The following is a 144,179-nucleotide window of genomic DNA, read 5'->3' as shown; positions in this document are numbered from 1 at the left end:
ACAAGAATAGATTTGCCAGCAGAGAATTCCAGTTTTTCAAGTGCTTGATAAGCGGTGATGATGGCTGCAGGAATAGCAGCAGCTTCAATAAAGGTCAAATTGGAAGGTTTATGAGCCAATAGTTTCTCTTCAGCAACAGTATACTCTGCCAAAGTCCCAATGGATTTTGGACGCACAGCATACTCATGGATATCACCATAAACTTCATCCCCCACCTTGAATTTTCTCACTTCACTTCCCACTCTTACCACCACACCAGCAACATCAAACCCTGGAGCAGTCTTAATTTCCAACACCAAACACATCATCAAACGATACAAAATGAAAAAATAAAAAAAATACTGACTACACATGAAACAAAATGGAAAAATCTGCTTACAGGAAAGGGAGAGTCAGTGTCCTTGAAAATGCCAAGAGCCCTCTTATAATCTATAGGATTAAGGCCTGCAGCCACAACCTTGATGAGCACCTGATCCTCGTTGATGTGTGGTATAGGTATGTTAGATTCAAATTTGAGAATCTTTTCTATGTTCCCATATTCATAGTAGACCCAAGCTTTTATGAGTGATGGAATGCTTGGAGTGCTTGCCATATTCTATGTGGCCTGAAGGGAAAAGTCAGAGGATGTGAGTTCCTAGTTTGCAGTTGAACTCTGTGGTGGGTAGTATATATATTTATAATGAAGACCCGTTTGTATAAAAATATCTGATCATTTATAATATATAGGTATAACACGTACCTCATTTTCTATATTGGAGAATATGTATTCCATTTAATTTTTTAACACAAAGTTGACAATATGTATAAAGAGAGAGATAGGGAGAGGTAGGATAAAGTTATTTTTATAAAGTTATTCTATCATCCGTAGTATTAAATTTTCATAATACATTTATTTGATTAAAATCTATTATCGAATAAATTAAGTTTACAAATTTTTATAATTTTTTAAAATATATATATACATAATATTAATTACGAAAATTCATGTTAACATACAGTAAATGGTCATCTTGTTTTGACAATTTGAAAGCCCAAATTCACTATCACGTTAATATAAAGTATGTGGCTAAAATAATAATAGAAATATTTATTTAGGGATCAAAATAATAATTAGTTAAATTGATATAAGATTATTTGATAATTTTTTAATTTTAAAAAATTTTGAACTAAAATGACACTAAATAGTTAATTCATGTGTATTTTTTAATTTTGAACCAAATGTTACACTTTTAATTTCTTTTTCTGAATATTCATACCTTTTGTAATGATTCGACTTGTTCTATATACACTGTAAGACATGACTACTAGCAATGGAAAATATTCAACTTAAAATTATAGATGTACAAATACTATAGCATATATTATATTGCACAAATATAAAAGAATATCAACTAAATAAATAGATGCAATACAAATACAATTATCCAATAACATAATTTATACATCTTAAATTGTCAATTGAGCAACTACACTATTATACAAACCTACAACTAATGGGTAGCCATCCAAAACATCTAGCTCCAATGCCCTTGTATGACCTCCACTGCAACATTCTAACCCTCCCTACCCTGCTTCTATATCACGTATGATCATCATAATCCACACCATATGGAGACATGCAAGGATAAGTTAAAATAAAAAAGAAACAACATAAATACATCATGGAAACATCAAATCATTTTCTCAACTTCAACAACACAACAAAACAACACAATTCAACATAACACAACTCCAATTCAACACAGCATCACAAATCATCTCAGTTCAACATAATATATGAACAACACATTCAACTCAATACATCATATGTTCAACACAACAACTATATGCATCATCACACACTTCAACTAGGAGATCTCCTACAACACAAGATGAACAGTTTAAGTGACTTGATCTTACTGAACCGACAACACAGAATGATCATTTTAGACTTGTTAGATCAACAACAAATTGGATATAAATCCACAACATAACAACCTAGTTTCTCGGATGTCACCACTTAAACAAAGAAATATAGTACTACTGTTAGGGTATAACAGTTGGGTACAAGCCTACCACAACATTAGCTAGCTTAACCAAGTCTCGTATAAGATTAGCCCACTAACTATCCTCCAAATACCACAACCTTTCAATACTCATTTAATTAGGAACTAAGTTTTTAACTTCGTACTTTACTTGGTTGTTCACTTGTAATCAGTATAACTCGACATGGCCCCCATACTATGGTCACTTCATACATGTGTGCCTTGACCTTACCCACATACAGCACCAACAAAGTCCTAAAGGAGAAACAACATAGCCTCCACTTCAAGGGTCAACTTCTCAAGAAAGGTTTTCAACTTGGCTCTTGGAACACCACAATACAATATCCACACAATGAAATATGCAATTTTCAAAAACATTTCTTCTAGTTCTAAGTGATCAACACAACTCAACAACACAAGAACTCATTATAGTTACAACACAACAACAAAATCAACACATAACTTTGCAACTCACATCTCAAATTCAACTCTATAATCAATCAACATCTCAACAACACATGGTATATATTCAACTAAACTCCATAGACAACATACAACACTGTTAACAAGTAACTCAAGACTCATATCCACCTCTCAACTATCAACACACTATAAAATCATCACATACTACTTCAACATTTCAATTTATTCATCACATATTCATGCATGTAACAACTTAAACCAACAAGAAAATCACCACTTTATCAACCTCATCATCATGTTTTTCTTCAACAACTCATGTATGACGCTACTTACCTTGTGCTTGGCGCCATCCAAGCAAAGAGTTCTCTACCTCGATCACGCCTAACACTACACATCCCACACCCGAAGTGGCTAAGGCAGAGGCCCCTGTGAGTTCACGCTTGGCATAGTAAAACACCACGCTCAAGCCCATCTCAGGTAAAGAGTCTCTACCTGAGTCTCACTTGATGTCACCATCTCGACACCTAGCAAAATCCAAAAAGAGAACTCTAGCTTGGCCATTTTGGGTGCCAAACAACATTGGGCCTAACATCACTAAGTCAAAGAATTCCTAGAGCTCCCACGTCTAATGTCATTCAACCATGCTCGACACAGTTCCAATCCGAGATAAGTCTCTCTTCTCATGCTCTGTATCACCCATCCTACATTGAACGTGATCAAACAGAGAGCCTCAAATAGAACAACACCCGATACATTGAAGGCGCACCTCGTGCAATATCAAAGTTCACTAAATAAATTATTTTCTTAATATGTGAACACATAATGTCTAAACACTTCACCATTCCATCATGTTCATTTCACTATTTTTAATTGCTTATATTTAATTGTTATGATTAAGTATAACTCTAAAATTTCATCTAATAATTAATATAAATGGAAGAAAAGTATAATTTATTATTGATTTTCGTAGATTTACAAATTAAAAATTACAAAATAAAAAACTGTTACATTTTTATTATATATTTTTTCTATGTTAATTTATTTAAATTAATAATGCATTACACTTTTTTTTAAAGGAATAATGAATTACACATGTACCCTTATTATACTTGATAATTTATTTTTATACAAGAAACTTTAAAAGTCTAAACAAGATCAATTAAAAATTGTAGAAACTAAAATCACTCGTTGACTGGAATGCGTGCGAGGATGAATTATTCAACTAAGCTCGGAAAAAAATAATTATAAGTTGAATGAAGAAGAGGCACGCTATCAAGAAAACACGTCATGCATGACGTGCAGAAAATTATTTTGATAGAATTTATTCAATAAAATAAAGGGCAAGAGTGAGACACCATGGGTTCCTCAAATTATGGATGATGGTATTCGATAGTAAAAAAAATAATAAAAAAAATAAAAATCTTTACATATATGATATTTTACTTACTTTAGTCCAAAAATTAAAAGAAATACGTGACCAAAATAATCCACTATTATATATTAAACATAATCAGTTATTAGGGGACTTCTTTAAAGAAAGCATTTTTAATAGGATATTTTTCTTCAATTGAATTTTTATTTATTATATTTATTTATAAATTTTTAATATTTTCAAAGTAAATTATTAGTAATTAAAAATAATATTGTGTCACAATATAACTTTTTTCTTATCATAAATTTAACATGTAATTTTTGTTTAAAAATATTTATTTATACAAATTAAATATATTATAAATATTTAAATATAATATTTTTATATATAATTCGTTATAAAATTTAGTTACATGTAACTAGTAATTAGTTTGTATAATGCACATATAAAATGTTTAAACTCTTTACAAATATTGGTTGGCATAAAGTAATTATAGTAGATTGTGTCTTTTAATTAAGTTGTCTCGAGTTTGAATCCTAAAATTGAAAATGAAATAAATTATATTAAGAGAAAAATATTTACCTTATGTATGTTCATGTCATTGAGTATGCAATAAACTATGTTGAGAGAAAAATACCTACCTTATTTGTGCTCATGATTTCTGATAAAAATTAGTTATCACTGACACAAGAAAGTTGATCTTATTTAATATATATGGGTAGATAAGTATTTCGTTTGAGGTGGATAAGAATTTAATTTTTACATTTCATAGGCTAAAATAAAAGTAATATTAAAGTATATTTAAGGATTAAAATGATAATAAGATGTTAAGTTTAAGAACTTAAACTTATGTTTGTGAAAAATTTTAAATTATCAGATAATTTGAAATCAAGAAATTTGAATTATCTTAATTTAAATTTATTTCACTTATTAGATGTTTATTTGAACTAGAAAGAAAAAACACTTTAAAGTAAGATATAACCGATCATATTTAATATGTAGTGGTAGATAAACATTTAGTTTAGGGTGAATAAGCGTTTAGTTTGCATTATATAAGATAGAATGAAAGTAATATTAACATATATTAAAGGATTAAAATGATAATAAGTTGTTAAGTCTGAGAACTTCAGGATGTGTAAATGAAAAGTTTTAAATTTTCAAAGAATTAGAAATCAAATAATTTTAATTACTTTGATTTAAAAAAAAGTTTCACTTATTAAATGCTTTATTTGAACTAGAAGGAAAAGACACATAGTGTCTCTATATTTTTTAAATAATAAAAAAATAACAGTGTGATTAATTAGAGAATGTGACAAGTTCAAAGACTTACGAAAATTCAAAAGAGTCCGTGGAAATAATTATAAGGACAAAATAATTTAATAAACTATACACGAAAATGGATATATCTTCTTGATTAAAACTTTAACATTAAACTTTACAAAAATAAATAATAGATAATTTTTAAATATTTAAGAATTAGTATTTTAATTTTAATCTACGCAATGAACATAATAAATATTTATTTATATAAAAATATAATAAATAAATATTTTAGAGTATATAAATCATATTTTAATTTCGTGATAAATAATTTATATTGTGATAAAAAAAATATTTTTAACTATTACTTTTTTGAAAATAATGTTAAAATCAATTTAAAAGAATAGAAATTATATATATAGAGATGAAAGTTCAAATGAAACCGATGTAACTTTTATTAAGTATTACACTATTTAATAAATTTATATTAAATGTGAATTTTGTAAATTCAACCATTAGATTGAAAGTTCTTTATTATTAGATCATATATACAAAATTTTATATTAATTCAAATTGATTTGATATTTCATTTTTATAAAAAAAAATTGACGTAATATATATATATATATATATATATTAAAATATAATAAAATATGAATACTTTAATTACTTTTAAATTATTGTTCAATTTTTAACAAAATTTGATATAAACATATAAAATAATATGAAGTTATAATTTAATGGTTAGATTTACAAAATTCACATTTAATATAAAAGTTATTAAGTAATGTAATATTTAGTAAAAATTACACTAGGGTTGTTTGAATCTTTCTCATATATGTGTGTGTCTATATATATGTGTATAGATGAAAAAAAATATTGTTAAAGATAAGAGATTATGAAAACAAAATTCCCAAAAAATTATTTAAAAAACTAGCTAAAAACTTATTAATTAAAAGATGAGGTATAAAATACACTAAGATTTGAAATAGTTATTTTAGTTATATATATAGGTGCATTAGAAAATAATTTTAACATTAAATAATTTAAAATATTTAATAATTTAAAAAATATTGATACTTTTTACATCAAAATGAGAGAAATAGGATGAGGTAGGAGAGAAGAGAGATATGTTTGGAGATCTCACTTCCAACAAAGAATGTATAAGTTGCAAGGTAGATTAATAGTGGAAGGATTGAATTCCTTGTTGTGACTCCTATGAGTGTTGGTGTTACTTAAATCTACAAAGGAGGAAAAGAAGGGGAGAGGAGGGAGACATGAGAGAGAAAAGAGAAGGGGAGAGGGAAGAAAAGAGAGGACAAAAGAAGAATAATATGAAAGAGGGAGAGAAGGAAGATATGGAGGTGATAAAAGAGAGAAAAAGTAAATATGCATAAATTTTAATTCCTATATTTTTTTTTGTGGAATTTGAAAATTTTACAATTTTAGCTACTTTCGTAAATTATTATAATTTTCAATTTCTTCTTAAATTTCAACAAAATATTTTAATTTTGTATATTTTAAGTTCTCCAAAAAAAAATTAACTATCCTCCTAAAACTCCTCAATCAAATACAAAGTAAATGAAATAATTAGAATTTCAAAAAATCATTTTATTTTTTTTATATGTTTGTGACCAAAGTGTTATCGACATGCATTTTTAGGAACTTAAATGATATTTTATCCTAAAAATATTAGATCATTAGTTGACCTATTCAACTCTACTAATTGAGAATGATTGACCATAAACAATTCAATTATGAGTTCAGTTACTAACTGGTGTATGAAATATTTGTGAATTTTTAATAAATTTAAATTAACTTATGACTAAATATGTTTAATCTATGTATAATAAGTAAATCTTAATTTTATTTCTTGTAAAAAAATTATTATTTTTTATCTCTTCAAAATTGAAAATCATTTTTTTTAGTCTTATTATTATCTGACACTAACTATTATGTGTTGAACGAAAGATTAATTACCAATTAGATAATACATTATATAATTTGTGATATTATATTAGCATGTTACACCTCTACAAAAATTTAAAATATCTAAAATAAATATCATTTTTTAATAAGGACCAAAACTAAATTCTAACTATTTTATAAAAATTAAAAATAATGATTTTAAATTTTAAAAAGATAAAAAATAAAAATATTATTGAAACCAAAATTTTAAACCCGTTCATTTTATGAGAAAAGACGATTGTGGGCTTTGTTTACCTGTTTAGGCTTAAGTTGCGATTTTGATTTCTTTTTGTTTATATATATTTTAACGTCTTATGTTGCCCTTTAACATTTGAGTTTCAGTTTTGAAATTTTAAAAATGGTTTTTGGACAAAGAAAAATTCAAATATCAATATTGTATTCATTTCTTTCTTAAATAGATAAATTTTAAAAGATTTCCTTTTCTGTAGGTGGCTGAGAAGTGGAGAACTGATAAAAAGTTCCATTTGTACTTTCTTTAATTGTTTATTATTATAATATAGATTTGTGTTTCCTTTAATTGTTTATAATATAGATATAGATATTGATTTTGGTGGAGCTTCTTGTTGAGCATATACACTTATTAGATTACATACACATTTCTTAGTTTTCTTACTCCTACACTAGTACTTTTTATTATTTAAAAACATTTCACTAACACTCTTCATTACATTAAATTCCTGAATTGTTTAAAAAATATCACATCGTAACTAACCTCTTATAAAAGAGATTATAGTAAACATTAAAAAAAAAAAAAAAAAAAAAAAAAAAAAAAAAAGAGGTGTGTGTAATCAAGTTTAGTGTAATTTATTTGTAGAGATTATTGTTTGAGAGATCACATGTCTAACCTATCATTTGTAGTATCCAAATCCAAACTCATCAAACGTGAAATTGTCTCGAACAAATTTATATATACGAGATTTATTTGTTACCAATCGACCACTCTCTTAACAAGCATTAATTGACACTATATTGGAACATACAAAATGCTAGTTGTGCTTTCTCCTAATGATTCATATACTAATATTAGCCTTATTAACACAAATTTATATACTAATATTAGCCATATTAACACAAATTAAGGTCAGAATGCACAACAGAACTTGGTATATATGCATGTTTATGTATGTTTATGGATGGGATGTATGACAACTTTTCCAACGGCTCTGTTTGTCTTCAAGTATGCAAATGCTTCCAGAGTCTGAGAAAATGGAAAAGGAGTCTTAGGATCCAATATTGGCTTCACCTTCCCACTCTCTAAGTGAGCCTGTAATTTCTCCAACACAGCACCATCAGAAGTGGCCCTAAACGGGATAGCAGGTGGAGTCACAGGTTGTACTATTGACACAACTTTGCCCCCTTCTTTGATAGCCTTCAATGCCTTCTCATTTTCACCTGTTTTTGGAATCAACCATGTCTTAGTTTTCAAAATTAATAACAATAATAATATATTAGTGTTGTATGCATTGTACATGACCACACTAACTTCATGTAACACATCTTTGGTTTGAATAGAATTAAACTTGATCTGCTTCAGTTAAGTTTTGAATTTTAATATTGTGTATGAAAAAAATATGATGGAAAGCAAAAATTTTACTAAATTTAATCAATCATATTTTCTATCAGAAATTAGTCTAAAATAAGTGGATACTTCATACCAATAACTTAATTATGTAAACTAAAGCATATAATTTGTTTATTATTCATTTTCAAGATCTGACCTAGTGCATCATACACTACATCAAACTTTTCAGCCAGTTCTTCAAAATTCTCCTTTGTATAGTCAATAGGCAAGTCTGCTCCTAAGCTCCTCAATAAATCCAGTTTCGGAGTACTAGCAGTGGCTGCAACCTTAGAAGCACCAAAAACATGCTTGGCAAACTACATCATCAAACAAATACACAACAAATCACTTAATATTTTACAAGAATTGTATTCATTGTATATAATTATGCTACAAACTTTGTGCAAACAAAACCGGTGGGTGAGTTAAGGTTCACAGAGGATTAAATCATATGATTTGCAGAAACAAAATCAATTAACATATTGGAAGAGTAAAATTAGCACAACTCTTCATTTTTTTTCCTAAAACTTCATGTAAATTAACTCTTAGACAGTGAAGAATCTATTTGGAGCAAAGTCCAGACACTTGTTCTTACTACCATTTTACACATACATATTTTCTAGAAATAATATATTTTAAAAATAAAAGTTATATTTTAACTATATATATATATATATATATATATATATAAATTATTGTACGTATAAAATATAAATTCGGAGGAAATGATCATTTATCTGATGTCTGTCAAACTTTTGAAAGAGATCAATTCTCATATATGATGAAAAATACTTCTTGATATTAATTCAATTTTGTTTAAAAGTTTAATGATTATATATATATATATATATATATATATATATATTTTCATGTTCACATATATAATGTAATATATTAAAAAAATAATTTTTGATAAAATAAAATTTGTAACATGCATGTTACTTTTTATGCTTTCTATTTATTGTATACGTTGATTAAAAAAATCAAAATAGTAGAGATTATAAGATTGTATACGTTGATTAAAAAAATCAAAAAAAAATTGAAAGATTTTTGTTTTATGTATAATTTTTATTATAAAATATATTTTAAAATAAATTATCATCTAAAAGTTTATACTAGATATTAAAAACATATTTATATCATAAATGAATTAAAATTGATTTTTATAAAGTTTAACATATTTATTTTTATATTTTTATTATTGCTAAATTATTATAAATTAGGTCTTTAAGGTGGTAGTTCTAACTAAACATTTAAAATATGCTTATGACATATATTTTTAATGAAAATTAGGTTCAGATCTACTAAATTATAATATAACATAGTCTAACTTAATTTATTTTCACTTCTAATCATAATCATAAATATAAAAATTTGTAAAAAAATAATTATGATATATATTTATATTTTTAAAATTTATATATATAATTTTAATATTATAAATATATGAATAAGTATTACCTCAATTATCTAAAGTTTTTAGATTTATTACTACTCTTAAAATTAAAAATTAAGACTAATTTAATCTTTTAAAATTAATTATAAAATTTAAATTAACCCTCACTTATGCAAACTATTTAATTATATTGTTAGTCAATGTAAAATCTCTAATATCATCATATACATATGAAAGACATCAAACCTGAATAACAAGGGTACCAACTCCACCAGCACCTCCTAGAACAAGTATAGATTGACCAGCAGAAAGCTCAACTCTTTCAAGTGCTTGATAAGCAGTGAGGATGGCTACAGGAAGACTAGCAGCTTCCACAAAACTCAAATTGGAGGGTTTGAGAGCCAATAGTTTCTCTTCTGCAGCAGCATACTCAGCCAAAGATCCAATGAAATTTGGATTATTCACAGCGAAGTCAATTATATCACCATAAACTTCATCCCCAACCTTGAATTTCCTCACTCCACTTCCCACTCTTACCACCACACCAGCAGCATCTAAACCTGGAACAATCTTAATTTCGAACACCAAACAAAACATCAAACAAAACAAAATGATAAGGTAAAAATTACATTAGTGAAACAAAATGGAAAATTTTGCTTATACATATAATTAATCTAACTCAATAATAATAATATTCTTACAGGTAAGGGAGGGTCAATGTCCTTCAAATACCCAAGAGCCCTCTTATAATCTGCAGGATTAAGGCCTGCAGCCACAACCTTGATTAGGACTTGGTTTTCCTTTATGTGTGGTATAGGTATGTTGGATTCAAATTTGAGAGTCTCTTCTATGTTCCCATATTCATGATAGATCCAAGCTTTCATGTGTGATGGAATGCTAGAAATGCTTTCCATTATATATCTGAAGGGAAAAGAGTTAGAGAATGTGAGAATTAATTCCTAGCTAGCTTGCAGTTGAACTCAATGGAGTCCGTAGTATATTTATAATATGAAGCACCAGTAAATACAAAAAGAAAGTGAATAACTAAAATATATTTTAAGTCTCTCTATATATATTTTTTATATTTTTTAATTATTCAAATTAAGTGTCTCACTCCAAAATTTATTATTTTATCAGCAACGACAAAATTTATTTATATATGAACACAAATTGTGGCAATTGGCTCAGGTTAAATATTACATTTTATGAACAAGTTTGGAAGAGGTCTTCTTACCTATAGCAGCGCCCCTGGCATAAAAATTATCAGATTCACATGGACAAAGTTGTGCCAAAGCTTTGAATAAAATTGTCCAATTCCCCCTCCCCGTCCACACAAAACACCTAAATTTCATCTAATGATTAACCTAAATACAAGAAAAGTATTCTTTTTGTCAGCCAAAAGAAACGTAAAGTATTCTTGTTGTTCATGCTTCGAGGTGTGGTTTTGATGAGAGATGGGTCCGGTGAATGGAAGGTTGTGTATGTGAGGGTACTTTATCAGCCCTTGTGAATGGGAGTCCTACGGCAGAAGTATCTATTGGTAGGAGATTAAAGCAGGGGGACCCGTTAGCACACTAGTACAAAAGAAGTATTTCACGTCGGATATTTTGAGCTTTTTACGTCAAAAAAAAAGTCGACATAAAAGCGGGAGACGTAAATTTACGTCGGACCTGTAAATCTGACGTAAATTTAAGTCGGACATTACGAAATTCAACATAAAAAATAGTAAAAAAAACAAAAAAAAAACATAAGAATGCAAGCAGAACGGTCCGTTCTGCTTGCAGCACGGCCCGTTCTGGTTGCAGCACGGCCCGTTCTGCTTGCAGCACGGCCCGTTCTGCTTGGAGAACTGGCTGTTCTGCTTGGAAAACGGGCCGTTCTGCTTGGAGAATGGGTCGTTCTGCAAGCAGAACAGACCGTTATGCTTCGTAGAACAACTCAAAAGAAAATGCCAACGTCCTATACAAATAGAACAACCAAAAAATTGGATAAAACAGATAGTCACAGTAGCAATGCGAAGTAGAAAAGTGTTAACGAAACCTTTATTCATACCTTATGAGCAGCAACAGTGTGCGAATGAGTAACAAAGAGTTCATCCCTCTACAAAAGACAAAAAAACGATTCAGTAACAAAGGAGAGAGAGGGGGTTTACAGAGAAAAAAATGAAAAGTGATGAAGAGTGAATGCGCGCAGTGTGCCTCGCACTCTCTTATTCAATTTTGCGTCCTTTTTTACGTCGGACCTGGTAGGGTCCGACATAAAATGTCAAATCTACGTCGGACACAACATACCTCTGACGTAGATTTGACCCTTTACGTCATACCCTAACAGATCTGACGTAAAAAAGTTCGCAAAAATTACAAAAATGCCACCGCATTTTTTTTACGTCGGATTTTCGTATTTTCGATATAAAAGGGGTGACGTAATATACTAATTTTCCACTAGTGGCACCATCTCTATTCCTGATCTCCGTGGAAGGTCTTAGATTGTTGATGACTAGGGCTTTAGATTTGAATTTGTTTACGGGATTACACTTGGGTGGTGAGGGTCCGATGATTTCTCTATTACAGTTCGTGGATGATACTTTTTTATTATTGGAGAAGCTACTAGGCAAAATTTGTGGTGTTTAAAGGCCGTCTTGCGCTGTTTTGAGTTAATTTCAGGTATGAAAATAAATTTTCACAAGAGCTGCGTGGTTGGTATCCATTCAGGGCCAAATTTCATTGATTTGGCAGCTGTTTTTTTACATTGTAAGGTGGGTCAACTACCGTTTAAGCATTTGGGCTTACCTCTTGGTGCAAATCCTAGGAGGTTGTCTACTTGGAAACCAATACTTGATGGATTACGAAAGCGTCTATCCTCTAAGCATAGGCATTTGTCCATTGGGGGGAGGGTGACCTTAATTAATTCGGTTCTGAATGCTATGCCCATCCATTTTCTGTCATTTTATAAAGCACCGAACTCAATGATTAAAGAAATTGTATCCATCCAACATAATTTTTTGTGGAGAGGTGTCAAGGATGGCTCAAAGATTCCTTGGGTAAAATGGAGAATGGTGTGTAAGTCTAAGGTTGAGAGGGTGGACTAGGAATCAAGGATTTAAGATTGTTCAATTAGGCACTACTAGGAAAATGGGTGTGGAGGAGCATGCTTTCTCCGGGGATGTTGTGGGCTAAAGTTCTTCAAAGTAGGTATGGGCGCATTGAGTCCTTTTCTAATTGCTCTAATATGTGGACAGGAGGGCTTCTTGGTGGTGGAAAGATATAGTGTGTGTGCTACAACAAGGAAATTTTTTGTTAGATGAAAATATTGATCGTTGTATTAGTGATGGCACTATGACCCGGTTTTGGGAGGATAAGTGGTTAGGTGGTTTGCGCTTGTTGGATGTCTTCCCTCATTTGTACTCCTTTGCCAGTGATCCTTTGTTAATGATGGCACATAATGGAACTTGGGAGGGATCTAGGTGGGTGTGGCAGGTTAAGTGGAGAAGAGAACCTTTTATCCATGAAGTTAGTAGTGTGAATACCTTGTTGGATATGCTTCAAGGTTTGCAGATTTTCCCTTCTAAGCAAGATTATTGGAGATAGATTTGTGATAAGTACCTTTGGCTGCAGCGCTTGTTGGGTGGAGAATCTACATATTCTTCAGATTTTCAACAAATTATAAAAAGTCTTTAGAAAAGCAAGGCTCCGATCAAGTGCTTGGTGTTTTGTTGGCAGGTGTTTTTGAATGCGTTTCCCTGCAAATCATTGTTACAAGTACGTGGTGTGGTGTTGGATAACAATTTATGTTCTTTTTGTTCTATATTTGTTGAAAACCCATTTTTTCTTTTTTTAATGTGCCCTATAGTTTTTAATACTTGGTTAGTTGTGGCCAATTGGTTGGAGGTGGCGGTAGTCCTTCCTAGTTCTTTAACTTCTCTTTATTTATATTGGTCAAATCTTGGTATTTATAAAAAACGTTCTCAGTGTTTTCTAGTAGTTTGAGTTTTTGTTATCTGGTCACTATGGCTTCATCGAAATGTGATCACATTTTAGCAAGGTGTTATGGATTGTAAAGAAGTGTTGGACAACATTAAACTGCGTTCTTGAAAGTGGATAACTAGTTCTGTCCCTGGATTGTCTTTTAGTTACATTAACTGGTATCATAACCCGAATTTATGTTTCTCATAAACTCGACTTTATTTTTATTTATAATTATGTTTTTTTGTTCCTTGTAATGGATTGGAGTACCTCTTGTACTCCCTTTTAATTTAAATTCCTCTTGCTTATAAATAAAAAAGAAAATATATATACTTTAAATAAGTGGAAACAGTTTATTAAATATCTTACATAAATATTACATGAAAGACATAAATTTTTCCTGCTAATTTATTTATTTATTTATTATTATTATTATTATTATTATTATTTTATTATTATTATTATTAGTATTTGTATTATTTTTAGTATTATTATATCTTACATAAATATTACATGAAGAAGAAAAAAACTCGTTATAAATGAAAGGTGAATTAAAAAATTAAAATATAAGAAATAAAATAACCAATAAAAATAACAACAATTAAACAATTAGAAGCAATTGGATCAAATTATATATTTAGAAGGTACAAAAATCTTTAAATCAAACACTCATAAATATTCTTAAAATAAGGGAGCACAAAGTGCCCTCCTCAAATATAGGTAAGTACATTAATTATTGATAATTGTTCAAATATAAATAAAGTTTCACATCGTTCAAATAAGAGAATGAATATTAATTCATATATACATAATTATCTTTATTGATCAAAGATCTTTTTGTTTAAAAGTAAAATCATAAAGTGTATAACATCCCATTTATATTTATTAAAATTAAAATATAAATACAGGAAATTAAAATTATAGAAATTATATATAATCACCCATTGATTGAGTTCAGGATGAATAATTCAATTAAAACTTAAATATTCTAAATATGGACAATATGTGTATATATGTAGTAATCCCTTACACAACAAATATAACATCCATTTTATATTTGATAAAATTTTTATACGAGGGACTGTAAACAATTAAAAATCCAAAATCTAAAAATGAGCAAATAAAATTATACAAAATAAAATCAACTGTTGTCTGAGTTCGGGAGGAATAATTTAATTAAGACTTAAATATCCTTAAATGTGAACAATATATTTCGAATATGAAGACATATACTTTCACCATAAACTTCATCACCTTAAACTTGAATTTCCTGGCTTCACTTCCTACTTTCACCACCACACCAGCAACATCTTACCCCGGAACAGTCTTAATTTCAAGCACCAATATACAACATTAAATTATTATTACAAAAAAAAATTACATGACATAAAAAGTATCATTATATAGATATAATTCTATTTAATATATAACTACACACAATTTTAGTATTGTTTTTAAATAAAATTTAAAAATATATATTATATGTCACTATAATTTATACTTATATTTTTTAATAATATATTGATATATATTATATGTATAATATAGGTAAAAGTAATTTATAATAAATATTTTATCATTATAAGATGTGTGCCATTATATAACAATTTTTTTTAATAAATGTAAAATAAAAAATAAAATTATATGAGATGGTAAAACATGGAAATTAACGTTGCCTAGAAATGTGATAATAAACCCAAGCTTTTTTGTGTGATGGAATGCTAGAAATGCTTGCCATTATCTTATAGGGATTTGAAGAGAAAAGAGTAAGAGGATGTGAGATTTACTAGCTTGCAGTTGAACTCAGTGAGTCAGTGGTGTTGGTAGTAGAGTGAAGCACGAGTAGATACTTACATACTAAATAAATTATAAATTATTATAATTTTACATCACAATTTATTTTTTGGCACTACTTCCGTAACTTCTTTTTTTTCATAATGAAAATATGGAAAGAAAAAATTGAATTTTATTTATCTTTTTTAATGATATAAAAAACTATGTGAAAAAAATATTATAAATAAATTGTTAGTAAGGAAAACATTGAGAAAAAAAGTATAGATACCGTTAAGTGTTGTTAGGGTTAATTTGGAGTATATAAATTATTGAATTAAAATTCTATTGGAATTAAATAATGATAATAAATAGACTTAAATATGTTTTATTTTTTAAAATTCAGAATAAATTTAATTTTTATTATTTAAATTTAAAATAAATATTTTTATCCTATAATCAAGAGAAAATCTTGTTTTAATTCTTTGGGCAACCGAAACCATAATAATTTCAAACAGTTATATACGTAGTATTATCTTCATTTATTGTTATATTTTTATTCATAAAAATATTAATAAATAAATTTTGTACAATAATATCTAATATATTCTCTAATAAAATTTAAACGGATAAAATAAATAAAATATTTTTAAATTACAGAAACTAAAATAATTAATTTTAAATATGAGATATCAAAACTAATTTTACTACCTCCCCTTCAATTCCCCTAGGTTCTAAGTTTCTCCTTTATTATCTTTTAGTGAAACTTTTCGACTTTTCGTTTTGGTCATTAGGTTTTGATCATGCATGGAGACAATTTGCAGGGAAGGTTCATGATGTTATGTCACGCTCTCGATCATCATTAATTCCTTTTACCCACTGCATCGTTTTTAGATCATCATTTTAGTTTATAAATATATTTCTTGTTTGTTGAAATTAAAATAATTAAATAAATTTTAAAATTTTATTTAATTCTCTAAAATTATTATTTTTTTCACTTCAACTCTTATAGTTCAAGAATTTAAGTAATAATAATATTTTTTTATAATTAGATATTAAAATTAAGAATATTAAGTCTCATGTTTTTTGTCATCTCAATTCTTAGTTCGTAAATTTAAGTGATAATATTATTTGAACATAAGAAAAAAAGAGGTCTGTTGATCTATCTGTATCTAGACAGACATACAAGTTTTGTGCCATGCATCAAAGAGAAAATTTGACACAATAATACCTATCTTATATGTTCACCAATGATACGTCTCCACTAAAGATTAGTCAACACTTCCACTATATATAAATATCGAATACTTCTCTATTAAAAAAAATAAAATTAACTATAGATAAAATTGTGCTAACCTAGAACAGTAAAAAACATTAACCACACAGGATTGTACATACTAAAAATAGAACATGTGTGGGATTTACTGTTATTATTAACCGAAACTATTCTATAAAATAAAACTAAGTTGCAGTTGAACTCAGTGGAACAAGTAATCTATTTATTCCTATTATAATATAAAGTAGATACGTTTCAATAATTTTTTTCTTTCTATTTTAGATTGTATACTTTTAAGTTTGATCCTAAATAAAACACTTTTGAAAATTATTCACCCTCCATAATAAAAATAAAGTAAAATAAAATTACACACTCAGTGTGTAATTTATAATTATCTATTTTCAAATTTTAACATTTTTATTAAGTATAGTATAGTTTTATAAATTTTGGAAAATGTGAAGCAAACCATGGAGCAACAATATATGCATAGAAAATGGCATTGAATAAAAACGAGATGAACAGCAACTTAATGTTATTGAACCGGCCATTTGGCGGCCATAAACGTCTCAACCCTTAAAAATAGTATTTTGATAGAATATATTATTTGAGTACAAGGATGAATAATTCAATTAAACTTAAAAAAAAAAAAAAAAAGTTGAATGCTGAAAAGCACAATGTCAAGTAAACACACGATGCATGACGTCCTGCAGAATTCATCCAGTGATTTTGAGTATTTGGAGATGTACATCCGATATTCAATAATTTGTGTTTCAAAGTGTTTCGTTTGATTTCACTGGTATTTTAGATGTAACTAAGGTAATTTATTTTACTTGATTTAAGGTTAAAAACTTTTACTTTTATGTTCTTTCTCTAATTAGTATATGAAAATCATGTAATTCGTATATCTCTCTCCATGATCATATATGTGAGATCATGTAATTGGATTAGAATATCATGTCTCTTATATTTTGTTTATTAATAAAAAAATGCTCATAAAAAATAATCTCAACCCTGGTTTTAAAATATTCCACAACAATAACAATTAGATAAATATTATTATTGTGAAAAATCGTTAATTTCAGTGAATAAGATTTTAATACATTTCTTAAATAAGGTGAGTTTTAATTGTACGTCTTATTTCTAATTGATGTGAGACTTGGATTTTGATTTGAATTTTTTTTTCCCAATTGTCTTATTTCCAATTGATATAAGACTTAAGTTTTGACTTTGAATTTTTCCAATACATCTCTTTACGTATGTCTCGTATTATTGAACTTGATACGTGAATGAATGGTAAGTACCTCTTTTTAATTATTTAAGATATCTTAAAATAGTGAATTTGAGCTTAATTCAACCTTACAAAATTATTTTGTAAAGTAAAAATTATTTTTCACTTATATATTTTTTAATTGTCTTATTTAGTCGATATAAAACTTAAGTTATTGTTAATAATATTAAAGCATTTATTATAGAAAAAACATTATAATCAAGTTCTGCTGGGGTTATATATAAAATAATAATACTGCATATTAAATTGGGGTAGGTACGTAGCATGATTCATAGGCACTTCAAATTAAGATATCCTTTTATCGGGCTGCTATGTATGTTTGTATATTCATTTAAGTAACTAAATGCGATCATCCGAAATAAAATATATCTAAAAGTTTACTTGTTACTCAATGATTGGTAAATGTTCAAAATAATATTTTAATATGTTAGCAACATTTAAAGATTTAATACATTCATTATTTAGAAATTAAAATAATTATTAAAATATTAGTTAAAAAATGTTTTAAAGGGTACCCCACATGCTAATTAAAAAATGAAACGAGACATGCAATTTTCCGAGATGAGATCCCAACGCTGAATTTCCATCAAATTAGAGTCTATAAATATTTGCCTTTATGCACTTCATGAACATTAACGGATCAAAGTCCATTTTCCTTATTCTCTCTTCCAAGAACATATAATTAATCAATAATCCATCAATCTCTAACGTTCCCCTATGGCAGCTGATGCTTCAAGTGATCCAACTTTTCCAACCCACACAAAAGCTTGGTACTACTCTGAACATGGTGCACCAAATGTTCTCAAATTTGATCCCAATTGGCCCTTACCCCAACTCAAAGAAGACCAAGTGCTCATCAAGGTCATTGCTGCATCCCTTAATCCCATTGATTACAAGAGGATGAACGGGTTGTACAAGATTTATGACCCTCATTTACCTGTATGTACAACTTCTACTAATCTTTTAGGTTCCTTAGATAAAATTATTTTTAGAGTTTATTTTGATAAACTTTTTTAGAAACACTTTTAGAAGTAAATAAAAAATAAAATAAACTTTTTTTTTATATCTAAAGCTAGTTTGTTAAAAATAAGTTTAAGAAGAAGTGAATATAAGAGAATTTTTATAAATTAACTTATACATTAACTAATTTTATATTAGAATTTCTTATTCTATTATTTTTTTTCTTCTATTTTCTCTCTTAAAAGTGCTTTTAAATTAAAGCAGTTTATTTAAATAGATGCTTAGTCTTTATATTTTAAAAAATGACAATTTTGATCATCATATATTCTTTTTAATAATAAGTTAATTGATTTCCATCCTATTATCTTAAGTTTCATAAGACTAATTTTAATTGAAAATTAATTGAGAAATTTGTATCACATTTTGCCTAATTTATATATGTTTATTAGCTTGTATAAAATTTGTAAGATATATGAACAAGGTGTGATATAGTTAATAAATAATTTTATCCCTTAAGCACATAATTAGCATTGAGATTGATCTATGGTCTTATAGAAAAACACTTGTTAAAAAATGCCAACTTTTTAAATGAATTAATTTTCAATTTTTTTAATGATTAGTCTTTAGCTTCTAATAAAGGTATATCTTATATATTCTCCCAAAAAAAATTCTAAGATGTTTTTCTAGCTTATAATTAATGCTTTCGATTCTTGAAAATATAAAATTTAATTCCTTTCATTAATTAATTGTATGGGGGTGGTGTGAGAAGACTGTTCCAGGGTTTGATGTTGCTGGTGTGGTGGTAAGAGTGGGAAGTGAAGTGAGGAAATTCAAGGTGGGGGATGAAGTATATGGTGATATCAACGAGGAAGGAGTAACAAACCTAAAGGCCCTTGGCACTTTGTCTGAGTATACTATCGCAGAAGAGAGGCTATTAGCACACAAGCCACCAAATCTAAGCTTTGTTGAAGCTGCTGCCATTCCTGCAGCACTTGAAACTGCTCATGAAGGCCTTCAAAGAGCTGAGTTTTCTGCTGGAAAATCTATCCTTGTTGTGGGAGGAGCTGGTGGAGTTGGTCACTTTGTTATTCAGGTATATTTATATTCAAATGATTTTAGTTGGTCATATGATAGAAAAAGACAAACAATAGTTGGTCCTATTATAATTATTTTGTGTTTTTATCTATCATATGAGGATTAATTCAAATGAAAAGTACCCTTCTCTTTTTTATGTGTATTAGCTTTTAATTATTAGATTTTATATTTAATCACAGAATGTGACATGTGAGGCAATATATATAATGTTTCTGTCGCATTTCATTTATTTATACATTGTGATTCTTACGGAATATTATGTATAATTGAATTATTATTTTAAAAATTATTTTATAGTAATTTTTATTTAATTAATAATATAAATATTTTTGTTTCCCATGTTATGTGTCAAGATGAAATTCAATTACCATCATACAAGCATAATAGGCACAAAATTGTTCTAACAATTGATATATACTTTTTTAAGGTGAATTTTGTTATCATAATAATTATACTTAATTTAAATAAGACTATTTCTATATATATGTGGTCTATAAAAAATAAATGAAATTTTATTAATTAATCTTTTCTTATTTTTTTATTATAAAGGATTGGAAGGTATGATTAACCTAAGAGTAGTGTAAAATTAACAATGAGTGTGAATATTGTAGGGTGTTGAAAGGATAAAGAAAACATTATTGTGTGTGATGTGACATATATCTTTAACATAATTTTGGCATGTATATGTTGGGGTGTAGCTTGCAAAGCATGTTTATGGCGCATCAAAGATAGCAGCTACTTCTAGCACTGGAAAACTTGAACTTCTAAGGAAGTTGGGAGCTGACTGGGCTATTGATTATACAAAGGAGAACATTGAAGACTTAACAGAAAAGTTTGATGTAGTCTACGACACCATAGGTCAGTCCTTTAAACCAAACTATATATAATTAGTAGAGTATACATCAATAAAACTTAACTAGAGTAAATTATCCGTAAACTATAATTTATTCTAAATACAATTTAATAAATATTTTAGATATTATTCTATAATCAAAATTGAAGTTTTACTGATATCGTTTACTTTTATAAAAGTTTGTACATCCAAACAAAAATTCCAACTCATTATGAACAATACCAATATCATTTAAGAAAGTACATTTTTGTTCACTTAATGTATCTATCTATGAATGGCTATGACTGTAACTATAACATTGTTTGTAAAGCAGTGATTAATTCTCCGAAAATTCATGAACACAAACACATGCAGGAGAACCTGATAGAGCATTGAAGGCCGTTAAGGAAGGTGGAAAAGTTGTGACAATAATACCTCCAGGACTTCCACCAGCTATATTTTTCGTGCTAACTTCTAAAGGGTCAATCTTAGATGAGTTAAGACCTTACTTGGAGAGTGGTCAAGTGAAGCCATTACTCGATCCAAAGACCCCTGTGCCATTTTCTCAGCTTATTGAAGCCTATTCCTACTTGGAAACCTCAAGAGCCATAGGAAAAGTGGTCGTTTATCCCATACCTAACTAGCTCAAACGTCATTATTGAATATTATTGCACATTAGTAACTGCTTTTGATGGTGAATATTTAAATAAATATATATATCATGTGTATGTCCTAGTTAGTTAAGGTTTCAGAGTTCAGACAGTGTCTTTTTTCATGTAATAAATTTGCCTATTTATAGATCTCTATTTTATATGAAATCAAAGTCAAAGAAAGTTTACGATATTCATGTATTCTAGATTTATCCATATAACCTTCTATAGATGGATTTCTCTTCCATGTATTGATATAAATTTTTGCAACATTCACTAGATATTATTATATTCATCTTCCACTACCAAACCTACTATTATTAAAAAATTAAAAATAAATCTATAATATATAAAAAGAATATTTCTCTTTAATTTTCTTCTCTCTTGAGGAATATAGGTTGCTTCACCTTCTTGAGCTGGTTTAATTAAAAGATTTTTTAATTAAAATAATTTCATGTCAGATAAATTAAATTAATGGTTCATGAATAAGATGCTATTGTGGCTTACTCTTGATGCCAAAAATAAACAGAGTTTAACAAAAAAATGTAAAAGAAATATGATGAAAATTTGAGGTACTAAAGATAAGAGAAAAAATGAGGAATCGAAAATAAATTAGGTTGATTTAATTTTAGAAGTTCAAAAACATATTTAATCCTTAAATAAATATTAAAATGAAATGAGATGAGATTTAAAAGATATAGAAGTAAATATAAAAATAATATAAAGGAATAATACTTGAATTTTAAAATTATATATATATATATATATATATATATATATATATATATATATATATATATTATGATGTTCATTGATTATTGTTCACTTAAAATAGATCGTTTGTTTAGTGTGAAAAATATTGTAACGACTCGTCATGATCTCTACATTCAAAGATAAACAAGTAGTAGCAGAAATAATTACTAACTTGTAGTTATATATATACTTACAGATACAATAATATGTACTATATAACTTGCATATAAAGATGAAAAATAAAAAAGACTAATCAAATATATGCAATATAGATACAGTAATCATGTAAATATAAACTATACAACCTAAATTGTCAGTCAAACTATATAAAATACTACTCTAGGATAATATCCAAAAATATAAGCAACATGACCATCCTCTTGATAGCCACCACAGCTGCAACACCTCATACACATTCCTACTTTGTTTCTATATCATGTATGATCATCGTAGTCCAAATTATACGAAAACACACAAGGGTAATTTAGAGTTTTAAAGAAAAAACATATATACAACATAAAACGTTAAAAACTAATACATCATCACATCTTCATCTCATCTCCAACACTATCGACACACAACATCACAATACAATCAACATTTATCATCATGAACACTCAGTCTATTACAACACAATATTAACTCAAACATCATAACATTAACAACTCAAATTGTTCATCATAATAACAGTATTTACAATACAACAAATACGTACAATATCATGCATTTTAATTAGGAGATTTACAACACAGGAAGAGTAGTTTAAGTGGTTTAATCCTACCAAACTAACAACACAGAGTGACCTTTTTGTCTTGCTAGATCAACAGCTGATTAGACACTACTAGAAAAATTAAAATTAGAGAGGGAACGAATCCGTCACTAAATTTTATAAAATCCGTCACAAAACAAATTAGTTACAAAACTGATTTCGTCACAAAAAAATTGGCATCACAAAATATTTAGTGACGGATAATTTCAGTCCGTCACAATTAGTGACAGAATTAAGGCAACACAAATAATATATTTTTCGTCACTAATTTCTAATATTAAATGTTCATAAATTAATAAAATTTCGTCGCAATTTGTGACGGATTAACTCCGTCACAAACTCCGTCACAAATTTGTGAGGGATATGTGCCTCTTATTAACGTCACAAGTTGAGAGGGATTTTGGCCTCTCAAGAGTTTTATTTCACGACATTTCACTTTTTAGCTTGTTTTATCCATACTTGCACACTTTCTAGGAAATTTCCCCAAAGGTCACTCATCCCTATATTACTCCAAGTCAAGCACACTTAACTGTGAAGTTCTGATGAGATAAGCTACCAAAATGTATATGCATGTTGTCAGTATAACTTGTATAAATTAATTCACTTAAGTCATTCTCAACTATACAATCTCATACTTGTACTATAATAATAATATATAATAATTTTATAATACGAATAATAATAATAATAATAGTAATAATAATATATATATATATATTTAATTAATCTTTATTAATATATACTTTTATAATTAACAATCTATTTATTTCTATTTAAATTATAATTTAAATTATTTATTTTTATAATTTATAATGATAATATAATTTATATAATTATAAATATTTATTTATTACATACTTATAAATTAAATTTTAACATTTTAAATAAATTATTAAATAGTTTAATATATTTATTTATCTTAAATCAATTCTATAAAATTCAAAAAATGTATTTATCCTTATTTTATTTTTTAATTATCAATCATTAATAAAATACTAACTTAAAATCTTACCTATTTATATCATAATATTTTCACATCAAATTTAAAGCCAGATATTAGTTATACAAAAATATTAAGATCATATAGTAAATTTTCAATAAGATTTTAGTTAAATAATTTAAAATAAATAATATTTCAATTATATTTTTATTTAGCAAATAATTTATTCCAAAATTAATTAATTTTTTTAATATTAATTATTAGTAAAATTTAATAACTTTTAATTTAACAATTGGATCGATGAAATTCAATACACACCATGAGTTATTAAGCGGAATAACTTTACCGAGAATTATTTTATAAATTATTTGATTCCTCCACTCTCTCTTTCTCTATCTCTGTCTCTCTCAGAGAGAGAGATGAGGGTTATACTAACACTGATGTAACTTTTACTAAGTATTACACACCACTCAATAACTTTATATTAAATGTGAATTTTGTAAATCCAACCGTTAAATTACTATAAAAACTATAATAATATATAATAGTTATATTACGAATAATAATAATAATAATATATTTAATTAATCTTTATTTATATATACTTACTTTTATAATTAACAATCTACTTATTTTTATTTAAAATTATAATTTAAATTATTTATTTTTATAATTTATAATGACAATATAATTTATAAAATTATAAAAATTTATTTATTACATACTTATAAATTAAATTTTAACAATTTTAAATAAATTATTAAATAATTTAATATATTTATTTATCTTAAATCAAAGATATAAAATTCAAAAAAAATGTATTTATCCTTGTTCTATTTTCTAATATCAACCATTAATAAAATACTAACTTAAAATCTTATCTAATTATACCATAATATTTTCACATCAAATTTAAAACCAGATATTAGTTATACAAAAATATTAAGATCATATAGTAAATTATCAATAAGATTTATGTTAAATAAGTTAAAATAATTAATGTTTTAATTATATTGTTAATTAGCAAATAATTTATTCCAAAGCTAATTAATTTTTTTATATTAATTATTAGTAAAATCTAATAACTTTTAATTTAACAATTGAATCGATGAAATTCAACACATACCATGAGTTAATGAGCAGAATAACTTTACCAATAGTTATTTTGTAAGTTATTTGATTCCTCCACTCTCTCTCTCTCTTGCTCTCTTTCTCTCTCTCTCTCTCTCTAGTGCGAAAATTGGATTTAAAATTGGAGTTTTAAGATCGGTTACAAGGTAACTGATCTTAAAAGTAACGCGGTAGCAATTTTGTAAATAACATGAACACTTTTAAGATCGGTTAAAATTTAACCGATCTTAAAAGTACTTTTAAGATCGGTTACAAAAGAATCGATCTTAAAAGTGCACTTTTAAGATCGGTCATAAAATAACCGATCTTAAAAGTACTTTTAAGATCGGTTACAAATGAACCGATCTTAAAAGTGGCACTTTTAAGATCGGTTATAAAATAACCGATCTTAAATTTAAGATCAGTTATTTTATGATCGATTTTAAAAGTATCACTTTTAAAATCAGTTATTTAGGAATCGATTTTAAAAGTGCTACTTTTAAAATCAGTTATTTCAGAACCGATTTTTTATGTAGTATACAAAATCGGTTCTTAAATAACCGATTTTAAAAGTATCGTCGGAAATCTTTTATATTCCCCTCCATTCTCATTCTCTTTAATCTTTCCCTCCATTCCTTTTTCACTACTAGAAAAATTAATATTTGTGACGAATTTTGTGACAGAAAAAATAGCATCGCTAATAGTGACGCATTTTGTGAAGGAATTTTAAGTTTTGTGACGGACAAGAATTTGTTGACTTTTGTGACGGATTTTGTGACGGAATATATTCCGTCTCTAAAAATCCGTCACAAATTTCGTCATTGAATCAAAAAAAAAAAATATTTGTGACGGATTTTGTGACGAAAAAATTTTCGTCTCTAAAAATCCGTCACAAATTTCATCACTAAATAAAAAAAAATGTTTGTGACGGATTTTGTGACGGAATGAACTTCGTCTCTAAAAAATCCGTCACAAATTTCGTCACTAAAATGAAAAAATTTAGTGACGGATTGTTCCCTGTCAAAATTCCGTCACAAATAGGTTAAAATATTTTGTGAAAAAATTTGTGACAAATTGTTCCCTCTCAAAATATTAAATTTTATTTATGAAACTTTTATATTTAAGAATTATGCATAATTAAAGAAAATATGTTAAATTTTTTTTAAAAAAATAATAAAATTAAAAATATTTTATTTCATTAAAGGAGTGAAAAAATTATGAAATTCATTTAATTAAATAAAAAATTGTCAATTTTGAACATAAGAAACTAAGACATTCATTAAAAATATTTTAAAAAAAACTTTTGAAATTAAAAAAAAAGAATATTAATTTAATTTTGGCTTAATTACATTTTTGATCCCTCAAGTATTGTAATTGTGCAATTTTGATCCCTAAGATTTTAATTGGATAATTTTAGTCCCTAAAGAATTGTAATTGTGCAATTTTAGTCCTTTAATTTTTAATTGAACAATTTTAGTCCCTCAAAAATCATAATTGTGCAATTTGAATCTCTCCCATTAAAAATTTAATAATTTTACAATTTTAATATATATATATATATAATAATTTAAAATTATACAATTATTTGCTTATTTAAGTTAACATATACTATAATTTTTATTAATGTAACAAATGATATATATTTATTATTACTAAATAAATAAAATTTATATATTATTAATAATTTAATATTGCTAATAAATTAATATCAATAATATTTTTAGTATATTTATAGATAAATTGATAATTTGATAAATATAACTTAGTATATATTAATATACTTTTACAAAAATATAAATATAGTAGATAAGATATGTATATTTATATTTTTGTAAAATTATATTAATATATAATAAGTTATATTATCAAATTATTAGTTTATGTATAAATATACTAATAATATTATTGATATTAATTTATGAATAATATTATAAAAATATAATATATATATATATATATATATTTTTATGTATTTATTAATAATAAATATATATCATTTGTGTGACACCCTCTACCCCACATACCATAACACAAATAACAAAAATTGAATAACATAATCTTTTTCATAATTGAAATACCAAACATGTTTAATTCAAATCAAAACTCATGTATTGTGGAATTAAATAGATATTCATACATCTCACGCAACAAGGAATACAACAGAACAATCAAAAAGCAAAATATAAACTTGCATAGTTTATTTGTTTCTCTCAGGGTTCTCTTAAGAACCCACAAAGTACTCTAATCCATACAATAAACATCTTACTCATATAATTGTCTCTTACAATTGCATTCCCTTATGGTGTGTTTGGATGAGTAATTTTACAAATTCAAGGAATTTGAAATTCTTGGTATTTGAATTATTTTGATTTCAATTTCTATCATTGTTAAAATATTTTGTTTGGATAAGTCAATTCAATTTTTTTTAAAATTTTAAATTTTTAATTTGGATATGATAATTTTTTATTCTATCATGATAAAATTGCTTTTAGTTATTTATTGAAAAATATCTTTCTAATTTCATAATTTAAAATTTTAAAATTTAAATTTTTAGTTAAAAATTAAAAATTTCTTATTTTTTGTTAATAAAATAATATCCATTAATTTCTTAATTTTTATGCTTAAAAGCAAACTTATAAAATAATCTAATTTAGATTTATGAAAGAAATAAGCATAACCTAAAAAATGGAAATATTTTATTTTGCATGAAAGTTATTAATATGACAGGTATTACTCGATCTTGTGTTTTCAAGTATCCTAATATTGTGAAAAATTTGAGTTAGAATTGATTTAAATGAATAAATATTAGAACTATATATTCAAATGTATAACAAAGAAAAAGGAAGGGAAATAACATATGAATTAATTGACATTGTAATAACTATCCACAGATAACGATAGAATGAAACACCATCAAATTAGGCTCAAACAACTCTAACCATGATACTTAGTTTGATAAATTTTACTTTAGATTAGAGATTATTTTATATTTAAATTTATTTTAAATCATTTAATGAAATTTATTGTTAGTCTCGTTTAAAATATTTCATTTGTTAGCATTAAAACTTAAGGAATCCAAAGTTGTCTTTTAACTTAACATGAAAGTTTTGTTGCCACGTAGGATCACTCCAATGAAAGTTATTAAATTAGGTAGAAACACTGCAATTTTTTGATTTTATTTACGGAGGTTTATAACCTCTTCTAATTAAATTAAATTTTCCCTTTTAAATCCCAATTTTATTCTAAAATAAAAAAATTTTCCGCTAAAACTACCCGCGCCCGCCTCCTTTTTTGTTTGAAGAAAAATTAGAATCCCCTTTTACAAAGAAATGAGAAAACCCTAAACCCATTCGTTCTTGCGTTTCTCCGTGTAGTGAATCCCCTTTATTTATATCTTGTTCTTTCACTTTTCTCTTCTATATACATAACTTTCTTTTCTTTCTGCCACATATAAACCTCCATTATCTCTATATTCTTCCTAGAAATCACAGTGATAATGGTGGCTACAGACCCAATTAGAAATAAAGAGTGGGCTATTTGATTTGAAACTTACTGCCCTAGATCAACTCTGTAAGACTATATTGGTTAATGATACTGTCAAGGTTCTGGAGGGTCCATCTAAGGTCTGTTATCTCTGAATGAGCAGGTTTTTCTTTGTGGTATATTTGGAATCTTCATGCTTCACATGATATCTTATCTATTATGTCATTTTGCAGGGTAAACAAGGAATTGTCAAGCACATTTATAGAGGGATTGTCTTTTTATATGATGGAAATGAGGAAGAACATGGAGGTTATTTCACTTGTAAATCTAATGTGTGTGAGAAGGTCAAGCTTGCTGTTGGTGATTGTAGTGGAAAGGTTTGAAATCCTTTATAATATCCTGCTCTGTTATAAACTGTTTGACGACTTCAGTTGATTTTTTGATGTTTTTCATTCTGCTCCATGGCCAGGATAGTGAACCGGGTCCTTTAATCTTCGAAGACCAACCATCATCACCAAGATCTCCCCTGTCACCCAAAAAACCATGGCAAGCAAGAGAAAATAATCGTGAATGTCTGTAAACATACACGATTCCTATATTAGAGAGTAAGGTTTTATTATTTATATATGAAGGAGCATTATTTGTGAATTGTGATACTTTTTTAACATACATGTTCATATATGCATACGGAATTGCTGTTTTGTTTATTTATTTATTTTTAATATTTTTGGATTATAGCTTATAGAGTTTGTTTTATGTGTGTGTACAGACAAACTGGAAATGTGTACAAGAACGTGAAGAGGAAGATTGAGAGAGGTGTTACTTTCCCAACTTGCTTATCTGTAAACAATGTGGTCTGCCATTTCTCTCCACTAGCCAGTGACGAGACAGTGTTGGAAGAAGGTGATATATTGAAAATGTAAGATTTTTTAGCATGGTTTTTTTTTCTCAGTAGGAATTTTGTTATGAGTGATGGGGGAATGAAATTTGTGTTTTTCGCTATTACTAGGAAGTTGATGGTAGTTTCTTTGGTTGTTTATAGTGATTTGGCTTGTCATATAGATGGTTTCATCGCGGCTGTGGCTCACACTCATGTTCTTCAGGAAGGTCCTGTCACAGGAAGGGCAACTGATGTTATTGCTACTGCAAATACTGCTGCTGAGGTGGCCTTGAGGCTTGTTAGGCCGGGAAAAAAGGTAATCAATTTTAAGAATTTTTTCCCCTGTATTTGAATTTTTGTATGATTTGATTTGGAACATGTTGCCTCTATTAATTGTATGTTTGGTAGATAGGTATAAGGTCATCACTATATAAGCAATCTAGCTTAGTAAAATTAGGTTGCTTCATGTGTATTGTTTGAAGGGGTTTCTTTGCCTAAATGTGTGTCTTGTGGATTTTGATCTCTAAATGATGAAAAGTATCATGGCTATGGATATACTCCAATGAAGCTTTATTGTCATAGTTACACTGATAGAGGTCATTCATTATTTTTCATGTGTTGTCTTGCCGATTAAGCACATCATTAATCTTGGGAACTCCTCTTGATGTCTGTATTGTTCTTTTATCTTCATTTTAAATGATATCATGCATTTTCATAAAAAAGACTTGATATTTTTGTTTTGATTGAAATTGTTTCAATAATAGGCTCTGGTAATCGATTACAAGAAATGGGTAATCGATTACCAGAGAACCTTTTAATAAGTAAATTTCGAACATATGATTTTCATTGTCTGGTAATCGATTACATGTATAGGTAATCGATTACCAGACTCTTAAAACAATAGTTTCCTCAAATTTAGTCATCAAACAGTTAGCGAGGGATTCATCCCAGTTAGTGACGGATAAAATCCGTCGCAAATTGTGACGGAATTCTAGTGTCGCAAATTGTGACGGATTCTAGTCAATTATAGGCATCAGAGTTTGTGACGGATTCGTTCATCACAATTTGTGAGGGATTTTGTGTCATCACAATTTGTGACGGACTCACATACCTCTCAATCCCTCTCAAGTTGCGAGGGATTTAATCCCTCTCAAATTGCGAGAGATTTAATCCCTCACAAATTGCGAGGGATTTAATCCCTCACAAATTGCGACGGATTTTTATTAATTTCTAAACATTTATTGTTAGAAATTAGTGACGTAAATTATATTGTTTGTGATGCCTTAATTCCGTCACTAATTGTGACGGAGAAAATAATCCGTCACTAAATATTTTGTGACGCCAAATTTTGTGACGGAATCATTTCCGTCACAAATTCCGTCACTAATTTATTTGTGACGGATTTTATGAAGATTAGTGACGGATTTGTTCCCTCTCTAATTTTAATTTTTCTAGTAGTGTTTTTAATCTCTAACGCTCTCATTTTCTAAAGTCTCCAATAAGGTAAATTTCGTTGTCGTTTTTATTTTCATTTTCTTCTTCTCATTTTCTTCTTGTGTCTCTTTTCGTTTTCTCATGCTTTTCTCGTCTCTATTTTCGTTGTAGGTTCAGTTTGGGTAAATTTTGAACCTAGAACGGCCCGTTCTCCTTAGAGAACAGGCCATTCTGCAAGGAGAACGGGTCGTTCTCCCTGAAGAACGGGTCGTTCTCCCTGAAGAACGGGTCATTCTGAAAGGAGAACAGGTCGTTCTCCCTGGAGAATGGGTCGTTCTGAAAGGAGAACGCCCTGTACTAAAGTTAACTTTTTTGGCCTTTTGAACAGATTGGAACGGCCCTTTCTAATTTTGGAACGGCCCGTTCCAGTTTAATATTTTTTCGTGGCCAGACTTTTAAGATCGGTTATAAAACAACCGATCTTAAAAGTTAACTTTTAAAATCGGTTGTTTAACCGATTTTAAAAGTCTAACTTTTAAAATCGGCTCTTTCAAAATCGGTTACGGAACCAATTTTAAAACTTAAAAATAACTGATTTTTAAAGTCTTTTTTCCACTAGTGATCGTGAAGGTAATCAAAATGTTCATATTTTAGTATATTTTGAAATGTATGTATTACGTTAATTTTATTTTTATAAGAATGAAGTATCAATTCATCTTTGATTAATATAAAATTTTGTATATGTGATTTAAGTGTAAAGAATTTTCAATTTAATGGTTGGATTTACAAAATTCTAATTTAATATAAAGTTATTGAGCAGTGTAATAGTAAAAGTAATTATACCAGTGTTATTATAACCCTCCTCATATATATATATATATATATATATATAATTTTATTGACCTTTTTTAATATATGATTGTCAATTTTCATAAAAAATTCTTACCTTTTCGACAAATATAAATTTGTCGGTAATATTCCATCAGTAATATAACTTTTCTTACGATTTTTTTTTCTATCAAAAATATAAATTTTTCAACAGATAAATTTGTCATAATTTAAAAAAAAATATTTAACATGTATTCTTTAATTCTGCATAACTCTTGCATATAAAAATTTCATAAATAAAATTTAATATTTTGAGAGGGATCAATAATTCACCACAAATTTCCTCATAAAAAATTTTAAGCTATTTGTGATAGAATTTGTGACAAAATATAAATGTTAACAAAAATTCCGTCACAAAATCCGTCACTGACTTATTTATGATAGTATTGTGACGCATTTTTGTGAGGGAATATTTATAGAGGAACTTAATCCGTCACAAAAGCCGTCACTAATTTTATATTTTTATTCAGTGACAAAAATTGTGACGGATTTTTTAGAGACAAAATTTAGTCTGTCACAAAATCCTTCACTAATTTTATTTTTTTATTCAGTGACGAAAATTGTGACGGATCTTGTAGAGACAAAATTTAATCCGTCACAAAATTCGTCACTAATTTTATTTTTTTTATTCAGTGACGAAAATTGTGACGAATCTTTTAGAGACAAAATTTAATCCATCACAAACTTTAATAAATGGTAGTCCGTCACAAAAATTAAAATTCCCTAACAAAATCCGTCACTATTAGTGATGATATTTTGTCCGTCACAAACATTCGTAACAAATATTAGTTTTTCTAATAGTGAGATATCAATCCACAACACAACTTGGTTACTCGAATGTTGTCACTTAAACAAAGAAGTCTAGTATTACTGTTAGTGTAGAATAGTTAGGTATGGACATATCATGACATAAGCTAGCTTAACTAAGTCTCAGATGGGATTAGTTTATCGACTACCCTCTAAATACTACACTCTTCCAATACTCAATTGGGAACTAAGTTTATAACTTCGTACTTTACTTAGTTGGTCACTTGTAATCAGTATAGTTTGATTTAACTCCCTATATATACTGTGATCGCTTTATATATTTGTGCCTTGATCTTGTTCACACGCGGTATCAACTAAGTCCTAAAGGAGATTCAACACAACTATCCACTTTAAGGGTCAACTTTTCAAGAAGATTTTTTCAACAAATTGGACTCTATATGCAACTTTTAAAACTTCTCCTCTAGTCCTAGGTTGGTCATCACAACTCAAAACATCATGCCTAAATGCCTAAAGCATTCTCAACACACTACAAGAAAATAGTAAAATCGCGACCCAGAGATTGCGACGGTTATACTATAACCGTCTCCGCTTCAACATTACGACAGTTTACATGGCAGTTCCCATTAACTTTCGTTAAATTGTTAAATATTGAGGCAGTTTAGTAGAGTTGTCGCAATGTATAAAGAATGAGCCACAAAACGAAAAGCTTCAATTTTGTTAGCCCCTGTTTCACTGAAATGCTCCATTTTCACAAAACCCTCCTCCTTCGTTGAGACCGTAGCCCACCTCGCCGCACTGCGCACATTGTTGACTACGCTCCTCTACAGCACAAGAGTTATTGCGCTCCTCTACAGCACAAAACCCTGGTACATATCTTTTTTCTCTTTTTACCCCAAATTGCTAGCATTTATGTCTCGACTCAAAAACTCCCAAACACGAGAGTCTTTCATAACTGGCCAAACCAAAAATCAGTTTATTTATGTTACAATGCGAGAGGGAGCGAGAAATACACCTTACATTTCATGGTTAGGGTTGCCTTGTTTTCTGATATCAATGTTTAGGGTTTCAATTTACCTTGATTCCCCATGGTGTGAACTATTCTCAAGTCTTCGTAGTGTTCCTTTGTGATGGTTAGTGAATAACAATCTATGTTTTTACGTGTATGATTGAACAATTTGAGCTTTTTCCTTTCATGTGATGTAAATTTCTGTTGACCCATAAATTAAACGGTGCAAAAGTGTATAACTACCTGTTAATCAGCACCAGACAGACATGCATATGACAGCCAAAACGGTGAGTTCAATGAATATATATAAATATTCCAATAGAATATAGACCACAGGCCCACTTTTGTAATAGAATAAAAATATGTTTTAAAGTAGAGTAATACTAATGAGAATATATTTTAGTTTTTAAGAAGATCATTTTCTCATTTTAAATTAAAAAATAGCTCTACATCGAGTGTTGGGTTTGCTTGTTTCCCCATGTGAATTGTTCTGCCTATTTCATGATTGTAGTTTTACAAAGGAGCATCTTAATTTTCTTAGTACTAAACTCATTGATGATTAAAATCTTATTTTCTATTTATTCAACGATGTTAGGTCCTAGCTGTTCAGGAGAATAGTGGACAATTTCAGGGAATTGGAGTCTACAAATTCCCTACTGGAGTTGTTGAGCAGGTAGATGTGTTCAATATCTTTGTTATAAAGAAATAAGGATCTATACTACGTGCATATAATCTACTTGTTCAATTTATGTAGGAAGAGGATATTTGTGTAGTAGCAGTAAGAGAGGTCAAAGAAGAAACAGGGGTAAGTAATCTCATTGCTTTACCAATTAAATATAGATTATTCCTGAAATTAATTATATGATCACGTGTCAGTAAAGTTTACTGTTGTTATAAGCATAATTATTTTGGGTTCTCTCAATTTTTAGGTTGATTCAAAATTTCTGGAGTTATTAGCATTTAGGTAGCATGTTTATATGAATATATTTCAATTCATGTACTAAATGTGATGTTCTAATGATTTAGGTAGCTAGCATTTAGATATTAGCATTTAGGTAGCATGTTTATATGAATATATATTCCACGTATCTTCCACATATCTTTTAAAATGTTATGTGCTTATGGATAGTAATAAACTAAAAATATCATAATTTTTGTTACTCTTTCCACTGTGAAGGTATCATTTAAAAGCTTGCTCTGCCCATTAAAGTTTTCTCAGACAAAAAATATGTACCATCAATTTGAATTGTTTTCTTTTATAATCCATGTTAGATTAAAAATCATTCATGTATATTTACTTAAACTATATAATGTTAGTGTTAGTAGTAGTTAATTCATGACATAGTATCAAAGATTTTATGACCATGTACTATCAATAGTGTTAACCACCAAAATTATCCTGAACGTGCAAGAACCATATACCCATTTTTTAAACTAGTTTGAATCTCATTCATTAATTAAGGTTTAATTCCATTTTAATATTTATTGGCTGCTTTCGGGATGGTGTTGGGGATCCAAAATGTTATGCTCAAATAGGGAAGATATCTAATGAGTAAACTATTGACTGTTTGGAAATTTTTAATGTATTTTGTGCCTCAAACACTGGTAATGTAATTAATTTTATGCATGCTAATTGAGTAAGAGTCTAATTTTCATCATTGTTACTTTACCAACACTAACACACAAACAACACAAATGTCACACACATGTTGAATATCATAGTTCATTAATCAGTTATAAGCATTAATTAGTTATGAAAATAGTCCAATTTGTTTTGGATTCTACTTTTGATTGATAAGGAATGTGTCTCGCTTGCATTAGTAGTTGGTGATTATTAATTGATATTAGCTATTATATATGCTTTCAATAGGACTTGATTATATAGTTTATTACATAAGAGTGTATTAATAATTTTTTCATTTTTTATTTTAATTCATTAATTAATTATTTATGTGGATTAATTAGTTTGCATAAAATTACGAATATATTTTTTTTATTGATTACTTATCACGGGTATATATATAGACATACTTCATATGTTAAGTTCTTAATGTGATAAATTTTTGTTTTTTAAAGGTCAAGAGATCTTAGTTACGTGAAAGGCGATTTGCCTTATACCTTCATGATTAATCTCTCATACTACATAAATTACACATACATACATATACACACACACACACACATATATATATATATATATATATATATATATATATATATATATATGGACCTAGTAACTGTTTCAATTTTATGATTTCCTAATAGATTCTCTTTATTTAGTTATTCGTTTAAATTTGAGATTTTCTACTTATGAAATTAATCTTTGACTTTTAACTTGTAGTTTTGTTATTTAAACATTAAAAAAATGACTACGTATAATAATATTGTATATTAGTATCTTTGTTTTTTTGATTTTTTTATTACACGTATCTCCAAAAAATTAAAAAGAAATAACTTTTTAATTATCTTATTTTGATGCTCAGGAACACATTTTGTTGGATGTATATATTTATACAATTAAGCAAGTCTCTCGAAAATTGGCTCAACCGATTTGATTATTTTATTTGTCATCCTATATTTACCGTTGAAATGATTTTGTAAATTTAATTTTGAAGTGATGTAATTTAGTTTAAATTATTGAGATGAAATATAATTACAAGGAAATATATATCTCTAGATATCAAAGTTATTTGATGCTTAATTAGTGTCTAATATTGATGACTTGAGAGTTAGGCAATGATATAAACATAAAATTGGAGAATATATAAATATTATTAGTTAACATGTAAATATTTATAAATGTTATAATATCATTTTTTTTTCATCTCTAACTTGACTTTTTAAATTTGTGTTGTTAGGATCATTTTCTTCACGTGCCTTGTTGGATATTTTGAAGGAAGTTGCAAGTAATTGTTCATCTAACAACGGTATGCAAATAATTATCACTTGACTTGGAATCACCTGGAAATGGAAAGCCTTCCTCTGAAGGGATTCATATTCCTGAAGGCCATGACTTAGATTCACCTAGCACTGTTTAGTTTATTTTTTGTTTTTAATTTATGCACTCTAATTAAGAAATTTAAATACATACTTCTGTGTTTTCTTTGAATTTGTTTAATGTTGTATGAGAAGCATAATTTAATACTCTATATGTTTATGAATTTTATTTTATTTTATTTTATTATTAGCTTATGTTATTTATTTTTGTTTAGTTATATTACAGTTTAAATAAAAATAATAGTTAGACAAGTATTATAACAAAAAATATATAAAATGATTATTGTATATATTATTGTAATAATTCTTAAATTGTAATTTAATTAATGTTTAATTGTATTGTAATATATATATATAATATTAATATAAGTATGCATTAACCTCTATTAAATTGTGATACAAAATATTTATAAAATAAAATAAATAACGATTGATGTATTTTTAAAAAGTGATATGAAATTTATTTAAAAATATAAATTAATTTTTAGAAAATAATTGCAACAGTTAAAGAATAAATTAATTTTAAAAAATTATATGAAATTTATTTTTAAAAAATAAATATTAAATATCACGTCATCTAAATAACTGTCGCAATGTTAATACAGAGACAATTTGTGTGACAGTTAAGTGAGGGGTCGCAATGTTAATGTAGAGGTAGTTCGTGCGACGAGTATATCAAGGGTCGTAATATTAATTTAGAGGCATTTCGTGCGATAGGTAAAAAAAGGGTCGTAATATTAATGTAGAGGCAGTTCGTGCGACGAGTACATCAAGGGTCGTAATATTAATTTCGAGGCATTTCGTGCGACAGTTGATGAAAGGGTCGCAATTCAAATTTTGCGACGGTTTGTGCAACGGTTTTAATAACCGTCACAAAATTGCCTGGTGACGGACAACTCTGCGACGGTTCCCAAAGCTTCGCAATGTTGTCTTTGCGGCAGTTATAACCGTCGCAATGTAGGCCATATAACCGTCGCAAAATCGTCATTTTCTTGTAGTGACATTTATCATCTAAACAACACAACATTGTTATGCTTATAGCTATTTCAACATAACAACTACACAACCTATACAATTCATCTCAACTTTCAACTACCAACTCACAACGCAATCAACACATACAATATCATCCATACAACTTATTCATCCTTACTTAGTAATAATGGCATGAGTAGCTCATTATGATTTAGAGCTCTATCATATGGATGTTAAGACTGTGTTTCTAAATGATGATATTGAAGAAATGATTTATATGATGCAACTAGAAAACTTTGTGACGTCTGGTGACTCAAAGTCTGTGATATGCAAACTAAAGAAATCTATCTATGGTCTCAAATAAGCTTCCCAACAATAATATCACAAGTTCCATCAAGTTATTACCTCATATAGTTTTGAGGCAAATATAGTTGATGATTATGTTTATCATAAGTTCAGTGGGCATAAATATATATTCTTGGTGTTGTATGTCAATGATATATTACTTGCTAACAGTGATATAGGCTTATTGCATAGAATCAAGAGATTTTTGACAAAGAATTTTGAAATAAAAGATCTTGGTGAAGCTTCCTTTGTATTAGGTATTAAGATACTAAGAGATCATTCTCATGATGGTATCCTAAGGTTATCACAAGAGAACTATATTGATAAAGTTTTGGATAGATTCAGCATGAAAGATAGTAAACCAAGAGATACCTCTATAGCTAAGGGAGACAAATTTAGCCTTAAACAGTACCCCAATAATGACCTTGAAAGAAATGAGATGCAAAAGATTCCCTATGCTTTTTTGGAAGTCTAATTTATACTCAAGTTTGTACTCATCCCGATATAGCATTTGTAGTGGGAGTTTTGAGCATATACTTAAGTAATACTAGGATGCAACATTGGAAGGCAGTAAAGCATGTAATATGCTATTTGAAGAGAAAAAAAGGATATGTGCTCACTTATCAAAAGTTTGACAGTTTAGAGATTATTGGGTACTCTAATTCTGATTTTGTTAGATGTCAAGACAGCAAACACTCCACATCTGGATACATCTTTATGATGGCTAGAGGAACTATCTCTTAGAAGTCTGTTAATTAGACTATCATAGCTTCTTAACCATGGTTGTAAATTTCATTGCTTGTTTTGAGACATCAAACCATGGGATATGGTTGCAAAATTTTATTAATAATTTGCGTGCGATTGATGGCATTGAAAAGCCATTGAAAATTTATTGTGATAATAATTCTGCAGTTCTTTATTTCAATAACAATAGGAGTACAACCAAAGTCAAAATTCATTAATGTAAAGTTTTTGGTTATTAAGAAAAAAGTTCAAAATAAGAAAATTTTTATAAAATATATAAGGACTAATTTTATGCTAGCTGATCCACTTACCAAGGGTTTGGTGTCTAAAGTCTTTCATGAGCACACTACTCATATAGGTGTAATTCCTTATAGTACCTTAATTTAGTAGGAGTCTCATTTATGTTTTATGTCTTCTTTATTTTTTTTATTTTTTTTAGATATTTTTATTATTTGAATTTTCTGCAGAAATAAAGTTAATGTTCATAATTCTATTTTGAGCTTGTTTTGTGCAATATATATGTTGTGGTTTGATTTAATTTCTATAAAGAATAATTTTTGGACCAGTAGGAAATATACATGACTAAGATCACATTACATGTAATTTCGATGTCACTTATCCATATTTGATCTATGTCATTGAGTACATACAATTGTGGTGATCATTGTGGTTTAGTCACATTGGGTTATGATGAAAGCTATAGTGACTCCCTATTGTTGTATGAGATGGACCAAATTGTTTAAGGGGAGTCTAAAAGTAAATAGCATACGGTTGAGCGCTAAAAAATTTTATGATATAAATGCTTAGACAAATATGAAGCCCAAGTGGAAGATTGTTAGGAATTTTGTTTCTAATAATTAATGTGGGTTATATATATATACTATTTGTAATATTTATATTAACTATTTACATTTAGTCGGACTCAATAAAAGTTATCTAATTTTAATAAGCCTTTAGATTGTCAATAGTAAAACTAATATGAGCTCAAATAAGTGAAATTCAGATTTGGTCTGTTAAAGAATAATGAGAATCCTAACAGGTTAAAAATCATAAGGGTGGACATGATCTCCAATATGTCAGAAACATACGTCTCTCTATCTCTCCATCACAAGAGGAACATCAGGTCTCACTGAAAAATCTAGTAATTTGACTGAAAAAGATTATTGTACCAAAAGACTATTCTTTTACAACATTTAGTCCACGTCAACATGGATACATATATATTTTAGAACTCAAAAAATCTTGATAATCTGATGCAATATTTTTCTTTTGTCTATAATTTGATAATTGTTAAAGAAATTTCCTACAAAAATAATTATTATTTTATCCTATGTTTATCTTATCTTTAAGAATAACCGGGTTCTAACAAGTTATGAAGTTGGAATTCAGAAAAGACGCACCGTCAAGAAGACACCTCATGCATGACATGCGTATCATAAATAGTATTTTGATAGTATAAATAAATAGTATTTTGATAGAATTTATTCAATGACAAGTTGATCTATTCACCTCAATATTATTTGAGTACGAGATGAATAATTCAATTAAACCTATAAAAAAATAAAAAGAAAACAATAAAGTTGAATGCGAAGAAGACAAATCGTCAAGGAAACATTTACATCATGCGTGACGTGCAGAAAGAAGCATACAGTGAGTGGGGACATTGTCTTTGGCTTTCTTTTGAGAATGAAAAAATGATGATATTTTTCTGCATGCAGTCATTTTAAGTATTTCGATTTAACATTCAGTAATTAATTTGTATTTTAAAGTGTTTCTTTTGATTTTACTGATATTTATAAAAAAAATATTCCACAATTATTAGTTATAACAATTAGATTTTTTTTCCTCAAGAGTTAAATTTAATTGTTTTGACTAGTGTAATTTTTGTTAAACTTTAATTTATCTTGTATTTTTTCAATGATAAATTAAAAAGATATTTAATTTTTAATGTGAAAAAACGCTCATTACATTGAATGAGATTATAATACATATATTAAAACATTTATTATTATTATTATTATTATTATAAAAAATAATATTAATTGGGTTAAGCTGCTAAAAACAAGTAATTTCTCAATTCCTCTTAACATTGTAGCTTCCAATCTTTTTTCATAGTAAAATATTAGTCGTGAGTGGTGACTCCATTTTATTAAAAATATTTTTACGCCGTCTACGATTATGTCACGCATGAAGTCATTTATTATATAAATAATGTAATAAAGTTGAAGTGGGTTTAGCTAGTAATTATTATCATAACAAATTTAGGGTAGGTAAGATGATAGTTACTTTAAAGACTATGGTATCCCTTTTGTCCGGCTGCTATGTGTGTGGAATTTATATATATATATATATATAAGCATAGTAATCTAACCCGCTCTCATAGGTACCTGCTCGAACCCGTCCCGATTTGGATGGAGAAAAATCTGTGTTTATTGAGTTTGGGTTTTCTCCGATTGATAAAATCGGGGGCGAGGGCAGGGATGTTAATACTCACCCCGCCCCCGCCCCCATACCTGCCCTCGCCCCCCGCCCCGCTTAATAATATAATTAAAAAATTATTTATATATATATATAAACTAAAATTATAAATATTTAAATGTAAAAATTTATATTATTTTACTTTTCTTTTGTTTTTTTTTTTAAATTGTTCATATTTATTTAAAAGAAAAAAAGAAGAAAAAAAATAAGAGCGGAGGCGGGGGCGGGGCGGGGAAACCCGAACCCCGCCGGAGGCGGGGATAGGGACCTAAATTTTATCCCTGACGGGTATCGGGAGCGAGGGCAGGAACGGTTTAAATTTACGGGAGCGGAGGCGGGGAACGTAAAACCCACCCACACCCCGCTCCGTTGCCATGCCTATATATATATATATATAAAGAAGGTTATAATTACATCGGTATAACTTTTATTAAATATTATACCGCTCAATAATCTTACATAAATGTGAATTTTGTAAATTCAACCGTTAGATATTATAAAAAATGTAAATAAAAAAAAAATTAATATTATATTAAAAATAATAATATTTATTTTTAAAACACGACACTCGTTATAAAATAGAATAAATAACTGTTTTAGGGACTAAACATGGATTTTCCATCAAATTAGAGTCTATAAATATTCTCGTGATGAGTATTAACCGATCAAAGTCGTATTTACATTGTCTGTGAGAAATATAAATTCCCCATGGCCATAGATGGTTCAAGAACTGATCCTATTGTTCCAACTCACACAAAAGCTTGGTACTACTCTGAACATGGTAGACCAAATGATATTCTCAGGTTAGATCCTAATTGGCTCATACCCCAACTCAAAGACGACCAACTCCTCATCAAGGTCATTGCTGCATCCCTTAATCCCGTTGATTACAAGAGGATGCATGGAGACTTCAAGGACACTGACCCTTATCTACCTGTATGTATACATATATACACTTATTCTCTTCCTTAATTAATTTATCAAGACTGTTTCTTAATTTTTAATAGAAAAATATTTTTTATTCATTAACCGGTGCTTGAATTGAAGATGCCTCAATAATTATTTATCATTTATTTTTCCTTCATCGCCCTTTTGCTTATTTTAACCATTCAATAGGAAAATGACAATATAAACCTTCTTCCTTCTTATATTTTCTTTTCAAGTTTTAACACCCAAATAAGTTGTATTAGAACCATATTTCACGGCCAAGGTTAAACCAATTGAAATACTATAATTAGTTTAGTGTAGTGAGGGATTCAAATAATATATACAAGATTTTAAATTTAAATTTTATTATTGTAATTGTAAAAAAGAAATATTAATACATAGTTTATTGATTCCATTGACTAGAATAGTATTAAATCATTAAATATTTTTAATATTTTACACTATATTAAATATTAAACCAATATAAAACTATTACAATATTACTTAAGTAAAACTTTAAATTTAACATAAAAGAAGCTAATACTGCTGAAAAATTATTTTCATACACTTTCAATCTATCTTATTAACTTTATCTTTCTTCTTTAAGTCCATTATTGCTCTACCACAATATTTTATAGCATATACATAAGTTAACTTGTAAAAAGTCTCTATAGTAGTTCATCCAAAAAAAATTGTTTTTTAATATATATATATATATATATATATATATATAAAAGCTAGTTTTAATTTATAAATAAATTTATTTTAATTTATATATCTTTCAATTTTTTTCATATAAACATATTTGAAAAAGTTTATCTTCAACAAGCTTAATCTTGATCTAACTCTATTCTCTTGCTTTTATGGTGTGAGAAGACTGTGCCAGGTTATGATGTTGCTGGCATAGTAGTGAAAGTTGGAAGAGAAGTAAAGAAATTTAAGGTTGGGGATGAAGTGTATGGTGATATCAACGAGGCAGGGTTGGAGAACATTAAGATTCTTGGCACTTTGTCAGAGTATACTATTGCAGAAGAGAAACTATTGGCTCATAAACCATCCAATCTAAGCTTCATTGAAGCTGCTAGCATTCCTTTGGCACTTCAAACTGCTAACGAAGGTTTTGAGCATGCTCACTTTTCTGCTGGCCAATCTATCCTTGTTTTGGGTGGAGCTGGTGGAGTTGGAAACTATGTTATTCAGGTACATATATATACTAAAGGATTGTTGCAATTAATACATCTACAGACAATAATTTATACAATTTGTGCAGATTATTTTGTGAATATATTACTCTTTATTACATTATTTATTATATTTCAAGTTTCTCTTTCTCTATCTTAATTGTACAAATTGTTATATAAATTGTTGTGTGAGTATCTTAATTGTACACTGTCTTGTAAGATAATAATTAGAAAGAGAAAGCAAAACATATGATGTAAGAGTAGTGTAAAAAAATTAAATATCAAAAAAATATATTTTAATTTGTATTAAGAGTCACCTTCTCATTTTTTGGAAAGTTATACAGTGGTCATCATATGTGTTTGATATCTTCATGACTATATCCTTATTAAGTGCCTTAAAAGGTATAGAATTTTCTTTGACAAATTTTCTCTTCCTGCAAGAAAGAGGACACATGCACCTTCTTTTTTCTTTTCTTGTTCTTCTTTTCTCTTTTTTTGGCATATATATGATGGAGAGAACCTAGTAATTACTGCTATGTCTATGTTTGGTGCAGCTTGCCAAACAAGTTTATAAAGCATCTAAGATAGCAGCAACTGCTAGCACCGGGAAGCTCAAACTTTTAAGGGAGTTGGGAGTTGACTTGCCTATTGATTACACAAAGGAAAACTTTGAAGATCTTCCACAAAAATATGATCTAGTGTATGATGCAGTAGGTCAGACCTATGAACCTATATCTCTGCATTTGATTTTAGATTACTTTGCATAAATTTATTTAATTATAAGTATTTTTTTAAAAATTATAAACTAAAACTAACTTATACATAAATATAAATTAAAAACATTTTTCAGATAACTTAATATAGAAGACTTTCTACATCTGATCTAATGTATAAATTAATTTTAGAATTGAAAGAATATTTTTTTAATTTTAAGAAATGATAGTAACATTTTCTTATTAATATTTTTTTTTATTATTGATTGAAAATTATAATTTTGACTGTTCATATCATAAAATTAGAAGAATGATTCGTTAAATAAGATACTAGATCTACAAAATTTGTTATTTTTAATAAATTTCATGTAATGATAAAAATGTTAAAAAGAGAGTGTTAGGTACCTTATGATACTAAAACTGAACATTAATTTGTTTCTCATGATACACAAAATATCGCATGTTTACCAAAAATTAACATTGATTTGTAGGGCAAACTGATAGAGCACTGAAGGCCATAAAGGAAGGTGGGAAAGTTGTGACAATAGCACCACATGCCCAACTTCCACAAGCTATTTTCTTCATCCTCACATCCAAGGGATCTACCTTAGACAACTTGAGACCTTACTTTGAGAGTGGTCAATTGAAGCCAATTCTCGATCCAAAGACTCCAGTACCATTTTCTAATGTCATTGAAGCCATTTCCTACTTAGAAACTTCAAGAGCCACAGGAAAAGTGGTCATTTATCCCATACCCTAACCATACTATTAACTCACATGATGATATAATGATATTTGATGATGAACCTTTTAACTAAAGTGTGTACTTTTATGATAAATAATTAAGGTCAATATGCTTCTTGTTTATGTAACAAAGCTGCTACCTTGCTGCTGAATATAAAGATTGGTAATGGACCATTAAGTATATGAATGGATCAACTGGTGTGTATTTGTTTCTGCATTATCAATAGTCTTAACTCTCAAATTTAAGTTATAGGTAGTTGTATTAAATATTCACATAGAAAAAGAACTTAATTATTTGTAATAGTCTTACTCGATTCGAATAAGATTGTCTATGATAGAGGATATCCATGTAGTTTATACCAAAATAAATAAATAAGATTGGTACCGGATGTATATATGATAATCTGAATCCATGATCTATTATATGTTCATGCTGTTGAAATTGTAGGTTGAAGTGGACAAGAACTCTTTTTCTCACAAAGTGTTCAATTCTCATTTGTCTTGAATTGTATCATCTCAATCTTTAGCAAAATAACTCCATCTCAAGGCCTGTTATAACGGAAGCCCAATTAAAACTATTCCAAGCAAAACAAATGGAAAAAGGACCAGAAATGACAGGCAGAACTGCAGAAGTTTCTAGGCCTAAGGGATTAAATGGACCTAGTTGGGCCATAAGGCCCATGACGTTGAAAAATGTAAGTTTTGGAAGGTTAAAAATTTTAACACTTCCGAAATTTAAGAGATAGAACTATGGGTGGCAAAACGGGTCAGCCCGCCCTATTTTGGCCTGTCCTGCCAATGGCCCGCCAAAAACGGGCCGGGCCGGCGGGCCAGCCCGCGTACCCAAAAAATAATTTACAAAAAAATGGAAAAAAAATATATATTTTATGTTCAAATAAGAAAAATAGAAAAAAAATTATAAAAAAAGGAATCATTAAAGCCACACTCCTCATAGCAGTGAATGAGTTGGAACTTGGAATCCTTCTTCAACAAAAGAGAAAGAGAATATATATTTCTACACCTACACGCACGCGCAATGCCTCCTTGTTCTGGACGAAGCCCAGCAGAAAGCGAAGGTGCTCTTCGGTGGCGAGAATGGAATTGATTTAGCATTTAGGGATTTGGCTGAAACGGACTCTACTAATCTCTTTACCTGTTGGGCCTGATTTTTTTTTTATATATATATATAAAGCCTATTATTTATACTAAAGCCCAATCACTAAATCATCTATGCGGGTTGGCAGGCTGGGACGGGCTAGCCCGCTATTTGGCCCGCCGGGTTGGCGGGCTTGGCGGGTTGGCGGGCTAAAATGATGGGCCCAGCCTGCCAAAAATTGGCAGGCCAGCGGGTCACGGCCCATTTTGCCATTCCTAGATAGAACGAGTGGGATACGAGAAAAAATTAGGTTTAAATATGTTTTTAATCCCTCAAATTTAACATAAATTTATTTTTGGTCTTTCAAATTTAAAATCGTTATTTTTAGTCCCTATAATTTTCAAAAATCTTATTTTAGTCCCTTTGATCACCAATAACATATCTAAAAGTAACAAATTAAGACGATTATACAATATTAATTGAATTTAATGTGATATTTTCACTAACATGGACACTAATAGGTAGATTTTATGTAATAATATTTGATTAATTTCTTAATAAAATTTGAATATAAAGACTAAAATAAGATTTTTTGAAATTACAGAGACTAAAAACATCAATTTTAAATTTGAGGGACCAAAAATAAATTTACCCTAAATTTGAAGGACTAAAAATATATTTAAGCCGAAAAAATAAATAAAACAAGGTTTGGTAATTTATTTTTTGAAAGAATTAAAATTTTGCATGCTTCTCGAATTTAGTTTTGGGAGTGTTGAAATTTTTTACGCTTTTGAAAGTAAGTTTCTACAAATATGGAAAAAAAAAATCTTTTTTGGTTACTCAAAATTTAATTTTTAGATGTAAGAAGACTAATAAAATTTAGATTCCAGAATTGTTCTTATATGCTTCTAGGAATTAAATCATAAAATTTCTATATAAAAAAATTGCACATTTCAAAATTTAATTTCTGAAATATTCGAACACGTGTATAGGAGTATTTAGAAAATAACCAAAATCACGGAGTGTATAGTTTTTGAAAAAAGATGCAAAAAGAGATCTCTTATGCAAAAAGAGATCCCGGGCGTGTGGTTCAACGATAGGGATTGATCACGTTTAAGTAAGGTCAGGAGTTCGAATCCTGCCTTTTATGTAATCGCGTTAAATCTTGAGACCAGTTACCTCACTTTTGAGGTGCCTTCAATGACGAACAAAAAAAAAAAAAGTTAATTGACAATAAAATATGAAGTTTAACGCTCCATAATGTCGACCTATATCATCCATCATTCATCGTTGAGTCGCATTCTTAATTAAATTGTTGATTTAAATAGCAAAATCACCTAATAAATTAATTGATTGTCATTACTTTTTTGTTGAACAAATCGAACCGTTGATTTTCTTATGACAAGTTTTGAAGTTTGACTGATTATCGTTGATGTCCCTATTTAATATCGCATTGATGCATTGTCAATACGTGAAATTAATTTTGGGACAGGTGATAATAACTAGCAATGATAAATACATGTGGTTGAATTTCTATATGCTCTGTCATCCGAATGCATTTATTCGAAATATCTTTACACTTGTCAATAATTTATAATGAAATATTGTAAAAAAATTTAAAAAAAAATTAAAATCAAGTAATATTTTATTATTATTTTAAAGTCGAATGATATATGGGTGATATCTGAAAATGATAAATACGGTGTTATATATTCATAATTTTTAAAAGAAATTATCTATAAAAAAATAAACTTCCATTATATTTTTTCCTTTTTTTTCTTTTATCAAACAACATTTATTTTCAATCTATTTTCTTACACTTTTTCACACTTTTCTTTCCTTTATTTCTCTACATTTTTTTTTCTCTCTTTCAAACACAAGCTACAACTCTTTTTGGTAAGTTCTCTAAAACACACTATTTTATATTAATAATATATATTAAATGTAAACACGTCTTAGTAGACATTTAAATCTAATTTGCTATATTGTTCAATCTCTTATCACTAAATCGATTCTAATGATTCTATATCTGTTTTGAATTAGACTGATCATTACTTCTAAATTTTTTCTTAAAAAACATTTATAAGAGTTAGCTCTTGGGCTCCTTCTGATTAACAACCTATCAAAATTCGTAACAATGGAACATTCTATAATATATATGATTTTAAAAAAGTAAATTAAGAGTTTAACCCAATCTTATAAAATCGGTTAAATTTAAATTATTTTTTACTTATATACATTATATTGTTCATATTATTAGTCAATATGAAATCTTAAAAAGCTAAATATATAAACTCATAACCCACTTTCTTAAAATATAAGATAAAGAAAGATATTATCAACTCTCTCTTTTGCAAATATTTTCTTTACTATTACTTGAAAATCAATAATTTTAATCAATTCTATCTCTATACTAATATAGACTCATTAAATAAGACACAAATTTAAAAAATTTATGATTTCAAATAAATTCTAGTCAATGATAAATAATTTTGAAACAAAATGTTAAAAATAATTAATGCCATTAACATTCCTCACGCAATAAGTATATATATATTTTTTCAACCGTATATAATACACTTTAAGTTTTGTGTCCCTAAAAAGAGAAATAATATATAAAGATATCTTACTCGTACTTTTTTTGAATAGAGCTTGATCAGTTTCTTTTACAAAAATTTACGTCCTATGTATAGTAGGTAAGGGTACCGTTGTTTGCTAGTGGAGTAGTGGTTATGGAGGAAACATCCCATTAAATAGAGAAGAAATTTTAGGTAAATATGCACAAAAAAAATAATGAAATTGTTCGTTGGTGTATCATTTTTAAGATTCCCTATCATGGAATTGGTGGATCGTACGTCTACTTCCCTATGAAAAATTATACATCACCAGAAATATATAAGACCATAGTGTCTGCTTCTTCATATATAACCTTGTTTTTATTTCTTTAAGATCACAACTCGTTAAGAAATAAAATACTATTGAATAAATAATAAAGAAAGCATCCCAAGATTCCTTTCAAGTATGGTGGTGTTTTCGCTGTCTTTATTTAACTTCAATTAACATTCATATATGTGTGCCCTAAACTCAATGGGGCCTAGGGGCCACTTTAAGTTCTTTGTTAATTAATAATTAGCGTGTGATCATTCTTATCTACTAATTAGTCCTAACCACTGAATCAGTGTGTGAATAAATATGTGTGTATGTGGGTGTGGAGAAAAAGATAAATATAAGGCTTTGTTTGTTTGTTTGTTGTTTTTAATAATAGATTTTATATATATAACATTTTGTTTGTTTCTTAAACATATTTAGAAGTGTTTGATCTTTAAATACATTTCTATTTGCTAAAAGTTTGTCTTTTTGAAGCACTTGAACCAAAAGAAGAAGATGGTAATGATGGGAAAACGTCTCTCATGTTGTTTTTTAAATTTCATTTTCATATTTAAAACGTGTTATGAAAATGATTTTGAATGAAAAAAATTGACTGTTAAATGGCATAGAACTATTTTATAAAACAATTTTTAAAACAAAAAGAAATGATATATAAGAGAATCAAACAAACCCTAATTTTATGTATTTTGCCCATGGGTCACAAAGTTTCTTGTTTCCCCAACAGTGCTAATGATTTTATTTGTCTAGATTTGGTTCCTTTGACTCTGCATGGAATCATTCCACCCCCTCCTAACTAATTAATTAACATGATGAAATAATAAATTGATTACTAGTGCCCTTTGATAATTGAGACATGCTATGTGTGGTTTGGAAAAAGATAAAAGGGAGCTTGTAGTTAACTGTAGTAAATAGTGAATTAGGTGGTTAATTACTCATTCATACGTACATTTTGGAGATGATCACTCAACTCCTATTTGAGTGTATGACTTGGACCTATGACTTCAATAATTAATGAGCATTGTGCAAAGCTTTTAATGAAGAGCTCTTTTTAGTTACTTTCATTTCTTATTTAGGATAAATTCTTCCTTAAGCATGGTATAGCACACATCATTTTTCAAACACTCAAATTGTTATCAAATACAGAGATATTTTTAAAATAAGTGCATTAATTTTTAAGTTTAGGATTTTTAAAATAAGTTTAAATGATATAATACAGGATTTTAAGTTTGAGTTTCATTGTCATCATTACAATTCTTATAATTAAAAAATTATATTTTGACTATCAATAAAAAAACATTTTTTTTATTTTTTTAAATATTTTTTTAAAACAAATCAACCCTTATATATTAAACACAAATCTCTATTTTTACTAAATATATTTTTAAGTACTTTTTTTATGAGAAGATCTTTAATTTTTTTTAACTTCTTATCTATAATGATGTTCTACAATTTAAATTATTTATTATTAATCTAAAATATAATTTATATGTTTAAAAATATTTATTTATAAATTTTTTAAGTATAATTTATATATTCAAACAATATTTATTTTTATATAAAATTTATTATAAATTTATTTATATATAATAAATATTATATATATATATATATATATATATATATATATATTACACATGCTAAAATAATAATCATCAATGACAAAGATTAACAATATAAGTTATTTATCATAAATTTAAAATATAATTTACATATTAAAAATTATTTATTATGAATTTTAATTAAATAGTTATAATATAATTTATATATTAGAATAAATATTTATTTTTTATATTTTATCAACTAAAATACTAATTATTATAAATTAGCAAAATTAAAAAAAAAACTAATTATAACTATAGTGTTAATGTACCATATATATTGGAGGAGTTTATTTCAGTTAATTGAGTAGGGTATGTAAGTTGTTGTAAATTTTTTTAAAAGTAAATTTATTTTTTATGGATAAAAATATCATATTTAAGTGTTGTATTATATATCTTTCTTCTTTTTTTTACTGGATTTAATCTTATATATATCTTAATTTATGTGGTTGATGTAAAACTTTTTCTTTCACAAAATCAGATCCATTCCGTGTTACAAATTTACGTACTTGTAAAGTTTAATCTCATTAAATTTTTTAAATGAAACAAACACATATACGTGTCGTGTCACATTAAAAAAAATATCTTCAAATCACATTGTCTAAGTCTACCTGTCAACAAGACAACAACAAAATCAATATCTCTTGACTAGCTCCATCGTTTTCCAAATTCTCCCAATAATTATTCTTTTTCATTTCTCATTTTCTTCATTTACATATTGATTAAGAATCATATTAAATAAATTCCTCTCAGTTTTAATCTCTAAAATTATAGGTATCACTGTATCAGTCATTTTCACATTACAATTTTCCTCATATTTACAGATTTTAATTTCCTAATATTCTCGGAAAATGTTTCAGTATTATTTATTTTTATTATTAAATTTAAATTATTATATATTCTAATGCAATCACATGAAACTTGGATAATATTTTTTTTTTTTTTATCGTATCTTACAATCTTGCTCTGTTCAAATTCGATCGAATACAAAAAAACAGAAAAAAGTCATATGGTGAGGGAATATGTAACTTTTGGGCAGTGGGCCCAGGCCCGGCCCACTCCGGCGGCTTGGTATGAGGGGTCCATCAGTTACCAGCCTCAATGCAGCTGGATGTGGTCCACGTGGACGCTCACATTCCTCCAAAACCAACCAATCATTGCGCTCACTTTTTCCACGTGGCGACTTTCTACTCGAACTTTCACCCCCTTACACGGAACCGCACGGTAACTTTACCATGTCCCGTTGTCTCGAGTCTTTTCGCGTCCAAAAGCCGTTAATCCTGCCACCCTATGCTTCTTACGTTTCAACCGCAACTCAGAAACGTAAATAAATAAATAAACCCAAAAATATTGTGTAACCCAAAACAAAAATGAAAAATATTATCCACTTGTTATTTTCTTTTATTTTTTTTATTTTTTTTTGTCATACAAATATTTAAAATAGTTGAAACACTTATCTATCAATAAGTCAATCAAACATATTTAAAAAAAAAAATAAGACTTTCCAGCACTTTCCATTATTGTTTGATTCAATTATAATGTTTTCAAGGGTGATGTGATGGCAGAGCCTTAAGTATTTTTTGTCTAATTTTTGTAATTATAATATTAGTATGAAAGATTCATCAATTTTATTGATGGTTAATTTTACTTGACTAATAACTTTTAAATTTGATTTTACTTAATGAAATCGAATTTATTATCACTTGTATGAACAATTTATTAATATTTTTATCTATATTGATATAAGGAATCCTTCAACTTTTTCTTATGTAAACTATCAAAAATTTAAATTAGTAAGTAGGTTCTTGAAATATCTGAAAATTTTTAAATACTTTTTAAAATTATTTTTTTTTTAATTTGATCATTATATTAAAAAAAAAATGTGTGGGATTAGTTTTAGTGGCTTGAAACCGACAAAAATGGATCATTTATGTACTTAAATATATTAAAAATATTTATCAAGTACTGTACCCAATTAAAAATAATAATTTAGAGACCTGTTTTAAATTAAATAGTTCAGAAACCAACATAATGGAATATTTATTGATCATTTAATATCATAATAAATATTTGGAATTTACAATACATTATCAATAAGATAGTTGACTTTGTTGTTCACAGTGCCCAACAATGTGACAGTAGATTTAGGATTAAGGAACAATGATTCCTATATTTTTCTTCATTTCTAATTTGGCTTCGGACGCTGCTAATTAAGCCTATTTCTTTTAATATAAGAAAAATCAATCAATAATTAATGCATGATTGAGAATTGATAATAGACAAAGCATGTATGTAGCTAGAACAGATATGTTTATATCTGGCAACAATCCTTAAATGATACTTTGAAAAATTATCAATTCTTTTATGAGAATTATAAAGCAGTTGAAGTTGAAGATGAAGGGAAAGAGTGGGAGAGAGGTCACCTTCTTGGTTTTGCTTCAACATTCCAACTCTGTGGAGCAAGTACAACTCTTACACATGATGCATATTATCATTATCTAGAAAATCTCAATAATTTAAATTTTCATTCCCATTTTGCCCTTCACATTTTCTCAAAATTCCAATCCTTGTTCCACACCCCACATGCACATATATAAATGCATGCCAACACAAATGGTACAGCTATGTTGACCCATATCTCTTCATCTGTTCATAACACCCATACAAGCAAGCAACCTTGGAAGTTTTGGCTTATATTCTTCGGAGAGTACTAAAGGTAACACACCAACACCCTCATTCATTGTCTCTATTGTATTGTTTTGCTTTGGTTCTGGTTCCTACTTCCTGCATTTAATGACTTCAATCACACACATGACACACCCTTTTGTGTTCTCTATGAGGTTTGTTTGGTGCTGCATTTTCATTGCTTTCTTCTGTTTCCAACAAAGTGCTTAATTTCTTGATTGTATTCTTGTTTGTTTCACATTGCTTTTTGTTGTTCTCCTGAGTTTGATCACTGACAATGATGGAATTTCAGAAAACGTTTTTTGTGTTGTGTTGTGATGTGATGTGCATAAGGAGCATCTGTGAGGAAGCAATTTCACGCAATCAACCAGATGGAATATTTTTAGTTGCTTTTGCCTTTTCTTTTTTCTCTTTTTGGATTGCTGTAATGGCTTATAAAGTTTGATTCATTTCCCTTTTACTTTTGTTTCTTTTCTGTTTCTTCTCAGATACTTTTTTGTTGAAATATTATTAACACCCGTGAAGTCATCATTGGTTTCGTGGTCTGAACATGAAAAGTGAAAATTGGCTCTTGATTTTGTCTGACACCCCAAACATTATTGTATTGCAAAATTTGATTTTTGATGAATTTCTAACCTTTTTTTTTTTTTGCTTATTGATTTTAGGTGAGGTTCTGATTATTGTGTTCAATGCCTGGTTTGGCCATGGATGAATTGAATGCAAATAGTGCAGCAGAGGAACCCAGTGGGAGTTACACTCCCCACAAGGAAAACTTTGCTCAACAAGCATCACCAAGGAGTACACTGAGTCCAAGAAGCATTCAGAGTGATTCAATTGATTTGGCTATTGATGGGGTGGTGGATACCTCAATTGAGCAATTGTATCACAATGTGTGTGAAATGAGGAGTTCTGATCACTCACCCTCCAGGGCTAGCTTTTACTCATATGATGGTGAGTCCAGGATTGATTCAGAACTGGGCCATCTTGTTGGAGACATTGTGGATTTGGAGATCACAAAGGAGGTGGTTACAGAGAATAAAGAGGACTTCAATGCCAATGCTAATGGGACAACTCATGAGAAAGATGTTGTGTCATCTGGTAAAGAACCTACAAAGAAGTATAATAGTAACCAATCCTCTCCAGCCCCAATTGAAGGATCATCCAAGGCAACTCCTAAGAGGAATGAAAAGGGTGCAAGAAAAGCAAATGGTGTTCACCACATGAGGAAGCATAGGAGGAGCCTTGGTTTGAAGGGGATTGAGGAGCGAATTGCTGCAGGGTTAGATAATCCAGACTTGGGACCGTTTTTGCTCAAGCAAACAAGAGATATGATCTCATCAGGTGAGAATCCTCGAAAAGCGCTTGATTTGGCTCTTAGAGCTTTGAAATCATTTGAGATTTGTGCAAATGGGAAACCAAGTTTAGAAATGGTCATGTGCCTGCATGTCTTGGCAACTATATACTGCAATTTAGGACAGTACAATGAGGCCATTCCAATTCTTGAGCGTTCCATTGAGATTCCTGTGTTGGAGGATGGCCAAGATCATGCACTGGCCAAGTTTGCAGGCTGCATGCAATTGGGAGACACTTATGCAATGATGGGGCAGATTGAGAATTCTCTGCTTTTTTACACAGCAGGCCTTGAGATTCAAGGCCAGGTCTTGGGGGAAACTGATCCGAGATTTGGTGAGACGTGCCGGTATGTGGCTGAGGCTCATGTTCAAGCATTGCAGTTTGATGAGGCTGAGAAGCTGTGTCAGATGGCTCTTGATATCCACAGAGGAACTGGTGCTCCTGCTTCAATTGAGGAAGCAGCAGATAGAAGACTAATGGGACTTATCTGTGACTCAAAGGGTGATTATGAGGCTGCTCTTGAGCATTATGTTTTGGCAAGCATGGCAATGGCTGCAAATGATCATGAAGCAGATGTGGCTGCAGTGGATTGCAGCATTGGTGATGCCTATTTGGCGTTGGCGCGTTACGATGAGGCAGTGTTTTCTTATCAGAAGGCACTCACTGTCTTCAAATCAACCAAGGGAGAGAATCATCCAACAGTTGCTTCAGTGTATGTGAGGTTGGCTGATCTGTACAACAAAATAGGGAAGTTCAAGGAGTCTAAGTCTTACTGTGAAAATGCACTCAGAATTTTTGGTAAGATCAAGCCAGGAATCCCCTCAGAAGAGATTGCTAGTGGTTTGATAGATGTTGCTGCTATTTATCAGTCCATGAATGATTTGGAGAAGGGGTTGAAGCTGCTCAAAAAGGCCTTGAAGATATATGGCAATGCTCCTGGCCAACAAAGCACTGTTGCAGGAATTGAGGCCCAAATGGGGGTTATGTATTACATGCTAGGGAACTATTCTGACTCTTACAACATCTTCAAGAGTGCCATTGCCAAATTTCGTGCAAGCGGGGAGAAGAAATCTGCTTTGTTTGGGATTGCTTTGAACCAAATGGGCCTTGCCTGTGTGCAGTGTTATGCTATAAATGAGGCAGCAGATTTGTTTGAAGAGGCCAGGGCTATTTTGGAGAAAGAGTATGGTCCTTATCACCCAGACACCTTAGGGGTCTATAGCAATTTAGCAGGAACCTATGATGCTATGGGAAGGTACTATGTTTACTCTGCTTAGCTGTTGTTGTTTTGATTCGAAAAGAGTTTAATTTTTATACACTGTCAATCAATCAGAAATCACCGTTCATATAATATTTATGGTAATTATTGTTATAGTTAATAAACTTATCATACGTGACAATTTGTGATTAGATGACACCGAAAATACTCATTATATAGATTATTTACAAGTACATGTATGAAAGCATGATGGTATTTGTTGTCACTTTTACTTCCTTCATCTCTTTTGTTTACTACTTCATGCATTATAAGAACACTTAATTTTCGGTCTATGGTTGCTAATATTTGTTGTTGATTTGTAATGTTTTGCAGAGTGGATGATGCCATTGAAATGTTGGAATATGTAGTTGTGATGAGAGAAGAGAAGCTTGGAACAGCAAACCCTGATGTGGATGATGAGAAGCATAGGTTGGAAGAGTTGTTGAAAGAAGCAGGCAGGGCCAGGAACAGGAAATCAAGAAGATCATTGGAAACTCTCCTTGATACCAACTCTCAGCTTATGAAAAACAATGGCATTAAGGTCCTATGAATCCGAGGCTGTATATAAAACAAGATGAGATTAACTGGTTTGGTTGGTTATTTTGATCATTGTTTGCAAATTTGGCCAGGAAAACAATAACAAAGTGGAAGCAGGTTCCACTTCATATTGTTTGTTACAAAAGGATTTTCACAGAATTTACTTTATATGTCTACTTTATTTTCTATAGTGAAGAGGAAATTTCGCTTATTCAAATTTTTCCTTGTATAATGAAATTTATATATATATATGGTGGAAATTCAAATTTCTATGTGTACAAATGGATGTTGAAACATAATTTTCACTGCTGCTGGTAGGCCAAACGTCCCATTAGAAAACACAGTTGCTTCTAACCACGTTTTGGATGCAACCATATTTTTTTTTAAGTTCCTATGTTATAGTCAAGGATCTTATATATGAACGTGACAAGCATGAATATGACACTGCAGACTTCATATATTAAAATTGACACATAGATGAGAGATACACACACACATGCCCCTCCACTTTTCTTTGCTTACATTCTAATGTAAGACATTTCTGCGTAAAAATCGTATCTGCCCACGTCTTTGAAGATTCCTTGGTTCCTTGATTTGGTGACTAGTTCATATTTGGCAGTGTATACATCAACATATGTAAATCTTTCAAGTGGTAGTTTTGACTTGAGCAAGTTCATATTGAGGTTTCACACAGCCATTTGCATCCGGTTTATGCTATATATTTAACCCACTATAATATGATAATTAATATTTAAGTCAAATTATGATTGTGAAATACTTTTTTATTTGCGATAGTTTTATTATTATTCCGTAACTATCATTATTTCTGAATTATTATGAGAGTGAAACACTTATAACTTAAGTAAATGAAAGGTAAATAATGTTCATTTTCATTTTTATGTTAATCAGATTTTTATTCTTCCACTAACTTATTTTTTAGTAAATTCTGTACGCACAAAAAAGTAATAACAATAATGTTAAAAATAAAATAAAAACATATTCAAAATCCTAATTCATCGTATGCAAACTTACAAAAGGAATTCCAGACCGTATAGCCCAAATACACATAAATCTCATATAAACAACCCAAAAAGAAAAGACTTGAACGAAACCCAGTTTGTTGGACCAGAGAGAGAGAGCACGGGGACAAGGCCCAGTTTCCAGCATGCTACAAATGCGTATTAAAAGTTCTAATTTTAATTTTAAATAAAACTTAAAAATGTTTTTAATTCTATAAATTTGGAGTAGGTTTATTTGTGATTCTTCAAATTTAAAATTAATCTTTTTATTTTTTATATTTTTTATAAAAAAATTTATTTTAATCTCACATAATTACCTATAGCATCACCAACAAAAATAATTTAATGTAATATTTTATTAACAATGACTTTGTGTAATAGATTTAATAATAAATGTTTTGTTTGTCAGGTTTATTAATGACATTTAAGTATAGGACCAAAATATTATATTTTCAAATTATATAAACTAAAAAAATCAATTTTAAATTTAAAGGCATAGTAGATTGAACTATAAAAGGGACCTGCACTAAAATCCAAATATTTTAAGTTGACTGGACTACAAATTCTTCTCTTCAAATCCTTTAAAGATATAAACATTTTCCGGTGTTGAGCCGTTACAGTGTGATCTCACATTTCCAAAATTAAGCTACATTAGCTTTCCCCACAACATAAATTATGATATGCTCTTGCTCATGTGCACACCACCCCCAATTGTTCTTACACAGATTGCTTGTTTATTGAAATATAATAACAACATGAAGATCCCTATAATGTATGGTACTCTATCTCAGTAAAGTGACAAGAAGTCATTTTGGATACAAGTTTATAAGAGTCTTTTAGAGTATCTTTATAGAAAACAATGAATTTTTTTTTCAATAGAACAACTCTTCTAAACTTGTATCTAAACAAAGTTGATAATGCATGAATTGAATGAACTATACTGAGAAACATGCCTTCCCAATTGGAACTGGCGGATCAGAGAGGGAACCATAGAGAATGCGTTTAGCAACCCATTGATTTGCTGCTTGAGAGTAGTGTATGCCGTCCCAACTAACATGTTGAGAAGGGTTTTTGCATGGATTGCCATATACTGTTCCATTTACTATGGCTTTCTTCCCACAATTTATGTGGTAACCATAGTAACTACCACAACAGAACTCTAATGGACTCACAAAACCTGTCACAAATCAAGCATAGAAGTTAGTTGAACAATGATAAGAGTCTACTTGGATACAAGTTTTGAAGAACTTTTGAGAATTCCACTACGGAAAAGAAAGAGCTTTTTCTGGTAGAAAAGTTCTCAAAAACCCTTTTAAGCTTGTATCCAAATAGGTTCTAAGTTGGTAGCCTAAACATTGCATTCACCTAAATTATGTGTGAATTTGGAGACTTGAAAGATCACCTTGGTTTCTTGCATCGCTGATTAGTTCGTATTTGGCAGTGTAGACATCAACATAGGTAAATTTGGCAAGTGGGAACTTTCTTCTCAGCTGAAACACTTGGTCCTTGAGCTGCCTGTTAAATTCCTGAGCAAGATCATTCTGAGGTTTCACACAGCCATTTGCATCTATGTTACCCTTCTTAGGCTCATAATAAATGTAACTGTAGGGCAAGCATCCAATTGGACCAGTGTTGTGAATCCAGAACACTCTTGCCCCTTCATTGTATAGTTGCTAAAATGTAGCCATTACTAGTGTTAGTTCCGGAACCAACTTTTATTGTTAGTTTATGAGCATGTTTGGATACAAATTAAAAGTACTTTTAAAAACTTTTCTACTGTAAAATTCTCTTAATTTTCAATAGAAAACTCTTGAAAGCTTTGCTAAACTTGTATCCAAAGAGCGCTATATCCGATAATGCCAACATGGATTTGGGGGTTGCTTACCTGAACTGCTTGGAAGAACTGGTTCAAGATTTCAGGAATTGACTTTATAACTTGTTCCTGTGAAGTGTGCTGAAGACCAAATGCAAGATCATTTTGTCCAATATCAAAGGTGTATAGGGCCCTGGAAAAGTCCTCAGGCCTTGGAAGACTACTCTTGAAAGGTGGTTCTGTCCCTGGAACATCACACGGGTTCATTAGAAATCACCATCTACTGCTTTTTCTAAAAGGGATTGTCTCTCAAATATGCCATCAACTTTAGCACAATATAATGGAGGGAATAGCAGAAATGGGAATGTCAAGATGGGTGTAGGAGGGAGAGAAAGACAATGGAGGACATTGAAGGGAATTATTAAAAGGAATCTCATGCTGAATAATATTCTTCAAGATTTGATCTTTAATCAAGTTCAATGGTTTCGTGCAAACCATGTAGCTAATCTCACTTTGGACTTGTTTGGATACAAACTTAAATAGAGCTTTTGAAAGCTTCTATACTATAAAGCTCTTTATTTGTAAATCTGTGTACAAACAAATTCTTGATGAAATAAGACTTTTGTCGTAGTTGTATTAAATTCTAATTCTAATTCTAATTATGCTTCAGGATGATCACACTTTTTTATGGAACTTAGAAACAATATCTATACAGATTAATCTAGCGCACTAGCAAAACCACATAAACATGAAAAAAAATGCAGAAGGGGAAGAGAAACTAACTGCTGTCAGAAAGCTGATTGTAGAGAATGTTGGTGTGAGACTTGAACTGTAGGAACTGCGCTACTTGAAGGCCAAGAGGGAATGGACTATAACCACCAGGACGAATGGAGGAGCCTCCTACTGCAAAGTTTGCACCGTGCCTGTAATTGGATCCAATTGAGTCCAAATATGCACTGAGGTATGGCAACTTCAACTCTTCAGCTGCATAAGAGGAGATACACATAAGAGATGTATAACATAATTACCTGTTTGAATAAGTTTCTCAAAAAATACTTACAACTTATAAGAAGAAAAATTAAGAAAGAAAAAGAAAATAAACTTTTCTATAAACTTAAAATTAACTTGTAAATAAGTTAGTTAATCAGTTGAAATTCTATGATATTAATCTCTTCAAAAATTTATTCTTAACTTATTGAAAAAACTGATTTCATTTTTTTCTTTTTAAAAGTGTTTATATAGAAGTGTATCCAAAACTATAGTCAATAACCACTTCCAAAGTCCACTCAGCGATTAGTAACCAATAGGGAAAGAAATCAGAATGATCTCACTAAAGATGAGTAAAGGGTACCTATATAATTGATATATTATGTACAAAACAAAAAGCTCAAACATGTAAATGCATTATCTATGGTTGTGAATATGTGAAGGAAAGTGTAGACTATGGTTCGTTTGCGTACTCATAAAATCTATGATGAGACGGCCATCAGAAGCCCTTCCTGAGAGGCTTCCAAAGTAGCTTATGCCATTTGGAGGCTTCACTCCTGTGAATGCTGCAGAAACAGCTCCTGTGTCTGAATTTGAGTCCCCAAAGTTGTAAATTGCTGGGAACCAACATTTGCTCAAGTTAGAAGCATTTTCAGATGATACTTGAATGAATGTACATGCCACACAGAGATTGAAAAACCCAAGTGCATAAATTAGCTTCCTGGAATTCATGGTTTTGGGAGAAATTACTGCAAGTCTTGGTAAGAAAATTTGTTTCATAAAAGTGGTCCTCTGCCACTCAATAAATAGGGATCATGAAGTGGCCTCCTCAGACTCAAGTGAAGCAATGGCTATTTCATGATAACTCTGAAGAAGTTAGATTTGTATCACCGACAATGAAGTTATTTACATATAAGTTTGTGGCATTACTGTCATTATTATTTTCTTACTTTTTTTTCATCAATGTTAATAGTGCATAATCTCATTCTCTCTCTTGATTTGGCGAATATTTTCTGTTTCATGTTTGAAAGAATTAAATTGACTTTTTCTTTTTGCACTCTTAATTGCTAAATCTGGAAATGAAAAATCCACAAGCAACATCTGTAACGGAGTAATCATTTTGTGAATGTTATGAGGAGGATATATATATAGAGAGAGAAATTTTGTGGTATCATCTTTGAGAGGGTACAGTTTTTATATTTTATATTTTTAATAATTTATTTAAATAATATTTATGATATTTTATTTTTTTATTTTTTAAATTATTTAGTTATTTTATTTTTATTTTATATATTCTAATTTATTTATAATAATATTATTATATATTTAAATAGTTTAATTTTAATAATTTTTTAAGTATATTTTTATCTTTTTATTTAAAATTTTTGAATTTTTATATTTTAATTTTAATAATTTTTTAAATATATTTTTTTTCTTTTTATCTTAAATTTTTGAATTTCTATATTATAATTTTAATAATTTTTTATTTTTACTATTTATTAATTTTTTTCTTTTTTTAATATTTTATAATATTATTGAAATCTTATAATTTTAATCTCTATAATTTTATCTTACTTTTTATTTTATAATTATAATTTGAATTATTTATTTTATAATTAAATTAATATTTTTAAATTTTTTATAAATTTATATAGAAAAATATATTGAAATTCTTCCATCTTTGAAAGTACAACTCCCATATATATATATATATATATATATATATGACAGATTCGTGAATTATAAGTAACATTTTCTATCTTTTAAAAATCTCTATACTATAAGAAATTATTACATGGTGTGGAAACATTATTTAATGGTTCTTATCAATCTTCAAGTGACACAGTTGAATTCTTTATAGAGAAGAATTAATAAAAGTTTATTATGTGGCATACAAAGATTGATCAAGATGTTTTCATCATGAAAAAATTGTTGTTTTTTTTTATGTTAGTATCAAATGATCAATGTTTTGTTTTTTTAAGTGTTGGCATTGCATAGCGTTTGAAGTGTATTATACAATTTTAACCACAACGTTGCTTCGGGCAAATTAAATTCCATGTTAAGTCAGTTTAACCTTTTAATCTTTCCAACCTCCAGTTTTTTTTCTTTTTTTTCAACATTTTGTTAAAAATACACAATAAAAACTTGTTTCTCTCAAATAATTCTTCTCAAAATAAAAACAAAAGATTAAGAACATCAGTAATAGAGGTTACTTATAAGTAATTTTTGTGTCACATTACTGTCACATCAGTTCTGATTTATTTTATGAATTATTTAAATTTTAGTAAAATTACTTATAGAAATAATTTTGTTAAAATTTAAACAATCCATAAAATCATAGCTGTATGACACAGTCATTGCTGATGCTCTAAAGAGTAACAAGATCAAATAAGAGGTACGAAGATCATGGTTTTGAACTCTGGGTCACTGGGCCCTACCTTTTCTGTTTGTATGTAACATTTTCACATAAGACAATAACTTGTACATGAAAAAGTAACACAAAATAATAACAAGAAATTGAAACACGTTGCAAGCAAAATCCTCTTTATCAAACTCAAGTGCAGACACCAAAATCAATTGTGCTTGATGTCCTAAACGAGGGTGGTTTTATAATATGAATATGCACGAATTTAGAACGAAACTCATACAATTCTTCAATGATTATCATTTATTTGCACTAATTAATGCTTGTACTTTATCCTAGTGTCTTGATTAACCATTCAAACGCATGTTATTGTTCCTTGTCTTTCTTTAATGAGAAGGCAACGCCAAATTGATTCGCAACTTGAGAGTGAAGGATAAGGTTCAATGATTGGCGGTGAAGGGTCAGTCAGAAGTTATCAATGATGCTCAGAGATTCGCAGCATCAGTTCAGTTGTTCAGTGATGAAATGGGCCATGAATGGTCCTTCTATTTAATTCATTGCCACAAGGTACGTTATATGAGAGAAAATACAATATAAAAATTCAGGAGGCCTTACACACAATTTTATCACCAAAGATGTAGAGATAAAAAAAGGGAAAATAGATGTAGAAGATTTTTAAAAAATGATAAAGATGGGAGGGCAAAAATTAAGTTTAAGAATAATGAAAATGAGAAACGAGTCTCTTGATTGTTGAAGAGAAGAATCAAAGAAAAATGAAGGAAGAAAATTCAATTTAGAGTATATTGTTGTGATGGGTTTGTTTTGATAGGGTTATTTTATGGTATTTATCTTAGGGATATTTATATTTATTAAGAGGGGAGGGTTATTATTTTGTTGTTTTTTTAATAAGATTATTTTACACATAACTCATTGAAGTATGTGTATGTTTTATAAGTTGTTATTTATCTTTATATATCATGCATCACTTATCAATTTTTTAGTTATAACTTATTGGTTGTCATTGAATCTAACTTGCAGTTTAGATAACATTATTGGGGTTATTTTATATTTGTATTTTTGTAAAGATATATTTTTCATGAGAGGAGCATAATCAAATTTTATTCATGAGGTCTCTATTTATAGAAAAAATTTGTGATACAAAATCAAATATTAATATTATCTTATTCTAAAAATAAGGAAACAAATCCTAAAATAATCAAAATAAATTAAATCTAAATATTTAAAACATAAATAAAAGATTCTTATCAAAACTATTATATTTATCTAAAGGTATTTAGCCATATTTCCAACACTTTTTCTTAATTAAATATTTTTATCACCCAATTTGAATTTGAATTTCAAAATCTATCTTTTCTCTTTTTTACCATTTTCTTTTTTTATTTTTCTTGTGATTTTTGTTACAATTCTTCTTGAATAGGACCACCTTAACATTTGTCTCAAACTTCTCTTTTGAAGGTGGTTTTTCATCATCTTCATTCTTCTCTTTATCATCAAACGTCTTTTGAAGACATGCATTTTTATGCTCTTCACTTGTATCTTCATTTATAATTGGCTCCTCCTTCTTCAAATTTAAAGCAAAACTCTTGTACAAATTTTGATTATTATCAGGAAAATATAAAGCATCAAATATTAATTTCAAACCCGAATGACTTTTACTAACAACTGTTCCTTTCCCTTTTAGTGTAAGGTGTGCTTCATTCCCCATTTGGACTTTAGAAATGAGTTTTGTTGAGTTCTTGATCATAAGTCATATGGTTTGTACAACCACTATCAATAATCCAAGCTTTTGAGGTTTTTTGGTCATAAAGCATGACATTAGAAGTAATTGTTCTTCTTCTTCTTCTTGTTGATTTTCAGCAATGTCGACTTCTTTTTGTTGCCCATGAGATTTGTATATTTATTTTTAGTGTCCTAATTGTTAGCATTTGTAACATTTGGACTTTAGAGATGTGAGTTTTGTTAAGTTCTTTGAAGAGTTCTCAGCTATAAGTCATATGATTTGTACAAAAATTATCAATAATCCAAGCTCCTAGTAATTGTACCTTACTAGTTTGTTATTTTTTTATAAGGTTATTTAATGGTTTAGGGTTTTACTTTTGGTTATCACATAAAAAGTCTTTCAATCATTGAAATATGTGTGTACTTTAAGTTGTTATTTCTTCTCTTATTATATCAATGTGAGAATTTATTTGTATCCTAACATGTTTTGCATTTGTTTGTTGTAGCAATATATTTTTCAAGGAGTACATTGTTATTGTTGTTCACCAAGAATTTACACACACTTTTACATTGATATGATATTGTTCACCTTGTACTTAAACTTTCATAAATTTACTTTTATTCATCACACAAAAGATGTTTACACACCTTTACATTAATATGATAATGTCCACCTTAGACTTAAACTCTCTTATATTTACTTTTAGTTATCACACAAAAAGTATTTATACACACCTTTACATTAATATGATAATGTCCACCTTAGACTTAAACTCTCTTATATTTACTTTTAGTTATCACACAAAAAGTATTTATACACACCTTCATATTGATATAATATTGTCCATCTTGGACTTAAATTCTAGAAAATTTAGTTTTAGTCATCACACAAAAGACATCATAATTGTGTATATTTATTTATATATCCTTGTTTATCCTTGTGTTAAACTTTGTATCCCAAAAAGGTTGGACAGCATGCTTCAATTTATACAACGCATATTATCTCTTGAATTACATGAAGGGGTGTGCACGGAAATTTTGACAGTCATTGGTTTTATCAACAAAAGTAAAATAATGTAGTGATTGAATTATACTTTTCTGGCATCATGTAGAAATTATACAACTTTGTTGCATGTTTGTGCCAATTTATTTTCTTATCCTATATTTATTTTCGTTGTACAGTGAAGGATCATGTTTAGAGCCTGGAAGAAAGATCTAGCAAGGGAGTATTTTAAAGAGCTTGTGGAAAGAAGAATAAACAGAAGCAGAGAAGAAGAAATAAAAGCAGACAGAGAGGGTTAAACAATGTCTCTTTGAAACCTACACATATAGGTCAGCACTCGAGTTCTATTTCAGATTTTTCTTAATGATTAAGATTGCACACATATCTCACATGTCACATGTGCAATTATCATTTTCCAATGTTCTATAGTTTGTGTGATTACCACAGTAAACGATAGATTAGAAACCACTTTTGTAACACTATCTATGTTGTCTAACAAGTAGTAACACTATTCTGTAAATAATCTGATTATTAATTGCGATTTGAGAATGGTGTAACCCTGTCAAAGGCATTCCTAATTTGCTGCACGTCAAGGATGTCTACTGTCTAGTATTAATCACCTGCTTATGTTTTTCTTGAGCATGCACATCAAGTTTGTGGAAAATCATGATAGCATACAAGAACTAAAATAAAAGTAATCAAAATCAGAGATTTGATTGCAGTGTCAAATTGATACATGTGATCGAGATTGACCCAAATAACCTACATATGGAATATACTCCCTGCTTTACTTAAACAGCGAATGAAGTAAAAATAATCAGAAAACTATAAGGGGGAGAGAAGACATTAGATTCTAGCTGATGAGCATTAACTTCAAGTTCTTATTTCACTAGATTTCAATTAGATCTACTTATTTATATATTGTGAAACAAATTGATGCCTTACTGGTACATGGGCTGCTTGTGTAATTGTCGGGAACTCCATGTACTGTTTACAGATGAACTTGGAAAAATGATTGTTGGAAGTCTTTTGCTTTCCTCAAGATGAGGAAAATCGATGGTGTAATGTAGTCCTCGGCTCTCATGCCTAGAAAGGGCACTGCTGACCACCAGCTTTGCACAACAGAAGAGATTTCTCATCTCACAGATCTCAGGCCCCACCATTGTTGGCTTCCATCCATGCTGAAACAAGAACTCTTCCCATTTAGCCTCTAAGTTACCAATTTTTCGTTCTGCAGTCTCTAGCCTCATTGTGGACCGAACAATTCCTACATAGTTCCACATGGTGGATTGCAGTTCTGTCCTCAATTCCTTTGTCATTGACAGAACCTTGTCCGTGTCATTACTTCCAAGTGAAAAAGGCACTACAGGTCTAGGCCACAAATTTGATGCAGTCAGATCAAGGCTAGAGCTCTTCATGCAATCAACTGAGGGTTGCACAGCTCTTCTTGCAAAAACCAGTGCCTCAAGCAATGAGTTGCTGGCAAGTCTGTTTGCTCCATGCAAACCTGTGCATGCTACCTCACCAGCTACATACAGACCCTGAACGTTGGTCTCTCCTTCAAGACCGGCTTGAACTCCTCCACACATGTAATGAGCAGCTGGAACAACCGGGATTGGACGACGAGTTATGTCCAAACCATGCTGGAGACACATGGAAGCAATGTTGGGAAAATGAGAGAGAATCGACTCCTTGGGCTTGTGACTTATATCGAGGAGCACAAACTTCTCATTGCGCTTTTTGAGTTGGTCATCTATACTTCTTGCCACCACATCCCTTGGAGCAAGCTCTGCCCTCTCATCATACAAGGGCATGAACCTTTCCATGCCTAAATTATAAAGGATGCCCCCATCACCTCTGACAGCTTCAGATATCAGAAACGCATTTTCCCTGGGCTTGGTTGGTTTAATAGGAAGCCCTTCATCAGCTAAGGCAGTTGGATGGAACTGCACAAACCTGGGCCAATCATGATTTTGAATAATCAATGTCACAAGAATGAAATAGGACATTTCCTAAGTTGATTAGCTCTATCACACACACACATAGAGGTGATGAATGTGCAGCTTATAATGAAATATTACATAGATCATCCCATATTAACTTCCAAGCATTGTAAGTTTTAACTATTCATTTAAAAAAATAAAATAGTTCAGTGCTACAGAATGATGCCCAACATGGGCAATATAAGTCCAATGCAATTCTCTATTTGATCTTTCTGCATTGGATATGGATGCAATTAAGTTTCTCAAATAATTCTGCTCTGAAATGCATTTGTGTTGGTTTTGATTATGCATGCTCTTATACCATCAAAATTACAGCAAGAATTGTCACAAACATTCTTATCCAGTGGCACTTTTGGTTTTATTCTATATGACTGGCATGAGAAATTCATTAAACAGTAATCATTCACAGTTTTGAAATAATCTACTCACTCCATGTTCGAAATCACAGCTTGAGCTCGGTGTGCCATGGCAATCCCATCTCCAGTGGCTACCTGTGATTAGAAAAAGTAAGTCAAATTAACATGCAAATAAGAGTAGCCATACAATGCATGTTACACAGCAAAAGCGGGTTGACACATTAAGTGTGTAACCAAGATGAGAAAATTCATTTCAGTACTATGAACGCTAGGCTAAATAAATCATTTCAAGCTCGACATTTTTAGTTTCAAGTGGACTGCATTGCCCACTGATTTTTATTTATACTTTAATCATGCATTATAAAGTTATAGTGTATCATCCAAGTAAATTAATGACACATAATGAATAAGTTAGTAGCAATAATAATGAGTCACTTACTTTCAATTCTTTCACTTCAAGGTAATACTATGTTATCATCAATGAGTTCAGATATTGTAATAAAACTGCATTATAAACTCATGCTTGAATATTCCAATTTTCATCATGATTATGTTCTTAAATACATAAAATAGAAAATAAACAAAGCAGTAAATAGTAAAAGAGAAGAGAGAAAACAAGCTCTAGAGAAAGAGGACTACCAGAGGATTTGTAGTTTTAGGATAAATATGTCCAGCTCCACCTGACGCAAGTAAAGTCACCTTTGAAAGAAATCTTATCACCTAAAAGCTAAAATAATGAAATTTCAGGAAATATACTCAACGAGGGCAGTGATTTTCTTCTTAAAATACACATTATTGCTTTTCCCACCTCTAGGGTTTTAGTATTCAGTGTGTCAACACCAAGACAAACTATATCAGATTCATCCTGCAACAACAGTGGCACGCTTTAGTTAGTGAATACGTCAAAACATTCAAAATGCTCTAAGGTCAAATTTAAACGTGGCAATTTCAAAAGAACAAATCCATTAGAACTTCAAAATTTTAAACTTTCAGATATTCAACAAGTGACAGTCACCTGTATACTAGCAACACCATGCATGCTACAAGATCTTTAGTATACCAAAAGAAAAGATACTATAATCCCAGAAAGAACAAACCTGACAAGTGAGAAGATCTATAGCAAAATGATGTTCAAACACAAAAATATTAGGATTGTTGACAACTGCCTTGAGTAGAGCCCGTTCAATCTCTTTTCCAGTCATATCAGCAGCATGAACTATTCTATGATGTGAATGACCCCCCTCCCTCATTAGATGCAGATTTCCATCTTCCCCATGATCAAATGATGCACCCATAGCAATTAGTTCTCTGACTCTTTCAGGTCCTTCGGTGCAGACAACCTGAAAGGAAGAATCAAAATTAATGAAACAATCAATAAAGTAATTCATTATTTATCACCTATAGGTACATGGACAAGTATTGCATGTTCAAAGCAAACATTCACCAAGAATTCAAGCAAAATGTTGATTAGTATTAATTCTATAAACTTAGAATTGCTAGAATTTCATGTTTAGCAATTGCCAAAAAGAACCAAGTAAATGAATTGCACTTCAAACTGAAAACACCATGTTCATGTAATTTTGTTTGTACAGAACATCACTGTCAGCAAATGGAAATATACATTGAAAAAATGAAAATTCAGTTCATAAAATAACTTAATAAGAACCATTCTTCCATAGTTTAAGGCATATTCAGATGTAATTGATTTATGTTCTAGACTTCCAGGACATAGCTTTTGTAACTTGTAAGAAAGATTTATAATAGGTCCAGAACATACCCGAACGCTTTCCTCATCACAAAGATATGCCCCAGCCACAATGGTGTCCTTCATGTGACTCTCTACAGAATCTGAAGGGCATAACACAGCACTAACACCGCCTTGAGCATAATTAGTATTGCATTCATGAGACTCAGCCTTGGTTATCACTGCAACAGATCCATATTTAGCAACTTCAAGTGCATAGCGGAGGCCAGCAATTCCACTCCCAATGACTGTAAAGTCAAAGTATTTTGTGGGATTATCTTTCATCCGAGAGGAAATGACTTTGAAGAGTTTCCCATTCTTATGAAGGGGAGGTGCAGAAAGTCCACATCTGCGTATCTGCAGGACCTTGGATACTGCTTTAGACCTAAAATTTTGCATCCCAAAACAATGGAAAATCATTAATTCAGCTATGACAGATAAACCAGAAAGTGAAGATCCATTTCCATTCAGTCTTTCTGATCAAATCTCCAGAAGCTGCTTCAAAACACTTCAGTATAAATAGCCAACCAATGCATGATAATAGTGCACCTTTTTTCTGATAGAGAAATTTCTTACCAGCTTTCACAATTTTTTGCTTCAAATAGTTTAAGTGCTACAGAGTACAAAACATTGATCAAAATCAATATTGCCATTTGTCAACCCAAAACAACCGGTCAGAGTTGAATATGCTTCAGATTTTGCAAATTTAACCAAAATGAAAGACACACAAACACCTTCTTAGGCATTTTATCATAGCAAGATATGAGATCACTACTAGTATGATTCCAGTATCAAAATTTTCTAAGCATACATTGGGAATAAAACTATGTATAAAAGTTATTACTGCAAACAAAATCACGTGATCTTATGCAAGCAAGAAAAAAATTGATTGAACAATTAACAGTAGAGAAGGAAACAAAAGCTATTTTTTAGTAGAAAGATATGAAATAAATATCAATACGATTCCTGGATTAAAATCTTTACCATGAAAGATCTTTTTGTAAGAATCTTCCAATAGGCACATCAGAAACCCAAGCAGTTCTACGGCTTTGTCCCTTGTGGTTTGTCACTCTATAATGCTGCGGTGCACCACTCCCAGCAGGAATATAATTTGCCATTTCAATGTCACTGTACGAAAAGCAGAAAGACATTAAATTAAAGAAAACCTTCAAACAAGAAGAAGCCTTCACTTCATTAGGCGTTTTACACATTTGCTGCCACAATTAGTCGAAAAATGAACAGTTTCCATTGAGAGGAAAATGCAATCAAATGAAAACAGTAGCAACATTGCAACACCAGGTAAAGAAACAGCGATATAACGAAGTCAACAAGGGCACAAGACACAACCGTCTTTAACATTATAAATCAATGTAAACACTAAACACTAAACAGGCTTATAATCTGGAAATATTTATCAACAACATGAACTATGCAGAACCAAATTCCAAGCTTAGCATTATGTTTTTTGGTACAAGATCACATGTATCCTCCACACAAAACAATCTCGTTCAAACTGTGAAGATCACATGTATTTTCCGCAGAAAGCAATCCTACTTGAACCAAATTCTAAACTTGTCGGTAAAACATCTCTGCTTACAGTGGTCCTGGCCGGCTCAAACAGGACTATCTCATGTAAAAGACATCTGTCATCTGACTCCAACAAAAATATGCTAAGCGTAATTAGTACATGCAAACTCACCAAAACAAACTAATATAATACAACAAATCCCCTTTTTTTCACTAAAAGAACAATGTAAAATATAAAATGAGCATCCAACAGAATAAAAATAATTTAAAATACACGAAATTTACTAAAAAAAAGAACTAAAATTTCCCTTTTTTTTTCCCCTCCCAAGATTTAGGAGGTCAAGGGAAAAAGGAAATATGATACAACATATCCAACAGAGTAAGAAAAATCAATTTTTTACCTCACCGGGACTGCTACTGCTAAGTACTACTCAGTTTTCAGAAACAAAAAAAATAAAATAAAAAATAAAAAATAAAAAAATTCAAGCAAAGTTGGAGAGAGAGGCTAGAGGAGAGAAATGGGTTGGAAGTAGATGAAAAAAATAAAAAAAAAATAAAAAATAAAAGACCCAAACCAAAGAACACACACACACGCAACACATGAACACGAACAAGAAACTGTTTTTTTTTTTTTACCACAAGAGAAGAAGACAGTTTTGCAAGAACGTTGAAAAGTGAAAACCAAAGATGAGGGAGCAGCAAGCGTGAACGTTTTTGTGATGATAGCGAAATTGAAGAAAGAAATGGTAAATGTAGAGACATGGGAAGAGTACCTTGGTGTGCTTGTGTCAGGGCTTGGACACGAAGAAAACAAGGAACGTATACAAATACAATACAATCGGGGTGGCGTTGCTTCGCAGAAAATGAATATGCAAAAACCCAAAATATTCCTACAAACAACTACGATATACGCTCCTTACGTAAGGGAAATACATAAAATGGGTCTTCCCTTCTCATCTTTCACCAACACTTTGTTTCTCTGTACTAGGACAGTAACATGAGTCCTGTTGCCACAACAAAAAAAATAATTATTACTAATTTATTGACTTTGAGTAATTGTACTGATTTTCATAATTCTTTTTGGAAAACATAGCAATAATTTTTTAATCGTAATTGATATTATCAATTGTTTTTTAATCAAAGTTGGATTTCAATCCGTTGAAACATAGTTGCATGCATATGTGCATATATTTTTTTTTTTAATTTTAAAAGTGTTTACATTAAAAATAAAAGGAAGAAAGTTTTACATTATATTTTAATTTTTTTTAGAGATCATATATATTTAATAGGAGACAAATTTTTTTTACATACACAAAAATTTAGATAAGTTGGATCCGAGAATCTAAAGTTAGAACAAATCCTAAGTTTTTTAAAATATGACTTTGTTTTTCATTGATTGGATTAGGAATACAAGTTTGTTGAAAGTTAAATTTGGATATAATAATAATAATATATTATTATTATAAATATTAAAATTCTCTTTAAAAATATATAATATATTTATAATATTTTTTAATTTAAAGTTATTTAACATCCTAACAAGGTTGATACTTTAAAATCTATCAATTATTTACGGCATAATAAAAAATAATATATAATAAAAAAAATAGAACAATAGAAAAATTATATCAAAATCAATAACAAAACTTAAAAAAAAAACATGAAAAACGGAATATCACAACAATTACAAGAGTAAGCTTCCCAGCAAAAAGGATATTCAAAATTGAGATTTTTGGTTTATTAAGAATACATTTACGGTATTGAAAATTGAGATTTTTGGTTTAATAAAAATATATTTTTGCAAGTTAATTTTCTTAAAATCATATTCATGAAATAAAAAGTAAGTAATAAAGACATTAGAAAACAGATTAAAAGTTTTTTCAATCAAATATAAGCAAATTTGATGTCCAATTGAATATAAATAAATCGTATTTAGCATATTAAAAATTATGAGCGACGATTCTTAAATAAATAAATGAGATAAGAGGTTCATATTTTTTAAAATTTTAATAAATTAGTATTTTAGCACTTGTAATATATAAGATAAATATTAATTTTATATAGTTATAATTTATAATAATAAAATATTTTGAATATTTAAATTACATATAATTAAAATCCATAACATGTAAAAAATTTGAAAATAAAATTTATATTTTAGAATTATAATAAATATTTTAATTGTAATATGAAGTTATTTTTAATTGTTAAAAAAATTTAAAAAATTTAAATTTAATTTAAAACTTTATAAAATAATGTCTATAATTAATTTTGTCAAAAAAATTAGCTGAAAATTTTCTTAGTTGAAGAATAATTTTTCAAAAAATAGTGTTTAAAATAGTTTTTTTTCTTAGTTGAAGAATAATTTTTTAAAATATAGTGTTTAAAATAGCTTTTTTATCCATCAAAATTATAAGAATAACACTAAGATTTAAATTTAAAATTGTATAAATATTATTTAAATTTTTATTATTAAGCTGATTCTAATAGTTTCAAAATAAGTATTTTAATTATATATAAACTAGTTTATTTAATAATATTAATGCTAAAAGCAGTATTATTAAATAAAAAATATTTTAATATTTAGTTGACCATTGAATTTGGGAAGGGGCATAGCGTAACGCTTTTGATAGAAAGCGTCCACTAGCGTTACACCAATTAGAGATGGCAACGTAGGAAATTGCGAATCGATTCTATAATGAAAGAATGCTCTTTTTCTTGTGTCAGATGAGACTTGCAAGTGAAAAACTGACCGTACATTAAAAAAGGTCTCTAAAACAAAAAGACAAATTGAACTTGGCAACTTATTGGCCACCATTTTTCTTGGAACCTTCACCACTATTCCATGCAACACTTCTATTTAACCTATGTTTTCAATGGATATAAAATAAAGTGGGCAGCATGCATTAGTTGAATTTTAAAATTAAGTGTGAAATGTATTTTTTGTTTTTTAAATTTAGAGTAAATTTTGTTTTGGCTTTTTAAATTCAAATGTGTTATTTTTAATTTTTATAATTTTTAAAAAATTATTTTAATCTCTCATATCATCAATAATATATCTAAAAGTAACAGATTGAAATATTTATGCATCATCAACCAAGTTTAATGGATGTTATTATTAATAGGAACTTCAACATATAAATATTATGTGACATTATTTAACAAATTTTTCAACAAAATTTGAATATAAAAATTAAAATAATTTTTTTTAAATTATATGGACTATAAAGATCGATTTTAAATTTATAAGAATAAAAATAAATGTATCTCAAATTTGAAGGACTAAAAATATATTTAAACCTAAAATTAATTTAATTTATTGCTTGATCGTTTTATTGAAGATTGATCGAACGACTTGTTTGCTTTATAGTTGAAAATTTACAAATTTATGATGCGTCGAGACAAATTTAAGTCTAACATCGTTAAAAGTAAAATTATTAAAGAATATATATGTGTGTGTAAGTGTGTGTAAACGATGTTCATATTTATATAAGTTTCATAATCTACATTTTAAAATAGTATGGGAGTTTCTCATCTCCTAAAAGAGCCACCATTATTTATACACACATATTTATATAATTTCCATGATCTACATTTAAAAATAGTACAAGAGTTTTTCTATATCTCCTAAAAGTCACCATTATTTATACACACATTTAGGGCTGAAAATGAGTCGAACTAAGACGGGTCCAGTTTAGCTCAACTCAATAATATTTTGGTCTAACTCGTAGTTTGACTCGACTTTGACATTAATTTATTTTTCTGACTCGAAGCCGACTCAATTCTAACTCGTTAGCTCGAATCACATGAATCAAGAGTAATTTCTTTTTAATCTTATAATTTCAAATTTTTAATTTAATAATGTTTTTTAGATTAAAAGATTGCTTATTTTTTTAGAAGACAAAATATAATTATTCTATTAGTTTTGCAAGGTTACAATGTATGACTTCAAAAAAAAACATACTTATAATTAAAGTTTGAATAAATACAAGTTACTCCACCTTACATAAAATAATAGAAAACAGAATCAATAATTATGAAATTCTAAAGTGTTCAATTCTTTCATTTTTATTAACTTATAATTAAGTTTTGAGGGTTCTTTCAAATTTTAATAGGCTAACATTAAATAAAAAGTTAATTATATAAATTATATATTTACATATCGAGCTAATTCATGAATCAAACAAGTTGAACTATATGTAACTTAAGTTCGAGTCATTTATTTATCAAGCTCAATATTTAGCTCAACAAGCCACTCTTGACTCAATTCTAAATATTTTTTGACTTGTCTCTTCAAACAACTATTAAAGTATTATTTTCATAACAAATCTCTCCAAATTTAACAAGTATTTTTTTCAAACAAGTTCTTCTGGGCTCAACTAAGTATTGCTATACATGCAAGTTTCTCTAGGCTTAACATTATAATAATAGTTATATAGATTACAAAGATGTTGTTTTTGTCTTATGTTATACAATCAATATAGTACACTAAGATTTTTACAAAAAAGAATAAAGTTTATACACAAGTATAATTTATAAACTATGCTTCATGTATATTTTTGTACATGTGTATTTTTAATTTTCTTTTTTTTGAGTTTCGAATCTTTTTATATAGTAGTTTTGGAGAAGATAATTGTTGTAACACTTTGAGTCCAACTTACAAATTTGTTTTGTCTATCTTCAACATCTTTCCTTATAATGAGAGTTAACCATTCACTCGTTTAATGTAAACATTAAATATATTTCATCAAATAGTATCTCTTATCAAACTAAGGAAGTTACTTATCATCTTTTTATACTAAACAGAACTTGTAGAAATAATGTTTGCATAGAGCAACAAATAGCGCCTTTATTAATTTTTCTTCATGATTTCAAGGATTTTTATCCTTGTCTTTGATGGAAAACATGATTTTGTTATCTTTAACAAATTTGTAAGTTCCAAAATGACTTTTTAGTTTAATTTGTTAAGGAATAAAACATTTAAATAAATTTTATCATTAATCTCGATAAATAACGAATATTTAATATATAAGAGATAGATTCTGATTCACATCATCTTATAGATAATTTATGTTTTATACTTCGTCTGATAAACATTTTGAAGACATTTCTTTTAAAAATGTTTCATTTATTAATATTAAAATTTTAAATCTTAAAAAATCTAAAATTATCTTTCGACTTAACATAAATTAAATTTAATAAATTCATTATCTAATCAAATTTTAAATTATTTTCAAATTAATTTGATTCATTCTCAACCTTACACACATCAAATCCCATAAAAATTATACATGTTGAGATACACACAATTATATACAATCAACCAAAAACGATAAAAAAAAATTATTCATCAATTTGATTTTGTATCACTAAGAACGGTTTTTCTAACACAGTCTAAGCATAGAAACTTAAATAATTGTTTAATATTCATATTCTAATATTCATATAATTCAATTTAGAAATTTATAGTTGAACATTTATTTATTTATTTTAAAATAAGTTACATTTTTTATTTTAAAAATATTTTTCAGTTGAGAGGGAATGATTTCAAAAGATACAAAATAAAATTACTTCATCCATCTTACGATGACTGCAATTTTAATAATTAAAAAGTGTCTTAAAAAGAATACTATTCTCATTTTTTAATACGATATAATTAATTTTTTCTCTTAATTTACCTTTTTAAAAATTATTCAATCATCACAATTGAATAATATATTTATTGAGAGATTAAATTATTTTAATAAAATATATTAAAAAATATATATTTATTATTATCTTTAATGTGTATAAAAAATTTAAACGGAATAAGTATCTAAGAAGTTAACATATCTTAACAAAAGATCTTCGATATAAAATAGATTTGTGAACCTTTATTTCTGTATGTATCCATTTTTTTATGGGATATACATCATACATGTGTGAACCTTTATTTCTATTGTTTTTAGGTGAGGTTAAATGTTAACCCATTGTTTTAATTTTTAATTTTAAAAATAAATAAATAAAATAGAAATCATGAGATCCCATACTAATCGTGCTTTCAAACTAACACTCACACGACTAATTAATGATTCATCTGTCCCAAGTTCACTCTCACCCTAAACATATTTCTTTTTCATGTAAATTATGGGACAATGTTAATAAAATTATATAAATAATTTCGTGCAATTTATAGCTGAAAGGAAAAATAAAATATATTGTTGATAAAAAAAATGCATTAGTGTTTTTTAAGGTTTATCTTTTTTTAAAGTAAAACTTTTACTTTATCAATTTATTAAAAAAGTTAAGATACTTCGTATCTTTGCAAAAACATAAGATATTAGATAATTATAGATAATTATTTAAATGAAATAAAAATATATTTTAAATATTTGACAAATATAATGATTCACTAAAAAAATATTCTTTTATAGATATAAATGACAATTCATTCTTAAAAATAATTATTATAAAAGTCTATAAATTATATATATATATATATATATATAAATATAAAGTAATAGTTTATTATTGAATATTATATCAACATTGTATTATTTTTTTTATCTTTTTATTGTCGTTGTATTCCTTGATTATTTTAAAATATTTGAACGTGAAACGGTGAAAATAGCACTTTTACATTCTCATCATTGTCTATACAAATTATTGAGATCATATAATGAAGTAAAATAATATGATATTTTGTAATTATGAGCAGGTATAAAATCATTTTTAAAACAAAACAAACCCTTGAATTATTGGTAAATGAGGCACAAAATTGGTAAATTTTACTAATATAAGTAGTGGTTTACAGGGATGGCAAATATACCTCGTATTTGCAAATAATACTCGAACCTGTCTCGATTTTAACGGGGAATACTTGGTTTGACCGGGTACGGATACGAGTATGGATAAAACTCGATATACTAAATCGGGTACGGGTACGGGTACAGGTATGTACTTACCCGTCCCGTACCCGTACCCGTACTCGTTTCTATTTTTAATTTAATACACACTTTCAATTTAATTATATTAAAAAAAATTTAATATTTTTTTTATGTATGATTATTTATTATAATATGAGATAGAGAAATAACTTAATTATAATTATAATAAAAAATAATTTAAAAATATCATTTTTTTACAAAAAAATAAAAAATAAAAAAATTAACGAGTACGGGTACGGGCAGGGTATACCCGATACTCGACGGGAACGAGAATGTGGATAAAAATCACATACCCGATGAGTACGAGGATAGAGACAGAGATAAGTTTGACTCGCGAGAACGGAAATGGATATCATGAAACTCATACCCAACCTGCCCCGTTGCCATCCCTAGTGTTCTATTTTCTTTCTCTTTGTTTTGCGGTCTTCCAAGAATCATCACCATGTTGAGTACCCTTATAGGTAAAGTTCTCACATGCTTTTATCAAAAAAGAAAAGTCCTCACATATACTTGTGAGTATTGCTTACGTATTTAATTTGTGTCATACATGCCTTCCCACTTGTGAGTACAAGTCACGGGATCACACGACTTACAAAGTGACATGAATATAACACATAACTGTCGTAACAATAACCATATATAACATTGCTTATCATGATTATTTTGTTGGTACTTTCTAAAATATAATATTTATACATATTTTTGTTAATGTAGTACCTTTTAGAAGTAAAATTATTCAAATTTTGATGATAAAAGAGTTATTCAAATTTCATTTATTACTAATTACTCCATTAATTTGATTATATAAAACTTAAATTAAAAATATTATTTGATATTTTTTTATTATAAGAATCAATAAAAATATTTTTTTTATATTAATTATCATGTTAAAGAAATACTTTTAATTAAAGTCAATTTTTACAAATCAATATATAATTGATAAGTTAAATAGTAATTGATAAAGTACAGTATTTACGAGTAACTTAAAAAAAACAAAGTTAATGTTATTAAATAAACTAATGATCTTACTTAATCATAGAGAATTAGACAATTTAAATTGTACTTTACTCTCTCTATTTTTATTAATCTATAATTTTCGTACTCTATTTTAAAATAGAAATATTTAGTTTTTTTAATTTTAAAAATACAAAATTTTAGTTCTTTTATCAAATTGATATCTACTAATCTTTAAATTTTGATGTTTACTCATAATTAATATAATATTTAGTAATATAACATTTAGAAATAAAAAAATTAAAAAAAATATACAAATAAGATTTTTATTAATAAAATAAATATAAAATACTTGTAAAAATAGATACATACAAAAAAAAATTATATGTTATTCTTAATTTTATCTATATATATTGCATCATTAAATATCATATTCCTTAAGTAGTGATAGAGATAAAATATAATGTTACACGAACATCAAATTGATGGAGGATCAAAATTTCATATTTTTCAAAAAAATAAGAAACTAAATATCTCTATTTTAAAATAGAGGAATCAAAATTACATATCGATAAAAACAGAGAGAGTAAATATACAATTTAGGTAATAAAAAAGATTAAATTAAAAGATAAATTAAATAAATATGTTTCTATATATCGTCACTAAAGTATTAAAAAAATGCTTAATTATAAAACTTTAATTAATGATTTCATAGTTAATAAAAAAATAGAAATGATATTTGATAAATCACATTAAATTAAATAGACTAAATTATACTTTTAATACTTTATATTATTTTTTAAACTTATTTTAATCCTTTATCTTTTAAAATATTTATTTTAATTATTTATTTTATAAATTTAAATCAATTTAATCTTTTGTATCCTTTTTGACCTACTTAAAAGACTTGAAATTTATCTCATTTTAATTATGAGTTGGATTAGATTATGTTTAACTCTAATACATTCTAATTTTTGATTGGGTCAAATTTTAAACTCTGCACTCGAATGAATATGATAATCTACTAATTGAATTATAACTAAACTTATTTAAGAAAAAAATATATTAACTCAAAATATAAGTAACATAAGTTCTTTAATATATTGAGATTTTAAAAATAATTTGTCTCATCGTTATAATGATAGCATATAAATTAAATAATATTTATTTTTCTAAAAAAATTTGACATTAATATAAAAATATAAATAAAAGATGTTAATGTTTTAAACTTTAATCTGTCCTTAAACCTGAATAAATATAATATTCTAGAAATTAAATTAAGACAAGTCAGATTGGACTACTGAATTGAGTCCAGTCATCTCTAAATGGGCCAACCAGCCCGTTCCAAAGTCCATCCCAGTTCACCTGGTATCAGCCCATTACAAAAAAAAAAAACTAAAAACAATTATAGGGGTAATGCGGTAAATGTACTATGAGATGGGATCGTAAGTTTGTAACTGCATGAGAATGGCGCGGGACAGCAACCATTTATAGTGGGAGTGTTGCAGAACTTTCTATTGTAGTTGTTGAGATTTCTCATTTTCTTTGACTCCACACACCAACTGAAACCCTAGAACACCAACAACCATGTTCTGGAGCAGAGAACCAGCAAAGGTGGTGCAGGTGCCGCCGCTCTTCGACTTCCCTCCGCTCGCCATGCGCAACCGCATGCTCCACTCCTCCTACGACGTCGTTTTCGCCAAGCTCGCACACACCTCCCTCTTCCAAGACTACTTCGAGCAGGCCACACACTTCACCAGAGTCATGCTCAAGCCAATCGACGATCCTCGCTTCGATCTCATTATTGCAACTGTATCTTCTCATTTCTTCTCCTTTTGAAACTTGTGTCATACGGAAACTGAAAAAATAAAAACAAAAGTGTTTATGAATTTTGTAATGTGTTTAGGTTTCAGGTCCTCTTGATCATAAGGCCGAAGAAAGTGTTACGGGAAATGCGCTATTTGGCTGGCAAAGGTTTTGTTCTATTTCAAAACCTTGATGGAGTCTCTTTAGATAAAAGTTCATTTTTTTTGTGGAGAAAATAAAGGTTTTTTTTAGTAAGTATATTTTAGAATTAAAAAAAAATTCATCAAAATTCCTTATCAAAAGGATTGGAATTTGATTTGACTTTGAGCATGGAGCAAGGATCACTTGATAAGAAAGTATTATATTTAATTAATGAAAATAAATACACAATTTAAACTAAGATGTTGTATAAGCTATTAATAGACAACTTTTACAAATTTTCTTTTGAATTTTTTATATATTTTTTTAAAAGTATCTTTAAAAAGTTTATTCAAATATATTCTAAAAAGTTCTCAAAAGTTAGACTAGTTTATTTAAACTGAATCTTATTTAGATAAAATTTAAAATATTTTTTTGAAAGTTTCTATATATATTGGTTTTTTTTATGGTTGTGCAGTGATGCTAGACAACTTTTACAAATGATCTTATGGATTTATTTTTGTATATTTTTTTAAAAGTATTTTTGAAAAATTTATTAAACATATTCTAAAAAAGTTCTACTAGTTAATTCAAACAAACTCTTATTTAGATAAAGTTTAAAATATTTTTTTTGAGAGTTTCTATTCTAAAAATAAAATTGTTGTTTTTTGTGTTTTTTTTTTCGGTGTGCAGTGATGCTAAGGATCCTCATTCGTTTATCGACATTTCTGTATCCTCTTCTGATCCGTAAGTCCCTGTTACCTGAGAGGAATGTTTGTGTTTGGGAAAATGAAGAGAGTGTTGTTTTTCATTTTAAATTTAGAGAGGAAGGACAATACTTAGATGTGGTTCCTTGCTTTTGGTGTTACTCCGATTAAAAATTCGAAATTGACTTTGGGAACTTATTCAATGAAATTCTTTTTAATCGGAGAAAAATAGCAATAGCACTCAAAGAACTACATCTGAGTTAAAGAACTACAACTGAGTTTTATGGTTTCATTATTCATTCCTTAATTTATTTTTTGTTGTTGTTATAAATACTAGTATACTAAGTGCAAAAATGCTGGTAACATTCTCATTTCAATACTGCCTCTATATATCATTATGTTAATGGCATGTGTGTCCCCTAAAAAATGTCTTACATGAGATCTACCTGGTAATAGAGAATAGAGGGTGATACTTGCATCCTTGTTCTGTATAGCTCTCTTAAATCTTTTCTTTTAAATAAATTTACCGTCCATTCTCTTTCCTTTACGTCCTTGAATCAAACTAAACAATGGATCTATTTGATTTTATGAATATTCTGCGTGGTCTGTCTATTCAGGATTTTACAGATGAGATCATGCACTTACCATCCCAAGTATGGATTTGGGGCTTTTGGAGTGTTCCCTTTGCTGTTGAAAAGGTGGGTTTGTTTGATGATATGGGGGAAGATGCATGTGTTAGGTTCTTATTGTAGTTTACCCACGATCCACGGATTATATATACAGTGTTGACAAAGTTAATCAATTACAGGCAATCGTCTGAACATTATGGCCACATGGGGTTGAGATATGGTTCTGAAAATCTATCCTTTGGAGTCACATTTAGTCCTTTTGCTGGTATGTTCCCCATTTATGCCAATAAGCATATTTAGGATGTGTTTGAATAAGTTTTGAATAAAAGTGATTTTATGATTTAATTGTTTGATTTTTTAATAAGCTACCCTTTTTAGCTTTTAAGAACAATACTAATTTTTTTTTTGAGTTTTCAATTTTTATTTTTAAAAAAATTATCATCCTAGAACTTTTAAAAAAGTTAGGGTCTTGTTAACCAAAACTCTAAAGACACTTTTTAAAGAATAAAAGCTTTTATTGGAAATCATATTGAGGATGTATTGAAAATCATGGTTATGAATGATATCCTTAACTAGTCTTCTGAGGGCCCATTTGATTTACTAAAAATTATGTTGTTCCAAGTTTGATTTACAAAAAAATTTATTAGAGAGGACAAATTACACTAAAAAGGATGAAACAAAAACTTTTTTTATTCAATAAATCATGAGACAAATTTTATTCTAAGTACAAAATACACAAGACAAAATCATCACCACCTTCATAACTTTTGCTGCATCACCACCATTGTTGTTGTCACCAATGTTGTCACCGCTATCATCATGTTGTTGTAATTAATAAGAATTCATTAAGATAATTAATATTAACGGCCAAATTATATATTTTATAAGAAAAAAATCAGTTAAATAAGCTAGAAACTTTTCAACCAACTTTTTCATGACCTGGCTTTTCCTGTTTGACCCATCTAGTTTAGACTAAATTGGCCTTACTCTTTTCAAGATTCAAAATAAAGAGTTCAACCTAGTTTGACTTTTTTTTTTTTTTTTTGTTAAGCGACCTAGTTTGACTTGACTCATCATTGGGTTAGACTAAATTTGACCTCTCTAATTCTTTAAAAGGAATTATAACTTTTGTTTTCTATACGTAATTATTTTAGAAAATAGTATTTTTCATTTCACAATAAAAAACATTTTAACAAATAATTTTTTTTAACTATATCCCTTCTCTTTTTCAATTTTTATAATCAAGTCCCTAGGCAAAGTTAGCGGTTTGTAACATTTGTCCCATGGACCTGATTACAAACATTTGAAAAAATTAAGGACTCAATTACAAATTTTATAATTTAGAGATCTATTTGAAAAAACCCAAAAAAATCATAACAACAGATGTATTAAACCTTAATATTAAACAGGATACTGCAATAAATTTGACATTATGTTGCTTGTGCTATCCATTATTTACTAAACAATGTACAAAGTCAAAAGTTGTTAACTTATGCTTTGTCCTGTGTTATTCTTCTTGTATACTCTACCTTAGTATGCATCAAACATACTCTAAAGACATTAGTTAGCATTTACCTTACTTATTATATAAATTAAATATTTCTTTATTAAAATTGCAGATATATAGTTCTCTGTGTAAAGAATATAAGAGATTTATACATAACTGATGCTTTTGCATCCAATGTTTAAAGTTAGAGATTATAATTGTTTTGTCCATGATCTCTAAATTTTACATTTCATTATATATTTTTTTAAGTATTTATTTATGATCCGTTTGGAGAAATAATGAAAACAAACTTTGCTATGTAATTGCCATATCTTACAGTGAGAGATGAATTACCGAAAAGTGCATGGCTGGTAAGCAAGATGGGAAGGGTGACTGCTGGGGTGCAGTATGAACCACAGCGTAAGAGCTACACATTTGATTCCATTAGAAATATTTCTCTACTTGTCAATTTTTTTCTTCATTAAAATTACTACATCATCAGCACTGGGTTTTATAAATTTTTTTTTATTCGTTTGGTTTTTTATGATGCATATGTTGAACTTTGGTTATCTTTCTGCTAGTTATACAGTGATATATTATTGAGCTTGAATTTCATTAAACATATTGGCCTACAGATGTTAGCTTTTGTATTTTGCAAGTAATCATATTAATGATAGGCCAAGAGGGAAAATTAACATATTGCGTTCACCAGGAAGTTGACAGTATTGCACCAACCTTTTAGTCAGTATGATTCATGCATTAATGTTTTGACTGTTTTCACTATATTTATATTTTATAACGGAACCTATGTCGCACCTGTGAGTCATGTGTTTATCTTCAAGTGCGTGTGTGTATTTGGACATGCATACAAGGTTATAGTTACATGAAAGTTGGAGTAATAGGCAGAACGAAAGCAATCTACGAGGGCTAAACTGAGAGTTAGTGAAGTGGGGGCAAGAACAGTTAGAGCAGTTAGTTAATTAAAGGGGATCAGTTAGACAAATATGGAGAATAAGGATTGAAGGATTCACTCAAACAATTAGTGAGTTTGTATGAAAGGGGAAACCCATGGAGGAGGATTGTTTCTCCTATTTTTGGGCATTCAATAGAATTGTGTGTTTCTGTCAATTTCTCATTTATCTTTCTGGGATTTGTAACAGGATTGAAGATCTTGAATTAATGCTTTATTATTTTTAAGTAGTTTTAGTTATTTGGTTTTTACTTCGATGAGTGAACCCAAACAGTAACAAAAAAATGAAACTCTAAGCATATTTATCTATCCTGTACTTATTTTAGATATGAAAATTGGAAATTGAACAAATATGTACATACTAACTTGTGCCCTTTTCAGAAGGAAATGCAAAACTTTCAAATTTGAAGAACTGGAGTTGTGCCATGGGCTATGGTGTTGGATCAGGCAGCTCCTTGTATCCATCCTTCAATGTCGGCCTTGAGCTTGTCAAAAGCTCTCAGGTATGCCCACATACTTACATTTATTAAATTTTTGCATTTAATAAATTCTTTGGATAACTCATTACTGGGTAATATAATAATGTGTCATGTTATTCTCTTAAAATGGGAAGTATCGGAATTTGCAAGAAAATGATGACACTTAAAAATTTCACTAACCATTAGTATAAATATTAAATTTTGTATTAACCTGCTGATATGTCTTCGACATTAACATGTGATGATGCAATTTAAACCTCAAACCAATTAAGTGCATCTTGGCATTTGTCTGCCGTAAATCGCAATTTATGTGGTTACGACTAATATTTTGAGAAACATTTTACTGAAATTGAAAGTCCAAACAATCTGCAGTTTGTTGCCTCATTCTATCAACATATGGCTGTTCAAAGACAGGTATGTTCTTTGGTCGTTGCTCTCTTTCTTTCCATTGTCTTTTCAGTGGTCCTTTATCTCCACGTTAGTATATCAATTTTCACTTTTGCATACACAGTGATATTTAGATTTAGTTGACGTTAGTTGTACTCTTAAAACTAAATTACTAGTGGATTTTCCTTGGTTTTCTAAGAATGTTGTTACATGTATCTGACTTTTTTTAATGCTGTGCATGTATCTGCTTTTTTATTTAATTAACATATCCCGTGTGCCAGATACAATACCCATACCTTTTTCTTTAATAGCAAGACCGAACTGTTAGTCTTGGGATGGCAACAGGACTTAAGTTTTCATAAGTTGCTGAGTTGAGGTCACTGCATGAAAAGTTATTTGAATTAGAAGCTTGTTTACTCAAGACCTGGGCCTATTTTACGAGTTAGATGCTTGTGGACACATTTTCCTTGTGATTATATACTTTATTGCTTAAAGAATTCTATTATTACTTATTTATTGTTAAAATTTACCCTCATTCAATTTTTTTATTTTTTGATTTATGGTAAACTGGCAGATTTAACTTCTTGTTGAATCAGAATATATTATACTCATAAACTTGACTTCAATTGAACAGGTGAAGAATTCCCGTGACAAATCCATTGTTGGAATTACAAACTACATTGATTTTGGGTTTGAGTTACAAACAAGGTATTCTTTTTTACTCAGATATTCAAACTTATTGCAGTTGCACCAATGTGGTATAATCTAATATTCAATGTGTCAGTGTGGATGAAGCCATAGCAGGAAACAATATCTCAGACTCAAACTTTCAATTAGGCGCGTCCTGGCAGGCCAATGAAAACTTCTTGCTGAAGGTAGAGAATTGATGAATGTTATGCAGATTTATATAAATTATATATGGTGCATCATAGTAGATTATTTCTCATCTTCTCAGGCAAAGGTTGGATCTCGGAGCTCATCCATGGCATTTGCTTTCAAGTCATGGTGGAAACCTTGTTTCACTTTCACTATTTCAGGTGTCTGAGGGTTTTTTTTTTTCAGTCTTGCTTCTTCTTTGTTCTTTTCTTTAGTGGGATTCGAACTTTGTTGTTCCTTTTGCATGTATGTATTAGGAGACCAACACCTATATAGTCATAATATAATAATCAATGGTTACTTAACTTGAGGCTCTGATTTTTTTTATTTTTTTATATTTTTTTATTGGGGGCTGGGGGAGGAAGCTGACTTCCTCCAGTTTGAATGTTTAAAATATTCCCCATACATTTTACCTATATTCTTAATAGAATATATATTTTCTCTCCTTTTGTATGCTCATTCTGTTTTTTATTCTGGTCACTCAAAGTTCTTGACCTAATTCTGCTTCTGACCATGATTATGTATCAAGTTTAATAGATGGCATGTTTACCCCTGCAAAGTTTGTTGATGTGGTGCATTATTTTCTAGATGAGGAGTGAGTATCACTTCTGTAATATCATTTTCTACATATGTGCTACCTAATTAGTAGTTAAACTAAATCTGTAGGTGGTGGTGGATATGACATGTTCTAAAATCTATGATGTTATACAATTCTCAAATTCTAATTCTACAAAATTTTCTTTATATCTGATTATATGTGATGCTTACAAGATTTAAGCAAGTTTAAATGAAAATGGTAAATCAAAATATCTAGATTATAATTAGTATCTCAAAGTAAGGAATGGAGTTTCGTTGAGCTTTTTTTTTTCTCGGAGAGAGGGATTGGAGGATGATTTTAAAGAAAGTATAATCAATGATTCTAGTACTGTATGTTTGAAGTGCTAAGAATATCCTATTCTTATGTAGCCACTAGAGATCGTGCTGATGGTAAAATGCAATACGGATTTGGCATCCAAAGTGAGAGCCTCAGGGAAGCCAGGTTCGTTTCATAGCAAACGCTTCTGTGTTTTAGATTCAATAAGTTATTTGCTAATAATGTAACATGAACGTTACTACCCATGTGTTGCATCTTAAAATATGTGTTGGGAAGAAACTTTAAAGGCTAGAAGGAAGTGTTTAAGATTGGGAGAGGTTGGAAGATTTTGAGAGAAAGAAAGACTTGTTGTATTGAATGCTTCTAAACTTTTTGGCTTACATCCAAATGATACAACCATCCCCTATTTATACTAATGGCACCTCCTTAACCAATGGTTAGGATCTTGCCACCACAACATTCATCTAAGGGCTATAATTCATTCTCTAGAACTTTCTAAAACATTCCTATAATTCTAAACTTTTCTAAACTTATCTAGAAACATCTTATGGATAAACATCTATAGATATTTTGTACATCATTCTAGAATCTTTTAGATAGGATTTTCTAGAATTCTATTTGGGCCTTTGCTAATATTGGGCTTTTATCTTTTAAGCCCAACATACAAAATCAATTTATATTCCAACAATATGATTATACTTTCAAATTGAGCTCGTCGCATTAGAATCCACATACTCTATCAAAATTTGCATTGCATGTTCACCTGTATTTCTTTTACTTTTGCAGTTATCAAAGAGCTGATCCCAATTTTGTAACCATCACACCAAACAAGAGCCACTTAGCAAAAGCAAGATATTTTGAAGCCGCCTTACCTAGAGAATATAAAATTTTGTAATTTCTTTTGCTAGCTTTATTTTTCTGCGGGATAATGACACTATTCCTTTTTAGTAGTGGTCAGTGAAAATGGTTTTATGATAATTTAATTTAGGGTATTGTATTTAATCAGTAAATAGAATGTTAATACGAGATTCTGCACTTTTTTACAATGCATCTTGCTTCTGTTCTACTTAGATGTTCATTGTTTGAAACTGAGTCAGCGCCAAGTTACAATTCGCTAGGCATGCTAAAGAGTGGGTTGAACAACTCAGTAATTAACTTGTTTGGACTGTTATTCAAGTGGGTTGCTGTAATTGGTTTCCTAAAATTAGTTTATCTTGACAGAAAACTGCTAGAAAACTAATAATTTATCATAATTAGTATTTTAGTATGCGTACTATATCAATTCAATTTTTATTATATATAATTAAAATTTAAAATAAATTATGTATACAAATAAATGTTGTATTTAAATGTATAAATTATATTTAAAATTTGAATAAGTAGTTTTTTTAAACATATAAATTATATTTTAGATATATGATTATGATAAATAATTTATATTATAACACAATTTTTTATTAATTATTTATTTTTAAAAATATTAAAATTAAATTATAGATAATTATAATAAATAATATTGAATTAGATATATATGAAGTCGAAAATTTTTTAAAAAAAATTATCTCATTTAAAGAAATATTCCTAAAATATACTCATAGAAGATGATCATTTGTAATTGATATATAGGAATTGATTTAATTAATTTTAGGAATTCAATTATAAAAGTTGAGGAAGATACAATTTTAAAGATTTATGCCAGGGTTGGTTCAAAGGAGGAACAAATTTTAATAAAGGGAAAGGGAGAGGATGAAAGGTAATTCTTCTTGTTTGGTTTATAATGGGAGAAGAAAATTTTTAAATATAAATAATCTAAAAAATTGTTTACCTCAATAATGTTTTTTTGGACGCATCGACAATATTGCATAGAAATTGTCATTGGATTGGGATCTCTTTTGAGCATCTCAAAAATATAAAAATGTTACGAATATTTAATGGAGACCCTCCATTATTACTGTTTATATTTACTTTAATATTGTTACTTTATTTTGTAATTATTTATGTCTATAAATAGACTATCTCATTATTAAAAATAATATAAGAAATTCTTTATTCTCTCCCTTGTGTTGTTCTCTCTATACCTTATTTTCTTTCTCTTTATTGCTTATATATGATAGTTTATAGCTTTATGTTAATTTTCATAACATGTTATTAGATAGTCTTTTCTTTATTGGTGTTAGTATGGTAGTCCTTTTTTCATTGGTGTTGACACATAATTTTCCCTTTATTAGTGTTACAACATACAAGATAAAGTTGTGAATAAATTTATTGAAGAAAGTAATATTTTTCAAATTCATATTTGAAGGTTAGATATTTTATTTCTATTCATATTCTATCTCTAATCATATTCTTCATGTTATTTATTTTACAGGATATTTTCTATTCATATGATTATGAAATTTATTTAAATATAATTAGTCTTGAAGACAAAATTATGAAAATAAATTATAAGAATATTTTTGCAATGTTCTAAAAGACATTGTCAAATAAAAAATTTTAAGAATATTTTTTCTCACCAAAAGTAGAAAAAATGGTGCAATAATGAAAATGAAAGATTTTTTTTTTTCTCACTAGAAGTGAGAAAATAATACGAAAAGTGAAAAAAAATTCACCCAAAGTGAAAAAACTATTTAAAATGTGAAAAAGAAAAGGACCAATAAAGTAGCAAATATAATATAAATATTATGTTTGATCCTTTAATATAAATAAAAGTACCATCGAAAGTCGAATAATTTTGTCAAGGTCATAATTACAATGTTAAATGATATTTGGGATAATTATAAAAATTGTAGATAGTGAAGCGATCTCTAAGCTTTTTTAGATTTATGTGTTTCTTGAAGGGACTATGAGTCCACTATGTTTGTAATTTGATATTGTTCTTAATTGAATTAGTTGACATAATATGTGATTAAATCTCTGTGTCTTACTATTAAATTTTAAAGAGGTTTTAAATCTTATTAATGGAATTGGTGTTTTGTGTTTTCTTATATGTTTATTATTATATCATTACTAAATTGGTGAAGAGATCAATGCATATCACTCATAATCATCCAATTATAATTTGATTATGATTGTACATGAATAATATAATTTAATAAAAATATGATCAATTTTTATTATTTTTTTATTTCCTTAATTTTTTCGATACAACATTGAGAATAATTCTTATAATTTTTAGCATTATTTATTTTTCATTAAAGTAAACTTATCAATGACATAAATATACTTTATTAAATGATCTTTTAAATTATTTTATCATAATTATTATAGTGAGAAAGATTCACTCGTTTTTTTTTATATGTTTATTATGAGTTTATATCAAATCATTCATTTTTCAAAATTATGAAGTAAAGCATCATCAAAATATGTCTTATAAATATATATTTTTTTGTAAGAAGCATTTGTTTTAGATTATACACATCGTTATTGTATAAAAATCAATACATATTTTTGAGATTAAATTGGTGTTTGAAAATATATAAGAGAAATATTACTTTTACAATAATTTCTAAATTTGGAAAACATGTTAGACAAATATATTATATTTTTCATACATCTATTTCACTCCTGAAACATTAATATTAAAAAAAATAAGAAATATAATAAATTGGTTTATTATCTCCTGAAGACTAAACAAAATATTGAGATTTTTTTATGCATGAGACCATTTCAACTAGCATTGTATCATTCTCCGAAGTGAGTATAACAATGTATTGATTTTTATCTTTTCATATTCAATAATGTGAGAAGTTAATGTTATATGGTACTGCAAAAATAATTGAAAACTCTTCTGAAGAGTTAATATATTGTTACATAGAGGAATAAAGTTACACATTGATAATGTACTATATTATTCTAAGTCTTGTACAAACTTATTAAGTTTAAGAAAATATAAACCATCTTGAGATCATGAGATTTTACTTGAATAAGAAATATATATTGGAAAAGTTATTATTTTTCCTATGGCTTATATTGCACATGCTACTAGTAAACCAGAAGTTTACAAATTAAAATAAATTTGTTATTTGGCATGACCGGTCCCGATTTTATTATGATGCAAAGAGAAATAATAGAAAAACTATATGGATACTTATTGAAGAGCTATAAAATTCTTCAATCAAATAATTTATTATGTCTTAATTGTTTCCAATGGAAGTTAATATCACTAGGATAATTGGGAAGGAAATTCTTATACTTTTAAAATAGATTCAAGGTGATATTTGTAAACTAATACACCTCTCATGTGGACCATTAAGATATTTTATAATTTTAATTGATGCATCAAAGAGATGACCACATGTTTATTTATTTTTTATGTGTAACCTGACGTTTGCGATATTATTATCTTAATTAATCCAACCAAGAGTTCATTTTCCTAATTATCCAATTGAGAAAATTCATCTTGATAATGCTGATGAATTTATATCTCTTATTTTTAATGAGTATTGCATGTCTACTAAAATTTATATTGAACATCTTGTAGTACATGTTCATACATAAAATAGACTTAAAAAAATTATTTATTAAACATTTAAATGAATTGCAAGATTATTATTCATAAGATCAAAAACTTCTAGTGTTTATTTGGAGATAAACAATCTTACATTTTATAGTAATAATTTTGTATCAAGCCGACAAGTTACACAAGTTCTTCTCCCTTTTGTAATTGATTTTTGGTAGCTAACCTTATATTTCTTATTTAAAACCTTTTGAATGTGTAATCATCAAATAAGGTTGATAATATATGTTGCGTATAAATTTGCATCTATATTAAAATATGTTGAATTAATTATCAACATGAGTCCTATTTATGACTGGGTTTGTTAATTTTAATTTTAAATAAGTTTTCCCTACAGTAAGGGGAGAAAATAAGCAATTGGGAAAAAATATTATTTGAAATGAATTATCATTATCTCATCTTAATTCTCGTACAAAATAATGTGAACTAGAAATTAAAAAGATAATTTATTTATAAAAGTTCAACCAAAAGAGTGGTTAAACCATATATATATATACCAATTGTTAATGCTCCAACAAAATTGATGTCCCTATTGGACAATATTGTAAAAAGTCTTAAATATGTACGAAACATGGTTGATTTATTGGTTCCAAGTATAAGAAATTCTTGATTTAGTAAAGGAGCTAAAAATCAAGATGGTCAAATCAAGAATATAGAAAGCCCAAAAGATTTTCTTGACATAACTAATAAGTTTCAAAAGGATTCAAGTATTTAAAATCTGTGAAAACAAAGAGATATCAAATTATGTCATGAATGGAAATATGATGGAAACCAAAATGAAATCAACATTGACGGTGTATTTGTATATAATATAACGCTAAAAATGATAAATAATAATAGGGATCAAAAACCACAATCTATTAAAGATTGTTGATAAAGAAATGATTGGCAAAATAATAGAAAAACTCAATTAAAACAAAATTGAACTCGTTTGTTAAGGTAAAAAGTTTTTGGACCTATAGTTTAGTTAAATCATTTTGAATTGTAGTCCATACACCTGAAAATATAAAATCAGTTGCATATGTAATTTTTTATGCAAAATCAAAATAGGGATAATGAAATTTTGAGATACAAAAATTTCTTGAAAATCAAGAATTTTTGCAAAAGATCTCACCTTAATTTTAAATAAACAATCACTAGAAGTTGATGTAAGCATTTTTCTATATTGAATCAATCAGATTATACATAAAGAACTTAACTTACTTCTAATGTATGTTACAAATATTTTCATGACTCATTTGATAATGAAATTTATATGAAACTCCATGAAAGATCTAATATGTTCAAAACATTGGTACAAGTTCTTAAGAAGATTATTCAATTAAATTGAGTACGTTACATAGTGGACTTAAACAAAATGGATGATGTAGTGTAATCATCTTAATGAATATATGTTAAGATAATGATATGATTTTTTCATATATTTTTGTAGAAAGATATGAAATTCAGTTTATTGTTATATTTGTGTAGATGACATAAACATTTTGAAACTCCTAAAAAGATTAAAAGAGCTATAGATTTCATAAGGATAAGATTGCAATGAAGGATGTGGAGTGAACAAAGTTTTATTTATCATTCCAATTTGAATATTTAAATTGTGGAGTTTCCTGTTCATCAATAACTTTACATGACAAAGATGTTTTAAAAAGATTTATAGAGAAATTACATTTGTTGTGCACTCCAATGATTCTAAGGTCTTTAAATATGGACAAAGGTCATTTTAGATATCAAGAAAAAGGATAACGTGTTACTTAGTCCTAAAGTAGCATATCTTGGTATTATATGATCATTAATGCATCTTATTGCTAATTATAAATCACTTGATATATAATTTTTTTTAATCATTTTACTTACAAGATATAGTTATTCACTTACGTGAAATGGTTGTCACGAAGTCAATAATATTTTTGTTATCTTGGAGAGATCTTTTGGTCAAATCCTCGTAATGATAAATCGCAAATGAGGTATTTGTTTACATGTGGTGGTATAGTCATACACGAGAGATTGTTACATCTATTTCTTAGTTGAAAGAAGAATGCATTAAAGGAGATGGAACAAAACATTTTTGCTAAGTGACACGTTAAATTGTAATCATCAAAGGAGTGGTGCTATAATTATTCAACAAGTCTTCTTATGTGAGAACTTGAAAAGATCTCTTTACAAGTACACTTTTTGAGCAATTGGTATACAAGATTGGTCTTCTTTGTCTTAAAGATGATTATTTGTATGAGGGGGAGACATTTTACACTTCTTTTCCCTTAGTCATGGTTTTGTCCCATTAATTTTTCTTGACAAGGTTTTTAATGAGACAATATATGATATCACATTAAAAAAATGATGTACTCATTTTTAATGAGACACATTCTCAAATGATGGACATCCAAGAGGAGTGTTATGAATATTTAATAGTGGCTATCCATTATCATTGTTTACATTTACCTTAATATTATTACCATATTTGTAACCATTTATGTTTATAAATAAGTTATCTCATTGTTGGAAATAATACAAGAAACTCTCTATTCTCTCCTTTATGTTGTTCTCTCTATACCTTCTCTTCTTTCTCTCTTTAAAATCAAGGGTTTTAAGATTGGTAAAGAGGTAACCAATCTTAAAAGTGACACGTTAGTAATTTTGTAAATAATGTGATCACTTTTAAGATTAGTTAAATTTTAATAATCTTAAAAGTACTTTCAAGATCGATTCTTTTATGACCAATCTAAAAAGATATGTCTGTCACAACTTTTAAGATCGATTATAAAAAAATTGATCTTAAAAGTGATATATAAGATCGATTCTTTTAATGTCTGGTTTTAAAAGTTGTGTCAGACATATCTTTTACGATCGATCATAAAAGAACTGATATTAAAAGTACTTTTAATATCAGTTAGAATTTAATTGATCTTAAAAGTACCATAAGTATGAATGAGACGCTACACTCCCTCCACCTCGAAATCCTGGAAATCGTATCCCCCTTCACCAAAACCTATATTTGGTAGCACTAACCCTTCACCCTCTCAATCTTCACTCCCCCAAACCCCTCTTGCCCCTACCCTTGCACCTCCTCCTCCCACCTCCATGGCCACCTCCGATTTGTCAAAAACCTCAAAGATTAGTGACTCACCATTTTCCTCATCTTTTGTGTAACGACCCGCCATGATCTCTACACTTAGTGGAATCGCACTACTACTAGTGAACTAAGGAAAATATTAAATTGGATAACTCATACATACAGGTATAGATAAGAATAAAAATAACCAAATTCTTTAAATACAAAAATAAAATGCCATATATGTACAGTCATCCCAAAAAAAATAATATTCCCTAGTGCCGGTCAAACAGACAAAAATCGCTACCCAAAATGGTAACCCTAACACGAGGATCAAACTCCCCGTCTCGCAGCGATCACCTCGACTCCAAGCTAGCCCTGACCTGCTCCCATACCAAGTATGATCATCGCAGTTCCACCACATGGAAACAGAAGGGTAAGCTAGAATTCACAAATGAATCATAATAATCTATACTACACAATCTATTCATAGAGTCACACCATACACTCTATCCAATACTACTCATGCATAAAATACAATCCACCAATCATGAAGTCAAACACCACACTTCATCATATTAATAATCATGCAATAAATGCATCTCATGACAGATATCAATGCATATCAATCATCTAATGCGTCGTCACGCATACACCTAGGAGATCTCCACAACAATAGAGCTGTATAAGTGACATTCCATCCTACCGAAACCACCCCAACCGTTTTCATGCCCAATGCACCCGCTCGGTCACAGCTAAACAGGATATATAATCCTCCCTCGGGTTTACTCGGATGATGTCACTTACACAATTGGAAGTCCAGATCCACCGTCAGGTATAGCACAGCTGGGTACGGGCTTACCACGACCTTGGCATGCATTAACCAAGTCAATTGTGGAGTTCGCCCACCGACTATCTGCAAGGATCCACGCACCTTCCCGAGTACTTGGTTAAGGGAATAACCCTCGACCTCATACCCCGCTCCAACACTAGCTAAGGACTTAGAGGAGACTCACCCAATCCAGTGGCCTATCTGAGCACCACTCTCCCAAATCCAGTGGCCTCCCAGAGCACCACTCTCATATATCAGTGGCCTATCCAAGCACCACTCTCAAGAGACTCTATGTGAGCTCTTCCAGTTCGAAAATATTTTTCCTCTCCTCAAGTCCTAGGCTAGACTCATGCCATAGGCATCACATGCAATCATGCATCATACATCATAATGGTCTGCCCACCATCATGATCAACAACCATACACATGTCATAAGACATCACATGCAATAATGCATCATACATCATAAATGGTCTACCTACCATTATGATCAATACATACCATATGAACATATCATATTCAAACATTCATATATATCATCACAAAGCATACATATGAATCACACCTCACCATACATCATATATCATACATACATGATCTAAAACTTCAACTTTAAACATGCATAAGCATCAATTCATTCATAAACTTATTCACGCTCGGCGTAGCCTGAGCTCGCCCAGCCTAATCCCAGCCTGAGAGTCCCAAGACTCATCCACGCCTAGCGCATTCAACCTGCGCCCGGCCTAAATTCCAGTAATAGAGTTCACAAACTCTCATCCACACCAACAAATCCAGCCACATGCAAACACAAAATACAATGCATAGGCTCCATATAACTTAAATAAACCTAGAATCAACATGCACCCATCTGATGCATCAAATTCACCAAAGACCCCATTTTTTCCAAGACTTTGAACAATTAGCGAATTCTCCTATCTAGCCATGGATCCTCAACTTTCATGCATCAATTGAGTTTCTAAACTCACATGCAACTTAAATAACAAATATTCTAGCTTCCCTTACCTGAAGATTGTCTCAGATAGCCAAAGACTGAACAAAAGTATAATTTCCCCTCGAGGCTCAACTCGGAACTTCAGTCCTCCCAAAACAAGCTTTCTAATCTGAATTTCAAGAAAAGTCAGAAGGAGTTAGTGATCTAGAGGAGAAAAGGAGTCAAACAGAGAAATTTGGGAGAGAAAGGAGCTCACTGACCCAGAGACCTTCTCTCTAAAAACTCCAAAACTCCTGAAGGCCCCCAACCCCCTATTTATAGACTTTCGGATTGGCCCAGAACGGCCCGTACCGCCCGTTCTGAACTCCCAAATCACGCACAAAATTAACGCCCAGAACGGCCGGTTCTGAAATCAGAACGGCCCGTTCCGGGACTCATCCGGAACGGCCCGTTCTCCCTCCGGAACGGCCCGTTCTCCCTCCAGAACGGTCCGTTCTCCCTCCAGAACGGTCCGTTCTCCTTCCCAGAACGGCCCGTTCTCAACTACAATATTTAGTTCAATTCAGTAGCTTGGAACGGCCCGTTCCAGTTTGGGAACGGCCCGTTCTGGGCTACTGAATCAGCCTCTTTTTTTTTTTTTTTTTTTTTTTTTTTTTTTTTTTTAACAATGTTACATTTTGCATCTCCTTTTGCTTCCTATCCCCCTCCCTTTCCATTGCCTCTCCCTCTACAATGAAACCCTTTATATTGTACACAACAAAGTTCACAAGCATGATGGAGAGGTTATTGGAGAGGGGGAAAATATAGGAGTTGGTAGGCATTTTGGTGATAATATCGAGGGTGATGTATGCGCAACTTATGCAGTAGAGGTTTCAGACTCCTAAATGTTACCTTGAGATGTCGGGTTGGGCTGTGAGGGATGGATTTATAGAGGTGGAGGTGGGGATGAAGGTAGCATGTGGGATGGAGATGATGTACCAGCAGCAGAAGTGTAATGGGTTGGTAGGCGGAGTTGGGCTTTTAAGATCAATTATAGTATAATCGATCTTAAAAGTGGACTTTTGAGCATTGGTTATTAATTAATCCTAAAAGTCTAGCTTTTAAGATTGTCTCTTTTAAGATCGACTCTTTAACTAATTTTAAAAGTAAAAAACAATTGATCTTAAAAGTCTTTTTCCATTAGTTACAGTTTATAGCTTTATATTGATTTTCATAACAAAAAACTAAATTATACTCCAAACATTTTTTTTGCATTTTAAAAAAAAAATGTCTACCAATATGGGTGCTTATTATGCTCTAGAACCATGCCTTTATTATAGTTTACATGTGTTCAATCCTATATAAAAGTGTTCTTCACAAATCTAACAATCACTATTTTAAACTTGGTCGTTAGGTATGTCTAATATATTTCTTTAGTGAGATCCTCAATTTTCACATCGTTTGAAAGACAACCCCAATTTTAACCTTCACCCTTAAATTTTGTGTGAAAGATGAAGTTAATGTTATACTAAAAAAGGAAATCCTTATTTAATTGATTCACTATGCTTACACTACATGGATGGGATGTTTAATGGATTGTTAGAAGAGGCTTTGGATGTTTGTATGGACTTGGATCCAAGATGAGATGCGACAAACTTTAGCTCCTAATCTAAAGCATTTTTTTTGGTAATAATATATAGTTGTGAGAGCTAGCCTTCAAAATGGAATTTCAATTCACAATTGTTTTTAATCTAAATCATTTTATTATAGATATCAAGGAAAGACAACAATCCCCACCACCATTGGAAACATTGTCACACCAAAAAATATAGTGATTAATATATTTTAACTAACTGATGCTTTTTCTTTAGTTGCACACCCCCTGCCAATGTTTGATAGTGATGAGGTAACACATCATCCAAAAAAATGCCAACCAGAACCTCTTGAAATATTTTCTATCTTTGACATGTAAAACGCCATCTACTCTCAACACTTTTTTATTTTTTTCCCCCACTTGAAATTTTTTTAAAATTTTTGAAATGCACCAGAACATGCCTGTTCTCATATAATTTATTTTATTTTTTATGTTTTTGAAATGCATAAAAAAATGTTTGAGGATGTAGGCATTTGTGTAATTTTGAGATGCTTAAAAGACGTCCCAATCTAATAACGCTTTTCATGCAATGCTGCTTACATGTCCAAAAACATCTATTGTGATAAATAGTTTTTTAAATTATTTATTTATTTTAATTTAATGTAGCCAAAAATCCTGTTATTATACTTTTTATAATTTTAAATATAAAAATATAAATAAGATTATTTTAAATTGTATATTGATAATTTTTTAAAATTCTTTCATTCTCTTTCAAATCCTTTCAATATTGGATGAAGAATTTTGCTCCCATCCACTTTTGGACAGTAGTGGCTCCATGCTGAGTGGTGGTTAATGGGAGGAATATGACTAATAGTGGAACTTGAAGATAAGGGAAAATACCACAAAGAAAGTTGAAGAGGGGTGGTGCCTTTCATATTTTGTGAATATGAAATTAAAAAATTTGATATTTGAGAATAGACTAGGAGGGGAGCTGGAGAGGTACAAGTTTGACAAAGGGGTGGTGGTGATTGTTCATGTTTCAGCTAAGGAGTGGTTGATGGTGTAAATAAAAAAAGGGACAAAATGAGCATTTAATCTAATAAATTAGTTTTGATATAAATAAAAGTATACAAAACTAACAAAAGCTAAGGCGGAAGACTTTTACATACAAGTGGTCTATCATAATCCACTAAATTAATCATTTAGATTAATTTGAGATACATGTTATTCAAATGTACCCTCTACATTATATCTTGTCATTTCTTATATTCAAAAGTTGACTATTATCCACCGTTGTTGAAGATGATTTCCAAGAGCCACAAAACATTTTAACTTATTTTTTTTTCTCTCTTTTTTTTTTTTCCTTTTCTTCTTCCCCTCTATTTTATGAGTTTAGATTTTGATTTGCAGGTTTTGTTAAAAGGAAGCAATTGAACATTGCAAAGGTCGAGGACAATGCCACGTGGAGGAGAGACCACGCCATGTGGAGAAGAGACAAAGCTGCGTGGAGGAGGCACGCAACATCGAAAAGGCACAACATGGCACAGAGGAGACACGACAAAATGTAAAGGTGTGTGAAGACCACGACGAAGATAGAGGTAGGGATGATAAAATAATCCATACTGCAAGTATCAAGGATAAAATCCGCTAGGAATAATAAATGGATAGTCTAAATGAATATTTATAAGGAACAAATACAAGTGTTTTCATACTCATTTATAAACGGGATAGGGTGAGTATGGTAGTATGATACCTACGAGTATCTGCTAAATAAAATCACTTAAATATTCATATTTTTATCTCGTATGTTTTATATTATTTTTAATATTAAAAAAACAGTATTTGCAAGTTCAAAAATTAATGTCAATTGTTGATCTTTAATATTTCAATATAATTAACATGAAATACAAGCTTGTAATGTATTTTTTTAAAAATAAATTCACAAATATTCATGGATATGTAGGTACTTATAAATTTTTTGGATACCTACTTAAAAGATACCCGTGCAAGCTTGGGAAAGGTACAAGATGAATTTTTATATGGCAAGGTGAATATGGTAGGGTGAAGACGAGTACCCTACTTCTCCATCCCATGGGCCCCATTGGCATCCATAAACAGAGGTTTTCAAAACAAGTAATTTGTTGCACCAATCTTTTTTTTTTTGGATCTCGTTTAGATATGTAATCTTATATCTATTTCACAATAATCGAAGTGGTGGTTGTAGTGGTAGATGATACAATCACAATAGTAGCAACAACAACTACGGTGGTTGTTGTGAAGGTAGATATAATTGTATTGGTGATGCTTCAATTATAACCACATTTGTTTCTAGTTAGTAGTGTTTATGTCTCTTTTTGTCCCTCTAACAAGTAGCACTCTAACAACGGCCAAGTCTAGATACTTTGTGGTGATTAGGGTAAGGGTTACATGGGAGAAGAAGGCTTTTTTTGTTATGATACACATAATTCATAATAACAATTTGCACCTCATTTAATTAAATGATTTATAATTGTAGTATATGGTGGACCACCTATAAAGTTGGTCCATCCTAAAATTCATCTACAAATTTTTTTTATTCAATTTGCTCATTAATTTATTTATTAATTATTTTGGTGATATAAAATCATTAACTAATAGGTGAACTTGTTTCTTAAATTTTGATAGTAAAATTTATCAATTATTAACTTTTAGATTAATAATTAAGATTTTTTTTCTCATATATTTTCCAGTTTTCCCTCGACTATCCTCTCCTTTTCCATTCTCATCATCATCCAACTCTTTTTATAATACTTAAATAATAAATTTTGTTTACTTTTTTTTATAAAGAAAAATCAATCTAGAATGTTTCTTGTATTAATTATTATTTTTACAATAAACACCCTTAATTAAACTCATTTTTCACAAATCAATAAATATTCGGTAGAGTAAGGTCCCATTAGAGCCAGGAACAATTTAAAAAAAATAAAAAAACTTTAATGTTATCAACTTGATTAACAAACTTATGTAATTCTAGTGAATTTGGTCGTTAGGTATTATAAAAAAAAAACCAAAAGTATTATGTTATAAGATAATTAAATAAAATTGGTGTAGAAAAAATATAATTAAATAAAATTTTATTTCTATATATTGGTAGTAAAATATTAAAAATACTTAATTATAAATCTTTGATCAATAATTATGAAATTGATAAAAATAAAATAAAATGGGATTTGATAAATTATATTAAATTAAACATTGAATAAAAAATTTACCAAAATTTTATAATTTCTTTTACACGACTACCAATTAAGCCAGGTGTGGGTGGTAAATGTTGGATTTTTTTTAATAAATTAGAGTATTCTTAAACAAAATATTAAGGACTGATTCCATTATCACAAATATAAGATGCTATCAACACCAACAACATTCTAAATTCAGGAGTTTCAGGGTTGAATGGGCCGATTAGGCCGTTCCGAGGCCCATCTCTGTTCCTGAGGCGACAAGCCCGGTAAGCATTGCACCAAAAACTGAAAATAAAAAAAAAGCCCGTAGGGGTATCCCAGTAAATGCACGTGGAGGTTGAAACCGTCAGGGTCAGTAGGTCTCGGTGGTGCGAGAATGGCGCGCGCGAGCGAGCAGAACCTTGTGTTCACAATGAGGCCGTAGCAGCAGAACCTTGTGTTGTTGTTGTTGTTGCGTTTCTTACTTTCGCTCTCACTTCACTTCACCATAAGCACTCTCTCGCCACCAATTGGAACCCTAGAACAACGATGTGGGAGTGGTTCTCCAAGAAACCAGAGCCGCCGCCGCCGGTGGTGCTGGTCCCGCCGCTCTTCGACTTCCCCCCGCTCGCCGCGCGCAACCGCATGCTCCACTCCTCCTACGACGTCGTTTTCGCCAAGCTCGCACTCACCTCCCTCTTCCAAGACTACTTCTACCAGGCCAGGCACTTCACCACCAGAATCATGCTCAAGCCGATCGACGATCCTCACGTCGATCTCATCGCAACTGTATCTTATCCCCTCGTTTTGAATTTTTCTCTCTTTCTCGTTCTGAAACTTGCGCGATACGGAAACTGAATATAGAAAAATAGATAAATAATAATCACGTGTTTATTAATTGTTGTAATGTGTTTAGGTTTCAGGTCCTCTCGATCGGAAGCCAGAAGACAGTGTTGTGGGAAATGCTTTGTTTCGCTGGCAAAGGTTTTCTTCTCTATTGCTGCAAGCTTTTTAAATTGCTGTCGCTGTCGCAGTTCTTCTCATTCCTTGCAGACAAATGCGATTTATGTGGCCTCAATTATGGTTGAGGGCACTCGAGCAACGTTGTGGTGGCGGACTTTTTTTAAAACCTTGATTGTTCTTGATTGTGGATTGCTGAGCTGTTTTTTGTGTTGTTTTGGTGGTTGTGCAGTGATGTTAACGATCCTCATACGTTTATGGACCTTTATGTATCCACTTCCGATCCGTAAGTAGCTCTTACTTGAATGAATCATTGGATCCTAAGGGTGTGTTTGGGAAATGGAAGTGAAGGGAGTGCATGTTTTTCATTTCAAATTTTGAGAGTTTCTAAGAATGAAAAAGGAATAAGAAAGATATAATAGGAAGGACAAATGTTTAGATGCGGTTCCTTAATTGCTTTTGATGTTACTCTAGTCTCAACGATTAAAATTCGGAATCCACCTGAGTAACTTACACCGTGACAGTAGCTGTTTAAAGTCAGCATTGGATATTGAGATGAAACTTCAATTCTGATTTGAGAACAATATCAAGAGCACTCAAAGAACTACAACTGAGTTTCATCCTTTAATAAAATCTTCCAATCATTCCTTAATCATTTGTATGAAATATGAATACTATGTATGAGCAGAAATGCTAGTAACATTCTCTTTTCAATACTGTCTTTATTATTAGGTTAATGGCATGTGAGTTCCTCTAAACAGGGTCTGGACCTAGGTTTTGGTGGGGCTTACATGAAATCTACCTAGTAATCAATAATGTCTTGAAAAGAGGGTGATACTTGCATCCTTGTTCTGTATAGCTCTCTTAATTTCTTCTTTTAAATAAATGTACCCTCCATTCTATTTCCTTGGTGTCCTTGATCCAAACTACACAATGCATCTATTTGAATTTGTGAGTATTGTGTGTGGTCTGTCTATACAGGATTTTGCAGATGAGATCATGCGCTTACTATCCCAAGTATGGATTTGGGGCTTTTGGAGTGTTCCCTTTGCTGTTGAAGAAAAGGTGTGTTTTGTTTGATGATGGTGGCAGCAACATGTGTTAGGTTCTTATTGTAGTTTGCACATCATCTACGGATTGCAACATAGGGTGTTGACAAAGTTAATCAATTCCTACAGAGAATCTTCCCAAGATTATGGTCTGATGGGGTTGAGATATGGTTCTGGAAATCTATCCTTTGGAGTCACACTTATGCCTTTTGCTGGTAAGTTCATCATTTTAATGAGCTTATTGAGGGTGTTTGAATTAGCTTTGAATAAAAATGCTTTTAAGATATAATTGTTTGAGTTGTTTTAAATAAGCTACTCTATCAAGTTTTTGAGAACAATACTTATAAATTACGTTTTTCAAAAAGCTAACTATAATACTAAACCTTTTTAAACATGTTTTAAATTAGAATCTTGCTAATTAGTGTTCTAAAGACAATAGTTGAGGAATAAAAGTTTTATTGGAAATCACATTGACGACGTAATGAAAATTTTCCCCTTTTGATATCCTAATGTATTCTCCCAAGGAAAATGGTTAGCATTTACTTTATTTATGATGTATATCGAATATTTCTTTATTCAAACTGCAGATAGTTCTCTGTAAACAATGTAAGATATTTATACATAACTGATGCTTTTTTGTTTGAGATTATAATTGTTTTGTCCATGATCACTAAATCTTACATTTTCTTATTGATTTTTGAAAATATTGATTTATGATCCCTTTGGAGAAACAATGAAAATAAACTTTGTTATGTAATTCTCATTCATTGCAGTGAAAGATGAATTACCAAAAAGTGCATGGCTGGTGAGCAAGATGGGAAGGGTGACTGCTGGGGTGCAGTATGAACCACAGCGTAAGAACTATACATTCCTTTAGAAATATTTTTCTGTTTGTGGATTTTTTTTCTTCATTAAAAGTACTGCATCAGTACTGGGTTTTTAAAATTATTTTTAATTCATTTGGTTTTTTAGTGGCCCTTATGTTGAACTTTAATTATCATTGTGGTAGTTATATAGTGATATATTGTTTTTGAGCTTGAATTTCATTAAAGATATTGGCCTAAAGATGTCTGCTTTTGTATTTTGTAAGTAGTCATAAAATTGATGGGCCAAGAGGGAAAATTAGTATATTTCATTCACTAGAAATTTGACTTTATTGCATCAACCTTTTAGTCAGTATGATTCATGCATTAATGTTTTGAGTGTTTTCACTTTTCACTATATTTAGATTTTAGAATGGAACCTGTGTCACCACCTGGGATTCGTGTGTTTATCTTTAAGTATATGTGTATTTGCACTTGCATGTAAGGCTACAATTACATGAAAGGTGGAGTAATAGACAGAATGAAACCAGTCTATGAGGGCTGACTAAGAGTGAGTCACAGTGGGGCAAGAACAGTTAGTTAGGGTAGTTAGAGCAGTTAGTTAATTAAAGGGGATTAGTTAGACAAATATGGAGAATAAAGATGTATGGATTCACTCAAACAATTAGAGTTTGTATGAAAGGGAAAACCCATGGAGGAGACTTGTTTCTCCTATTTTAAGGCATTCAATAAAATTGTTTGTTTCCTCTGCTTGTTTCTGTAAATTATTCATTTATCTTTCTGGGATTTGTACAGGATTGAAGAAATTTAATTAATGCTTTATTATTTTCAAATAGTTTTGGATATGAACCCAAATAGTCACAAAAAACTAAAATCTAAGCATAATTATCTATCTTGTGCACATTTTGGGAATGAAAATTGAACAAATATGTACATTATTCTAAATTGTGTGTTTTTCAGAAGGAAATGCAAAACTTTCAAATTTGATGAACTGGAGTTGTGCCATGGGCTATGGTGTTGGATCAGGCAGCCCATTGTGTCCATCCTTCAATTTCAGCCTTGAGCTTGTCAAAAGCTCTGAGGTATGCCCACCTACATAAATTGATTAAATTTTTGCATTTTATAAATTCTTTGAATAACTCATTAGTGGGTAATATAATAATGTGCCATGTTTTCCTGTTAAAATGGGAAGTACTGTAATTTATATGAAACTGATGTTTCTCAAAACTTTTCACCAACCATTAATATTGCTTTTAAATTTTGTATTAAACTGCTGATATGTCTTTGACATTAACATATGATGGTGCAGTTTAAACCTCATGCCAAATTAAGTGCACCTTGGCATTTGTCTTCCATAAATATAAATTATAATCTGTGTAGTAATGATTAACATTTTGAGAAACATTTTACTGAAATTTGAAAGTCTAAATAATCTGCAGTTTATTGCCTCATTCTATCAACATATGGTTGTTCAAAGACGGGTATGTTCTTTGGTTCTTCCTCTCTTTCTTTCCATTGCCTTTTCAGTGGTCCTTTATCTTCACATTATAGTATATCATTTTTCACTTTTGCAAACAGTGATATTTAGATTTATTTGCATTAGCTGTATATCTTAAAACTCAATCACTAGTGGGTTTTCCTGGGTTTTCTAAGAATGCTGTAACATGTATCTGATTTTGTTAATGTTGTGCATGTATCCGATTTTTTTTGAATTACCATATCCTAGTATTGTATTGTGCCAGATACAATACCTATACCTTTTTCTTTACTAGCAAGACTCAACTGTTAGTCTTGTACTCCTGGGATACCAACAAGACTAGAATTTTAATAAGTTGCTGAGTTGAGGTCACTTCATGCAAAGTTGTTTGAGTTAGAACTTAGAACTCAAGACTTGGGCCTATTTTGTGGGTTAGAAGTTCATGGACACATTTTGCTTGTGATTATTGATAGAATTCCATGATTTCTTATTTATTCTTGTTAAAAATTTATCCTTATTCAATCTTTTTACTTTTTTTGGGTTATAGTAAAAAATTGTCAGATTTAGCTTCTTGTTGAAACAGAATATGGGCCCGCTTGTTTAAAGTTTTTGAAAAAACAAATTTGTTTTTCATGAAATAAGCAGTTTTTCTACTTTTTTAATGTGTTTGTTTAAATTGTTTCAAAAAAAAATAATTTTCTACTTTTTAAAAAAGCAACTCCTATATTTTCTTAAAATATTAGTTTTTTAAAAATAACTTTTTTAATCACTTTTTTTTTTTTTTAAACAAACTGGCTTATACTTTAAAAAATCATAAACATGACTACAATTGAGCAGGTGAAAAATCCCCTCGAAGAGAATTCCGTTGTTGGAATTACAAACTACATTGATTTTGGGTTCGAGTTACAAACAAGGTATTTTTTTTTTCTCTAAATAGATATTCAAACTTATTGTTGTTGCACCAATGTGGTACAATCTGATTTTCTATGTTTCAGTGTTGATGATGCCATAGGAGGAAACAGTATATCAGATTCCACCTTTCAAATAGGCGCATCCTGGCAGGCCAATAAAAACTTCTTGCTGAAGGTAGAAAATTGATTCAATGTTATGCAGATTTATATAGATTATATTTGATACATCTAAGTAGATTATTTCTCTTCTTTTCAGGCAAAGGTTGGACCTCAGAGCTCATCAATGGCATTTGCATTCAAGTCATGGTGGAAACCTTCTTTCACTTTCAGCATTTCAGGTATCTGAGGGATTTTCTTCTCAATCTAGGTTCAGTTCATTATCCCTGTTCTTTTCTTTGGCGGGACTGAGAGTCTGAGACTTTTCTTTTCCTTTTGCATGTGTTTATTAGAAGTAGGGGAGTACAAAAAATCCAAACTGATTTGATCCAAATTAAAAAATCTGATCCATTTAGAGGAAAAATTGAATCAATCCATTTAAAAAATCGGTTCGATTTTTTAAAAGTTCTGATTCATATATGAGTATAAAGCGAATAACTACACCTAAATAATCCAATTTAAAAAAAATTCTGATCCACATTTTTAAAATCCGAACCGGTTCACTTAAAAATACAGATTGATTAACTGGTCCACTTTTATAAAATGGGTTAGTTCGTTTGGGTTTGTATTTTTCAAAAATTCAATCCATTAACACACCTAATTAGAAGACCAACACCTATATAGTCATAATACAATGATCAATGTGACATAACTTGAGGCCCTTATTTATTTATGTATTTTTCATGACTTGGGGAGGAAATTAGCTTCCCAATGAAATATTCTCCGGACATTTTACCTGTATTCTTCATAGAATATATATATTCTCCCTTAATTTTTTTTTATTTTTACTATGGTCACTCAAAGTTCTAGACCTACTGCTCCTGACCAAGGTTATGTATAAGTTTACTAGATGACTTGTTTACACCCTGCAAAGTTTGTTGATGTGGTGCATTATTTTCTAGATGAATAGTGAGTACCACCTCTAATATTATTTTTTACGTATGTGCTACCTAATTAGTAATCAAGCAATTTCTGTGGGAGGTGGTAGACACGACATGATCTAAAATATGTGATGTTATACAGTACTAAATTTCTAATCCTACGAAATTTTCTTTAAATCTGATTATTTGTGATACTTACAAGATTTAAGCAAATTTAAATGAAAAGGTTAAATATAAATTATAATTAGTATCTTAAAGTCAAGGAATGGGGTTTCTTTCAGTTTTTTTTTTCTTGGAGAGGATTGGGGGTTGATTCTAAAAGTATAATCAATGATCTTGGTATTGTATGTTTGAAAGTGCTGAAAATATCCTGTTTTTCTGTAGCTACTAGAGATCGTGCTGATGGTAAAATGCAATATGGATTTGGCATCCAAAGTGAGAGTCTCAGGGAAGCCAGGTTCGTTTCATGGCAAATGATTGTGTTTAGATTCAATAAATTATCTGCTAACATAACATGAATATGCTGCTGTATCTTAAAATATGATTATTCATTTTAAATTTAGCTCGCTGAATAAGAAGTATTTTGTTCTTGCAAAATTTGTATCTTACATGGGTAAATGTGCATGTTCACTTATACTTCTCTTATTTGTTTGCAGTTATCAAAGAGCTGATCCCAATTTTGTAATGCTCACACCAAGCAAGGAACACTTAGCAGAGGGCATCGTCTGGCAAACAGGAAAGAGACCTATGCTACAATCTGACATAGATGCCGGACATTTTGATGGCTTACCTAGAGAATTGCGTCCTTTGGATAAAATTTTGTAACTTCATTTGGTTGTTTTATTTTTGCTCTTGAGGGCAATGTCACTATTCTTTTTTAAGAGTGGCTGATGAAAATGCCTTCATACCAATTTAATCTATAGCATTGCATTCAATTATTAACTATAGAATATTAATGAGAGAAGCATCTTGCATCTGTTCTATTTTGATATATACCGTCTGTGTGAGTGCTAAGTTACCATTCGCTAGGCCTGATCAACTTGTTTGACTGTTATTCAAGTATGTCGCTGTAAAGATAAGGCACTTTCTTTTTTGCAACCCCTTTTGAACTCTATATACTCTTAACTTGTTTAGAGTGATTTATTTATCCTAAAAATAAACTGAACCCAAAACGAAAGTCAACATTTTGGTCGACCCAAAAAGGTTCAAAGTAAATCCATGGAAAAAAAAAAAAAAAGCTTCATCGAACCATTGGCTTGCCATCAAGTTGGTCTTCCTATTCATATATTTACCTATATAGTTAAACGTGTGACGATGAATAACTTCATAACACAATTAATACAAAGATAAAATTTGGACGATGAATAACTTCATAACACAATTAGTACTTACAAAGATAAAATTTATCTTATTCACGCATATTGTTTAACTATGTTATGATACGACTAACTATTTAGAAAAATAAAGTTTACCTTATTTATGCATATTGTTAACTATGTTATGATAGTGAATAATATTGTAGCATTATTAATTATTTGTGATGTAAGGTTAATCATCATTAAATATTCAACAACTTTATAAGTAATGATGATTTTAGACAAAAATTGATAATTCTATATAATTATTCATTTTATTTTTAACCATTTATAAAACAAAAGTAACTATATTTTTAATATATTCAGTCAATTGTTGAGATGGGCATCCTGTGTAGAATTTGCGTATGACATTCATTCATCTATTTTCTTAAATAATTGACTTTATCAAAAATATTGCTTCAATATGAAAAGCAATTCACTCTTCTTACTTTTTAATTAATGAATAAATAAGAAAATGTTGACTAATTATATTTTTAGTTTTTTTTTCTTCTTATTTTTTTTTAAAGATTTATAGTGATCTTTTAAATTTTTAAAATTTAGGTTAACTAGTGTTTTAACATTTGCCATGTACAAACTAAATATTTATTATATATTACAAAATTTATAATAAATTATATATAAAAATAAATATTATATTTGAATATATAAATGATATTAAAAATTTGTATTAATATATATTTTAAAACATATAAATTATATTTTAAATTTTTTAATAAATAGTTTATATTATAGTACAATAATATTTTTATTTATTGATAATTTATTTTAAAATATTAAAATTTAAAATATAAATAATTATGATAAATAAAAATTGAATTAGAGAAGAAGTTAAAAAAATCTTAAAGATCATCTCATTAAAAAAAATCGCTAAAAATACTTTTGTATAAAATAATTGTCCATATTTAATATATAGATGTTGATTTAATCATTCTAAATGGTAATATTTTTTATTCTTTGACATGGTTTTGAATATTTATCTTTTAATAATTCAAAATGTTAAATATTTTGTTAGATTCATTGCATAAAAATTGTTGAACCTAAATTATAGCTGAACCAAAAAGAATCAAATGAGATAAAAAAAAATCATGCAAAAAAAGTCCAAGGAGCCATTAGAAAATTAAAAACAATTCATTTAGTGCTTATTTTAAGACACAATTCAGAAAAAAAAATGCTCATTTTTATAAGATACTTTATAATTTTGATAAAATATTAATTTTATTTTTCATCTTTTTCATTATTAAAGATTGTAAGAATATGTACTTTTGTTGGATAATGAAAAAAAATGAGAAATAAATGCTCACCTCTTATCTCTTAAACTCTCCAATTATCATTTCTTGATGCATAAACTTTGATATGTATTTCATCTTTCTTGAAAATTTAATGATAAGTATAGGGATGACAATGGGTTCCGTGGGGCGGGTAATAGTAAATTCGTCCCCGCCCTGCTGGATGAAAATTGGCCTAATACCCATCCCATGGGTATCCATGAATTTCTTGAATACCCACATATATTCATGGATATTTATAAATTTTTTAAGAAATTAAAAAAATTATATTACAAATAATTTTAAGTTTATATTTAATGTCATTGAAATATTAAAAATAAAAATTCAATGTTAATTTTGAATTTGTAGTTAATGCTAATTTTGTTGAAATAATAATAAAAATGCAAGATAATCAATAACTCAAAATACATCATCTCACAAGTAAGTGAAAGTTTCATATCATAAAGCTACAATAATTCAATCTCATAATTCCAAACAAAAGTAAGCAACTTAAAATATATAAATCTTATTGTTCCAATCAAAGCTAGAAAATTAATCAAATTTGATCCAACATAATTTTATAACATGCTTAACACATGTTGGTAACTTCATCAACCTCGCTTTTGTAAGAAAATAAAATGAGAGAGTGTAGTTTTAGGGTTATGTGGTACAAAGATAATTAGGATATTTAATAAATATTATTAAACAGGTATCTGTGGGTATGAATATCATCATACCCGCCCCTGTCCCGTTTATAAACGAGTAAAAAATTATCCGTCCCCATTATCCGCGGGTACCCAATTAACCTATCAATTTATTATCCATAGCGGATTTTACTCACAGATACCGCAGGTGCAGATATTTTTTTCATCCCTAAATAAGTAAAATAGATAAAATTGATACATTATGAGTTTATTTTATAAATTCAATAAAATCAACTAACATATTGTAATTACTTATATTGATATATGTGATTTAATTAATTTTTTTTTATAATAAAGACAAAAGGTAGTATACAACACTAATATTAAATTCTTTTATGGTTGATTATATGGCTTATTTCCTTTGTGATTTTTCTATGTTTTGATAATAGTTGAACTAAGTCATGTCTTTTTAGTTTGGACATCATTTCAATATAACTAGACAAATTTCACTTGAATTAATAAAAACATCATTTAAAATTATGTTCTAAAATTGGAAATGATTATCACTGCCTTTGTCTCTATTTATAAATTTTTTTTAATTAAATTACACTCTTTTTTTTTGTAATTTCTAAATTATTCCCTTTTATAAAATTAGTTAATAATATTAAATTTGTCAATAATTTAAAGTATTTTTTCAAAATTACCCTTAACATCTCTTAAATTAAACTTCTCTCATAGAGTAAAAAAAAAATCAACTTTCTCTCTTTCTATTTAATTATTTTTCACCTACTTACTTAATATTAGAAAGAAAATAATGTCAAATTAGATGAGAGGAAATTTTGATCTAATTAATTTCAAAAACTTATTATTTATGTCTAAAAAAATTTGTAATTAAATACAAATATTTTAAGAAAAATAATCAATGCAACTCACAATTAGAAGTGAATTTTATATACAAGTACAATCTTTTTTAAAAGAGTTTTATATATAAGGACAATGATACTATTTCAAAAAGGCCAAATTAACCTAAATTTAAAAAATAAAAGATCACAATAAAATCTTTTAAAATAAATAAAATAAGATAAAATGACTAAAAGTTTAACAAGAATACTCACATGATTTAACAAATCAAATAACCACATTTTCAAAAAAAAAAAGAAGATGTTAGAGTGTAAAATTTGCAAACATCTCAAACATGAAACAAAACTTGTATTAATAATAATTTTTTTACACAAAATACATTATCTAATCATGTTTTTGTAGAACTACCTTTTTTTAGAATGAGAAAACCATGACTTAAAGATAAAAGAGAAAAGATTAAAAATAAAAAATAATGATAAATCACAAGATAATTTCTAATATATTATCTTATTTTTAACATTTTTTAATATATTTTTCTACTTACAATATTCTCTCAATTTGGTGAACAAATATCTATCATTTCTAACTTGTCATTAAATTCTTGAAATTTAGTAATGGCAAGTCCTTTTATGAGAACATCTGCTAATTGAAGTCTAATAGATACATGAGATGTAATTAGTAATTATAATATTGCTATCCAACTTCTTTTTTTGATAAATTTTTTGTTTATCTCTATGTACTTTGCTTTATCATGCTAAACTAGATTATAGACAATATTGTTAGTTAACTTATTATCACAAAAAATAATCTTATAAGACCTTCATATTTAACTTTGAGACCATCAAGGATAATATTTATCCACAACACCTCATAAATACTATGAGCCATATCTCGAAACTCAACTTCTTTACCAGATCGTACAACTTTATCTTATTTTTCACTTCTCCATATCATTGAATTCTTGCTAAGAAATACATAATATTTAGAAGTGTATCTTTTTTTTTAACTCTACATGGTCAACATTGCTTCTAAGGATAACAAACTATTTTTTTTTAATAATCATTTTTGTGAGGTTGCTTCCAAATATTGGAGGAGTCTCCTAACTCTTTGAATATGTCTCTCACAAGTGTCATTCATAAACTGATCGATCATATTCACAACATAGTTAATGTTAAGCCTAATGTGAAAAAAGTATATCAATTTTCGACCAATCTTTGATATTGGTACTTCTCTACATGTGAACTTTTTTCATCTCAAGCCTCATGGGAATTTTTAAGGTCTTACATACTAACTTTTTAGTTTCTTTGAGAAGATTGAGAACATACTTCCTTTTAGAAATAAAGGTACCTTTTTTGGAATATATAACCTCTATTTCAAGGAAATACTCTAATTTACCCAAAATTTTCATTTCAAGTTGAGATGCTAATTTATCCTTGAGGACCAATTTCTCTGATTCATCATAATTTGCAATTATCACGTCATTTACAAAGAATAACAAAATAGTAAGTTTTCCATAAGAGAAATGCTTTACAAAGAGAGCATGAGCACCTTTGCTTTATTTGTACCCTAGGGATATCATAGTCCCGAGTAAACTCCCCAAACCATGCTAGGGGAGATTGTTTGAGACCATATTGGGCTTTCTTTGGTGCACCTTAGTCTTTTCACTATAAGTTTCAAATCTAGGAGAGATATCCATATAGACTTTCTTCTAAATCTCCATGAACGAAGGAATTTTTGACATTCAACTTTAGCAAGTCTCATCCTAATAACACAATCAAAGATAAAATAATCCTTAGTGTATTCATTTTTGCCATTGGAGCAAAAATCTCCTTTTAGTCTACATTGTAGGTCTGAGTGTATCCCTCTACCACTAGTCTTTCCACTTCACTGTGCATACTGATCTACATCCAACAACTCTCATATCCTTTGATTTGACAACAATCTCCATGTTGAGTTTCTTTCTAATGCCTTTATCTCCTCCTTCATGACTTCAATTGAATCCTCATCTTTGTATGCTTCTTTAATTAGTATGGGTGTTTTAATTGCATCAATAACTACAATCATACTCTAGGACGTGTGGAGGTGTGTGAGGCGGAGATTTATCACGAAGATGTTATTAATAATGAAGGAGCACTCCTTGTTTGACCACCAAAGACAACAATGACAGTGATTAATAAGGGTCTGCTAGAGCAAAATAATCAAAATAATAAAAAGTCTTGAATATAGAGAATTTTGATATCAACTTAAAAAATAACTTATTTTAATAATAATTTTGACATATATTACAATATTTAACCATGCTTTTATTATCTCTGAAATGATAAAACTATGACTTAAAAAAGATAAAAAAATAATTATAAATTACTAAAATATTATGTTAATAAACCCCTAAGATATTCTCTTATTTTCTGATAGTGTAAAAAAGATCTTCTACTATTCATCTCTAATTATAACATCATGCATGACAATATAATAATAACAATTATTTTTATATTATGTTAAACTTAAGCTCCATCACACACTACTACACTAGATCCCAAGTGATCCAACCACCACAAACAACATTCCCAACCATTCAGCATAACAGCCATCCTTTGGTCTGTCCAACCAAAACAAAACAATGGCCACCACTTCTTGTTCACTCATTTCCTCACTCTTCCCTTCTCCTTCTTCCCCTTCTCCATTCCCTCGCTCCCCAAACCCCAAACCCACCATAATTCACCTTTCAAAGTCCCTCAATCTCCACACACCCACCCTCTTCCTCCTACGCCCTTCAACACAAACACAAACACTAACACTAACACTAACACCCCTTCTCCCCAAACTCACTATTCCCAAATCTCTTCTTCTTCTATGCACTTCCCTCGCCCTCTCCTTCACTCTCTTCCTCTCCGACGCCGACTCCGCCGCCGCCTTCGTCGTGACCTCGCCGAGGAAGCTGCAGACCGATGAGCTCGCCACCGTCAGACTCTTCCAAGAAAACACGCCCTCCGTCGTCTACATAACCAACCTTGCTGTCAAGTAACCCACACACCCCTTTTCTCGATTCTCTTCAAAATTTTGTTTTTAGTGCCTTTTCTTTGACCCTTTTGCTTTTCATTTGTTTTTCTCAATGTGGGGTTTCGTGTTTAGGCAGGATGCGTTCACGCTGGACGTGTTGGAGGTTCCCCAGGGATCAGGGTCTGGCTTTGTTTGGGATAAGGAGGGTCATATTGTGACCAATTATCACGTTATCCGTGGTGCCTCTGATCTCAAGTTGGTATTCTTCTTTTTTGTTGAGTTTATTTTTTATCCTCAACCAATCAGAAATCTTATTATGCATACAATTTGTAATTGAATTTATGCTGCTATAGTAATTTAATTTTTACATGGGCAACTAACTTTGATATGAATTTTTAAACAATCGTATTATACATGATAATTCATAAATGGATGCACGATACGACAGAAAACCTTTATACTGCCCATGCGTTCTATTTAAATCCTTCTTTTTTAGTTTATTTTTTATGCTCCATTTGTATAGGATTTTAAATTGTCAACCAATTCAAAATTATCCTAAATATCATTTTGGTTTAAATACCCATTTGGGCCCTATAGTTTCATAACTTTACCTTTTGATTCCAATAATTAAAAACGTTTCATTTTAGTTTTTATGCATATCATTTTTGTTTCCTTCTAGTCCTTATCCTATATTACTAGAGGGACTAAAAGGAAACAAAAACAATGTGTAGGGATTAAAGTGAAATGTTTTTAAATATAAGGACTAAAAAGTAAAATATATGAAACTGTAGGGACCAAAAAGATATTTAAATCTACCATTTTTATAATAATTTTTACAAAATCCAGTAATTTACTATATATGCCTATTTGTGAGTGGATGATAGGGCAATTTTTTTTTTTTTACTATCAGTGCATTTCTAATTAAATTGTTCTGTTTTTGTATCTTTTTATCCAGTTTTTTTAACTTGTACTCTTTTAGCCCGTTGGTTCTAGTTAGAGAAGTGCACATGTATGGTTTTGACTTTTGAGTCATATGATTCTAGCAAATTGGAACTTTTAAGTTACTAAGTTAGGCGGTCAAATGTGTTCATATCATGTATAATGCGACTTATCTATAGTTAAATGGATTATAATTTAGCTTGTATGAAAACAAAAGGGAGGTAATAATTATGTGTATTACTTTGCACGCTTGGACCTCCTTCAATGTGTATATTTGTGTTTGCATTGTAACTTTTGACGGCATTGAGAAGTGAATTAATTGAGTAGAAAGTTTGATGGTAGATACACTTATTGGGATGGATTGAGTGAAGCGATTGCTCCTATTCAAAGAGATGCTAGTTATGTGCAGGGTCACTCTTGCTGACCAGTCAACTTATGATGCCAAAGTTGTTGGTTTTGATCAAGACAAGGATGTAGCTGTGCTGCGTGTTGAGGCACCAAAGGACAAACTCAGGCCTATACCTATTGGGGTCTCTGCTGACTTGCTTGTTGGGCAGAAGGTTTATGCTATCGGGAACCCGGTGAGATGTTCCTTCCTCTTGATGCATATTGTGTTATAAATATGCTTTACGTAGGAATTTTCCATTCTAGAGAGATTATGGCAATCCTGGTTGAATTTACAACTAATTGCTTAATTGGAGCTTCAGTTGGAATTTTTATGATCAAGGGGATTTCAATTTTCCTACATCATATTTTAACAGTTGCCTCATTTAATCTAACATGTAGTTTGCATAATTATATGGCTATTTAATAAACATTGCCTGCTTCTGTTGTAATTCCATTGTGTATCTGTTAAATTTTATTTAAAAAGCGTGTTAGAGATCTGAGTTACAAATGCTTATGATGTAATGCCAGATTCTGTTTTGCAACTCTCTATTTAGAAACATGGGTGGGTTCATATTATTATTATTATTATTTTTTTATTTTTATTTTTTTTAATGAGGGACTCAACCACTTGAAGAGGGTGAATTCAAAAACCAGAAATACTTATTTAAAAAGGATAAAGAGCAACATATTAAATTGATAAATTGTCATGGCCAGTACCTTGTTATTGCTGCCTAACTGTTTAAGTAGCTTTTAATCATTCCTGGCTTGATTACTATTTGTTGTTGATGATTGACACATTGATGGTTTCATGAATCTTCCAATGTGATTCTTCATCCTTGCAGTTTGGACTTGACCACACTCTGACAACTGGTGTCATCAGGTATGAAAACTGAAAACCAGTGACGTGAATATTTTGATGTATCTGCCATTGCCCACTAAAAGAGTTTCTACTCTTCGATTGCTTTTCCTTTCTTCATGACAGATAATACATTTTTGCTCAAATATTTTTATTACGTGTCCAAAAATAGCAACTATTGTCTTGTTCTCAATGTCACACTTTCTGGCATAATTTTCAGGATGGCCTGCACTGCATTGTAAATTTTGAATTAGAAGCATCTGGGAAGATGAATGAAAGATATTTTGATTCATAACTTTTGTCAAAGTCTACTAATATTTATGCAAAAGCTAATTATATTAATAATAAACGAGACTGCATCCACTGCACCAAAAATGTGAGTCCATCTGTTGTTAACCTACTATTATAATTATTTATAAGTAAAATAGATAAGGAAGTAGGTTTCATGAAAGAGACAAATCAAAGAGAAAAATTGGAAAAACTTCTAAACAAGCACTTGTTGTAAATGAAAATCGAGTGGTAAAATAAATCAAACGTTTTTCTTCAGTTAAAATCAAATTATGCACCTTAGCATTAAAGAAGTTGACAGGAGGGCTTCTAAAATGTTGAAGCCCATAAGTTGATTTTAACTTACGGGAGAAGTTTGATTCATTTAACTTTATTACTTCCTTTTCCTATAAGTATTTGCTGGGAAATTTATCTAAACTATGTAAAAAAGGTTTAGCACAAGAGGGGTATTAATGGAAAGAGGCTTTTGTGTTGTAGAAACTTGAGGGAAAAATCTTATTGTGGAAATCATATTTTTTCTTCAAATGGGAGGCCATTAATCTCTTTCTTGAATTAAAGATGTGTCATAGTTCATGCAACATCTTCTCTTTCATTTTTCATTGAAATCACATGGTATTTCATGGGTAAATACTGTTTTTCAAATGTTAACTTCATAAACATATGCTGTGCTGATACTTGATAACTTGAAAATTGGATACTTTGCTTATCCTTTTTATGTTTCTTTTGTATTAATTGTGTTCTGTTGATGCATACTTCCTCAATAGTGGACTTCGGCGAGAAATTAGTTCTGCTGCAACTGGTCGTCCAATTCAAGATGTTATACAGACAGATGCAGCAATTAATCCTGGTAACAGTGGGGGGCCTCTCTTAGATAGTTCTGGAAACCTCATTGGGATAAATACGGCTATATATTCCCCATCTGGTGCATCCTCTGGTGTTGGATTTTCTATTCCAGTGGACACTGTGAGTTCTTACTTTGACCTGTTTTTAATTTATATCCAATTATCCTATACTTTCTTCAGGAGACAATTTTCCATGGAAACACCGCATACTTTTTCATACCCTCAAACTAAAATTGCTAATGTGGTTGTTATTTTACATATATTCAGGTAAGTGGTATTGTTGACCAATTGGTGAAGTTTGGGAAGGTTACAAGACCTATTTTAGGGATTAAGTTTGCTCCAGATCAGTCTGTTGAGCAGTTGGGTGTGAGTGGAGTGCTTGTCTTAGATGCTCCTCCCAATGGTCCAGCTGGGAAAGCTGTAAGTATGTTCTTATATATTATTTTTATGAAAGAGAAAAATGCTTAAGATGTAGAAATTCACTCATATATGGGACTCCATCTAAATGCACTAAATAGTGGCATAGATCTGATGTTTCAATAAATTTAGCCTCTTTACTTGCTACCACTAAAGCTAGTCACAAAAATTGTTCCTACCATAACATGTCCTGTGGTATATTATCTCATCTTATTAAAACTAATTGCTGTTACTCATTAGATTGCTTTATCTTTATTCACTTGATTACCATTTTTCAGTGGAGCTGGCCATTTTTTCTTTTGTAGGGCTTGCAACCAACAAAGCGTGACTCCTATGGTAGACTCATTTTAGGTGACATCATAACATCTGTGAATGATAAGAAGGTTACTAATGGAAGTGATTTGTACAGAATTCTTGACCAGTGTAAAGTGGGTGATAAGGTATGGCACCGATTCATATGCTCTATTGCTTGTGTCTCTTGTTAATTTGAAACTCATTAAAGTATAAGGCTTAGTCGAGTCATGATCAAATCAAATTAGTGTTTATGGCTTGACCTAGTCCCGTTCCATACATTATGCAGTCTTAATCGAATCAAATTTTAGGCTGGGACCAAGTCAAATCCATCCTATGAGCACCCTATCTGTTTTCATAATCTGTTTTTAAGTTGACATGATTGTGTTAGATTTCGTCTTAAAATCAATTGGTATTAAGTAAAGTTACTCAACAGATTTATAAATCCCACCCAGTGTATTGAAGCAATGCAAGACTTTCCAACAATGTGTCTAGGTTTCATTGTGTATGGTTTCAGAAGCAACTATTAGTTGCTTTTGACACAATTTGGCGTGTAAATTTAGTGAAATATGAATCAAAGAAACAACTATTAGTTGCTTTTGACACGATTTGGAGTGAAAATTTTGTGAAATATGGATCACTGATTAGAATCCAAATATACACTTTGTCTTTCTGATTTTGTTAGTAGGATTGCGTATCTGTATATAAAACATCCCACTCCACCTTCACCCTTTATGTTAAGTTACATTGAGAGACTCAACTCAATTTGAAGCTGCTTTATTATCCTTGATGATGTTGATATTCAGGTGATTGTGGAGGTGTTGAGAGGTGACCACAAGGAGAAAATCCCTGTGATTCTGGAGCCAAAGCCTGATGAATCATGATTATATGCAAGCAACTCACTCATCCATTCTATCCTGCATGTATATACATTTTCATTTTCATATGCCAGCCAGGGAATGAATGAATGCAGCTGTTTTGTTGTGTGTATTCTTATCTTTGGTTGTATCTTGTTTCATAAACAGGTCCAACTGTACATATGTACTATGGGACTGCCAGCTCATCATCCTTTAACTTTCTCGCTATTAAACTATATATAATTTGCCACGTCTATTTGCCCCTATACAAATTCACAAAAGGGGTCATGATCATTGTTGCACATTTTTTTATTTTTTATTTTTATTTTTTTATGTTTTCTGAAATATTTTTTTTTTCTTTTATCATTTTTTCTTTCTTTTAGTAAAGGGTGTCAAAGTGAGCACAATTGAAAGTAATGATAGTAAAAATTGGATTAAGCTTTTTTATAGTATGAATAAGCTTTTTTTTTTTTTTTTTTTTATGATTTAAAATTGGATAAATGTCTTTCCAAGCACTTATAAAAGAAGAAAGTAAGTAAAAAAAAAATGAAATAATTTTTTTAGTTTATGAATCGGTTAAGAATAATATTTTGAATAAAATCCTAGAAGTAGTTAATAAATTTAATATAAGTAAATTTTATAAACAAGCTTATTAATGTTTTCTTTTAAAGTATTTATGAGAAGTTTATCTACATAATTCAGTTCTAATTTCTATTTCTCATCAAATTTAGGACATATATTTTTAAAGAAAGTTAAGTTCAAATTTACTAAATTATAATATAACCTAATTTAACTTAATTTATTTTCAGTCTTAATCGTAATCGTAGATATAAAATGATATATATTTATAAATTTTATATATAAATTTTGAATACTCATAACATTATAAATACGCTAACCTGATAGCACCTACCACCTCAACATCTCCCACCCCATTTTTTTGCAAAGAACCATTCACTACAACCTTTTCTAGTGATCATGAGTAGATTTCAGGCCATGAAGGAATGTTTTACTGTTTTTCTTGCTCTTTCTTCTCTAACAGACATCAAAGTATGGTTTTGCAGGTTTTGGAATCTCAAGCTTAGTCTACATCAATTTTTCCGGTGTTGGTGTTGGTCATGCTCAATAAAAACTAAACTAGTCAACTGAGTCACGTAAACTAGTTGTACCCTCCAGTATTAGATGGTAGCTACGTTCTATTTTTCTATTCTTTATATAGTGAGTGCTCTATCTGATGTGCACATCGACAACGCTCGCTCATCATTTTGGTTAACTACTAACTTTTATTTCAATTTCTGATTTATAGTTGAGCCAATTATATAAATTAGAACACCCGTTTCATAATTTTTTTTTCTTACTAATGCTTGTTGTACTGTGTAACCTTTATTGATAAAATTATAATTAATTTCTCTCACACACTATACAAATGATTTATTTAATAAGAAATCAAGTTTAATTTTTACATGTGCAAAAACTTGTCGAACTATAATAAAGGATTAATCTTTGACTTAATAGACCGAAAATGCACCATGTAAGAAAAAAAGCGTAATTTCATCGACCCCATTCTATTGCTCTTGTTTCGTAGTTATTTTTATTTTTCTTTGTTACTCATAAGGGACTAAGTGCATATATACAATAGAGGAATATGTATAATTTCTTAAAGACAGGAAGATATTCGATGTATAGTTCCTCAATACCTGATCAATATCCACCAAAATATTCTAATACAAGTAATTATGCACTCAATAAATCTAAAATACTTGACATCTAATGCTTGTTTTTGCCACCTAATTAAATCCCATGTGACATAATTGATCCTATCAACTTTTTCCCTCAAGTAACTCTTATATAAAGGAGCTATTCATTTCTTATTCTACATATTTCTCGCACTAACTTTGAAAGTGAAGTCTTTGTAGGTATCACTATCCAAGAATTGGTCAAGACCCTCGGAGACACCATCAATACCACCATGAAGGCCGAGACATCTCTTTCAACTCATCTCGCAGCAAATACAAAATCTAAGATACCATTGATGATGTTTGGTTTGATTATATTAATGTAAAAACGATCTAAGTGTTTTGCGACTTGTTCCTAACAATATATGTAAAGAAAATAGAGTGAATAATTAATTAGTTAGAGTTATTCCAGTTTAATAACTGACGTTGAGTTAAGTCTTGAATACTTAATTACGTTAAGTAATTTTTTTAAAAAGTGCTCAATAAATTTTAATATTTATAAGGCTAAAAACTTATTTTAGTCCCTTATAATAATTGTTTGTTTCAATTTAGTCCCACTTTTATTTTTGGTCTCAATTTGAATATTAATAAATTAATTAGTTGTAATGTCGGACTTCCTTCCAAATTCTTTAAATGGAGTTAACTGTTAGCCACGTGGATGTCACGTAGATGCATAGATGGATGTCACATGGATGCCAATTTTCTTGAAAACACCTGGAACCAGAATGGCCCATTCTGGGTGCACTCTTGGTATGTTAATTTTGCATCCGGAACGGCCCGTTCTGGGTGCAAAATTAACACACTAAAGAGTGCAACCAGAACGGGCCGTTCTGGTTCAGAATACCAAACACAAACAGTCAATGATTATAGTTCACGGTTGTGAATCGTGGAAGGAAAAAGATCCAAGGTACAAAGCATTTCAAATACTAAATTTGGTAATATTGTCAATGGAAATTGATAACTTCAATTGCTAAACAGTTGGGTTATATAGTGTATCATTAAGAACAATGCATTGTATCACTAAAGACAATAGTAGCAAATTTTATTTCATTGTTAGTCAAACTGAAGTGAACCACTTACTACCAAATTGGCACTAAGGATGAAATGACATGGTATTTTTTTTTCTTGAAATCATTAACGATGTACCCAACAACAACAACCTGTTCTTGAGGAGGTACAACCTGAAGTAAAGGAAGAGGATACACAGGACTAACATTTCACCACACAACCACATGCAGGGACGAATTTAAGTTAATCATAGTGGGGGCACTTGCCCCCACTAAAATTTTTTCATTCTTTTTTTTATATATATAAAATGTTGATATTTTTATGTTTTGTAACTCTGTTTTAATTGGCTAATAAGTATTGCTTTAGTATAATGACAGTTACAATTTTTGAATTATTTCTCTTTATGATAAATTATGTAATTGTTACCCTTAAAAGGGTTCCTCCTATTTTGAATAAAAATAACCACCTTTTCATATTCTCTTTTCTTGATTATTATCAGTGGTATCAAGAGCTAGGTTAAGAAAAAGGCCGTAGTCCAAGAGTGTAAAAAAAAAGAGAAGAGAACAATTATCCCACCAATGACTTCTGAAAATTTTGTGCAGCCAGCCATTCCACGTTTTGATGGTCACTACGACCATTGGAGCATGCTGATGGAGAATCTCTTGAGATCCAAGGAGTTCTGGTAGGTTGTTGCAGATGGTGTGGCAACACCAGGAGATGGTGTAGCTCTTACAGATGCCCAACAAAAGGAGCTTGATGTGATGAAATTGAAAGACTTGAAAGCCAAGAATTATTTGTTTCAAGCCATTGATCGACCTATCCTTGAAACTATTCTTTGTAAAGATACTTCCAAGGATATTTGGGATTCAATGAAAAAAAAATATCAAGGCTCCTCGAGAGTTAAACGTGCTCAACTTCAAGCTTTGAGAAGAGACTTTGAAGTCCTTCAAATGAAGGAAGGTGAATCTGTAACCGACTATTGTTCAAGGACCATGGGTATTGCTAACAATATGCGATTTCATGGTGAAAAAATGAATGATATAGCCATTGTTGAAAAAATCCTACGCTCATTAACACCAAAGTTTGATTATATGGTGTGCTCAATTGAAGAGTCAAATGATATAGATGATCTCTCCCTAGATGAGCTTCAAAGTTCTTTGTTGGTCCATGAACAAAAGATGAACAGAAGTTCAACAATGGAGGAACAAGCATTGAAGGCTTCTACCAATACTCCTTCATACAACTCTAGAGGAAGGGGTAGAGGTAAAGGTAGAGGACGAGGGCGTGGAGGTCGTGGAAATAGAGATTTCAGCAAGAACTCTAGAGGCAACAATGACTAATTTCAAGGCAATGATAGAGGGAGAGATCATAATAAATCAAAGGTAGAATGCTTTAGATGCCATAATTTGGTCATTTTCTGAATGTTATACTAGACTGCCTAATCTTAAAGAAAAGGGTGAAAGTTCAAATTTTATCGAGGAGAAAGAAGTAGAAACCTTGTTGATGGAAGTTGAAGATGCAAAAGATAGCGAGGCAGAAATTTGGTATGTTGATACTGGTTGTAGTAATCACATGAGTGGAAGTAAGTCCTCTTTCTCATATTTAAATGAAAATTTTCATTCTACCGTGAGCTTTGGTGATTGCTCTACTGTGAAAGTGATGGGAAAAGGTGATATAAAAATAAAAACCAAGAATGGTTTTGTAGAAACAATTTCTAATGTGCTTTATGTCCCTGACTTGAAAAGCAACTTGTTAAGTGCTGGTCAATTACAAGAAAAAGGTTATGAAATTTTTATTAGCAAAGGTTCTTGTGAAATTATTGATCCTGTTCGAGGTGCTATTGCAGTTGTAAACATGAGTTCAAACAGATTATTCCCGTTGAAAATTGAAAGCATTCAATCTGGTTTGTTGGCTAAAGCTACTAATTCTGCTTGGTTGTGGCATTATCGTTATGGCCATTTGAGCTTTAGTGGACTGAAAACCCTTGAACAAAAAGACATGGTGACAGGCCTTCCACAAATTACTATTCCTTCTCATGTCTGTGAAGAATGTGTTGTTAGCAAACAACATCGTTCTCAATTCCCTAATGGAAAATCATGGAGAGCAAAGAGTGTTTTGGAATTGGTCCATTCTGATATTTGCGGTCCAATAAATCCTTCTTCTAATGGAGGTAAAAAATACTTAATTACTTTCACTGATGATTTTTCTAGAAGAACTTGGGTCTATTTTTTGCAGGAAAAATCTGAAGCTCTCTCTTCATTCAAAAGCTTCAAAGCTCGAGTGGAAACTGAATCGGGAAAGACTATTAAGTCTCTTCGAACAGATCGTGGTGGAGAGTATTGTTCAGATGGATTTTCTATTTTTTGTGAAAAACACGGAATCCGGAAGGAGTTAACAACATCGTATACACCACAACAAAATGGTGTCTCGGAGAGGAAAAATAGAACCATTCTCAACATGGTACGGAGCCTCTTGACTAAGAGTGGTGTTTCAAAAGATTTTTGGCCTGAAGCTGTTAACTGGAGCGTGCACATTCTAAATAGAAGTCCCACATTTGCTGTGAAGAATATGACACCAGAGGAGGCATGGAGTGGGAGAAAACCAACTGTGGACCATTTCAGGATTTTTGGGTGCATTTCTTATGCTCATATTCCTGACAAGAAAAGATCAAAGCTTGATGACAAAGGTGAAAAATGTATCTTTCTTGGTTTTAGTGATCAATCAAAAGCATATAAATTGTATAATCCTATCACTAAAAAGATCATTATTAGTCGTGATGTTGTTTTCAATGAAGAAAGATTTTGGGAAAATAACATAGATGAAACAAAACAAATAATTGCAAACTTTGATGGAGATAATGAAGATGAAGAGTCACAGACAGTGGAGCTAGAAGAACAACAAATTCCAATAGCCACGTCTGAAGAAGAGAGACCTCAACGTGCAAGGAGAAGGCCTACATGGATGTCTGATTTTGAGGTAACAGGTATTGAAGACCTTATTACTCATTTTGCTTTGTTTTCAGAAAGTGACCCTACAACCTTTGAAAGTGCTGTTAAAGAAGAAAAATGGAGAATAGCGATGGATGATGAAATTGATTCCATTGAAAGAAATGATACTTGGGAGCTGTGTGATCTTCCAGATGGGCACAATACCATAGGAGTGAAATGGGTTTTCAAAACAAAACAAAAATAAAATGGTGAAGTGGATAAGTACAAGGCACGTTTGGTGGCTAAAGGCTACAAGCAACAATATGGGGTTGATTACACAGAAGTTTTTTCACCAGTTGCAAGGAATGACACAATCAGGTTGGTAGTTGCATTAGCAGCACAAAATGCTTGGCCTATTTTTCAACTAGATGTAAAATCAGCATTTTTACATGGTTACTTGGAGGAACAAGTATTTATTGATCAACCCCCTGGCTATGTGAAAATAGGAAATGAGAACAAAGTTTACAAACTAAAAAAGGCTCTTTATGGGCTAAAACAAGCCCCTCGAGCTTGGTATAGTCGCATTGAGTCTTATTTCATAAAAGCTGGTTTTACAAAGTGTCCTTATGAGCATTCATTGTTTGTTAAATCTGGAGAAAAAGGAAAATTGCTTATAGCATGCTTGTACGTTGATGATCTTTTGTTTACTGGAAATTGTACTGTCATGTTTGATGAATTCAAGAAGTCTATGATGAATGAATTTGAAATGACTGATCTTGGCATGATGCACTACTTTCTTGGCATAGAAAAGTGCAATCAGAAAGTGGAATTTTTCTTTCTCAAAAGAAATATGTGGGAGAAATTCTAAAAAGATTTCATATGCATGATTGTAATTCTGCAAACACTCCAGTTGAGTGTGGTTTTAAGTTATGCAAAGATCATGAAGGAAAAAAAATAAACAGTACACTTTACAAACAGATTGTGGGCAGCTTAATGTATCTAACTGCAACTAGACCAGATATAATGTATTTTGTAAGTTTGATTAGCAGGTACATGGAGAATCCTACATAAATGCATTTACTTGCTGCTAAAAGAATCCTTCGTTACTTGCAAGGAACAAGAGAGTTTGGACTATTTTACAAGAAAGGTGAAAAGTCCAATCTATTAGGGTTCACTGATAGTGATTATGCAGGAGATCAAGATGATAGAAAGAGTACTTCGGGGTGTGTTTTCATGCTTGGCACAGGCGCTATCTCTTGGTTCTCTAAAAAACAACCTATTGTTACTTTATCAAGCACAGAAGCAGAATTTGTTGCAGCAACTACTTGTGCTTGTCAAGCCATATGGTTAAGGAGAATCCTTGAAGAGTTGAAATTCCAGCAACATGGGGCTACTAAGATATTTTGTGACAATAATTCAGCAATCAAACTTTCAAAGAATCCAGTACTATATGGAAGAAGCAAACACATTGATGTCAAGATTTATTTTCTAAGAGATTTGAGCAATGATGGAGCCATTAAATTGATTTATTGTCGGAGTGAAGATCAAGTTGCTGATATTTTCACCAAGGCACTCAAGAGAGAGTCATTCATGAAGCACAGAAGGTTTCTTGGGGTCTGCACGCTAAATTCTGTGAAGCCTTTAAACTGAATGTTAGCAAACATTAGTTTAAGGGAGGGTCTGTTGATATTTTTATGTTTTGTAACTCTGTTTTAATTGGCTAATAAGTATTGCTTTAGTACAATGACGGTTACAATTTTTGAATTATTTCTCTTTATGATAAATTATGTAATTGTTATCCTTAAAAGGGTTCCTCCTATTTTGAATTAAAATAACCACCTTTTCATATTCTCTTTTCTCGATTATTATCATAAAATATTAATAATTTTATAAAATATATATTATTAATTATATTTTAGTTATCTTGTTATATCTAATATAATAAATACATTAATATTTTTTTTTTTATATTTTATTTTATTATTTAATTATTTTTTATTTGTGGTAAAATTATCTTCATTGTTAATGAAGAAAAAAATTGCTTACTTCAAGAGTAAGTCTTGATAGATTTATTCTACTTAATAATTAATGTTCTATATCAAATTTTTAAAAATTTAATTGTTAAATTAAAAAGCTTTTCATGTATAGATCAAATTTATAAAATTTTTTAAAAAATTAAAAATCATATGATACTTCGTTAAATTAATTCAAAATAACATATAAAATATTTTTGTTTTAAATGAGTGTAAAAATTTAGAGGACACTAAAAGAAAACAAATTAATAATTTTATTATGTTTATCCTATTAATTTTTATCATTTTATTCCTCTAATTTTAAATAAGTTGAAAAAAATTATAAAGTGACACTTAAATATTTTTTCAGACAGAAAGAGAAAAAGGAAAAGTTATCACTCTATTTATAAGATAATTGTATTTTATAAAAATAAGTAATTTTAAAATTTTTACCGTAAAAAAATATTTTTCAAAATTATTATTATTTTTAATAAAAATAATATAGAATATTCTATTGGCCCCACTTAACAAGTTGGCGTTCTGGAACGGGCCGTTCTAAATCCAGAACGGCCCGTTCTGAAACCAGAATGGACAGTTCTGAAACTAAAACGGACCATTCTGATGTACTCGTAGTGTGCTAATTTTTGCATCTGGAACGACCTATTTCATATGAAAAATTAACACACCAAGAGTGCACTCAGAACGACCCATTCTGGTTCCAGGTATATTCAAGAAATTTGGCATCCACGTGACCAACAGTTAACTCCGTTTAAATAATTTGGACGGAAGTCTGACATTGCAACCAATTAATTTATTAAGGATCAAATTGAGACAAAAAATAAAAGTATAACTAAATTGAAACAAACAATTATTATAAAAAACTAAAATAAATTTATTATAAGGGACTAAAATAGATTTTTAACCTGTTTATAATAATCCTATCCTACTCCTACTCGAATATAGGAATATTTTTTACGTACTCAAATATTTTATTCAATTTATCTACTTTGAGAATTTCTATCTCCAATAATAAACACTGACCTAAACAACACCAAAAAAAAAAAAACACTGACCTAAAGGGAGGTTAGTGTATTTCCTTTGATTAAACAAAGGTTTCACATTGTCCGTTAATGGATCTTATTAGAATTTGTAAGCACACACCATAACTCACGTGACAACGAAATTTCAGTAGTGCCAAAATGAGTTGTCCTATAATGTTGATGTATAGGACCATATATTATATAGTGAGTGCTCTATCTGATGTGCATGTTTTCTAAATGTCAACCTCCAACCTTTTTCTATTTTTTTTATAATCAAATATGTATAGAACAATTTTAACCATCCTAATAGTTAGGAAATTGCTGATTGTTACGAATAAACATGAACACTACACATCGACAACGCTCGCTCATAATTTTGGTTAACTACAAACTTTTATTTCAATTTCTAATTTATAGTTGAGCCAATTATTAAATTAAAACACCCGTTTCATTAAAAAAAAACTCTTACTAATGCTTGTACTGTGTAACATTTATTGATAAAATTATAATCAATTTCTCTCACACATTATGCAAAAACGATTTATTTAACAAGAAATTATGTTTAATTTTTACATGTGCAAAAGCTTGTTGTATTATAATAAGATTAGTCTTTGACTTAATAGATCGAAGAAAAAAAATAGTCTTGCCTCTCTTTTTGTCACCCGCTATAAAAGGATGGGTTGAATAATGAGAAAATTGTTTCAAGAAGATGGACAACTCTTATTAAAAGTAGAATTTCCGACATGCATAGATCCAGTTCATAGTTTCATATAATATATATATATTTATAAAATATCATATGATGAAGGTAGATAGCTATGCTTCTTGATTGCAGACACACGACCTCTAAGCATGGCCCCTATAGCTTCCAATGCAGAATGGTGGCCACATCTTTAACCTAAAAAAGAAGAAAAATGCAGTGGTGAAAGACCATGCATTAAGTTCACTTTGCTTGAAGAACTTCAATTAATTATTAGGAAATAAACTTGGCACATTATTATTATTATCATCATAACAAGGGCAATTAACACATAGTACATTTTAGATAGGAGAATACTTAGGGAAGCAAGATGAGGTCATTCATAATGGTTGATGTTCATACGGAGAAAGAGGATGCAAGGCCAAAGTGAAGGCCCCAGAGCTCAAAAGATCCCTTAACAAAGTCATAGTATCCTCCTTTCAGTGCCAATGTGTTGTTCACCAACCCATCTCTAACAAATGGGTATGTTAGCAAGTTTCCAAGGGAAACATTCACAGCTTCCTGCACATACATAATCCAATTCAACTTGTTAGCATCATCACCATCATGCCTTTATTTTACTTCTAAATTAACTTTATTTTTTCTTGTTTAAGATGAAATAGAGAGTATTTTCTTATCAAAAGTTAAGGACTTAAAATTATATTATAGTGTAAATAATACTGACATGTGACCTTAATTATTTGAAAAACATTATGCTTTATAAGGGATATTGTTATAAACATTGGAAAAGAAAAAAATGAACATTATTATATGCAATCTCATGAAATACCAGGAGATGTTAATGTAAATTACTCTATATAAGTTAAACACTATATGAATTTTATGAAAAGTATTAGAAAACGTTTATCTAGTTTGTGGCTTGTACTATTGTTGTGTCTCATATATACCTTCTCACAGTGTGTGCATAGCTCTGCAAAAGGTGCATTCGCATGCTGTGCCTTCACCTTTGCCTTTGCAGGTAAGCCAATTTTGACCCACTCCTCAATAAAATCACTGCATACAAAAAATAAAAAATCAAAAGTGAAATTTCTTATTGAGTCATGTGTGACCTTTTGTAATAAAAAAATAATATTTATATTTTTTATATAGTTTTTTACACGTTTGTTTCAATTTTCCAAAATAATCAGGAACCAAAAAAAATATATAATCTGATTAAAATCATAAGTTTTTTTTTTTATAATAATTCTCATGAAATCGTCTCTTATTCTAAAAAAAACAATTTTTATGATCGTGGAGAGAAACATAAATTAGCTTATGCATGCTTTTTTTTTTATATTTAAAAATCGTTAAATTATTTTATAACTGAATTATTATTCTTTAATCTCTCATATTTGGTTCCAATTTCAACAAATCAAGTAAAATTTGTGCATCAAATAATAACGACCTAGGGTAAATAATTGATGGAGAAGAGTAATTTTCATGGAGAGCAAAATGACATACGTGGAGTAGGTTCCATCATATGGGAAAGACAAAAGCCCCTTAATACCACCACAAGCACTGTGTCCAATGACCACAATGTTGGACACCTGTAGAAAAATTAGAAGGGTTACAAATTCTTGACATTTCCCACCATTGGTAAAGTACACTATGCCTGAAATTGTGTGCAGTTAATTATTTATCTTCTAATGATTGGTAGCATACCTTGAGATGCAAAACAGCATACTCAATGGCTGCCCCAGCTCCAGAGTATTTTGACTGATACACAACAGATTAAAACAAACAAAGTTTGAGCACCTCATTGAGAATAATTCAAGGACAAACTTAACTACAAAAAGATAAATAATAATAAAGTACTCCTATATAGATGGAATTAGAATTTTTTTGTCAATAATATGTAATTAAAAATTATATCAAATGTAAATATATATTATCAATGTAAAATTTTGATATCAATTAAAAAATAACACCAACTATATTTATGATATCTGTATCCGAGTTTTTTTTGGATAATTGAATTAAGACATGTCAATGAGGAGTGTTATTGTATTGGAAACATATATACCTGGTCATATGGTGGAACAATGTTAGCAACATTTCTGACCACAAAGGCCTCTCCAGGTTGGAAATCTAGCACATGAGATGGGCACACCCTTGAGTCTGAGCAAGCAAACACCATAAACTGGAAGGAAAAAAGAAGACAAAATTAGTCGTATAAGACAAAATTCATTTTAAATCAAAAAGGGAGGTTCTACTTTATAAATAATTCATGAGTAAATAGTTTATGCATGGTCAGTGTAAATGGTTTTTTCCACTGTCAATCCTCCAAGCATAAATTGAGTTTGTTGATTTGAAAAATAATTAAAAACCATAATTATCATGAGATTTATAATTAAGGGTCTATTGAAATGAATTTCTCAGTAATCATTTAGAGAAGAAGAAAATGAGAAAAAAAGAGTAAAAATAAGGTCTTTAGAAACTAAAATTATCATACGTATAAATTAATTTGTAAAAACTATCTTATATTGACTTCTTTTTATATATAAATTAATTTTAGTTTATAGAAAAAAAATAATTTTTTTTCTTTGAAATACTTAAAAAAATTTAGCCAAACAAACTTGGATTAATAATATAATTCTTTTTTTTTTCAATGACTGCATAGAATTTGAACTCATAACTCATCACAAAAAATACCTTGGGGCTCTGGCCTTTGGCAAGTTCACCATACAAAGCTGGGCTCTTGCTGTGGAATAATAATAATAATAAAAAAAATAAAAAATGAGAAAGCTTAAGCTCAAAGAAAGAAGTAGTAGTAGTAGTGTATATATATATATATATAGTGATGACTAACTCATATTTCTCCTTCTTGAAGTAAAGGAAACCAGATTTGATCCTGTCTGAGGCTTCAGATGATGGGATGCCATCAGATGATGATGTCCCCAGTGAAGCTGTTATCTGCTCCACTCTCTCAGCTGCTGATGCTCTCAGTTCACCCTTCTCCCTTTATTTCATCACAAATATTGTATTATATAACATAATATATACTTAATTCACATCATAGCTAGAGTGTTTCATATATATTTACCTCAACAATTTCTGGAGCTCTTCAATAGCTTGCTCATAGTCCTTTCCCATATCCTCTCTCTCCAAAAATAAATAATTAAATACGTGTCAGTTCAAAAAAGAAACGAGAAACGAAAAGCAATTTTCTAATTATTAAAATGAAATTTTAACATAAGTTAATAACTAGGATAGGGTACTAAAGAAAATAAATATTCAGAATTCAATTATGTGAATAAATAGTTCTGTCAAACCTCGGAAAAGTGAAAATGTGATTTTACACTGTCTGAGGAATAATTAGTTGATAATTTGGTTGGCAAAACTTGATTTTGAATGGACTTTTTCTTCTATGGCAGTTTGCATATGCTTCTTTATTCGCCTTAGAATCCTCCAACTAAGACACCTCCCACATCAACGCTAATTCATGTTATATATAGTTTTTATTTTTGGTATGAATTTTCTCCCTAATAAGATAATTTTTTATTTGTATGGTGCTGGCTGCTTACACATACTAGTTGTGCAATAATAAATCCATGCCACACACCTGTCTTTGTTACCTAACTAAGCTACCAATGTGCATATGTCGTATGGTAGATGCCAAAGAAAGATCAAACGGTTTTTCACGTGAAAACTACACTTTTAAACACACACTGAAATAGTAGTCTTCCAAGCAGCAACCAAATTCACCCCAGTTAAGTAGTATGTTAGATTGTTAAGCACATGATCACTTAAGCCAAATAACTTAAATGTAGTTATACTTGGCTGTTTCAGCATTGTTCTATGATTAAAACTAGAGTTTCAATTCAGTAACATGCGTAAAAAAACTTGAATGTAGTACTATGTCAGCATTTGAGTTTCATCTCATTAATATATGTAATAAAGTATTTTTTAAATATCAACATGTATTACTGAGATAAAACTTGAATAATAATTGAAAAACAATACTAATAGTGATATAAGTATTATACCTAAGTTTTGTCATAATAGGATAAAGCTTACATGCAATACTATATGTTGTTGATGATATTCTCTTATAAGAATTAAAGTTTCATTTTGATAATACATGTAATAAAGGATTCCATTAGATACCAACATGTTTTATTAAAGTAAAATTTCTGATTGAAGAACAATATCAACAATATCATATCATAAGTAATGTATTTAGTTTTGTCTTAACATATAATACTAAAATGAAACTTTCATTTTGACCTTAAAATAACATCAAACATGTAATGAACTATGTTTAATTTTTGTCACATTAAAATATGTCGCAACCAAACACACATTGTTATGAAAGACAAGAAACACACAAAACAAAATAACAATGTGATTTGAATTTATGAATGATCAAAAAAGTGTAGTCATTGGTATATATACCACAGTGGGGGTGATGATGGGGGCAGGAGCAGCAAAGACAGGCCTGTCTTGAATGAGAGAAGGGAAAGAAGAGGAAGAAGAAGGAGAAGAAGAAGGGGTGCTAAGGGATGCAAAGACTGAAGGTCTTAATGTGGCCTTGTTGAGAGAACCTTTGGCTGGGGAAATGGAAGAGAGGCACCACCCGTTTATGGAAGAGGTCGACATTGTGCAATGAGGACTCAAATGCTTATGCTATATAGCCCTTAGTGGCAATGGGGTGTGGCATGTCAATTGGGTATCCCCATTTTATGTGACATTAGGTAGATAATGAAAACGAAAGCCAAACAAAGGAGAGCTTCATTCCTATCCTTTTAGATGAGGTTTGAATGTTGGAGATTAACTATGAGAGAATGACCATAACCCTTTGTCACTTTGGATCACCCATACCATACCCTTTTTGCCTTGCATTTACCTTCACAAACATGTACAACACACAAAATTGAAACAATTTCTAGGTACACTACTAATTAAATTTGCTTTTTTGACTTCTGGGTGCTTAGCACATTGTTAAATGAGGACCATAGCATTGTTTGGAGATATTATCTATGAGATTCACGTTAATTCTTATGAGGGCATTCAGATAATAATAAAGAAGAAATTGTGGTAGTGGGTATTCCAAGGGACTTAATGCAGAGATTTATTGGTGTAGGGTACATGTGTCTCCTTTCAATTTGTGTGTCATGACATGCACTCAATGCCGGGTTGCCACGTGTGTTGAAAATGTTATTGCTTATGACCCGGCTGAAAGGGACAAAACATTATTGCATTTGCAGTAACTATGTTTCTATTCACTGCTTTTGCTATAATCTTGGAGGAATATTCATCTCATTTGTGTCCTATATACAATTTTATACAGTAGTACTACAATTTTATACAGTAGTACTATAATGCAATCCTTTCACTTAGTGAAATGTTAGATCGCTCTATATTTCCTCTGACTTGAATTGCATCTCTTGTGTTTTCTACATGAAGCTTCAAATTCAACATGGTTGGGTGATCCAGAGTGATCCAACAATTCACTAAGTAAAAGGAAATAGCTGCTTTTTACATTGTTAGAGGGGTGGGTTTTTTTTTGTTTTTTTTTTTATAACACAATTATTCCTTATAAAAAGTAATCAAATTTAAGTCAAATAAGATTATTATATAGAACAAATTCTCTTTCTAAGCATTTAACGTAATTACATGTCCAAAATTCAAATTCAACACTATAAGTTAATTAAGTTGTAACGATTAATATCAGTTGGTATGTATGTCAGGCAGTATACATGGGTGTATGATTAGCAAAAGTATTTACTTTTTACACTTTTAATTATAGAATTTTTAGTTTGTTTGTACTTTACTTTCTGTTTATAGAATTTTGGCACAATTTCAATCTAATCCAATTTCTTTTATTTTTCTTATGTAAGTACACTGTCTCCCGCTGCAGTCTCAAATTAATATGTTTCCCAGAATCGAATGCCAAAATTGACAAAAAGATAAATAAAAGATGTGAGAGGTAAATTGCCAAAATTGACGAAAAAAATCACATTTATATTATTAAGTGACAGAATGAAGAACAAAATATTGGGAATTATTTAATATATTTTATGAGGCTTCTCTATCCATTGGTAACCAATGGTTGATATGTGACGAAGCAGATAAATCCATTGGTAAGTGGTATCGAAGCTGTGGACCTAATAGATAAAACCCTATCCTTGAAGCTTTGAATTTGTGGCTCTGGATTTAAATTTCGCCACTGTGTTGTATGTGTTGTTCTTATATATACACACATACATAAGCTTAAAACAGTATCCTATGGATTCACTTGAAGCCTTTTTTCTACAAAATTTAGCTAGCAGTAGAAATATTTTTCATTTTCAGGGAAGTACTACAAGCCTGTCTAAGAACATGTTTGTTTGAACAGAATTGTCTGAATTAGAAAATACATGTCATTTTTATAAAAAGAAAAAAGGAACATGTTTGCTTCCACCTACATTATTTAGGAAAGCTACTATATTAATAAATTTGTTCCATACAATCATTAAATAAGTTAAGTTCAATTAAATTTACAATCATTTCCACAGGATTTTTTTTTTATTTAATCATTAATGTAAATATTTTAATTTTTATACATTGTATACTATCAACTAATACAAGAAATATAAATATTAATGTGATTATTATAAAATTTAATAAATTATTTACATAGTCAGTATACCAGTTTTTAATTGAATAACAACGAACCTTTAGTTGTAAATACAAAAACTATTTTCTGTTCACCAAAAAAAAAACATAAAGTATTTTCTCAATTAATTAATAATGTGTATAAATTTTGTCTTATTTATTTATTTATTTTTACTAAGAAAAAGATTAACCAATGTTATGTTGTTAAAGACATAAAAGTAGAAAATTTTCATTAAAAATGTTATTAATGTACTTTTACCATGATTTTAATACCTCCCTAATGTAATTAATTTCTCAAAAAAAAAATATTTTTATTATTGATTCTTACAGAATATTTAAATAATGGTGGTGTGTAAATTACTCATGAATGTGAGGATCCACCTAAGAATACTAAGTTTAGACTTATCAACAAATAAATATTTGCTATTATTTTTTTTTAAGTAAAAAGGTTACATATATTGTTGATAAAAAAACTTAACATATACTTGAACTTGCATGCAATAATCTATGCGAAAGTATAATAGAGGAGGAGAGAAACATACATTCCCAGCCAAAGCTGCATCAGAATCATTGGGCAGTCACCATGGCAGAAATTCTTATTAGTCATTGTAATGTAATGATGAAGAAGCAAGCCAAGTTGGAGAGATTAATAATATCAACAAAATTGAAGTGATGAAGGAGGGTTTTGCTATAGAAGAAGAGAGATTGGTGCAGAGTAACTAGGAATGGAAAAGAGGAGTTTTTCAAATGAGTGATGACCAACCATGGTTGTTATATTACACTCTACAATTGTGCCATTTGATTTTCATGTCAACATTCAATGTGTTCTATGATGAGATTATGTCGACATTTTTCCATGTCCTGTTTCGGGTACCTCCACCGACATTCAAAAATATTAATGAACTGATAGTTATATATCTATCTATATATATATATCATAGAAAATGTATTTAAGTGACACAACTATTAATTGCATTAGTTGTCTAATGATGTAAGTTGAACTAACCAAAAACAATTAGTTTGATTTATTTCATATTTACTTTTTTTTTTAAATTGATTTGAACTAAATTAGATCAATCAATAATTAATTGATTTGATCAAAATTATCGACTAAATGATTATGAGACCTGTCCTAAAATACGAGTGTGAGTAATTTCAATATAAAAAAATATTAATTGATTTGATTCAGTTGATTAAATTAACAATTGAAGCATCAATGAGGAGCCCTTTGTGAATAAGTTGAAAAGAGTAGTTATAAAATGTACTCTTGATGTTATTTGTTATTATTGGGTTAAAATATTGGAATTGAATCATGGGTGAGGAGTGAAGAACATGAACACATAGCTGATGAATGGAGTTTAGATGACATCATATTTGTATTTGGAGACTGCATGAGTCAATGTGTGACCTCATTGCATGATGAACGTTGACTATGGGCTTTTGGGCCTTGTACTAATCTATTAAGCCATTGGCCCAAATGATCCAACTGACCCAAACATTTTTCACAGACAAATGTTCTTTACACCCATCCATTTTCTCCATACACTTTTCATTTCATTAATCTTCCAAAAACACCCTTCCCTTTCTATCATTCCAGAATGGATGTAATGGAACATATTTAATAATCTAGAATAAATGTTTCTCAACACATTTTTTAATATTTCAGATCGAGTGTTATAGAAGATGTTATTGAAATAAGGATAGTTTGAGAATTTTTTATTTTTTTTTAAATGATGGGTTTAGGGGACAAAAAACATGTGTGCAGGAAATATTTATCAAAAACAACAACTCTAGCTACAAGTTTTAGAAAGTTAATTATTTTCAAAAAAAAAAAAAAAAAGAAGTAAGTATTGTGTTTTTTAATAAAATTTTCTTTATACACATGATAAAAAATCAAAACATTCATAACGTATTTAAAAACATTCAATTATTTACCATTAGAATTTAGTGGTAAATAGTATGTAATAATGAAATGCTAATTAAGTTAGTTTTTGTACTTAAATTATACTGTTTTCTTTAGTGTTTTGAAGTATTTGTGGCAAAATTTCTGTATGATTGGGTCACCCAATTGCAATACAGAAAAAAGTTGTTCTGATTCCTCATTTAAAAAAAAAAAAAAAAGAAGAAGTAATTACAATTAAAGTGTTTCAGAACATTATCCAAACCAAATTCTAATGAAGAAATTAAAGAAGCTATGAAAAGTATAGACTTTACATATTGGGGTGCAACTTTTTCTTGCTTTTGCGACCGTATTGGGAGTTAAAATGATAAAGGATTAAAGCAACATCACCTCCTAAGAAGGTACCACATAGGGCACTTGATGTTAGCTTAACACCTAGTCATTTATTTATGTTTATGTTCCTAGTCAACATTTTCATCATTGCACATATGCCCTTTTTCTTCTTCGTTGAAAAGTCCTCAAAATTCACTTTTAATTTTTATTTATTTTTTCATTTTCATTTTCTCCACTCTTCATATCTTCATATTTATGTTTGGGTAAATTTATTTTAAAAAATATTTTTAAGATAAAAAAAAATTAAATATTTTTTTTTCTATAAATTAAAATTATTTTTTATAAGTTAAAAACAAAATTTTAGAGAAATTAATTAATAAAAAAGAGTTCTTCCAAATTAACTCCTTATGTGTAAACTACTTTTTTACTAATAGAAAAATTATTCTTTTTTAAAAAATATTTATAAATAAGTTATCCAAATACAATTGTGTATTTCAATTTTCATTCGAAACTTCTAAAGTGAACGTTCACACTTTTTTAAAGACATAACAGGAGAAACAAGGATGTTATGTGAATGTTTAGATATCAATTTTAAATTATATGCAATGAAAAATACACATTTTAAAACAAAAAAATCAAAAGTTTGTGAGTACCGTAAATTTTTTCAACTCAATTGAGTTAAATTCAATTGTTTCAAACACATTATGTATAATTGAGTTGAACGACAAATCGATTATTTTTCAAACACAACAATTATTCTATGCCACTCTTTTTTATTAGATACATTTTAAAAAAATTATAAATTAGTTTAAATATATTTTTAGTATGTAAAATAAGTAAATTTTATTTTTGGTTAGGCAAAAAAACTTATTTGTTTTTCATTATTCTAAATGTTAGAATCAGTTTTTTATCTCAAGAAACTAATTAAATTTTAATTTTGACTCTTGTAAAATATATTTTTTTTAACTTTTATCTCTTTAAAATCTAAAGTTGTTATTTTTTTTGTCTTTATTATTAATTTTAAAATAGATAAATAATATTTATTTTAAATATAAAAATAAATAAATAAATAAATAAAAAGTAGATGTCCCTCATGTTGTTATGGTATCACACACAATAATCAAGAAATTAGACACAAATAGTTAAATAATGTGTTGAACTTAATATTGAATCTTTCAAGTAACATGCAAGTTTGATCTTTAACGAAAAATATTTTTTTATCAAATTTTATTTATTTATCTTCCGATCAAACAAAATTATTCAAAAATAAAATGTTAAGACATTGATGTAAAAGAAAAAAATGTCACATATAATTATAGATGTCATCTAATATATGGTAACTTATATTTTTAATAAATTAATAAATAATTAAAAAGTATAAAAAATAGTCAAAAATAAAAGCAATACTTTAAAAATTTAAAGAGATAAAAAATTAAATATTTTTTTACATAAAAAAATATTTAATTTATAAAAATAAAAAATATATTTAAAAATTTTAAGTTTCTACATAAGTCTCGCAACTTATTTAATTAACTTTTCTCTAGATTTTATAGTTTCTAATAAGTAGAATAGTGATCCATAAGAATCACCGATAAATAAAAAGTACCAATGTACACTTTACCGAAGTTTATTTTAAAATAAATATTAAAATTTGGAAAAAGATTTTATTATTTATCTTAGTTCTATCCAAACATAATTCTCTACGTAAAAGATATTCAAAGTCTATAATTTATTTATTTTTTTTATGTGAGATTCCATTCCTTCCGCAAGCCCCTTCCATCCTTATTCTCTTTTTCTTTGACTTTCCACTTGCTCTCCTTACCTTCTTCCCCTTTTCTTGATATCTCAAGGTAGCTGTGCTGAGTGAGCTTGGATTTTGCTAGTTAATTTTTGGAGTTCTCTCTTGTTCTTCCGTGTTCGTTCAAGCTCTCTTTCGTCTTTCTCTTCCGTTCGTCTCGTCCCGGAGCTCGGATTTCTTCACCGAGGTAAGGGAAGCTAGTCCTTTGCTTTGTTTGGCCGAAAACGAGTTCTAAGAACTCCTTGATGGTAGGGTGTTTGTTGCATTTGAGCTGAGAACGGTTGAAATTGCTGATTTGGGGGCCTTTCGGGTTTTTGGGGTTTTTGAGAAATTTTGGGGAAATCCTTGAATCGTGATTGCATGTGAGAAATGAAGTGTTTTTATTGATCTTTGGTGAAAATGGGAACTTTTGGCTGGATTGCATGCTGGTTTTATGTTGTGTTTTGCAGGATTTTGGACAAATTTCGAACTTGGGGATGGTTGCTGTTGAATTCGCGCTGGGCGCTGTTCTTCGCGCCGGGCGCGTGACCACCAGGGGACTCCATTTAGGCGAGCCCGCCGGGCGCAATGCTGTGTGCGCTGGGCGAGCTTGCAAATGGGAGTCTCTGGTTGGCCCGCGCCGGGCGTGACTTGGGCTGTGCCGGGCGCGATATCACTGGTGACATGTTTTGGGTACTATGGAGCCGCGCTAGGCACGGGGTTAGACCCGCTGGGCGCGGAGGCTCCTTGGGAGTCTCTGCCAAGAGCACGCCGGGTGCAATGCGAATTGCGCCGGGCGCGAGACCTTGGTAGGTCTCTGCCTTCCCCACGCTGGGCGCGGGTTAGGCCCCGCTAAGCACACGAGATTCCTTGAGTCTCTGCCAGGCAGGCGCTGGGCGCAATTTGGAATTGCGCCAGGCGCGGGAGAGCCTTTGTGTTCTCGGGTTGAGTCTCGCCGGGCGCGAGCACTCTTGCGCTGGGCGTGATGGCCCCTAGTGCTCTGGGGTTGGGCCGCGCTGGGCGCGACCTCGAGCACGCCGGGTGCGAAGGGGATATTGAAACATATGTTGTTGGCTGTTGAATTGTGCTGAACTTGTTAATCAATGTTGTTATGTGCTGAGCTAAGTTGTATTTGATGAATATGCTGTGATGACTAGGTGATAAAGCCGAGATAATAATATTTAGCTGTATTAGAGGTGTATTGTTGAGCTGAAATTGATGAATTAATATGCAAAATTTTATAGTATAGCGGAACTAGAGAAGGTTGGGCTGGATTGTGATAAACAATAAAGCTTTTTGAATTGCTGTGCTGTGTTACGTTGTGTTGTGTTGTGATGTGCCGTGCTGAGTTGTGTGATGCTTTAGCCACTAAGTCGGTACTGTTATTAGCCACATATGTGGTACTGATATGACCGCTAAGTCGGTGCTTTTGTTGCCGCTTCGCGGTGCCGTTATAGCCACTTGAGTGGTGCTGTTGTTGCTGTTAAGCACTGTTGATATTGTCGCATTGCGGTGCTGATATTGTTGAGGGGTATAAGTTGTATAGATGTGCTGATAACTGTAGCGGTTGATTATTATATTGCTATATATATTAGTATGTTGATTTTAATTACACTAGCTTACCCTTTTGTTATTTCCATGATGTTGGACTGCAATGATCATACTATGTATGGGAGCAGAGCAGGGATAGGTGGGCGTCTGATGATGAGTCTTCGGCGGACCAGTAGAGCTGATCGCTTTTGTGATTATTTTGTTGTGTAGCTACTTGGGATAGTAGCATTTGTTTGTAACTTCTTTTGTACACTCTAACTCTAGTTGGATTGAAACATTGTATATATTTATATTCTAGACCCTATAATTATATACTCGTTCTATTCTGTCTAGTGTTTCTGGTGTGCGGTAGTTGGAAGTGTAGTGGCCAGCCAAGTCGTTACACTTTAGTGGTATCAGAGCAGGTCGAGTCTAGTAGACACTCTTTGGGGGTGGTCCCTTTAGGCTTTTTGCTGTGTTATGTTTGTGCTGTGTTGTTTAGCTGTGATGTCTGTTGTGCTGAAATTGCTGTGATGATTTGTTGTGCTATTGATTGTTGTGTGGTTTAGTTATTGTTTACTAAAGATGCTGTTACTTTTGTAGACGATGACTAGGACCAACGAGCAAATAGCCCGTGCCATAGAGATGATGGCTATGGCTATGCAACAGCAAAATGCCTATTTTGCTAGGATGGAGGCTGAGAGAGCTGCAGCTGGTGCAGCAAGACCTACAGGGTCACAGGAGAGTCGGGACCTTGCTGAGTTTCGAAAGTGTAATCCTCCACAGTTTGCAGGAGATGCGGATCCAGAAGTAGCTGATCGCTGGATCCGTGAGCTAGAGAAGATTTTTACTGTACTGGGATGTCCTCCAGAGAGGAGGTTAGCATATGCTGTGTACATGCTTGTTGGGGAGGCTGAACATTGGTGGAGAGGCACCTATCAGATGCTTATTGCTAGAGGAGTTACAGTTGATTGAGAGTGCTTCCGGACAGTGTTTATGGAGAAGTACTTTCTGGAAAGCGTGAGGCATGCCAAGGAGGCAGAGTTTATGCGACTGCATCAGGAAGGGATGACAGTTTCTGAGTATGCGATAAAATTCGAGCACCTGGCTCATTTTTATTCGCAAGGTATAGCTGAGGCCTGGAAATGCAGAAAATTTGTTGATGGGTTGAGATATGAGTTGAGGAGGGTGGTGGTGCCTATGGCCATCACTGAGTTCCCGGCCTTAGTGGAGAAGGCGAAGGTGGTGGAGCGGTTGGAAGGTGGTAACCGTGTTGTGAGGACTGCTGGGGGGCCATCTGGGTCCAAGAAGGGTGAGAGTTAGAGGAAGCCGTATGACAGGCCCTAGTCTCAGCAGGGGGGTTCTGTTGCTCGGCAATCTTCCAGTGCTGCTAGTGGAGGTAGACAGAGTGGAGGTGCCACTCTGAGATGTTTCAGGTGTGATGGGCCCCACTTTGTCAGGGACTGCCCGCACACGGAGAGCCGTTGCTTCAAATGTCATCAGATGGGCCACGAGTCAGCCAACTGCCCTACTAGGGGCAGACCAGAGAGGAGTAATCCGAGGGGTGATGTGCAGAGAGCTGATACTCAGAGGAGTGACAGACCTACTACTGCTGGTAGAGTATTTGCCTTGATAGGTGCTGAGGCTTCGACTTCTTCTGATCTTGTGAAGGGAAAGGGCAAAGCTGCTGGTAAGAATGTGATGATTCTCTTTGACTCTGGTGCTTCCCATTCCTTTATATCCTATGCATGTGCTGCTGTGTTGGGGTGTACCTGTGTGTGATTTGGGGTTGAGACTGCTAGTGTCTACGCCCGCTTCTGCTTCTGTGATTGCTTCTGAATTGTGTGTGGGTTGCCCGGTTGTGGTGAATGAGAAGAAGTACAAGGTGAACCTAATTTGTTTACCTTTGGTGGATATTGACATAATCTTGGGAATGGATTGGTTGTCTGCCAATCGCATTCTAATAGATTGTGCCAATAGGCGGTTGATCTTTCCTCAGGAGGAGGATGAGCTGTTGATCTCAGCTGGCCAAGCTGAGTCCTTGCTGAGAGATGGGGCAGAGTGTTGTCTTCTGCTTGCCACATTGAGTGTTGAGACCGAGCGGGTCATTTCTGAAATTGATGTGGTGCGGGATTATGCCGAGGTGTTTCCCGATGAGGTGCCTGGGTTACCTCCTGTTAGGGAGATTTCAGCATTGACTTGGTTCCAGGTGCAGGACCAGTGTCAGTAGCTCCCTATAGGATGGCTCCTGCTGAACTGGTTGAGCTGAAGGGTCAGTTGGAAGACCTGTTGGAGAAAGAGTTGGTGCGGCCGAGTGTATCGCCGTGGGGTGCTCCTGTGTTGTTGGTGAAGAAGAAGGATGGAGGTAGTCGACTGTGTGTTGATTACCGGCAGCTGAACAAGTTGACCATTAAGAACAAATATCCACTTCCCCGGATAGATGACTTAATGGATCAGCTGAGGGGCGCGTCGGTGTTTTCTAAGATTGACTTGAGGTCAGGATATCACCAGATTAGGGTGAGGGAGAGTGACATACCGAAGACTGCTTTCAGGACTAGGTATGACCACTATTATGTTGTGATGCCGTTCGGTGTGACCAACGCCCCCGTAGTGTTTATGGACTACATGAACATGATCTTCCGGCCGTTTTTGGATAAATTCGTGGTGGTGTTTCTTGATGATATCTTGATCTATTCCAGAACCCCGGAGGAGCATGGAGAGTGCTTGAGGACAGTGTTGGAGATTTTGAAAGCGAAGCAGCTGTATGCTAAGCTTTCAAAATGTGAGTTTTGGTTGGATGAGGTGAAGTTCTTGGGCCAGATGATTTCAGCTGAGGGGATTGCTGTTGATCCGGCTAAGGTGGAGTCGGTGTTGCAGTGGGAGCGCCCGAGGACTGTCACGAATATTCAGAGCTTTGTGGGCTTAGCGGGTTACTATCGTAGGTTCATTGAAGGATTCTCTAAGATAGTAGCGCCTCTG

At 30.0% G+C, this 144,179-nt stretch overlaps 12 protein-coding genes across 23 annotated transcripts in view; 7 read left to right on the top strand and 5 right to left on the bottom strand.

Annotated features, from left to right (window-relative positions):
* The window catches only part of LOC109791795 (2-methylene-furan-3-one reductase), a 1,941-nt gene extending 1,282 nt beyond the window's left edge, over nucleotides 1-659 (bottom strand). The window contains exons 1-2 of the mRNA XM_020351143.3: nucleotides 380-659; nucleotides 1-281 (exon numbers count right to left, since the gene is read on the bottom strand). The exon at nucleotides 1-281 is cut by the window's left edge and continues 40 nt beyond it. Of these exons, the coding sequence (XP_020206732.2) occupies nucleotides 1-281; nucleotides 380-592 (494 nt within the window). The 5' untranslated portion in view covers nucleotides 593-659. The remainder of the gene's footprint in view (nucleotides 282-379) is intronic.
* A 7,153-nt stretch (nucleotides 660-7,812) lies between these two features.
* LOC109791796 (2-methylene-furan-3-one reductase) lies at nucleotides 7,813-11,476 on the bottom strand. Of its 2 annotated transcripts, XM_020351144.3 has the most exons (5): nucleotides 11,260-11,476; nucleotides 10,727-10,946; nucleotides 10,272-10,595; nucleotides 8,787-8,946; nucleotides 7,813-8,460 (listed from the first exon to the last, which is right to left on the bottom strand). In XM_020351144.3, the coding sequence occupies exons 2-5, from the start codon at nucleotides 10,937-10,939 to the stop codon at nucleotides 8,186-8,188; spliced, it is 972 nt and encodes a 323-aa protein (XP_020206733.1). In that variant the 5' UTR covers nucleotides 10,940-10,946; nucleotides 11,260-11,476; the 3' UTR covers nucleotides 7,813-8,185. The 2 variants fall into 2 exon arrangements, with proteins under 2 accessions (XP_020206733.1, XP_029125812.1); XM_029269979.2 differs by lacking the exon at nucleotides 11,260-11,476 and having other exon boundaries at nucleotides 10,727-11,027.
* A 7,457-nt stretch (nucleotides 11,477-18,933) lies between these two features.
* LOC109791793 (2-methylene-furan-3-one reductase) lies at nucleotides 18,934-22,103 on the top strand. The gene is made up of 4 exons (XM_020351141.3): nucleotides 18,934-19,260; nucleotides 20,051-20,374; nucleotides 21,075-21,234; nucleotides 21,584-22,103. The coding sequence occupies exons 1-4, from the start codon at nucleotides 19,039-19,041 to the stop codon at nucleotides 21,850-21,852; spliced, it is 975 nt and encodes a 324-aa protein (XP_020206730.1). The 5' UTR covers nucleotides 18,934-19,038; the 3' UTR covers nucleotides 21,853-22,103.
* A 6,828-nt stretch (nucleotides 22,104-28,931) lies between these two features.
* On the top strand, nucleotides 28,932-30,549 carry LOC145954090 (ERBB-3 BINDING PROTEIN 1). Its single transcript, XM_083067794.1, has 5 exons — nucleotides 28,932-29,053; nucleotides 29,147-29,290; nucleotides 29,383-29,518; nucleotides 29,683-29,832; nucleotides 29,956-30,549. The coding sequence occupies exons 3-5, from the start codon at nucleotides 29,484-29,486 to the stop codon at nucleotides 30,143-30,145; spliced, it is 375 nt and encodes a 124-aa protein (XP_082923920.1). The 5' UTR covers nucleotides 28,932-29,053; nucleotides 29,147-29,290; nucleotides 29,383-29,483; the 3' UTR covers nucleotides 30,146-30,549.
* An 11,539-nt stretch (nucleotides 30,550-42,088) lies between these two features.
* On the top strand, nucleotides 42,089-45,213 carry LOC109788798 (2-methylene-furan-3-one reductase). The gene is made up of 4 exons (XM_020347625.3): nucleotides 42,089-42,364; nucleotides 43,232-43,555; nucleotides 44,091-44,250; nucleotides 44,741-45,213. Exons 1-4 carry the CDS (start codon nucleotides 42,137-42,139, stop codon nucleotides 45,007-45,009), a joined length of 981 nt encoding a protein of 326 aa, XP_020203214.2. The 5' UTR covers nucleotides 42,089-42,136; the 3' UTR covers nucleotides 45,010-45,213.
* Nucleotides 45,214-53,010: 7,797 nt separating this feature from the next.
* Nucleotides 53,011-56,691, top strand: KLCR2 (Tetratricopeptide repeat (TPR)-like superfamily protein). 3 transcript variants are annotated; one of them, XM_020347621.3, is made up of 3 exons: nucleotides 53,011-53,292; nucleotides 53,927-55,869; nucleotides 56,206-56,691. In XM_020347621.3, exons 2-3 carry the CDS (start codon nucleotides 53,951-53,953, stop codon nucleotides 56,420-56,422), a joined length of 2,136 nt encoding a protein of 711 aa, XP_020203210.2. In that variant the 5' UTR covers nucleotides 53,011-53,292; nucleotides 53,927-53,950; the 3' UTR covers nucleotides 56,423-56,691. The 3 variants fall into 3 exon arrangements, with proteins under 3 accessions (XP_020203210.2, XP_020203212.2, XP_082923919.1); XM_020347623.3 differs by lacking the exon at nucleotides 53,011-53,292 and adding an exon at nucleotides 53,314-53,416; XM_083067793.1 differs by lacking the exon at nucleotides 53,011-53,292 and adding an exon at nucleotides 53,702-53,840.
* Nucleotides 56,692-57,907: 1,216 nt separating this feature from the next.
* Nucleotides 57,908-61,115, bottom strand: LOC109788792 (GDSL esterase/lipase At3g27950). Of its 2 annotated transcripts, none has more exons than XM_020347616.3 (5): nucleotides 60,702-61,114; nucleotides 60,025-60,225; nucleotides 59,314-59,486; nucleotides 58,831-59,101; nucleotides 57,908-58,605 (listed from the first exon to the last, which is right to left on the bottom strand). In XM_020347616.3, exons 1-5 carry the CDS (start codon nucleotides 61,006-61,008, stop codon nucleotides 58,364-58,366), a joined length of 1,194 nt encoding a protein of 397 aa, XP_020203205.2. In that variant the 5' UTR covers nucleotides 61,009-61,114; the 3' UTR covers nucleotides 57,908-58,363. The 2 variants fall into 2 exon arrangements, with proteins under 2 accessions (XP_020203205.2, XP_082923918.1); XM_083067792.1 differs by having other exon boundaries at nucleotides 58,469-58,605; nucleotides 58,794-59,101; nucleotides 60,702-61,115.
* A 4,910-nt stretch (nucleotides 61,116-66,025) lies between these two features.
* Nucleotides 66,026-71,972, bottom strand: AO (L-aspartate oxidase). 3 transcript variants are annotated; one of them, XM_083067790.1, is made up of 8 exons: nucleotides 71,740-71,972; nucleotides 70,424-70,567; nucleotides 69,473-69,824; nucleotides 68,793-69,035; nucleotides 68,504-68,560; nucleotides 68,335-68,415; nucleotides 67,769-67,830; nucleotides 66,026-67,292 (listed from the first exon to the last, which is right to left on the bottom strand). In XM_083067790.1, exons 2-8 carry the CDS (start codon nucleotides 70,555-70,557, stop codon nucleotides 66,278-66,280), a joined length of 1,944 nt encoding a protein of 647 aa, XP_082923916.1. In that variant the 5' UTR covers nucleotides 70,558-70,567; nucleotides 71,740-71,972; the 3' UTR covers nucleotides 66,026-66,277. The 3 variants fall into 3 exon arrangements, with proteins under 3 accessions (XP_082923916.1, XP_082923917.1, XP_082923915.1); XM_083067791.1 differs by lacking the exon at nucleotides 71,740-71,972 and adding an exon at nucleotides 71,603-71,737; XM_083067789.1 differs by lacking the exon at nucleotides 71,740-71,972 and having other exon boundaries at nucleotides 70,424-71,189.
* An 8,190-nt stretch (nucleotides 71,973-80,162) lies between these two features.
* LOC109788790 (uncharacterized) lies at nucleotides 80,163-88,287 on the top strand. Of its 2 annotated transcripts, XM_083067787.1 has the most exons (12): nucleotides 80,172-80,658; nucleotides 80,753-80,820; nucleotides 81,484-81,537; nucleotides 82,115-82,195; nucleotides 82,306-82,391; nucleotides 83,952-84,032; nucleotides 84,964-85,085; nucleotides 85,434-85,475; nucleotides 86,083-86,156; nucleotides 86,233-86,323; nucleotides 87,291-87,363; nucleotides 87,985-88,276. In XM_083067787.1, exons 1-12 carry the CDS (start codon nucleotides 80,434-80,436, stop codon nucleotides 88,011-88,013), a joined length of 1,026 nt encoding a protein of 341 aa, XP_082923913.1. In that variant the 5' UTR covers nucleotides 80,172-80,433; the 3' UTR covers nucleotides 88,014-88,276. The 2 variants fall into 2 exon arrangements, with proteins under 2 accessions (XP_082923914.1, XP_082923913.1); XM_083067788.1 differs by lacking the exon at nucleotides 85,434-85,475 and having other exon boundaries at nucleotides 80,163-80,658; nucleotides 87,985-88,287.
* Nucleotides 88,288-101,650: 13,363 nt separating this feature from the next.
* Nucleotides 101,651-108,571, top strand: LOC109788789 (beta-galactosidase). Its single transcript, XM_020347613.3, has 13 exons — nucleotides 101,651-102,109; nucleotides 102,237-102,304; nucleotides 102,513-102,566; nucleotides 103,262-103,345; nucleotides 103,459-103,544; nucleotides 104,103-104,183; nucleotides 105,114-105,235; nucleotides 105,593-105,634; nucleotides 106,468-106,544; nucleotides 106,626-106,716; nucleotides 106,798-106,879; nucleotides 107,963-108,035; nucleotides 108,235-108,571. The coding sequence occupies exons 1-13, from the start codon at nucleotides 101,666-101,668 to the stop codon at nucleotides 108,401-108,403; spliced, it is 1,473 nt and encodes a 490-aa protein (XP_020203202.2). The 5' UTR covers nucleotides 101,651-101,665; the 3' UTR covers nucleotides 108,404-108,571.
* Nucleotides 108,572-114,269: 5,698 nt separating this feature from the next.
* Nucleotides 114,270-119,892, top strand: DEG1 (DegP protease 1). Of its 2 annotated transcripts, XM_083067786.1 has the most exons (9): nucleotides 114,270-114,745; nucleotides 114,857-114,979; nucleotides 116,073-116,244; nucleotides 116,893-116,930; nucleotides 117,959-118,157; nucleotides 118,304-118,456; nucleotides 118,759-118,893; nucleotides 119,551-119,667; nucleotides 119,770-119,892. In XM_083067786.1, the coding sequence occupies exons 1-8, from the start codon at nucleotides 114,345-114,347 to the stop codon at nucleotides 119,626-119,628; spliced, it is 1,299 nt and encodes a 432-aa protein (XP_082923912.1). In that variant the 5' UTR covers nucleotides 114,270-114,344; the 3' UTR covers nucleotides 119,629-119,667; nucleotides 119,770-119,892. The 2 variants fall into 2 exon arrangements, with proteins under 2 accessions (XP_082923912.1, XP_020203213.2); XM_020347624.3 differs by having other exon boundaries at nucleotides 119,551-119,892.
* Nucleotides 119,893-129,044: 9,152 nt separating this feature from the next.
* On the bottom strand, nucleotides 129,045-133,742 carry LOC109788793 (carbonic anhydrase, chloroplastic). Of its 4 annotated transcripts, none has more exons than XR_002238778.3 (10): nucleotides 133,459-133,741; nucleotides 132,107-132,165; nucleotides 131,873-132,022; nucleotides 131,716-131,764; nucleotides 131,087-131,203; nucleotides 130,726-130,779; nucleotides 130,525-130,610; nucleotides 129,972-130,077; nucleotides 129,363-129,585; nucleotides 129,045-129,222 (listed from the first exon to the last, which is right to left on the bottom strand). XR_002238778.3 is itself a non-coding variant. In XM_020347617.3 (10 exons), the coding sequence occupies exons 1-10, from the start codon at nucleotides 133,660-133,662 to the stop codon at nucleotides 129,184-129,186; spliced, it is 1,023 nt and encodes a 340-aa protein (XP_020203206.1). In that variant the 5' UTR covers nucleotides 133,663-133,742; the 3' UTR covers nucleotides 129,045-129,183. The 4 variants fall into 4 exon arrangements, 3 of the variants coding, with proteins under 3 accessions (XP_020203206.1, XP_020203207.1, XP_020203208.1); XM_020347617.3 differs by having other exon boundaries at nucleotides 129,427-129,585; nucleotides 133,459-133,742; XM_020347618.3 differs by having other exon boundaries at nucleotides 129,382-129,585.
* Nucleotides 133,743-144,179: the final 10,437 nt, after the last annotated feature.

The sequence above is a fragment of the Cajanus cajan genome, chromosome 2, assembly GCF_000230855.2.
Source record: "Cajanus cajan strain Asha chromosome 2, NIPB_CcT2T_4, whole genome shotgun sequence".
NCBI lineage: Eukaryota > Viridiplantae > Streptophyta > Magnoliopsida > Fabales > Fabaceae > Cajanus > Cajanus cajan.
This window is presented reverse-complemented; position numbering and strand designations above follow the sequence as displayed.

What these genes read in the sequence shown, in the direction of transcription:
- LOC109788793 (XM_020347617.3), bottom strand. Translation starts at nt 133,662, where the DNA reads ATGTCGACCTCTTCCATAAACGGGTGGTGCCTCTCTTCCATTTCCCCA. An exon ending in GAGCTCCAGAAATTGTTGAG is followed by an intron (nt 132,023 to 132,106) that starts GTAAATATATAT and finishes GATGAAATAAAG; the next exon opens with GGAGAAGGGTGAACTGAGAG. An exon ending in CCAAAGGCCAGAGCCCCAAG is followed by an intron (nt 131,204 to 131,715) that starts GTATTTTTTGTG and finishes TTTTCCTTCCAG; the next exon opens with TTTATGGTGTTTGCTTGCTC.
- AO (XM_083067789.1), bottom strand. Translation starts at nt 70,650, where the DNA reads ATGTGTAAAACGCCTAATGAAGTGAAGGCTTCTTCTTGTTTGAAGGTT. An exon ending in GTGATGAGGAAAGCGTTCGG is followed by an intron (nt 69,036 to 69,472) that starts GTATGTTCTGGA and finishes TCTTCCTTTCAG; the next exon opens with GTTGTCTGCACCGAAGGACC. An exon ending in CTAAAACTACAAATCCTCTG is followed by an intron (nt 67,831 to 68,334) that starts GTAGTCCTCTTT and finishes TTCTAATCACAG; the next exon opens with GTAGCCACTGGAGATGGGAT.
- KLCR2 (XM_020347621.3), top strand. Translation starts at nt 53,951, where the DNA reads ATGCCTGGTTTGGCCATGGATGAATTGAATGCAAATAGTGCAGCAGAG. An exon ending in ACCTATGATGCTATGGGAAG is followed by an intron (nt 55,870 to 56,205) that starts GTACTATGTTTA and finishes AATGTTTTGCAG; the next exon opens with AGTGGATGATGCCATTGAAA.
- LOC109788792 (XM_020347616.3), bottom strand. Translation starts at nt 61,008, where the DNA reads ATGAAACAAATTTTCTTACCAAGACTTGCAGTAATTTCTCCCAAAACC. An exon ending in CAATCAGCTTTCTGACAGCA is followed by an intron (nt 59,487 to 60,024) that starts GTTAGTTTCTCT and finishes GTGATGTTCCAG; the next exon opens with GGACAGAACCACCTTTCAAG. An exon ending in AGTTCTTCCAAGCAGTTCAG is followed by an intron (nt 59,102 to 59,313) that starts GTAAGCAACCCC and finishes GCTACATTTTAG; the next exon opens with CAACTATACAATGAAGGGGC.
- LOC109791793 (XM_020351141.3), top strand. Translation starts at nt 19,039, where the DNA reads ATGGCAGCTGATGCTTCAAGTGATCCAACTTTTCCAACCCACACAAAA. An exon ending in TTTATGACCCTCATTTACCT is followed by an intron (nt 19,261 to 20,050) that starts GTATGTACAACT and finishes TGGTGTGAGAAG; the next exon opens with ACTGTTCCAGGGTTTGATGT. An exon ending in TGTAGTCTACGACACCATAG is followed by an intron (nt 21,235 to 21,583) that starts GTCAGTCCTTTA and finishes AAACACATGCAG; the next exon opens with GAGAACCTGATAGAGCATTG.
- LOC109788789 (XM_020347613.3), top strand. Translation starts at nt 101,666, where the DNA reads ATGCACGTGGAGGTTGAAACCGTCAGGGTCAGTAGGTCTCGGTGGTGC. An exon ending in GCTTTGTTTCGCTGGCAAAG is followed by an intron (nt 102,305 to 102,512) that starts GTTTTCTTCTCT and finishes GTGGTTGTGCAG; the next exon opens with TGATGTTAACGATCCTCATA. An exon ending in GGGTTCGAGTTACAAACAAG is followed by an intron (nt 106,545 to 106,625) that starts GTATTTTTTTTT and finishes TCTATGTTTCAG; the next exon opens with TGTTGATGATGCCATAGGAG.
- LOC109791796 (XM_020351144.3), bottom strand. Translation starts at nt 10,939, where the DNA reads ATGGAAAGCATTTCTAGCATTCCATCACACATGAAAGCTTGGATCTAT. An exon ending in ACATTGACCCTCCCTTACCT is followed by an intron (nt 10,596 to 10,726) that starts GTAAGAATATTA and finishes TTCGAAATTAAG; the next exon opens with ATTGTTCCAGGTTTAGATGC. An exon ending in TGTAGTGTATGATGCACTAG is followed by an intron (nt 8,461 to 8,786) that starts GTCAGATCTTGA and finishes TTCCAAAAACAG; the next exon opens with GTGAAAATGAGAAGGCATTG.
- LOC145954090 (XM_083067794.1), top strand. Translation starts at nt 29,484, where the DNA reads ATGTCTGTAAACATACACGATTCCTATATTAGAGA. An exon ending in CACGATTCCTATATTAGAGA is followed by an intron (nt 29,519 to 29,682) that starts GTAAGGTTTTAT and finishes GTGTGTGTACAG; the next exon opens with ACAAACTGGAAATGTGTACA. An exon ending in GAAGGTGATATATTGAAAAT is followed by an intron (nt 29,833 to 29,955) that starts GTAAGATTTTTT and finishes GGTTGTTTATAG; the next exon opens with TGATTTGGCTTGTCATATAG.
- LOC109788790 (XM_083067787.1), top strand. Translation starts at nt 80,434, where the DNA reads ATGTTCTGGAGCAGAGAACCAGCAAAGGTGGTGCAGGTGCCGCCGCTC. An exon ending in GCGCTATTTGGCTGGCAAAG is followed by an intron (nt 80,821 to 81,483) that starts GTTTTGTTCTAT and finishes TTCGGTGTGCAG; the next exon opens with TGATGCTAAGGATCCTCATT. An exon ending in ATATGGCTGTTCAAAGACAG is followed by an intron (nt 85,476 to 86,082) that starts GTATGTTCTTTG and finishes TCAATTGAACAG; the next exon opens with GTGAAGAATTCCCGTGACAA.
- LOC109788798 (XM_020347625.3), top strand. Translation starts at nt 42,137, where the DNA reads ATGGCCATAGATGGTTCAAGAACTGATCCTATTGTTCCAACTCACACA. An exon ending in ACACTGACCCTTATCTACCT is followed by an intron (nt 42,365 to 43,231) that starts GTATGTATACAT and finishes TGGTGTGAGAAG; the next exon opens with ACTGTGCCAGGTTATGATGT. An exon ending in TTGGAAACTATGTTATTCAG is followed by an intron (nt 43,556 to 44,090) that starts GTACATATATAT and finishes TGTTTGGTGCAG; the next exon opens with CTTGCCAAACAAGTTTATAA.
- DEG1 (XM_083067786.1), top strand. Translation starts at nt 114,345, where the DNA reads ATGGCCACCACTTCTTGTTCACTCATTTCCTCACTCTTCCCTTCTCCT. An exon ending in CTGACAACTGGTGTCATCAG is followed by an intron (nt 116,931 to 117,958) that starts GTATGAAAACTG and finishes CTTCCTCAATAG; the next exon opens with TGGACTTCGGCGAGAAATTA. An exon ending in TTTCTATTCCAGTGGACACT is followed by an intron (nt 118,158 to 118,303) that starts GTGAGTTCTTAC and finishes ACATATATTCAG; the next exon opens with GTAAGTGGTATTGTTGACCA.